The 144,179-nt window shown below is 37.3% G+C and overlaps 3 protein-coding genes and 1 long non-coding RNA gene across 6 annotated transcripts; 1 reads left to right on the forward strand and 3 right to left on the reverse strand.

Moving 5' to 3' along the window:
• Positions 1-1,008: 1,008 nt before the first annotated feature.
• On the reverse strand, positions 1,009-15,935 carry ARPP19 (cAMP regulated phosphoprotein 19; the record flags this gene model as incomplete). The annotated part of the gene is made up of 4 exons (XM_079699518.1): positions 15,917-15,935; positions 15,615-15,669; positions 5,110-5,232; positions 1,009-1,179 (listed from the first exon to the last, which is right to left on the reverse strand). The coding sequence occupies exons 2-4, from the start codon at positions 15,657-15,659 to the stop codon at positions 1,009-1,011; spliced, it is 339 nt and encodes a 112-aa protein (XP_079555644.1). The 5' UTR covers positions 15,660-15,669; positions 15,917-15,935.
• A 7,033-nt stretch (positions 15,936-22,968) lies between these two features.
• On the reverse strand, positions 22,969-84,759 carry ATOSA (atos homolog A; the record flags this gene model as incomplete). 3 transcript variants are annotated; one of them, XM_079700647.1, is made up of 12 exons in its annotated part: positions 22,969-23,122; positions 25,140-25,339; positions 27,656-27,724; positions 33,142-33,300; positions 37,175-37,283; positions 38,000-38,079; positions 41,280-41,396; positions 43,542-45,390; positions 46,167-46,292; positions 46,571-46,773; positions 47,745-47,929; positions 84,723-84,759. In XM_079700647.1, 12 exons carry the CDS (start codon positions 84,757-84,759, stop codon positions 22,969-22,971), a joined length of 3,288 nt encoding a protein of 1,095 aa, XP_079556773.1. The 3 variants fall into 3 exon arrangements, with proteins under 3 accessions (XP_079556773.1, XP_079556774.1, XP_079556775.1); XM_079700648.1 differs by lacking the exon at positions 27,656-27,724; XM_079700649.1 differs by lacking the exon at positions 84,723-84,759 and having other exon boundaries at positions 43,542-45,411; positions 47,745-47,918.
• On the forward strand, positions 81,521-81,715 carry LOC307050156 (translation machinery-associated protein 7-like; the record flags this gene model as incomplete). The annotated part of the gene is made up of 1 exon (XM_079699981.1): positions 81,521-81,715. The coding sequence occupies one exon, from the start codon at positions 81,521-81,523 to the stop codon at positions 81,713-81,715; it is 195 nt and encodes a 64-aa protein (XP_079556107.1).
• Positions 84,760-96,576: 11,817 nt separating the features above from the next.
• On the reverse strand, positions 96,577-110,218 carry LOC307050553. The gene is made up of 3 exons (XR_013810800.1): positions 110,137-110,218; positions 108,701-108,817; positions 96,577-96,671 (listed from the first exon to the last, which is right to left on the reverse strand). It is a non-coding gene; the product is annotated as an uncharacterized lncRNA (long non-coding RNA).
• Between the last annotated feature and the right edge of the window lie 33,961 nt (positions 110,219-144,179).

Below are 144,179 nucleotides of genomic sequence, written 5' to 3' on the forward strand. Positions count from 1 at the left end.
CATATCATATTTGCACAAGGCCACTGAATGTCATGGATATGAGGAACAAATGAAAAAGCTTAAGTCTATGGCAGACTGAGCAAAGATTTCAGTTTGGTATTCTATAACCCCAAGACTGTAAACTACTCTTACTATGCAAAAGCTCTAATGACACACGGGGTTTTGTGTAGGAATTCTTGTGCTTCTGGTTGGCACATCATCTACTCTTTAATATGTGAAATTAATACAGACAGTTGTGAGAGGTTGTGCAAAACTACTGTATTTACAAAAATGGCACAAAAGTGAATTCAACAGTCGATGCACATGCACACTTCATTCACATCTTCAACAACAAAAGGTATTCTAACACTACAGAACTGAATAAGAATACTAGCTTCAACAGCAGCTGTTAAGCACTAGAGTCACATAAGTTACACCAGAATGGGCAAATATTGCCCAAGTAAAATTCTATTGTTAAAGCTGAAACAGATTTAAGGCCATTCAAGTTCAAGGACAGGATACAAATCTTTTGAAGCCCCATCTATTTGTGTTTGAAATATGTGACCTTTCTTCTAATTGAAATATGTGACCTTCTAACTTGTGGTCTTAAACTTCTGTTTTACAAAATCCAAAAGGAAAATACAGAAGAAATCAATACAATAGAGGTTACATTAAATAAGAGTAACATACAAAGCTATAATTAAGATGAATTAAAGAAAGCCAAAACATTAAAATTGTAAAACTTGCTTGTTACTTGTTGGAACCAGCCCTACACTAGGAGTTAGGTAATATATACAATTATCTTCAAGTAGATTACTTTACATTGCTCTAACATGTTCTTTTCATCAGTGCACTGTTAAACTAATCAAAACTCTACACGTGTATATTCCCTTACACACACACTACCACTACCTGCAAAGCCATAACTCTCAAATGACTTAGTGAGTGAAAGGAAATAAAAAGTGGAGAAGTAACATATTAAGGAGAAATAAAGGGAATTAGAAGATTCATGCAGTTCAGCTCTTTTAATCAGCCAGCCAGCTTGCTAGCAACAAGAGATGGTTTCCGTTGAGGAAGGTCCTGTGGAGTAGGAATGTGGTCACCAGTGACTTCTGTCTTATCCGGAGCTGCAGTAGGAAGTTGCTTGTTCTTCATTTTCGCTTTAGCCATGTTGTAATCCCCAGAATCAAAATATTTTTGCTACAAGAAAAAAAAAATTCAGACTAGAGTTTAAAAAGCTTTCATATGCAATTACACTGGTTTAAGATATAGATGTGACCCTGTGCTGTCAAAATAAAATAAACCTAATAGTTTTTAAACAAAAACATCAACTACACGAAATAGCTATGACTCTATAGTGAGTTCTATCACAAGGCAACAGCTGAGAAGTCAGGCAAGAACCCTTTCTTCAGGCTTACTTATATCATTCTAGTTCCAGTATGGAACCCTCAATATTGACATCAACTTCCATATCAATCTATCTGGGAGCTAATAGCCCTGGACTTAAAGAGTGGGACACAAGCCTTTCACTTACTAATGGAAAAACCAGCATGAATTTCTTGTTTAAATGATTTTGAAAATAAAAACGCACAATCCACCAACTTGCATCTGAGATGTCACCCATCTCCAATCAAGCTTACAATTATTAAAACTATTATTTATAGTTGCTGGTACTCTGTCATCTAAGATGAACTTTTCTGTAAGGATTTAGACCATTTATTTGAATTAGAGCAGTTCACTAACATAAAAATTAAGGTTAAAATATAAATGCTAGGGTAATAGAAGAAATGAACTCATTAGAAATTAATTATCACTTAAAATACACATCCCTATCCTATACCACCATTTCTCACCTAAGACACTAAGTACAACAATCACTCTTATTAGTTGGAGAGATGGGATGCGGTAACAACCACACCATTTATCACTGAAGTAGAAATTGTGGAGCTAAAGATCAACCTTAATATAGATAATCTACATGAGTTAGTCTGTTCCGAGGTAAAAACAGATGAATTTGCCTGGGTTCTGACGTTCACCTATCATGTTTAGCCCACCTTTACTGAGTGCCTGCAATACTACACGAGGCACTGTGTGAATCATGAAGAGAGATATAAAAACGGACAACAGCCAAGTAAATCCACTGTTACAGTTTTAAATACATGAGGTGCTATGGTTACTCAAAGGAGGGGAACCTAACCTTTGCCTATAGCATAGACAAGAATCCAGATACAAGGTGAGGGCTTGGACAAAGGATGAAGGGGGGAAATATAAATATTATCTTTGAGACTTCAGGGGTAACTCAAGTGGTAAATCAAGGAGCTAGGAACTCAGAGCTTAGTTTAAGATTGCTGAATGGCCTGAAAAAAAGGTCTCACCGGCTGCCTCCCTCCAGTGCCTATTCTTTTATAAGCATCTGGCCTTAGGCCAGAGTCTAAAGTTAGAAATTGCTTTTCATGTGTCACTACACATAGAGTAGGAAACTTGGACCAGGCCTAAGACTTCATTTCTGCATGTTTTAAAATAAGTGTATACATGCAGCTTCATTTCTGAAGCTTCAAGTGTATGCATGAAGCTGCATGCAGCTTCATTTCTGCATGTTTTAAAATAAGTGTAGTGAAAAAAAACCTCAGAACTTCTGATGTACTGTATTATATTAGAGAGCTACTTCTGAAGTTTAGTAGCCTCTAAAAGAGAAAGCAGACTGCCAAATTTCTTAGAGTCAAAAGCACAAAATGAGAACTTTAACACATAGTGCAAATTTTAGGCAGATTTTCCCCAATGTAATAAAGTCTGTTTCTAATGTTACCTATTTTATAGTAACCAAAGGTTCATCACAAGGGGATCACACTTAACTGTAGATTAGGCTACTTTGCTTGAGGAAAAGGAATTAAATTTATTTAGTGTGGTGAGAGAAAAACTAAACTCAATGCTTAATAATTATAACTGCTCTAGGTAGAGGAATGAACTAGATCAATGTTTCTCATATTGGAAGAGATACAGTTCAAGAAGGCAATATTACTTGTCTTTAACAATTTTTAAATTTTGTGTAAGTGAAAATTTTTAAAATTAACATATTCTGTACCATCTAGATGACACTCTTATAAGAGCCTTTTCCCACTTCAATTTAAGGGCCACACTTACATCCATATTTATAATTGCATTGACACTAATGGATCACCAAAGTGACAGTATTTAATTTTAAGGTCATGTTTCTTAAAATTGGATCCCGTTTTCTTGGGACTTTACAAACTCCACAAATATGAAAAAACATGGGCCAGACTGCTGCTTGATATCCCTCACACGTCATATTGTTAAAAGCCTAAAAATAGGTATCCGAATAAATAACATTAACGAGTACAATAAAACAGAAAGGGACCTAAAATAAATGATATCTAACCAACCCTCTCAAATGAACAAGAAACTGTTTAAAAATACTAAGATAACTTGCCAGTTTGCTATTACGACAGAGGAAAACTAAAACCCTGTGATCCAGACATTTTTTAAAAAACAAAAGTCTTTTAACATAGTAAGAAATTATATAGTTGAATATAACACTTCATTTCCCTAATATAAAAGTGTTTATTCACTGACATTTTGGTAAAATACAGAATCATTCAAGAGCTCCCTTCTCAAATTCTATATAAATTTCTTGATTCAAGTGGCATTTTCTTATTGACAACTATTTACATCTATAACACCAATGCCAAGACACAATGTACATAAATTCTAACTTGAAGATACTTAAAAAGTCATAAATCGTTGAAGCTAGAGAAAAATGACAAAGTCAACAGCCCAAATGTTGGAGGAAAGGCTGCTAGCATAAGTTATACTGAAGATTAGCAAAGGAAAAAAAGTTTCCTAAACACTAATAGTCAAATCCCAAATCCAAATAATAATAATCAAAGAAAATTACATAATTTCATACTAAAACCACATCTGATGGGATTTCAAAATGAGACTTGGTACAGATACATTTTACACAGAATGCAGAACATGTTTCTCAATGCTGCTTTTTTCTATTTATCCCCTATATTATGGCCCTTTCTTTTTAAATGACCACATAATGTTGTACTTTGTTGACTAATCACAATTTATTTACTATATCTCTGCTGTTGAATAGTGATGCTGCTTTTTATTATAGTTAAAGCTACAAAGAAATAATTGTTCTAATTTATACTCCATTGATTTCTATCCTGGATAAACATTTTTTTCTGTGTTTCATAACAGTATTTCCTCTGCTAAAATCCTTTATCTAGGGCACCTTAATGTTTTCCTTGTGTATTTGAAAAACCATTTTATGTATTACAAATATTAACTAACATTTTTATAATAATTTCCCCACCATATTACTTTTCATGGAACAAGGATTTTATTTTTATGTTTTGGTATAATCCTTCTTTGTCATTCTATTATTTCAAAGCTGTGAATGTCATTCTTTCATGCTATATAAAAACACCATTCTATATTTTGCCACTTTTAAAAGTAATCTGTTAAACTAAAATTAATGTTAAAATATTCTTTTGGTAGAAAGACATTAGTGTATGACATCACTTATATGTGGAATCTAAAATCATCAAACTCATAGAAAACAGAGAAGAACAGTGGTTGCCAGGGGCTGAGTGGTGGGGGAAATGGGGAGATGCTGGTGAATGGGTGCAAACTTTCAATTATAAGATGCGTAAGTTCCAGGGATCTAATAAATGGACAACATGGTGTTAACTACAGTTAACAATATTGGATTGTATATTTGGAAGTTGCTATGAGAGTCAAGCTTTAATGTTCTCACCATAACAAGAAGAAAATGGTAATTATGTGAGGTAAAAGATGTGTTAGCTAACCTTATTATGGTAAGCATTTAGCAATATGTACATGTATCAAATCATCACACTGTACACCTTAAAGTTACATAATATTTTACGTCAGTTATAACTCAATAAAGCTGAAAAAAATATTCCCTTGCAATTTGGTTTATTTGAGAAAATAATCCACATATAACTATAGCCAACATATATACTTATCAATGCACACAGTGGTAAAGAGCTATAAACACAGACAACCATTTCACAATCTCTTTCGGCACACTGAGTTCACAGGACTTAAACATGTGAAGATTTACACACGAGAACTTACCCCTTTCTGCAATCGTTTCCTTAAAAAATCTGAACCTCCAGGCTTTTGTCCCAGATGAGGATACCTTGCTTTTAATTTTGCTTCTTCAGCTTTCTCTGGACTAGTCACTTTGTCTTCCATTTCCTGAAATAATTTTAAATAAATTACTTCTCTATTACAATTCAGTTATTTTAGATAATTCCACCTTTTAAATATCTGGATTCTGACTTTAGTTGTCAAATACCCAATAATGCAGCAGCAGACTAAGAAATCAAGCACAGAGGCTTTTAAAACATCTCTGTCTTGTTTTTCAAATGATCCATGTGACAGCTCTATTATAGCTGTGATGCATGTATAACACCCCACACACTGGATAAAAATATCAAGATAGCTCAGCTCTGAAGTCTTGCTTGCCATTACTTTCCAGTCATGTATAATACATTTATAGTTAGTCACCTTCTATGGAGCTCATCAGCTCTTTGCCCATGTTTAGAGAACCATCTTAATACTGTTAAAATAAAAAAGAGCTTTTTGACCTCCTGTTTATTCAGAATCATATTTAATTGAAAGCTCTGAGAATCTTTAATAGAAATTAACAGCAGCTTACTTACCATCAGATTTTCCTTGAATAATGCAGAAGACCTTGTTATTTTTAAAGGAGAGAAACATCATCTCTGTCAATCTTTACATCTGTATATTTTATTGCCTAATTTCTACCCATATTTAATGGCAAACAGTTTTCATGCCAAAGATCCCATCTTCAATGCATCAAAAATATGTTTTCTGACCAAGGACTATCAATATCTTAAGCCTATTCACTTTTAACACCAGTCTTGATATAGCTTACTTTCTTCCATATATATATATATATATATATATATATATATATATATATATATATATATATATATATATATATATAGGCTGTGCCACATGGCACGTGGGATCTTAGTTCCCCAACCAGGGATGGAACCTGTGCCCCCTGCAGTGGAAGTGGGGAGTCTTAACCACTGGACTGCGGGGAAGTCCCCAAGAGTAATATTTCATAGGGAAGCAGTGTTTACCACTTCATGGCAAGGAATGCAGAAGAACGAACGAATCAAGAAAAATAGAGCTGCCTTGATAGGGGAGGCTGGGCAATGGCAAGGCACACTTTTTAGCTAATGGACTCATTTCTGCACACCAGCTCAGCAAAATTACACACCTCTGCATATCTTGATTCTTCCAGGTTATTGATGCATAGTCAAAAAGCAGAAATGTTATCCATAAATGCCAAGCCTACTGTTCTTACACAGCAGCAAGTAATCATTTATTAATCTAGGAACTCAAGAAACAACTTCATATAATTTTTGCATATATCTTCCTCAAAAGTATTTTCATACATGTTTTATAATCAGCTTTATTCACCTTATAGATTGTCAATATTTTTTTTCCATCTTCAAAAGCTTCCTCATGTGTTGTTACCTCTTCTCATTTTTAGTCTTAGAGGATTTTGAGAATAAAGCTGCTGCTGCTGTCAAATATACCCTTTCTATGGGGCTTCTTTTATGTGTGTGCTTCCTCCTGCTTCAAGTGTTCTACTCTCTTCTTATGCTGCAGTTTCATGCATCTACATATTTTGATTTTCATTCTTTTTACAGTGGTTGCATCATTCACTTGATGTACAAAAAATTCAACTATGTGTGCCCAGCCAGAGATAGAGACTCTAAATAGTATTGGTGATTCTGCCAGTCATTCCATTCAAAAAGGGTAGCTCAAGTGTGAGGTGTATGACGCAACCCCGCGTTCCCAGGAGAGTCTCAATCCCAGAGTATGTCTCTTTCAGAGTGTAAGTGTATCAACATACTGTTTATCATTCCAGTGTTTAAAAACTCGGCCCCTGTAACAGGAGTCAACTACCTCAGCTGGCAATCAACTGAAGAACCAGCTCGGCCATCTGTTCAAACACTAGACAAAAAAGTGACTACCACCTGACCTACTGAGAATTGATGGGGCAGTCTCTAATGTGATCATGACTTCACTGGGTTTTTCAAGGGTGATTTCAGTTATATGTGATTTTTTGCCTTACTAACTTTAGAACCTAACCCCTATACAAGATATGACTACATTGTATTAATCAGATAAGCTGGAGAAATAATATAAATTTAAGGTTCCCAGTTTAGTATAAGAGAGTGCGCTGGGTCACCACAGAGGCTTCACTTCGCTACTACAGCCCCAGGGTATCCAGTGGTTAATTTATAAGTGGACTTGGGAGGGACCTACTCTTGGGTTCCACTATACAACTGTTTTTTTAAATTGGTTGACGTTAAATTTGGACACTGGTTGAAAAGGACTCCAACCCGATTATAGCCTTTCGTTCCCAGCACCTTCAAATTAAAGGATGTTAACAGAGTCCTACATTTCCACTAAAACCATCCAGCTTTCTTAGGCTTGGGAAATGAGAGCGCTCTACTTCTTTGTTTGATTTGAATGATCAGTTCTCTGTATCTAAGAAAGATTCCTTAAAATTTCTAGTATGGGGTAGCAACTTTCCCTAGTTTCCAGCGTTTCTGCAGATTTCCCCGTTTTATATACGAGGGAAAAAAAGTTGTGCACAATATGCCATCTTATCTGGCACTCCTCTATTTTCTTAATAAGGAACACATTTATGTATATATTTACATATAATATTCAATTAAATGAAACAGTTTAATTAAATTGAAACAGTTTACTATTGAAAAATATTTTGGGCAAAACAGAACCTACAGCTGAAAATATTTAGATTTACAATAAATTTGTAATATGTCCTAGAAAAACAAACCAATTCTTGGACTTCCTGGCCAAATACATAGCACAATGGCAAGTCTCTGCTAGGTGTAACTTTGCAGTTGGATTCAGGATTTCAGCTACATTTAACACCAAAAGGGTGGAAAATATGACCTAAGCTACATTTTTTAAATGTAGTCGGTACCATCAAGACACATACAAAACTTTTAATGGATCATACAGAAACATTCTTAAACCTTTTGCAGATGTATACAGTTCTAGGGCTTATTGATAAGCAAGTTCAAATGCCTGGGTGTTCACCAATGATCTGACGCAGGTACAGTTTGCTTGTGGAGTATTAATAACACGTCAGGTGGTGGACTGTGTCCATGGGCATTCAGCCCACACTTACCCTTCTCTAAACACTCCTCTGAATCACTACAGTTAGAATAAGCCTGAAAGCACATTTCTCAGACTGAATTCCTATAAGGTTCTGCCAATGGTACCTACAACAGATTAAAAGGCATGGGAAAAAGAATCCATTTTATTCCTGGTGATGCCACACAATGTGCAGACAGCAGTAGCTCCTGTGTGTTCCTGCAGAAGGGCATCAAGCTCATGATTAGGGTCTATTGTAGCAGCTACATGAGATGGGGCAGAGGATGCTGGGCTCAGAATAGTGCTCACTCTTGCAGGGTCAAAGGTTTTTTTGCAATCCCTCACCTCTGGAAACATCATCTCCCCTTTTTGCTACTCTATCCTTTCAAACAATTTGTAACCTAACCCCCTAAATCATATCCCTTTCTGTCTGAAATACCCAAATTGATTTCTATTCTCCAGAGCAGGACATTAACTGACAAAATCAGGTAAAATAAGCAATTTACTGAAATAGTTCCTAGAAAGTACTTGTGTAATTTAAAAGAAAGGAGATAATATGTATAGCAGTACGTATATATGTAAACTGCCAATTAAAATTAAAGGAATAAACTGTTGTATAACTTTTGCTAGAACTATTACAAATAAAAAGAGATCACCTCACCTCCAGGATGGTCCTGGCAGGATTTTGGGTGACTGGGGTGGACATAGGGCTAAGAGGGAGGAATGACCTGACAGTCTACTCCAGATGCCTGACTCTGGAGTTTGAAGAGGTCTTATGTTGTGAGAACTTCATTTCACAGTGATTTAAAATAAAAAGCTGCAATAGAAATTATTTTTTAAAAAGGCAATTTATCCCTACAGTCACATTAAAAAATGCAAAGAAGGACACAAAATTTGGTGTGATTGCATGTTTCTGGACATCCTTCAAAGGAATTCCTGAACATTTATTCCAGCTAGAATGAAAATACATCCCTCAAAAGGTCTGAGATAAAGAAGGAAAAAGCAAACAAAGAAATTGGTATGTATGTATGTATACTGAACAAGTCAATTTTCTAATTTTTTCCCCAGCTTTATTGAAATATAACTGACACATTCACTTTCCTAATTTTAATGTCTTAATATGTGAGGTTAAAAAAGGACAAAACAAAAATATACAACAGTTTTTTAAAGTTTAAGTGTTCTATGTTTCTGTCTCATTTACAAAAAGATTTATGATATTAATTTTACACTTTGCTTAGTTGAGGAGGCTTGATAAAATTTCAGAGGGAATCAATTTAATAATGAAATAAAGTATATAACTTCCAAACTAATAGTGGGGGTAAAATGGAAGAGAAAATCAGTCAACTGAAAAAAAAAAAGGGGGGGTGGGGGGGAGGAGGACAAGAAAGGAAAAAAAAAAAAAAAAAAGACCAAAAAGCTTTATTAGGAATACAGAAGATCTAATGTTTATGCCTCTAATAAGAAAGCCTCAAAATATATAAATCAACAAAATTATAGGGAGCAACTGATAGGTCTATCAGCATAGGAGAGTTCAACAGACCTTCCTCATATTGGTGGGTGAAAAAGACAAAGTAGTCAACGTACTTGATTTTAATTCTGCATCCAACAATTAGGAAATACATATTCTTCTCAAGGACAAATGGAAAAACTGACTAAATATTAGGCCATAAAGCAATTCTTAACCATTTCCATCCAGGCCACAATCTATGACTGCAATTCAGAAGGTTAAAAGTCAATTATTTTAAACTGTATATATCCCTGCCATTTGGAAATTAAAGTACATTACTAAATAATTCATGGTTAAAAAAGGAATCATAGGAATAAAAAAATTACTTGGAACTCATTAATAATAAAAATTCTACACATACCAAATTTGTGGCATACAAGTGTCCCTTAAGGGCTTATATTAAAGAAAACTAAAACTCAATGAGCTATGCATCCAACTTGAGAAGTTAGACAAAGAACGGAACCCAAAGAAAACAGGAGAAAATAAAAAGCACAAATTAATGAAATAGAAAAGAAAGATATAATAGAAAGGATCAACAAAGACAGGAAATGACAAGCTTAACCAAGAAGAAAGTATTTTTAAAAATTCAAATCTGGTTTTGAAACTTTACTCTCCAAGAGGCCTTTGTGTTACACAGAAATTTTACTACTTTTTAGAAATAGATGCTGGAATATGAGTGACTTCATTTAGCTAAGTGGTTTCTATGCTGATAATAGCTTTAGGAGGAGGGGGGAAAAGCATCATTAGAATTCTGGAACTTTTACTCTAGGCTACAAACTAGGAAAGCAGAAATCCAGGATACTGCAACAGAGATGTATGCTTATGATGTACACAAAACAAAAACTTAAAAACAATATTTTAAGTGATAGTTATTCTCTTGGCAATAACATATGCCCCAAAATAATCTTCGTTGTATACTCTACAATTAGCACAGGGCCTAATATTTATTAACGTTAGGCACTTGCATTTTTGTGACTCATTCTATTGAAATACACTAGCTAAGCTTTCTGTAAGTAGGAGGAGTATAAGGTATAAAAGCATATATATATATATATATATATGTATATATATAAACATACATATATTCAAATAATTAAGGATTATTTTGTAGTCTGTCATGGAATTGATAGTAAGTTTGAATGATTAATACCACTTTTTGGTCTTCAGCAGGGAAGTTACACAACATCAGCAAATAAAAATCTGAACTCTCTAAGTAAATTCTCAATCTGCTCAGCAATATGTTCACTGATGCACTGATTGATGAATAAGATTAATGAAAGCCAACAAATCCTTTGGTATAGTGTCAGGAAGGGACCAATACTGTTATCAACCTCCGTGGAAAAATTCTGTAGTTCTATTAAGTCCTTGCTGCTTGCCCAGTGCCTGGCATTTAATTGGTGTTCAATAAAAGTCTACTGAATGGGGGCTTCCCTGGTGGCACAGTGGTTGAGAATCTGCCTGCTAATGCAGGGGACACGGGTTCGAGCCCTGGTCTGGGAAGATCCCACATGCCACGGAGCAACTAGGCCCGTGAGCCACAGCTACTGAGCCTGCACGTCTGGAGCCTGTGCTCTGCAACAAGAGAGGCCGCAATAGTGAGAGGCCCACGCACCACGATGAAGAGTGGCCCCCGCTTGCCACAACTAGAGAAAGCCCTCACACAGAAACGAAGACCCAACACAGCAAAAATAAATAAATTAATTAATAAACTCCTACCCCCAACAACAACAACAACAACAACAACAACAAAAAAGTCTACTGAATGAACAAATACAATGTACTCCAACTGTTTTTTAAAAGTTAAGAAACTTTCTAATCACGTGATAGTTTCACCATCAGCTTATCTTTGGAATATTTCATGTTTAGTAGACACTTATAAGTTCAGGAATAGAAGTTGTTAAGTATTAAAGTCTTGCACAAACAACAGGTAAGCCTAAACACTGTTGCTATCTCAGCGATTTACTATACAACAAATGAAAGAGCTTTTTTTTTTTTTTTTTTGAAAGACATTTTAAAACTTTTCTGAGGTTTACTTCTAGATTGTTAAGAATCAATGGTTGCGGACTTCCCTGGTGGCGCAGTGGTTAAGAATCTGCCTGCCAACACAGGGGACACGGGTTCGAGCCCTGGTCGGGGAAGATTCCACATGCCGCGGAGCAACTAAGCCCGTGTGCCACAACTACTGAGCCTGCGCTCTAGAGCCCACATGCCTAGCGCCGGTGCTCCGCAACAAGAGAGACCACAGCAATGAGAAGCCCATGCACCACAAAGAAGAGTAGCCCCCGCTCGCTGCAACTAGCGAAAGCCTGCGCACAGCAACGAAGACCCAACACAGCCATAAATAAATAAATTTATATAAAAAAAAAAATGAATCAATGGTTGCACAACAAACCAGAGGAGCAGGTTGTGCTCCAAACTGAATATATCTTAAGCCTTTTGGTTACCAAAAGTACTGTCAAAACAGTCCCAGAAAAAGGCCAATATTAACCACAATTTTTTAAAAACTGGGAAAATGGGAAAGCAATTTATATCCACTCTTTACTGATAACATAATGAAGTAATTTAAACAGTAGTTCTCTTCCTCTTCCACCAGTCACAAAAGCACCAAGCATACCTTTTAAACTGACAAAAATATTTAAGTTGAGAGCTCTACTTGAGTTAGCCTTTCCCAAGACACCTTACTAACTTAATTTGATGAATCTTGTAATAAAATCTCTAGAAAACCTGTTTTCTAGAGACCCTGCTATTAAGATCTTTTCTAAAAAAAAGTTAAGGGCTTCCCTGGTGGCGCAGTGGTTGAGAGTCCGCCTGCCGAGGCAGGGGACACGGGTTCGTGCCCCGGTCCGGGAGGATCCCACTTGCCGCGGAGCGGCTGGGCCCGTGAGCCATGGCCGCTGAGCCTGCGCGTCTGGAGCCTGTTGCTCCGCAACGGGAGAGGCCACGGCAGTGAGAGGCCCGCGTACCACAAAAAAAAAAAAAAAAAAAAAAAAAAAAAGTTAAAAGCCATATATATGAAAAAATGCATATAAACATCCTTCTACTTTCATTCAGATTTCTTAAGTGGGTCTAAGCTGAGGTTTTTTATATTACCATAGTCTATCCCTCTCTTTTTTTAACTGCAGTACTAGTATCATCATTTGTATTGACATAATGCTTTGGCAATAGTTTCAACTGAAAAGTTTGGAGAAAAATTCATTCAACCAACATTTTCAGAACAATGCCAGGCACTATCCTAGGTGCCGTGGGAGAAAAGATAAATAAAGGAGAGACCCAAGTTTAAGGTGCTCACAATGAAAAGAGAACTATGTGTTTTACGTCTCCACATGCCTCTTTTCACCCCCAGGATCAGACTGCATGCCTGTCTCAGCTAAGTGTTATTCAAAGTGGATGATGGATCCATGAGGTCTCTGCTAAAATAATGTTTACTTTTCACTTCAGTGATAATCTAAAGAAAAATATAAGCATATCCTAGGGCATCTGAATTGCCATGTTATATTTAAGCAGTACTATGGTACTTGGGTGTCTGAGCTTTCATTTACTACTCCATTTGTCCAAATAATGAGAAAACTACAGAGCTGAGTTTAAAATGTAAATGATGTACCTAAGACTACAGTTAAATGACCATACAGCTTACTCTTAAAAAAGGGAGAACTAAGGGATCATATGGTCTAAGGGAGTGTTAACTTGCCAAACTCAAAAGGCTCCTGCACTTTAACAATTGCTACCATAGTCTCAATACACTGGAAATTCAGTTTCAGCAAACTACCATGCCACAGTGAATTAATAATTTAGAATGTTTTTGTCTGTATTTAGTTTGTTTTAGTTTTAGAGTGGTGTAAGAGAGATAAGAGTTTATACTTATTTTTACGTTTGTAATATTTAATTAGTATCGCAATAAAAAACAGTGGCCTATACAGTTTTCTTCTCTTAACAAGGGTGCACATACTACTCAGATAGATAGTGACTTAGCTCTTACTCTATGCCAGGCTCATCTCTTTACCTTAGTTTTTCAGAAGCTGACGTACCATAAAACTATAAAGGTATTTTAGCTGAATACTTTGGCTTTAATTCAAAGGTCAATTGGGTACAAAAACAATAACCCAATTTTTTTAGGTCATCTAACTATTCTTCCAAATAGAAGAAACAGGTGATTTGGCCCACAGGAACACAGAAGTGACTCTGCACATTTTCCTCATGTTTAGGGATGGTATCCATGCTACGGGCACTTAACATCTACAGCCAAACCTTAATTCAAGAAGGGACGTTATATTACTAACTCACACAGCAGCCCTAAAACCAAAGGACCTGAATTAAAATTTTAATGTAGACACAAAAAGAAAACATTGAAGATAGCCTTAAACTTGTTAAGAGACATAAATATTAGGCTGTCCCAAGTGAAGCATTTACAATGCAGAAATCAACACTCCACGCTTTGGCAACATATTAACAAATCTCATTAAAGAAAATTACATAGCACATTATTGTGCTTCAGAAGTCAAAACTGAGGTTGATTTTAGTGTTTAGGACAAGCCAGCACAGACATGGGTTTGCTGTTTTATCTGGGTTCCTAAATCCTAAGCAATAATGAACACCAAGATAAATATTTTACAATAAATACATAATATTTAATATTACGATTATGACTGTAATCCTTAAATTATATATAGCATATATACTTTTTTTTTTTGCCCCCAAGTTCGATTTTTAGCAAAGTGTGAAAAATACCCAACATAGTTTACATCGGAATATTCTCGAATAAGGTAGTGACTTGGCCTATTTATTGCTTTTTTCTCCAGTTACTTTACAAGTAATATCATAACAGAGCCATCCAATTCAGGGAAAGTTAACATGGTAAAGAACACATGGAATGGGTTTAGAACACTAATCAAATTTTCAGCCTGATTAGGAGCATGGTTGTAACCTAAAGCAGAAGCCCTTACAAAATCCAAGTATTAGACCAAATCCTATTTATGACAATGCCCTCTGATTCTAAATAATTATGGTTATTTAGAAGCAAGCACTAGCCTAGACAAATATAAAGCCTTTATATCCATAATCTGAATAACACCGATCCGTGGCCTATTTCCCTACATCAGCAAGGTATTACAAGTGAGTTTACAAAATGTTCCCATGTTTCCACGAAAAACATGATCAAGTCAGCTGGCAAAAAAAAAATTTAAATTCCAACCTTTCGAGTTTTAGTCAAGCACCATAGGCGAATCCCACTGGCACACATTTCGGAGCACACGCTGCGCCAAAGCGGTAAGTTACCCACCACATTTAAGCCTCACAACAACTGTATACAGCAAGGATTATTATTCTTATTTTACAGATGAGAAAACTGAAGCTTGAACAGTTTAGTAACTGACCAAGGTTACCCGGCTAACAATGACTGGACCTGAAATTCCAACCCAGGTCTAAGTCACCGCCCCAACACGAGATACCGCCTTTAGAGTTAAGAACACGCAGACAATACAAGCAGTTGGACAGTTAGTTCTTCGAGGGAAAAATAAAGGTTCATGAGCCAAGTGCAGCCCACGGAAAAACTCAGGCTCCACGCATTAAGGACCAAGTCACGAGCTCTCGTGTACAGTTAAGTATTAAAGGAAACCCCGACACACCCAGGCGCTAAAGGAACGTTTCAGCCAGGACGCTGAGAGCCTCCAACTCGCACCACGCCGGCGCTAACTACCCGAGCTCCTGCGGGCGGCCGGTTCCGGAGTGTCTGGCCTTGCCAGGTGAGGAGGAGCGGCACACCGGCTCTGCACCGGCGCCGGGCTGGCTCCGGCTGCGCCCCTCCGCCCGCGGTGGGACCAGGCCGCCGCCAGGCCTGGCCGCTGGCAGCGACGGCCCCGGGCCTTGCGGGCTCCCCGGCCCGCTCCGCGGGCACACTCACCTTCTGCTCCTCCGCGGAGGCTGCCTCGGGGACTTCCGCGGACATACTGCTCCCTCTGTGGACAAGACGCCGGGAAGAGAAGCAATTACCAGGTGGCCGAGGCCGCCCACCCGCCCGCCGCGCAGCCTCAAGCCCGCCCCGCTCCTCGAGCGCCCGCCCGGGCCGTCTCTGCCCGCAAAAATGGCCGCCTCCTTATAACGACACGCAGCCCCGCCGCGCCGGGCGGGCGGCCACTACTGCGGCCCGCCGCCGACCCACCGCCCCTTCGGCCCGCCGCCCCTCCGCGCCGCGCCCTCGCCTACCTTAGTCCGCTTCTCCCGCTCTGCGACGCCCAAGCACTTCCTTCTTTCCTTCAAAGGTCGCGGCTCGCGCTCACCTCACATCCGGCCGCCGAATGCTTCCTGGGAATTGTAGTTTATGAGTGGAGCCGCCTCTCCCCGCCCTTGCCTACCTAGTCTGGTCCCTTCGGTTCCAGGAGCGTTCCTATTTTCACTTCCCCAGGCTCACCTGGTTCCGCTCTCCTCCTGGCTCTCCGCGCTGCGGCCATACATAATTTCTTTTGGGCGCCCCATAGGTCTGTGCTCCACAAGTCTCTCCCGACTCTGCTTCGCCTTCTTAACCCTATTTTTCACATCCTCAATCCAACGTCATCGCCTTGGGCATTTACTGAGACCCTACTAGGTCAGATCCACCTCTTAAATGTTGTCACATCTCTGCATAGTTCGACAATGCACGCTTTATCATTAGACGGTATTTGTTGTGATTACTTTATTAATGTCACCTTTCCTGTTTAGATAAGCCACATCAGGCCAGGGACCTCGTCCATATTTGCTTATGTTTTGTTCCCAGAGCCCAGAAATTCCTAGACAGTTAATAAATATCTGATGAAGGAATTCAGCTTCTACTCATTTGTCAACTCCCAGGAGTCCACTCCCACAAATTTACTCAAACTGCTGGCACCAAACTCCTCCAATGATTTTTTTAAATAAATTTATTTATTTTATTTATTTTATTTTTGGCTGCGTTGGGTCTTCATTGCTGCACACAGGCTTTCTCTAGTTGCAGTGAGCGGGGGCTACTCCTTGCTGCGGTGCACAGGCTTCTCATTGCAGTGGCTTCTCTTGTTGGAGAGCACAGGCTCTAGGCACGTGGGCTTCAGCAGTTGTGGCGCACGGGCTCTAGAGTGCAGGCTTAGTAGTTGTGGCACACGGGCTTAGTTGCTCCGTGGCATGTGGGATCTTCCCGGACCAGGGCTCGAACCCATGGCCCCTGCATTGGCAGGTGGATTCTTAACCACTGTGCCACTGGGGAAGTCCCTCAGTGACTTTCTTAATTGCCAAATCCGTTGGCTTTACATTGAATCCTTATTCTATTTGACATCTGAATAGATACAGGCAATATGTGGTGGTTCCAATGAAGCATCTCTCAGAAACTTGGAAATAAGATTGCCCTCTAAAAGTTAAACTAGTAAAAAGCAACAGATTATGAATGCAGTTCTGTGGGAATTTGGAAACCATAAAAACTCAACCAGGTTGTCCTGCGTAGACTCTCAGGCAGGAAAAATTGCACTGGGATTGCAACTTGAAAAACAAAAAGTGCACTCCTTTTGGAGAAAGAAAAGAAGGAGTTTGTCAGGCAAGGGAGCATTTAAAATACAAGGGTTCAAGAGACTGAGCTCTTTCTTTGACAAGTATATCCCTTGGGAGTGACTTAAGCTGGGCCAGCTGAGAAACTTCATAAGATCAACTAAATATTTGTTCTCATTTCATACTCACAAAGTAACCTACTGAAAATTTGCCTTTCTTTTATGCAGACCTACAGGGAGAAGGCAGAATGCACTAGTCAGGCTAACTTAAGCATCTGACAGTTTTATTTTTATTGAGTTGACATTCTGGTATATATCCTACATCAATGTATTTGTGAGCTAAAATCTGATAGAGGCACATATATAGAAAATCAGTATATGTAACCTTAGATAAAGAGAATCTGTTCCTGAAAGATAGTGACACTCACATGAGGGCAAGTTTGAATTTCTGGGAGGCAGATTTTGGTCAGTGGAGAATCCACAAAGGCCAATGTCCCACTGTGGGGACTGTCTGAGAAGCCATCCTTCCCCAAGTAATATTCCTTTTTGCATCATCAACCATGTACCTTAATGTTTAAAATTACACAGCGATCACCAATTCCCTGTTTCTCAAAACTTTCTTCCCTTGACGTTTAGGATACTACTCCCTTATTCTCTCTTACTTCTCTGGTCATTCCTTTGCTGAGTCTTTACCTGCCTCTTAATGGGAGGATTTTAACAATTCTGTCCTTGGATCCCCTTCTCTTCCAGTTTTATACTTTCTGAGAAATCATTTCCATCCTCATAGCTTCAACTGCCATTTATATATTCTAGATCAGTGCTGTCCAAGAGAACTTTCTGTGATGATGGAAATATTCTGTATCTGTGCTAGCCAATACAGTAGCCACTAGCCATATATGAATAATGAGCATTTGAAATGTGACTGGCACAACTGAGTGAATTTTCAATTTTATTTAATTAAATTAAATTAGCTACAAGGATTAGAATCACTGAGAAACCCTAGTGACGGAGATTCTCATTAAGTCTGGGGCAAAGTCAAAGAACTGATGTTTAACCAAAGCTCCCCCTGGTGATTCTGGTGCATACACGCACAAAAGATTTTTCAGGCTTGGAACTAGGTAGGTATATAAAAGTTTTAAAAAGATCAGGGGTCTTTTTGAGGTTTAGGTGCCCTAGCTCAAGGGTTTGTAGGAGTGAGTAAAGGAGATGAGAAGTCACACCCCATCCATTCCTCAAACAGCTGAGTGAGGAAGTCTACCTGCATCATTGTTGATATTGTAGCAAATATCAAGAACTGAATACCTTATTTTAATTGAAGTATAGTTGATTTACAATGTTGTGTTAGTTTCAGGTGTACAGCAAAGTGATGCATATATATATATATATTTATTTATTTATTTATATGTTCATTCATATATATATATATATGTTCTTTTTCAGATTCTTTTCCATTATAGGTTATTATAAGATATTGAATATAGTTCCCTGTGGTATAAAGTAGGTCCTTGTTGTTTATCTACTTTATATATAGTAGCATGTATCTATTAACCCTAAACTCCTAATTTATCCCTATTCCCTTTCCCCTTTGGTAACAAGTTTGTTTTCTAATTCTGTGAGTCTGTTTCTGTTTTGTAAATAAGTTCATTTGTATCGTTTTTTTTTTTAGGTTCCACATATAAGTGATATCATATGATATTTGTCTTTCTAAAAACAGAATACATTTTTAATGAAAGGGAGAGACTGGAAGATCAACACAGGGAAACCAAGTTAGATAACAGAGTGCCAAAAAACCCTGAGTATAAATGGTGATGTCTGTGAGCAAAACTCAGGGAATGTTACCTGAATAAGTAGGTCAGAGAACTGTAAAAAAACAAAAAAAAGTTTTAACAACTTGAGTGTTGGGAGTGGAACTTAGAGAGTGGAGGATGCCACTTCTCTAGGGACTTAGTGAGACAAGAGAACGTTATACGAACTGGAAAGGCTGGAATAGGAAATTTTTGAATGAATTAAAAAGAATGATGAACAGTGGGGTCTGGAAGAGATGTTTAAAACTTTAAACATTAAATCTCATAAAATATTTGCCACAATATGTTTCTAAAACTTCTCACAACTGTATTTGCATGCCTCCTGACAGTATACTAAGTTGAAGGGCCTCTGAGTTGCTTTAGGACATTCCTTCCTAAAGTCTTTTATTTTTTAATCAAAATCTTTCCCCCCCTAATGATTAATAGGCATTGCCTTATTATATAATCTCATTACACAGCAAATTAATTTTTTTGCCAAGAATATTGATGAAAAGTATATTTTGATGCCAGGCCACAATTACTAGTAGGAAAAAAAAATGAAAAAAAGGGTGAAATGCCAGTGTAGTAGAGTGGAAAAGACAGAAGATTTAACCTAGATTTGAATCCTAGCTCTTCAGCTTACTGACCATGGGACCTTGGGCAAGTACTTCAAGTGTCCTTTTTCTTTCATTGTAGACTATATCCATACTCTCTCTGAATAATGGCTTTAAGTATTAAATAACATATAAATTGTTTACAATGCCTGGCACAGTAGGCATTCCTATGTTCCCTGCCTCTTCCCACAGTGTTCAAGTTTACGACGTATATCTCTCACAGATAATCCATGGTGGACTACAATGAGCTGATTCCAATGTCACATAGAGACAGTCTTAGGGATTGAGAGTGAATTCCTACCATGATGAAAAGCCTACTTCCCATGTAGACTGATACTGTGTTCCCAGGTCTAGTAGATCATGTGGAGTGTCATATACTAAAATTTTAAGAGCCACCACATCTGTAAAGTGATAGCTAGAAGGGTGGATGGAAGGAGGGACTTTCACATTTACTTTACATAACTATGTACTGTAAAAAAATTTTATAGTAAACATGTATTGCATAAATTAAAACAATTAAATTTAAAAACAAATCATTGCTTCACTCACAAACTGACTAGGGAGAGTGGGGATCCCAAGGATGAAGTTTTTGAAGGAGAAATTGCTTCCTTTCTCTAACCCTCTGGGAATGAGAGAGACCTGGTGGGGTAAAATGACAGGAGAGAGAAACTTCTGTTGGGTGCCTTGCAGCCAGTCCCCATTGTCATCACTTATTAATATTTTTCATTCTCTTCTGATAAGAAAATCTCTAAGGACTTTCCGGAGGTTACTTGTGTCCTGGAGTTCCTTTTAAAAACAAGTTATCACTCATTTTGTTAGTCTGCAAAACTGCCAAGTGAGCCTGCAGTAAGTGAGGAGATCTCTATTATCTACCACAGGTAGCAGTGTTGGTTGTCTTTACCTGCAAGCCAACTCTCAGTGTAGTGACATAATCTGTGAGTACAAAGAGGAGCCACACAGGAAGTGTGGTAAAGTCTCGGCCTATGACAAAAGAAGGGTAGAAAAAGAACCATTATGATAGAGATAGTGCCAGGGCAAGTGAGAGCAGACAGATGCTGGGTCACCATACCTCACTGGGAAAAAGAACATGGACAAAAAAGAAGTAGATGGACAAAATGTCAGCACTTGTTTCCCTTGCACAAACTTGCTAGGAAGAGCAGAAGGTGCATCCAGCTGCTTCAGTCATTTTCTGGAAATTTTCTTTAAAATGCCCAGAAAGGTGGCAAACCAGGTACTAGAAATAATTCTAGAAAGATTGCAGTGTCGTATCCACATAAAAGACACCTGCATACACATACATCATTAATTTTTGGATTACCAGAGAGGTTAAAGCAGCAATAACATTTTTTTAAATTAAATAAAGGCATTTTGATGTTTTAAATACTTGGTATTTTCTGAGTTTTATATAAAATTATCAATATTGACTTTTGTCAAATGTATATAAAAAGTCTATTAGGATTGACATATATGTACTACTATATAAAATAGATAACTAATAAGGACTTACTGTATAGCACAGGGAACTCTACCATACTCTGTAATGGCCTATATAGGAAAAGAATCTAAAAAGAGTGGATATATGTGTATGTATAACTGAATCACTTTGCTGTACACCTCAAACTAACATTGTAAATCAACTGTATGCCAACAAAAATTTTTTTTAAAGTCTAGATACATGTATTGAAATACGTATTCCAATAATTAGATGACACTTTAAGAAGAGAAGACACATTAATTATACTCTCAACCCACTTTCTCAATCACACAGAGCCAGAAAGGTCAGTTCCATCAGATACCATTAGAGCTAGGACTATAATCCAAACGTTATGGGTCCTAATTCCATGTTGTTACCACACACCTAAAGATTACAAACAAACCTTTATAAATTTGTGCCACTGAAAACTTCTTTATTTTTCGTGGAGTGTAAATAGACTTTTCTCTTTAAGCTGGTGTTTCAAAAGGACTTTATAAGAGGCTTCTTGCTGACCATCCCACAGCCTGCAGGTACACACTCTTATATGCCTTGTATAGTCTATCCATTAGCTGAGTGCCAAAGGAAAGACCTTCCCATCTCCCAAATTCCAGACTGCTCACTTGGTTCTAGACTCCCAGGTCTCCTGGGTCTGGCCTACTGGAACGGTATGTATTTTCTAACCTGTGTTCATGGCTTTGTGTGAGCATTCCCAGTATTTGTGCCTTGTTAACTGATCTGCTGTTGCCCACTGTCCCTGTACAAAGATCTAAAACCACTCCTCTTTCTGAGGGAGATGGATGGAAGCCTTCTGATGCACTCCATCATGTTCCTTTACTCAGTGGTTTTCCCAGTTGCCAAATGCCTTCCATGTGACCGTGAATGAGAAAGTGATAAATTGGTAGAAGGCTCAAGATATCTCTCTCCTCTTATTAGCTGTAAAGCTAGAATAGAAACTGTCTGATCAGTACCAGAAATTCACTCAATCACATAAATGTCTCATCTAAAAATAAAAGCCAAATACACATTTCTTTGTTTCTTGCATATATTTACAATATAAATACTAATTTGTTTTCAAAGTACATATTCTTTTAACAATTTGCAAAAGTTATCTAGAATGGGATAGCAATTTAACGTAAAGCCTTTGTAGTAGTGATTAAGGAAAAAATAGAACTGTTTTGGGGATAAGGGATTCTAGAAGGAATATGAATGGGCATGATGATCTGAACTCGCTAAGGGAATGTGAAGCAGCTTACTCTGCGTTGCACTGCCGATACAGCATGTTAAAGGACTCCTGTGTGAGACAGCAACCGGGATGGGGTATTGTAAAAACTAAACCTGGGAGATATAAAAAGTACACATGCTTGCATAGTGCGTTAATCTTGAAAGAAGCTCAACATTTCATTCTCATTTTCAATAATTTAAATGAATAGTACTTAAAACACATCACACAAAATTAAAAGACTTGTGCATATATTTCAGATTTCAACATTAATGTCAAAAATACATAGTATGATTTTACATAGGATTTGTGCTACATTAGAACACTAAAGACAAACATCACTTGAGTAGTAAGGAAAACATTAAATATTAAATAACTGAGAAATGAAACGTGTAAACACTAATCTAACTGTGGAGGGGGAGTGGGGGTGGGGGGTGGTTTGCTCTTGCAACAAGTCCAGTGAAGTGGTTTCGACAGTACAAAAAGGGTTAGGACATGAGTGTTTCCAGTCTCCTTGGAATATGTGGATCTCATCCCAGGAATCCTTTCATAAAAACTGGTCCAGGATAACAGGAGAGGACCCACTCTCCTGCTTGTTAATTTGGTACACTCCCTTCTACGCTATTTTTTACTTTCAAACTTGGGTACTGATCAAATACTTTAAATTGTCACTCTTTATCAACATCTTGGTGAAAACTGAGGGTTTGTTGGCGATTCAGTGTAAGATTTGAGTTCATATGCAGCACCGCTATCAACTTCCATCGACTTTCTAGAGAACAGGAGCCGTACATCTCTATGGAGGTAGATCTTTCCAGATTTAGAACTCTGGAACCTAAGCAAAGAAACAACAAAATGATGCTTCATTTCAGGGAATTAGTGTTTAAAACAAACAAACCTGAGTAATTAAATTTTGAAAGCAGGAAGGATTAGTCTTACTACAATATTAACAGTGCCTCTTTAACAAGATATTTAAAGTCTTATATTGCCAAAGCACTTGCTGCTATTTCAGTGCCTCTCCCTCACTATCCCTAAACATTCCATACTCCCTTCCCCCTCTTACAATGGCAGAGGTGCTTCTTTTTGTAAATCTGGGTTTCACATGCAATCTGACTTTACATCCCTGACACCACAGCACATGCACCTTTCCTTACCTGTAGTATGCACTTTCAGTTCACGTCAGCCAATTATACTACATTTTGGGCATCTTCTAGCTACAAAGAATGACCCATTTCACACAACTTGCCCTCCTACAATTTTGAGTACATTAAAATGGATTCCACACTTGGAAAGTCACCACAGAAAACTATCAAGTTTTGAGACAATCACAGGATGAGAAAGGACTGCTACCACCAGTAGTGGCTAGCTAAATAAAGCCTAATCATCATTAGAAACCAAAAGGAAAGTTAGCAGTGAAATGAAAATGGTTATCAAAGCTGTATATGGAACTGTTTCTATCCTCCGCTAACAGGGGGTTGGAGGCTTTAATCACATAAACTTAACTGGCAGATAGTCAAACATACCCTTTAGTGTTAATTTCTCTAGTTTTCCCTTTGCATAGCAGAAATATCCGGATTTGTGGATTTTATTCCCAAATTAGCTGAAAAACCTGGTGGTCAGTTGTATATGTTAAAGCAGAACTCAGACTGGCTCACTCTTTGATTCTTTCTGCAGTTTTTCAGCTTCTCAATCTGAAGAACATGGTGAGCTTTGGGAATTATACCATGACTTCTAAAGCAGTTTCTTTACAGCATTTAAGGCATCTAATCATTATGTGGAGATGACAAAAGCTGGGATAGTTGACTTTTTGGCGAATGTTGGTTACATATGGCTAAGCCTGTTGTAACAGATTAAAGAGATGAAAGTTACCTCCTCCTGATGAATAGGGCTCCTTGGAGTAAGCAGTTAAGCTAAGATGAATTTCTGTCACTGATGTGATTGAGGACTTACTATGAACGACATCAGAAAATTATTAGGAATAGAGTTACAGGCAAAGGGCTACTGAGTTCTCTTCTAAGCAATAGACTTGCTCACTGATGTTAAGAACTACACTAGGATTTCAGGGCTAAAAACCTTACCCTACGATGCTGGAAGCATGGACCTCAAGAGCAAACAAATGGTTTCTCACAACCTAGAGCTATTAGCTGGGTAGTAAAAGTTTGAGGAAAATATATTTCTGATGGAATCACCAGAATATAAGCTGTATAAGAACAGAGATTTTGTCCCGCTGTTTCCAAGAGTCTAGAAGCATGCCGGATGCATCAATATTTGTTGAATGAATGAATGAATAAATGAAAGTTAAGAATTTCCCTGTCCAACTCAGCAGCCACAAGCCACATGTGGCTACTGAGCACCTGAAATGTGGCTAGTTCAAACTGAGTACAGCAAAGGAATGTAAATATCTCATTAATAATTTTTATATAGATTACATATTCCAATTATAACACTTGAATATGTTAGGTTAAATAAAATGTATTAAGCCTCTGCTTATTACTTTTTTTAATGTGGCTACTAGAAAATATAGAACTATATATATGGCTCGTATTACAATTCTATTGGACAGCATTGGTTTAGACAACTGTGTTTCATTTCCCCCAGATATATTAGCATTGTTTTGCTATAAAATAGTTTCCATTACACAGCTATAAATGAAAACTCCCCTAATTCAACAAGTAGTAATGACTGAAGGAAGATATGACATGTGTTTTCTGCATCCTGGCATATCATAAAGAGTGTCGAAGTTAAGCAAATTCCAAGGGGCACTCGTCTAGTCAGAATGCCAGTTTTTAAAAATAAAAATTTTAGAGTTTTCTTCTAAAGTAACGTATTTTCATATTCATTTGAAACATTACCTCAGATGTATGAGGTAGCGTAATAACCGTTCTTCTGTATGTCGGATGTTCTCTTTATTAACACTTCTCTTCATTTCTTGTTTAACAGGTACAGAAAAAGTTCTTTGTCGTAGGAATGTCTGATGATTGGCTGGCATATCTCGTAAGTCATATATCACAACAAACATCTTCACCACAGTCTTATTAGGATTAAATAAGGTCTGAAGAAACAATATAGAAATTATTCTTTAAAAACAGTGATTTGTTTATTTGATTCAAAATGATTGTGCCAATAATAAAATAGGCTTTTCAATAATAAATTGATCCCAGTGGATATAATTGAGTTTGGGGGAATAAAGTTAATAAAATTTCAGAAGTTTATGAAATGATATGCAATATTTTTTTAATGGTTCAATTAGATTTTTTATTTACGGAAATAAAAGAAAAGCTCCTGTAACAAATCAAAATCTTTAGTCACAAATCTCATATTAATAATAGATAATACATAACATTTACTCTTGTTCATATTTTAAGAAATGGTTCCATTAGATTAAGCAAAATATACCTTCACTGAATTAAAACATTCCAGTTCAATTACTTCAAACACTAGCTTTATTAAAATGAGTCAACTGAAAAATGCTCAAAATAGAATTTTAGTTTTCCTCACATTTTAATAGTGAATAAATAGAATTTTTTTTTAAATAAAAAAATAAAATCTTGGTAAAACTAGACTTTGATATGATGTTTCAGGTACATATGGTTATTATAAAATTTAAAATACATTCCCAAAAAAGAGAACTTCTCTTGTTTGGAAATTTTTCCAAGTTTAGAAAATAAAGTTCATTATTATTAGTTACAAAGTAGGCTAAGTAATACTTCATGTTCTCACAGTTGGATTCATTTCAAACACTGCAGTGACACTAGACTTTTTTTTTAATCATCATCAATATCATAATAGACTGAAATTAAATTCAATTGTTACTTGGCCATTAATAACTGAAGGAATATTATTTTTTAAAGTACTAATTTTTAAACAAAATTCCAAGCTGCTGATTTGACTTTAACCAAATTACCAACACATCAATAGGTAACTTGGTGCCCATGCTTTCAGAAGCTCATCCGTGGCACTGGACATCACTCACTGAATCAAAATGAGAAATATATCAATATTACGATCCAATTTTTGAAATCTAGTGAGTCTTAAGATTAAGGCTAATAATACATTTAACAACCACAACAGCTAGTAAGCCAGGAGTTCAAGCCATGTTTATACATAATTAAATTTATACAAGGAATGAAAGACATACCCAAATTTCAGATTTAAAATAGCCAGTAGAGTTGGTAGTCTCCAAACAAGGGGTAAATGTGCTGCCTCTGGGTTTATGCCTCATTATTATGACACCTGATAGCTAGCTTTCCAGTGACCCACACTTTCACAAGCGCTACAGAGCCAGAGGCAAGAGATCAGAAGATGATCACTCTTTTAGTTCAAGAAATCCATTCAACATAAAAATCTTACTTTAAAATGCAGTGATTTTTCCTTGGTAAAATTTACACATATGTACATACTGCAATACATACATGCATATATATCGCCTAGTACTATGTTTCATTCCTGTGTGATACGAAATAAACAAATGTACAGACTCTTTGCTATACTGGAACAATGATGATGAGTAAAAGTGGTCCTTCGAAGCACTGATCACACTGAAGCCAAAGGTCATCAAAAGGCTTGCCGAATTAGACCAGATCCTTAGTGTGAGGAACTCAGCTAGACTCTTTTTTTTTTTTTTTTTTAATTTCAGCTTTATTGAGGTACAGTTGACAAATATCAGCTAGACTCCTTCCAAGAGTTGAAAGAGCCAACACTGTAATAGACTTCCGCGCTTACAGGATTATCCTGGGTCTGACTTGGAGATGAACTCAATCACAAACTGGCCTTGATATAAAATTACTCTTCTGAGAATCCTAGATCAAGGATGATGAAGGATTATTGCTCTGGGCTAGAAGAGTTCTCCTAAGCCAAAACTAGATCAACACCTAGACCAAAAGGAAAGAGGCATTCTTTGACCTGACATCTGTCGGACTGCATTTCTGCTTTGTGTAACAGTCTCATTGAATCAATTTTAGAAATTATTACAGTAGGGCTAATATAATTTTGCTTCCCATGTTTCCCTGACAAAGCAATACTAATATTTGGGGTCTCCTTTTACATAGGTCAATCTCAATCCGGCTTATTAAGTAGAAGGTACTGGTAATCTAAATTCTAATTATACTGAAAATAGCTCTATTTAAATTATGTTAACTGTCATATACTATTTTTCTAAAGCATTCACCTTGATTAGCTTATTAATGCTTTCCTTTTATGGAGGTCCCCAAATGGTCATTCCTGAGGCAGAGCAGGGAAACTCCAAACAAAGCTGCAGCCCCACTGTTACTTACCAAAGTTGTTGCAGCAGCAGTAGCAGGAGAAAGGGCTAAGTTCTATATGTATGTGAGAGAATGATTATTGCAATTGTAGGCTATAAAACACATACCACTTGTATTGTTCCTGAAGGAGGTACTCGATAACCCCTTTTACCAAGGGACTCTAAAGTAATCACACCCTTGAAATAAAAGAAGACAAACTGAGTACAAACTGATGCATATATATACATAAAAGACTAAAATAAGAATAATAAGTCATGTAATTACTAACATTTCAGAATTGTATTTGTATGGAAAAACATTCACATTGAATTAATAGAGATACATTCTATGAATATGAAATAGTGAGGATCCCACCTCACTAGGAAACGATTTACTGTTCTTCCTAGAGATGCTTCAATAAACAATACATAACATCAATGCTTGAAATTAATATTAAGATATCAAGATATAGAAGTGAGAAGTTCTTTAACTAAAAAGGAAATAAAGGGAGACGACAGGATTATTCTCTTTTACCATGTGGGAGGAGGGAAATGAAGCAAAACAATTTATTGGTCTTTGGACATACAGAAACTCAGGAATGAGGACTGATCCTAAGTCTTTCCCAAAAATGAAGTCAATTCTTCAGTCAGAAAGTTGAATTGTTATATACGTATATGGACTTCTGACTAGAGACAGACCAGCATCATCAGCATCACCTGTGAACTTGTTAGAAATGCATAATTTCTGGCTTCTTCCCAGACCTACCAAATCAAATCTGCATTTTAACAAGATTCCCCAGATGATATCATATGTACATTAAAGTTTGAGAGGCACTGCCATGTTATATAAAATAGTTTTCTGAGAAAGATGCTGTAATCACTGCAGAAGTCCAAACAATGACAAACAGTATAAATTAAAACACGGGAAGCTAAGATTGAATGTGTGAAAGTTTCTTGATAACCAGGATGACCAAATTACTACAGGTGGTGACTGTGATACTTAATTCTTAGGTGGCTTTAAGAAACAAATGCTGATTCATTTAACTGGGTGAATAGTTTTCTTTTGAGTAGTTAAGTAGAATAATTGCATGCTCTACAACTCATATCCCATCATTTTACACTGTACCTGCCAAAACATGTCAACCTTATGTAAAAGTAAATATAAAACAGGACTCTCCCATCAGGCAACATCTCTGTTGGGTTTGAAAGACAGACCAGGGGAGGTGGTGGGGGGTAGAAAGCAGTGGACAAAGGTAAAAGGGAAGGCCAGACTCTAATATGTGAATACCTAATCTCCAAGCGAACAGCAATTGACAATCAGAATATTAAATTAATACGTTAATAATGGGAAATGTTCATGGAAATGGGCACTGAAAAGACATATGTGGTTCTTAACAAATATGATTACATGGTCATTTATTTATTTTTTATTTATTTTTATTTTATTTTATTTTTTGCGGTACGTGGGCCTCTCACTGTCATGGTCTCTCCCGTTGCGGAGCACAGGCTCTGGACGCGCAGGCTCAGCGGCCATGGTTCACGGGCCCAGCCGCTCCGCGGCATGTGGGATCTTCCCGGACCGGGGCACGAACCCGTGTCCCCTGCATCTGCAGGCGGACTCTCAACCACTGCGCCACCAGGGAAGCCCCCTACATGGTCATTTAAAGCATGAAAACAGCATATCAACAAACTGCATCCCTAACCAAAACAGTAATGAAGCTTTAATAATTTTTCTCTTACAATCTTCTCTACATGAAAAAATGCTATGGTATATAATGCTCCTCTTCCTCCTAGTTCCAGAAAGAAAAAGCAGAATATATCTAAATAATAGCTACCTTCTAATCACATTGCTCCAGGCAATATATTACTGTTTTTCCTTGCCATCCTCCACTAAATATATATAAGAAAACTGGTGAGGGAAAATCTACTACCAAGCCTACACTTACTTCCTTTAATACAATACAATTCTAATAGATTTTAGAACATAATAACAGTAACTAAATAAATTTATAAAGAAAGAATATGGATATTTTAAAAACCCCTCAAAGTTTAAGGCAACACTTTACAACAATAATTTCTAAGCAATATAAGACTAGTATTGGCAATGGTAAGTTAGGAATTTTGAAGAGATTGGGAAAGTATTTGGAATTTTATTTGTATTATTATTAAATTTATTATTTTAAAAATTTCATTATTTTAATTGGTTGGCATATTAATATTTCCACCTAGAAAGTTACTGTATTTAACATAAAGAAGAAAAATACATTTTCTTCTGGCATTTTAGGATGGAATAGGTAGATTAAGATGAACTAAATTTGGTCAAAATCTTACACAAAAACTTCTCAAGTGACTGGGGAATAGAGAATATGCAAAGCTAAGTAAAACTGAAGGAGGTATATCTTAATTTGGTTAATTATAAATAGAAGAAATATATAAAATATATAGTGCTGTTAATATGATCATAAAGCAAGTCATACCATGAATTTGCCACGGGCAAAACTGCTTTAGACCTTTATGCCTGGTTCCACCGTGCAATAGTTTCTAAACAGTGAAATGTTGCCATATTATATAACACTTGGAGAACATTTTTACCACTGATGTAGGATTGGAGGGAGACATTTATATGGCTTTGAGCTAGTCTAAAAGGAATTATTTAATGAAAAGCCCTGTACTATCTCTACTCCACAAAGAGAATTCTCTGTGCTAAAATTTCACCCTTGCAAGTCATTTGTATAATTTGTCATGAGAGGTCCCAAGGTTATTATTAGAGTAACAAATAGGGGTTTAGTGTCTCAGCTCCACTGGTCTGTTATATGTACTATCTTATCAAAACATGATCAGTCCTTTGAAAACAGACTAAACTACCAAAATACAAATAAGACTCCCTACCAAATAAGATTAATTTGATTAATTTACAGTAGGAAAGATCCATGGTCTAAGATTTGGACTGGGTCATTTGCAAAGGGAACCCATTCCTAATGAGTTAAAAAAATTACATAATGGAAAATTTATTAAAGAATATTATCAGAGAAAAGTAAGAAAGAGATTCTTTTTTTTTGGTTTTTGTTTGGTTTTTTTTTTTGCGGTACGCGGGGCTTTCACTGTTGTGGCCTCTCCCATTGCGGAGCACAGGCTCCAGACGCGCAGGCTCAGCAGCCATGGCTCACGGGCCCAGCCGCTCCGCGGCACGTGGGATCCTCCCAGACCGGGGCACGAACCCGTGTCCCCTGCATCGGCAAGTGGACTTCTCAACCACTGCGCCACCAGGGAAGCCCAAGAAAGAGATTCTTAAAGGATAGACTAACTTAACCTAATTTAGACTCTTTTCAATATTTATTCAAAATCTGTGATCATTTGTGTGTGCTTTCTGGAGACAGTGATAAAATCCTTTCTCTCTCTTCTTTTTAAATTTAATTAATTTATTTTTTATATAGCAGCTTCTTATTAGTTATCTATTTTGTATATATTAGTGTATATATGTCAATCCCAATCTCCTAGTTCATCTCACCCCCTGACCCCCACTTTCCCCCTAAATCGTTTATCTCTTAATCCTTATTTTTTTAGATGTCAACCAAGGTCAAGAATTAATGTTGTTTTGCTTTTTTAAAGCATAGTTCAAATTACCTCTTGCTCATGAATTTCACTCAAAGATAGTTTTTTGAGCTGACTTTCAGCCAATTCACTCTTTAACTTGTTTCTAACTCATCCTAATGTCATCAGGGACTCTGTACACTAATGACCTCAGACCTTATCTTTCCATTCTTTATTACCATGTGCCAATAGAATACCTGAAACTAATGAGACTTCTTTTTTTTTTTTTGCAGTACACGGGCCTCCCACCGCTTTGGCCTCTCCCATTGCAGAGCACAGGCTCCGGATGCGCAGGCCCAGCGGCCACGGCTCACGGGCCCAGCCGCTCCGCGGCACGTGGGATCCTCCCGGACTGGGGCACGAACCCGCATCCCCTGCATCGGCAGGCGGACCCTCAACCACTGCGCCACCAGGGAAGCCCCTAATGAGACTTCTTGATGTCCCAGTAAAGCAGAATGGCCATCTTTATAAATATATTCTAATATTGTAAGCATTCCAGTAAGATACACATTTTTTCTGATATTGAGCTTATCTCAATGATATTTTCCATTTTATTAATTATCTAAAATTAACAGTTATTTTTTCAAAATTATACTGGAAAGTGGATACATCTTTCTATGGTAAATCAGTAACAAGTGGTATATGTGATAACTGGGTAGGTTTGTGAAGAATTGGGCCTGTTTTTTATAACAACCACTGTTATGCATCTTTACAATTATGACCCACAAGTGTTATTATTATTGAAAAAAGAAAACTTTGAATAAATGATACCACTGTGCTTTTTAGATCAAAGTATGAAACACCAATCAGACTCTTGATTAAAATTTTCATCCTTAGAATGGAATAAGGCTTAACAACCTTCCGTGAACAAACTACGTCAATAATGAGTAGACTGTATTTAGGTCCCTAAAAAACTATAACTTCCCTTCCTCTGTTGTTTCTCAATTATGCAGAATTTGCTTTTCATAGTTTTTATTAATAACAAAAGATATTGTTGCTAATGTCCTTGAGGAACCTAGAAGGTGGGGAGAGGGATATTAGAAAGGAAGAAATTGGGTCAGGGGATAAGTTAGGAAATTCAAGTAGCAAGACCAGAGCTGTATATTTCTATGCCTATTGCAATTTGTATTTCTCAAAGTAAGACCTAACATAAAAACCCAGATCTTATATGTATGACTGATTCACTTTGTTATAAAGCAGAAACTAATTAAAAAAAAAATTTAAACATAAAAAAAAAAAAAAACCCAGATCTGACTCCATATTTTATACCATCAATGTAAACTTCTTACAGACTTGCACTGCTAGCCACTAACTTGTCTTTTGGAAAAGGGCTGATAGTAATCACACACCAGGACTTGGTATCATTTTTGCAGTTGAGGGCTTATTTCATCCTCAAATTCACTGGAATAAAAAATGGGAAAGATAAAATTATAGGATCCTAAGGCTCAAGACAGTGCTCTTATTCCTCTTAGCTATTTTACTCTCCACTAAAACATTGGCATGGAGTCAGAAATAGCTAGTATTCTAAAGAACCCTAGGATTGGAAAAAGAATGGTCCAAAGATAAACCAAACAGGAGAAAGGGGGTGAAAGGGCCTCACAGAAGCCGTAGGTCACCAAATCTTTACCTAAACTCTACTGAGATGAGGATCATAGTGAAGGCAACACTGATAGGACTAGAGTGCGCAGTAAGCACTTGAGAATCTGCGTGAACTCAGCAAGATATGGAATTACAGTGTCACTAATCAAAATTTTATCATTTTTTCATATTACATAGAAACAAGTAAATTTTCAGCACAATCCTCAAATATAATAGAGGATATCTGTGATTAGAGCTTGCTCAGAAAGAAGTTGTGAGGTGTTATTTTGGCATATTCATCTCTATGCAGCCTTCAATCCCCTCTTAGGAAATGCTTTATATTTTCAAGCATTGCACCAAAGTAGTACTAAATCTCTTTAAACTTAAAGGTATTTGTCATTAAGATGGTTGATTTTAGCAGAAGAAGACAATTAAAAAATACTTGCCATATAAGGAGAGGGAGCATTATCATCAGAAACACTGTAGAATGACACTTCAACTGGAAGAGTCAAATGAGTGGGGCAGAAAACACCACTTGCGCCTACCTCGGCAGTAAAGCCATCAACAATGCCGAGAGGATCTAAACGATAGTTCAAGACAGACTCCTGGAAGGCAAAATAAAAGAATTTTTAAGAAATAAAATTTAAAAGTTAACACATTCTTTCCTTCTTTCTATTTAAAGAAATATGTTAGTATGCTTTCTGGCACTAGAAAAGTGGTCGCTGCCATTGCCATACCCTCATTTCAAATGTTCATCTGACCTGAAATCAACCCTCTCCCAAATCAATCTTCTACCATCTTACAAAGTTTGGCCTCCTTATTATTCCAACCCACAGTGAACTATCTTTGAACTTCACCATTATTTTGATATAATCATTTAATGAGTTTTTCTTATCTCTGTAAAGAAAAATATGCTTTACCAGAGCAGGTATAATATCAGAAATGTTCTTATTCCTCACAGAATATATTCCTACTGTTAGCCACAGAGAAGCACTTGAAAACTTGTTAACAGGTCATATACAGAAGTTCCATCAAAACAGAAAGCCAAGTACTCATAACTTTAACTGAAAAACAACTGCCTCTTAAAAATTGTTGTTGGATGTGACATATGTTTTATTGTTTAGTTTAATTTAAAAAACAGTAAATATACATTGGGAAAAAATTTAAAAGTACATAAATACAAACAGTAGAGAAGCTCCTTATCCATCTCTCCCAAGCTCATTTGCTGAGGAAACCACTTTTAACAATTTAGTGTTTATCTGTCCATGTATGAGAAACATGTTAAACCTTTCACAAGCTCTCTTTTCTATACGTATATCAACACATATATGCATACATCATGAAATGTGAGTAGCATTTTTTTGATTCAGTAATTCTTTGAAAAGAAACACTCCAAACCCTCATGAGTCTAAATTTGAAAGTGACATCAGCAATTCTCAAGTCCTGTGTCAAAAAGACCAGACCAAGAGACCTATGTTACAACGAGCCTTCTATATCTCCCTCCTGCCCTGCAATCAATCCAATCCATATCCTGCTGATGGGACCTCTCAGCCTCACAGCCTCAGCTCTCTCAACACCACTAACCTAGCTCAGACCCTCATAACCTCTCCTCTGAACAAATGCAATACCCTCTAATTAGTTATTCCATCTTTAGTGTAACATCTGTATTACTGCCAGAGTTTTTCTTTAAAAAAAAAAAAAAAAAAGTCTTACGTTACCTACCAGGTTAAAAACTTTGTGTTTCTTGATGTCCACCCACAGGATGAAGTCAAATATTCACAGCATGGTATGTAAGGCCCATCCTACATCTCTTACCACAGCTCTCCTCACTTGCACACAGTCTTATACTCCAGTTCTGGCTGGTGCTTTCAATATCACCATGCTCTTTTACTACTTTTACACATATGCCTTTGCACATGTAGCTCCCTTTGTCTAGAATCCCTTGACACTTCTCACACAATATACTTGGCAAATTCCTACTCATCTTTTGTAACTAAGCTCAAATGACAGCTCCTTAGTAAAACTTTCCCAGTCCCTTAGCAGAGAGGACAAATATATGGAGACTGAGAAAATTTCTATTACAGTGCTGATTACTTTGATTTATAGATTATTTATATGTCCAACTTCTCCAGCAGACTCTAAACTTCTCTAAGGCAGGAAGTTTATTTTTTAGCTTTATATTCCTAGCATACAACATGACACATAGTAGGTACTCAATAAATGTTTCTTAAATAAGAAAAATGTTCTAAAGATGTATGAAATTTTCAGAAAAAGAGCACAAAAATGCTAATGGATAAGGCCAATGATCCAGTGTAGTCTCTAACTTTATTCAGATTTTTGTGACTTTAAATGAATATATTGTACTAGCATGTACGTTAGGCCCTATTCAGTGAAAAACTACAAGAAAAGGAAATAAAAGGCATACAAATTACAAAGTAAGAAATAAAACTGTCCCTATTTGTAGATGATGTGGGAATCTACATACAAAAATCCACCCCCTCCAAATCAATAAAATTAATAAGCAAGTTGAGCAAGGTCATAGGTGATTATATATGTTTATACATGCATATATATACATACACATATACATATATATATATACACACACACATACATATAAAATCACTTATATATATATGTATATTTTTAGCCCCAACTCGCAGCATGCAGGATCTTAGTTCCCCAACCAGGGATCCAACCCATGCCCCCTACAGTGGAAGCATGGAGTCCTAACCACTGGGCTGCCAGGGAATTCCCTAAAATCACTGTTGTTGGGAATGTAAATTGGTACAACCGCTATGAAGAACAGTATGGAGGTTCCTTAAAAAACAAAAAATAGAAGTACCATATGCCCCAGCAATCCTACTCCTAGGGATATACCCAGAGAAAACAATAATTCAAAAAGATAAGTGCACCCCAATGTTCATTGCAGCACCATTTACAATAGCCAGGACATGGAAGCAACCTAAATGTCCATTGACAGGAGAATGGATAAAAAAGATGTGGTACATATGTACAATGGAATATTACTCAGCCATTAAAAAGAATGAAATAATGCCATTTGCAGTGACATGGATGGACCTAGAGATTGTCACACTGAGTGAAGTAAGTCAGACAGAGAAAGATAAATATCATGTGATATGGCTTATGTGTGGATTCTAAAAAAAGGGTACAAATGAACTTATCTACAAAACAGAAGTAGAGTTACAGATGTAGAAAACAAACTTATGGTTACTGGGGGGTAAAGGGGGGGAGGGATAAATTGGGAGACTGGGATTGACATATACACACTACTATACATGAAACAGATAACTAATTAGGACCTACTATGTAACAGAGGGAATTCTACTCAATACTCTGTAATGGCCTAAATGGGAAAAGAATCTAAAAAAGAGTGGATATATGTATATGTATAACTGATTCACTTTGTTGTATACCTGAAACTAACACAACACTGTAAATCAACTATACTCCAATAAAAAATTTTTTTAAATGTCATTTACAGGTTCATGTTTAAGATTGTTTTCTAATTGAAGACAACTAAACCCTTGATATACTTGATCCCAAGTAGAAGAGTCATTAAATAAAGCAGCACCTGTATCAGAGACCTTTAACCATTTGATTTTTTAAAAAATAATCTTATTTTATAATAAATTTAGATTTACAGAGAAGTTGCAAATATAGTACAAAGAACTATTTGATTTTGAAAATCAGCCTCCTTGATCATGAATCAGCTGCTATCAGCCCACCATCATCCTTCCTGGGTCCCAGAGCCAGTTTTACCAGGTAAGAAGGTGTGGTCAAGTCTATTTTCCAGCTTGAGTAATGGATACCTCCATCCAACCTGATTTCACCTAAGTCCTGCATCTCCTCCACCAGCTACCCAATTCTAAGATGTCACTGCCAACAATTCTCCCAACTTTACTTCTCATGAAAAGCAAAGGAAAAAGGGAAATCAAAAAAGGAAAAAGGGATAAGGAAAAAAGAAAAAGGGAAAGGAAAGGAAAGGAGGTGATTTCAAGGCTTTAGAAAAATATAATCCATTTATTTCCTTTTCAAGAACAAATGACAGGGACTTCCCTGGTGGCTCAGTGGTTAAGAATCCACCTGCCAATGCAGGGGACACGAGTTCGATCCCTGGTCCAGGAAGATCTCACATGTCACGGAGCAACAAAGCCCGTGTGCCACAACTACTGAGCTTGTGCTCTAGAGCCTGCGAGCCACAACTACTGAAGCCTGCGCGCCTACAGCCCATGCTCCGCAACAAGAGAAGCCACTGCAATGAGAAGCCCGTGCACAGCAATGAAGAGTAACCCCCGCTCGCCACAACTAGAGAAAGCGTGCACCCAGCAACGAAGACCCAATGCAGCTATAAATAAATAAATAAATTTATTAGAAAAAAAGAACAAATGACATAAATGACACCATGGATCTAGGTTAGGAAACTTCAACTCTTAAAATAGTTTCAAAAAACATTACCTCAAAATTTCCTAAGAGACTAAGACTTGTTATAGGTGGAGCACTAGAACTCAGAAATGGTTTTTCATGAATATCTGGATCATCTTCAATGTTTAAACATGGTCGAGGACTATTTAAAAAAAAAACAAATCAGCAAATGGACATATTAACAACAGTATTTTCTAATTCACTTTTGTACAAATTAAATTAGGAGGATCTGATCAATTTTACTTAAACTACCATAATAAAAAATTAATGTAACCAAATTTTAAGATATGAAATATCTCATTTTAAATTCCTGATTAGATTTTATAATCTTTGTTATAATATTTGATAAAGAATATAAATAACATCCTAGGTTTCAAGGTGGAATTTATAACATATCACATAGCAGCATCTACTGGAAATATATAACATTGTAATGCAGTCTTCTATATCAATCTTCATTTTAAGTTAAAAATTAGAATATGAAGGCAAACTTATGTGACTAAGGAATATAATGAGAGTATTATTTGTCAACATGGAACAAATTGCCAAGGCTTTTTTGCAAAGGAGTATAAGACAAAGGAGGAGGTTAATGACCAGAAACAGACAAACCCACTTAAATGTTAAAACCAATGTAAGTGTTTGTTTATCATAATGACCACTGTATAGTTACTCATCATCTTAATTTCTCCCTCACTCATCCTTAATAACTGTATGTGTGAAATCATCTTGAAAATGATAAACTGAAAAATGGGATTCCTGTTAAAATTCTGATTTTCAGAGTCAACATTATTTACTGTGAAAGGCTAGAATTTTGTGCAAGATTATTTCATATACACTAATGAATTTTAAGATAAATACCTTCTAGATGATAAGCTTTTCAGATGCAGTAATGAAGAATCCAGATTAAAGCAACCTGATTGTGCCTTTCTTTGAGGAACCTAAGGTTAAAATAATCACTTGTTAGGTTTCAAAAGAATTTCAGAAGACTATAATTTTTTTCTTGAATTGATAGAACAATTTTCAAATGAAAGCTAAGCATATCTTAAAAAATAATAAAACTTCTCTCCTAACAGCTTATTAAAATCATGCTCTTTATTACATATTGTCCCTATGTCCTCATTTTATTAACTAGTTTGGAAAAAAAGATGATTAATAAAAGCACTTTTACTAGGTTTTGATTTTTTTCTTTTTTTGGCCAACTGCGCTTCGGGATCTTAGTTCCCCAACCAGGGACTGAACCCTGGCCACGGCAGTGAAAGCGCCGAGTCTAAACTGCTGGACCGCCAGGGAATTCCCTAGGTTTTGATTTTTTAAGAACCAGAACCAGTTTTTTCTAAAACCAAATCTTACATGTAATCCCAATATATAATATAATAAGACTTTTACTTTTTTACTTTATACACTTCTGTATTGAGGGGGTAGGAATAAATGATTAAAAGCTTTACAATAAAAGGGGGAAAAAAAGAATTAAATGGCAATGGGAGTCTGGGGTCCTGCCAACTCTACTGTTCTTTTATCCATCCTTACCCAACTGTACATTTCCAAGAACCCTGGCTGGGGCTTCACAGAGAACAGGTTTGAAAAATACTACTGTGGATTTTTAATCACTATTGTATACCAAATTACATTTAAGACAAACCACCAACTAGCTAAAAATAATCTAAAAATGAAAGACCCAAGTGTAAATTAAAGGTAAAATCACATACAACATACAAGTTAGATGGATTTGTCTCTAAAATAATGTTAAATATGTATAAAGTATCTGAGTGATTGGTCTAATTTGTGATTAAGAAACAGATGATACTGAAAGTCTAAACAACCTCAATATTTTTGAGAGTTGTACAAGTGCACCATTCTATATTTTGGAGTTAGAACTTAATGTCAAATCTTCAATCCAAATTCTCATGTCTTCAATTCAGGAGTTTTCTACTTTCATTTCTTCCAATACTGCATTTTCCTCATTCCATCTAGTCTTTCTTTTGGAATTTCTACTAGGCTTATACTGAACATCTCATTTTATCCTCCAGGGCTCTTTCATATTTTACCATCTCTCTTCCCTTCTGCACTTTATTCTAGGTGCTTTCTTAATGTGTCTAGCCATTGACTAAATCTCTATTCAGCTGATTCCAGTCCACCATTTAATCCATGTGTATGTGTATGCGCACGTGTGTGTACACTTCAATTATATTTTTCATATTTTTAATTTCTATGTTTCCAATCCCACATGTTCTCTTATCTCAGTTCCCTGTCTTTATCTTCATTTATCTCTTGGAACATACATTCATTCATTCATTCATTCATTTATTTATGTTAACATCTTTATTGGAGTACAATTGCTTTACAATGCTGTGTTAGTTTTTGCTGTATAACAAAGTGCATCAGCTATACATAAACATATAACCCCATATCTCCTCCCTCTTGCATCTCCCTCCCGCCCTCCATATCCCACCCCTCTAGGTGGACACAAAGCACCAAGATGATCTCCCTGTCTTGGAACATTTTAAAAAGAATTATTTCTGATTCTCTTTCAAGTTGCTCTGATAACAGGATTCCTAAATATGAATTTTCCCACTTCTTCTTCTTGCTGATTCTTTTAAGGTGCTTTGTAATTTTAATTCCCCTGAGATCATCCTCAGTTAAGAGTTATCTTCCATGAAAATAAATCCTTGGTGCCATGGGTAATAGATGTGGGATAGTTTCATGTTTTCTCATAGACAGCACAAATTCAGAACCCCCTAACCATGGGTGACTTAGGCTTAGGTCCAAATTCTTTTGGGGGCTTCTTTTCCCATCTACTCTATCCCTCCTATTGCACCCCTTAAGTAAATAGGTGATTTCTTTTCTCTTCTCCCACTTCTAGAATGGCAGTCCTCACCTGTTTCTGGCTTTATGGAGTTTGGTTTTAGGTCCCAGCTATGACCGGTGTAGAACTGACTCCTGATCCAGCAGGAGCATTAAACCCTAGCACTATATTAGATTTAGATATCCTAGAAGGTCATAATTTGCCCCAAGTTAGTTGTGGAGATTTATCTTTCTTGCTCTTATACTATATTATGTATTTAAAAGTTGTGTTATATTTTGTCCAGGGTTTTTGTGTTTGGGAAGGAGGAAGGATCTTCTTGTGTTAACTCAGTCCACCATATTGAACAGAAGTCTGTAGTGCTTTTTACACCAGCATGATGCTGTAAGTTTTTTCCTCATCACTTGGGCATTTTGAAAGCACCTCATACGTAGGTCAAACATTTGGGGTTATTTTAAATTGTTTAGAATTCAACTTCCCTAAAATAAGCACCTAAGGTCCAAGTTACAAATTTAAAACTAAATCTCTTATTCAAGAATTAATTTTTGAAAATATGCCAGATATTGCATGCTTTGAGTTTACTTAAAAAAACTCACATAAAAACAAAAATTATGTCAATAGCAAAATAAACATGTTTTTAGTTTACTAGGATATTGACTGTTTACCTCTGGTTTAACTGAAATGGCAGCTTTAGCAACTATCAAATGCTTACCAGGAATGATACTAATCATCTTCCCAACACTAAGGTAGACATTATCATCCCCTTTTTTCAGATGAGGAAACTGAGGCTCAGAGAGACAATATTTCTCACCTAATGTCACACAGCTAGGGTGAAGTCAGCGTGACACCAAAGCGAGGTTCTTAACCATCACACTCAGATCTATAAATTTATTAGTAAATGTAAAGTGGGGAAACTTATATGTCTCAAAATAAGACGATTAACTGTACAGGTCGCAAGTCAAAGACAGCCACGAATTTGATTTCCAGATGATTCAGCTGGTGGTGTCAACCAGCCACAGTACTATGATACAAATCTATTTAGAGAAAATCCACTTTACACTAAGTATTTTTTTACATTAGTGAGAATTAATATGCTGGACAAAAGAATTTCAGAGAAATTTTATAATCGTAATACAATAAATTCATTTTTATTCATTTTCTCTGCCTTTTTCCATATTAACATTTAGCTATTAAATGTATCAAAAAATAAAATGTTTTCCCACTAGAAATTCATTTTGAAGGTATTTAAATTTTTTCACTTAAAATTTGGATAAAGTGATTTGCAAACATTTTACGTGTTTTGCAATTCTAAACATAAAATAAGAGAAAAACACTTACAGGACTGGAAAGAAGAGGCAATCCAGTTCGAGGATGAAAGGCTCTGGTTGAGGTTCCATCCAAGGAATGAAAATTATGTTTCTGCCAGACACTTGAGTGTTTAAGTGGTATAGTTCTCTGCTAGGAAAAGATTTAGATTTTAATGGCAATATTTAAAATTTTTTTGTTTTTAGATTTATTCTTAACATGTACTGAGGTATTACATCCTTGGTGGTAAAGCTAACAACCTATATAACTATCTATACACACATATATATACACTTTAATCAAAAAACAGTGTTTAAGAGTTTTTTCTAAGATGCTGAATAAACTCAAATATTCTAAAAAAAAGTATGTCCAAACACAATTGTCTTATCAACATATTTATAAAAACTCAGTCTGGGCTTCCCTGGTGGTGCAGTGGTTAAGAATCTGCCTGCCAATGAAGAGGACAGGGGGTTCAATCCCTGGCCTGGGAAGATCCCACATGCTGCGGAGCAACTAAGCCCGTGCACCACAACTACTGAGCCTGCGCTATAGAGCCCACGAGCCACAACTACTGCAGCCTGTGTGCCTAGAGCCTGTGCTCCACAACAAGAGAAGCCACCGCAATAAGAAGCCCTCGCACCACAACCAAGAGTAGCCCCCGCTCACCACAGCTAGGGAAAGCTCGCGCACAGCAATGAAGACCCAATACAACCAAAAATAAAAACAAATAAATAAGTTTATTAAAAAAAAACCAACTCAGTCTATCATCTAGTAAGCTAATATTCAATTCTTTTAATCTGTGAAAAAAAACCCTCACAGAAAAAATTAGTAAAATATTCTAAAATATAAAACTATGTCAGTAGCAAGAGCCATTCTCAGAAAATATAATTTGGTACAGCATGACATAAAAATTTAAATGTGAATTTTAAAATATACTTAACACAGTCACAGTATCATGTTTTTGAAGTGATATAAGAAATAGACTAATTCTTAAGAATTTAAAATGGCAAGTTTATACCCAGAAATAAAAAATGCACAAAAACACATGAATAAAAATCAGAGAAGAATAATTGGGGTCCTGGCTCTACCATTGACTAGCTTTATGACCTTGGGCAAGTTACTTAACCTCTCTGGGCCTAGAGTCCTCATTTGTAAACTGGAGTTTGTAATAGCACCTAACCTCATAGCGTAGTGAAAGGATTTAGTAAGCCAGCATGTATAAAACATTCATAAGAGTGCCTGGGCACCCAGTAAATGCTATATAATTATATTTAAAATGAGTGTATGAAAAAACAAATCTTAGTGGCTTGAAAAATACCATGGTCAAAGTAAGTCTCCCTATTAGGTACCAGAAAGGATCATGAAAAGCTAGTATTCTTAAGGCCAGGGTAGGTTTTTGTGACAATTATAGTTTTAGGAAATTGGAAACTGTCATTTGATTAAACCCATGTGTTAGAAAGGGATCGCCTGTTGAAAAATATTAATTGGAAACATGGCATACTTTTAAGACTCTAATGTCCGGCAAAACTAATTTGTATGATAAAGAAGATGAATCAAGGTCATTCAGACTTGGATCGAGGCAGTTAAGTAGTTTTCCATATAACTGAGATATAAATTTGTGATACTCTTTGGAGAAATAAAGGAAATTTAAGCCTCATAATAATTTTCTAAAGTTAAAAAGTGATTTGGTGGACAAATAAAATGGAACTAACTTAAATACCTTTGATTTAGGTAGTGCATTAAAAGCTTACAAAATGTTTAAAGATCTATCATTTGATTATCACCACAACTATAAGCAAAAGATATTCATTGTTCTTATTTTAAAATCGAGGAGACTGAGGGTTTTACAAGTTACGTGATTTATTCAGCCTCACTCAAGGACCAAATCGTCAGGACTGAAACTTGGGTATTCTGACCAACAGCCCAGTGATTTCACTATAGATATTCCTAAAATCCTTAGCTGAGTAGTGGCATAACACAATGGGCACACTGCTTGTACTAGGCCAGAGCTGCTATCAAACAGTACCTTAAGCTAATGATTCAAGTTTCATTTCTGACTCTTATTTACTCTCCATCAACTGTTCACAGTATTAAAATAAACAAAAAAAGGCAACAGGAAGAATTTACCTAGCCTTTGCTCTGAAGTGGGTGGGTTATTTACAAGGATGTTTATTATATCAGACAGTGAGTTCTATAGATAATGGGCATCTTGGGCCTAACTAGATCTCCTGTAAACAAAGTTCAAACCATAACAAATGTTTGAGGATTATATCTGAAATGTTAGATATTACCTACCAATACCTCTTTATTTTTCAGTCGTTCACACGTAAACGAACAGTCTTTTATATTCTTCCTCTGAGAACAGTTTTGAGATTTTTCATCAACTGGATCTTCTTTCTTATCCTGTTCATTGTTTAATTGGTTTGGCTTTTTGTATTTGAAACCTTCACTATCTTTATTGAGATAATTTTCTATACTATTAAGTTGAGTATTTTGTTCGCATGACTTAGGCTTTTTTGAGTCTTTATCTGAGCACTCATTTGCATGTTTGTTCAAATATCCAGACATTTCCAACACAGTAACATTTATTTTCGAGTCATTTTTTTTTGAATGATCAAACTGGTGATTGTTAAAAGATTCTGGATTATAATTTTCATTTATTATTATTTTGTCCTTATACTTATTTGTGCAAATCTGTTTGTCAATACTGTTACATTTTGAATACTGTTTATTGATTTCATTGTCAATTTCTTGTTCCTTAAATTGACACTCAGAAAGTGTGTTTTCCAATCTGATTGTGAAATCTAAGTTATCTTCTTTGCAATGAGACATATTTGAAGGATTCATTAAACCAGTGGCTTTGTTCTGTGTCTCTTGAAATGTACTTTGGATTTCACTAGGATTGTTCTGATGCAGATTTCTTCTTCTTTGAGGTTTCAAAGAAGGCTTGACATTACTATTGCATTTAAAAGAACTAAAATATTTATTAGGTGTTAAGTGTTTCCCTTCACTGATGTTATCTAACAAGGAAAATTTTGTATCAGAAATGGAAACAGAGGTGTCATCCTTGTTTTTCTTCAACAAATTTCTGTCTTCATAGGAACTCCTAAACACTTTAGAAGGAACTGAACTGGAGTCCTGCATGTTGAATGATTGCCGGGGCACGTGAGGTGCTGTTGGATCAATGTGTTCCAAGTGCTGAGCAATCCTTGCAATGACATCTTGCCGCTCCTGGAGTAAAGAGCTTATCAAAGGATTAATCTCACCAACAGACTGATCAGAATGAAGACCATTAGAAATGCAAGTGTCACTTCGAGGAGTTTCCTGTTTTACTCGAATTTTCCCTTCATTGGTGTCTTCTGAGGAGGTGAGCTCTGGATTACCAAAAGAAATGGAGAACGTTTCTTTACATTTTCTCACATTTTCATTTTCTTGTGGAACCCGGAAAAGTTTTGAATTAAGTGAACTAGATTCTTGTGTATTAAGTGGATGTCCAGAAACATGTGAAGTGCTTGGATCACAATGAATCAAATGCTGAGCTATTCTTGCAATAACTTCTTGTCGCTCCTGAATTAAAGAGCCTATTAAAGGATTAGTCTCACCAACTGACTGCCAGGAACTCTGGTGGCTAGATTCACTAGAATCAATCACTGAAAATGATTTTAAAGTTCTCACTGATGTTTCATGTGACTTTTTATCTCCTATACCACCGAAGCCCAGAATATTGCCTTGAGATGTTCCATAGTCAGATTTACCGCTAGTGCCCGGATATAGTTTGACATTTTTGACAGCTGCAGTATATTCTGGAGTTGTGCCATTTTTTGCATGTAATATTATGCTTTCGGGTGCCATGGTCCAAGTTTGTTTGCTACACAGACGCTGTGAACTGTTTGTACTACATTGCTCTGCTTCAGTAGAATTTCGGTGCTGATGGGTTTTAAGTTCATGGTCTTGAACTCTTTTCTCATAAAGGCCAATATTAGTGTGAATACTACAGGTCAAAACTGGATAATTAGATTGTCTGGGCAAGGACTGAACACTGACTTTCAAGGCCACATTGTGAGACACATTGGGAACAGGAAACACATGTTCAATTGGAGTCTGTGAAAAATTCCACTGTAGGTCTACATCAGCAGCACTGATTCTAGAATCACACAGAAAAAAATGGAATCAATGGATTATAAAACATATTATTATATGTTATTTAAAAATTTTTAAACAGTCATATACTTACCTTTGTTTGCATTAATTATTATTGAGATTTTATTTTAACCTACTTTACCATGCATGTCACTCTAACAAAACCAACATAAATAGATTATACCTGGAATAGAGACCATCTTCTTTTTAAGAACACTATTCTATTAAAGCATTAAAGCTCAAAAATACTATAATTTAAAATTAGTTGTCAAAACAGAAAAAAAGGACTTTCCATTTACTACTAAATAAATGGATTCAGCTAATTCTGTTGCGCATGGTGATTAAGAGATACTCTCTATCTCATGGCCACCTGCCTAAAGAGACAGTTAAGACAGTTGTTCAGCAGCCTGTGTGTTTATAGTTTTCAGGGTCTAAAAATTAAGTCTACCATTATGGAAATTCAGCAACCCAGAAAGTTTTTCCACTTTATTTATAATGGTGGTACATTCTCATTGTTAGTTCTGTAAAGTAAGCTAAAAAGTTCTCTGAAAACTATTCTACACCAGATTTAACCCAAGAAGCAAAATTCATATTGAGTCATATCTAAATTTCTCTAACCTGTTTTGAAAAACAAGTAAATTTTTTAATTTTTAATTTTAGTAAATTTTATCCACTTATATTTAGAAATGAAGGAACTAAACTGCTTAAAAGGTAAAATATCATTCAGTAGCTAACCACTGTAGCTAAATACACATTGTCCTTTTTCTGCCCTAGACATACCTGTAAAGAATATTTCGTGGAATAGCACCATGAGAAACACTCAGCCAAGCACTTAATTGAGAAAAAAACACAAATGAGCGGACAGCCAATAGGAGAGTCTTCTCTTCAATAAATCGATCGCCACTCCTAAGGGAAATAAAAACATCATCTAAATGTCAGCAAGTACAAAGTGACTAAATTTTAGAAAGATAAAAGCTGAAATAAACATATCACTCAGGACATGTGCTTTCAAGAGTATAGGAGTGCATTTACCAGTGTCACTTGAAGTCACAGAAGTACTAAATATGTAAATTTTACTACATAAATAGAGGGACTCAAAGATATGATATATTATTAAAATAATTTATAGAAAGTAATGGAAAACCTGATTTACAAAGGACAACTTCAAACTCAGTTTAACTTACTGTCGAGGAACTGGCTCCAATATCCATCTTTCTAATAATAACGCATCTTGCTTAATTGCAGGATCATTTAGATCAATCCCTTCTGTGGTGGGCCCATCGTCACTGTAGCAGCAATCTGGTAGTAGCATCACTTCCACCATGATTGGAAGGTTATTCTTCCACAATAATGCGACCTCAGACCTAGTTCGTCGGGCTTGGCGACACTTGGAGAAGATGGAGATAAGCAAAATGGCTCAAAAGCCCACCCAATTTTATATTTAAATTTGAAAAGTATAATTGTAAAGCAGACATCTGTATGAAAATGAGTTGCCTATTGCAGGGCTCTGCTCAGGCTTGTCTGCCTATTTAGGTTTCCTCATTAAACAATGCATCAGCACTAGGAGCTCTAGAGTGTGGGGATTAGTAGCAAACAACAATTATGATGCAAATTTTCTTGGGGGAGGATATCTTTGCTCTATTTTGTGGAAAAAGAACTGCCATGCCCAATGTCTGACAGGCCTCAAGATGGCCCAGCCTCGCCTCATTTGTTAATTACGTCGTCATTAATTAGAGGAAAGATTCATTCTAAGAGCAAAATATTAAAAACTCATTTTCATTAAACACTCAAAGTAGACAACATTTTTAGAAGTTTAAAATTTTGGACTACAGTTAAGAGACTAACTGGGAGAAAAATCCTTACAGCAAATTATACGCTACATACCAAAATAAATATTTTTAACAGTATTCTACAAAAACATTAATGATAGCAAAAGTATCCTCCCATTAAAAAGGGGAGGGATATAAGAGGGAAAGTGATTAATGTGGGGAAAATAATTATGAACATCAATCTATTAAATAAACAAGAACACAAAGTTGATGAACCGGGGCTGAGACTAAAATGAAAGAAAAGCTAATTCATAGTAACAAAGATAATCTCAAATCTGGTGTGTGTGGAGGCAGGTATGAAACTGGCCGCCCACCTGCCTGCTGATGGAAAAGCTACCTACTGTGGCCTTTCAGAGCCTTGTTTACAGCCAAAATTATTACCTGCAGTTCAGGATTAGTACTTTTTCTTTATGTTGTGACCAATTTTATACTTAAATGTGAACATTATAATTGTGATTTAACAAAGTCAATGACAGAACTTAAACAGGTTTATATAAAAGATAAAAAGCATTCAAAACACAATTCTCACCTGGGCCAGCTTATCACTACATTCATGTTTGCTAGTTACTGGGTAACAGGACTGTGCTGGAGGGCAATGGAAACTTTCCGTCCGACCTTTAACAGAACATTCAGGTGTTCGTCCTTCTGTTATTAACAAGGCCAGAGAGACCAAGAACTCCTCTGCATCATATTCAAAATATTCATCCAGACTATCTGGTATCAAAAAAAAGAAAGAAAGAAAGATGGGTCCTTGCTTTAAGGTATTCTTGACAAGAACTCATTTTTTTTTTTTTTAACATCTGTATTGGAGTATAATTGCTTTACAAGAACTCATTTTTTTATGTCTAAAATAACTAATGCCATAGCCCAAATTCAAGTATATTCACAAACAAAGGGTGAAAAGAGAATAAAAATGAGGCAATTAAAATACAATAAACTCTTGGTACTTCCCTGGTGGCGCAGTGGTTAAGAATCTGCCTGACAGTGCAGGGGACACGGGTTCGAGCCTTGGTGCGGGAAGATCCCACATGCCACGGAGCAACGAAGCCCGTGCGCCACAACTACTGAGCCTGCGCTCTAGAGCCCGTGAGCCACAACTACTGAGCCCGTGAGCCACAACTACTGAAACCCACACTCCTAGAGCCCGTGCTCTGCAACAAGAGAAGCCACTGCGATGAGAAGCCCTTGCACCGCAATGAAGAGTAGCCCCCCCACCGCAACTAGAGAAAGCCCGTACGCAGAAACGAAGACCCAACGCAGCCAAAATAAATAAATAAACAAACCTATTTAAAAATAATAATAAACTCTTAATTCACAAGGTACAGAAGTCAGATGATGATGGATAATTCAAAATTTCATTTAAGACAAAGCTGGTTAAAATTACGGCATAAAATTGTTTTTATGTAAACTTCAATTAAAATGTTTAAGATTTAGGAATACATTTATAATCTTTTAGATAATGATATTTTTGGACATCAAATACAACAGTTTTCACACACAAAACTTCGCCAATAGCCAAAAGGTCAAAATGTCTTATTAGGTCATATAAATATTTTCAGCTAAGATGTTTTATTACTGTTATTAAATATTAGAAAAAGAGGCAGATACAAATGTATGTTTCTCCCTTTCTCTCCCTTTCCCTTCCTTAACTAGTTCCTTGTTCTTACAGCCCTAATTCTGTGATGTGGACACTCACAGCCACAGGGTCCTTCTCTTTCCTTGCTATGCAGTGGTAGTAGTTTCAGAGGAAGAAATTTTATAATTATCCAACAGGAGATGCAGGCCTGTATTGCAATATATGAAGTGTGATATTTTTTGGTTACTAGGCAGTTCCAAACAATCTAACCTGCAGATATTTCACTTAGATATATTAAATTAAAATTTTTTCACAAGTCCTCCAATTTTAAAACCACGGTTAGTCTTTAAAACTGTTAACCTGCTATGCAGGTTGGACATGCATGCATGTGTACATGCACACACGAAATTCAATTTATAGTGCAAACTTGAAAAGGTTGCTTTCTCTTATCTCTGCCAGCTAAGCAACACATATTTTAAGTGCCTAGCACACTGTAGTAGGTGACAAGGGGACACAAAATTGTATTGCACATAGCTACTAGTTTCAAAGGATTTGATTCAGAGATGATTTTTTAAAACAATAGAACACTGAAGCATATAATAAATTCCAAAGAAGTTCAGATAACAGTGGTAAAATTTTGCTAAAGAGGTGTTAAGCTGAACCATGAGAGAGAAAGTGCAACTTGAGTGGAGTATTTGTTCAAAAAAAGTGTAGAAAAGGTAGGACTGGAGGCTGATTGTGAATAGCCTTGAAGAGTATGACGACGAGTGCCTATTTCTAGCCTCAGGAAGGCTTATCAGGAAAAGAAGGAGTCTTGAGAGCCAACTTGATTGAGCTGGTATTTTAAGACCATTCAGTCCCTAAAATAACCATTTGCAATATATAAAATAACAGCCAGCACTTAGGAATGTTGTTAGGCATTGCCAGTTCTCACTACTTTCTATACATTAACTCATTTACTCCTCAAAGCAGCTCTAGAAGGGACTATTACCACCACTTTTATAGACAACCAAAGCATAGAGAGGTTAAATAACTTGCCCAAGATAACCCAGCTAGGAAGTTGCAAAGTTGAAATTTGAACCTACACAAGTCTGGTTCTAGAATCTGAGTCCATAACTACCCCACGCATGCTTTCTTTCACCGTGGCTACAAATTTTGCCTTTATATACTTTAATAGACATTTGTAAAAATATAAATATAAGTAATATATATTCAACATATATTTTAACAATATATTTTGGAATATTGTGGTACAGGATTTGTTTCCAGGAAAAGGACCATAATTTATAATAATGCGCCAAACTGGGGAAAAAAAAGAGGTCTCAACTTTCAACTTTCCTCCAGGAACCAATTAGGTCATAAGCCAAGGGTCTCCTGTGGTCTCCTGGGACTCACTGAGTTAAATCATGGTGTCCTTCAGAGGGAAGCAAAAGACATAAAAAGAAATCCATTCAGACCTTTCTCTGATGGTTCTGTGGGTTTTCAAGGCTAGCTTAGGCTTGCCATGGGCTGGCTACATGGGATGATTTTAGCTCCCGGGAGATTTCTCTGGGCTCATCCTTTTCCCTCTCTCGGACTGTGGGGTAATCCTGCAGAGCTAAGAATTGTGGCAGAGCAGTGGCTCTTACGCTATGGAATGCTGAATGATGTCAAGATGTCAGTTACTCCATGTGAGTACCAAGGACGGTTCACAGCCTAAGTAATGTCTCATATATATTTGGTACTATTTTTTTAATTATAATTTATCTCCAAAACCCTAGCAGGATATCCATTGACAGATGAATGGATAAAGAAGACGTGGTACCTATATAATACAATGGAATATTACTGAGCCATTAAAAAGAATGAAATAATGCCACCTGCAGCAACATGGATGGACCTGGAGATATCATACTAAGTGAAGTTAAGTCAGACAGAGAAAGACAAATATTATATGATATCATTTATATGCGGAATCTAAGGAAAAAATGATACAAATGAGCTTACTTACAAAACAGAAACATACTTACAGACTTAGAGAATGAATTTATGGTTACCTGGGGGAAGGGTGGGAAGGGGTAATGAATTTATGGTTACTGGGGGGAAGGGTGGGGAGGGGAATAGATTGGGAGTTTGGAATTGACATGTACACACTGTTATATTTAAAATAGATAATTAACAAGGAGCTACTGTAAAAAAAACGAAAAAACAACAACCCTATCAGGAAATGGCTTACTTATATACTAGAAATTACCAAGTTTAAAGTGATAAAAATTAAACTGTTATACATTGTAAAGCAACTATACTCCAATAAAAATTAATTTTACAAAACTGTTATGTGATGACAACCTTTAGGAACTTGTCAGGAAAAATTTATGAGTGTCGGAATTTTAATAAATGAGAATACTAAATCACAGTAGTCATTAGAAAAGTTGCATTATTAAAATTTTGATAATTTCAATCTCTAAAACCTCTGCCATAGCACAGAGTTTACTGTAGTAAAGAATATGACTAAGGAACTGGGACATTTTATGTCATACTAAAGAAAATTCATTAGATCTGATGATACTTTGAGGACATAGCTTACTCAAGAAATAAGGTATAATTTGGGGGTCTCTGAAAACAATTTACTCTTTACAAAAACAAAAAGTGTTGCAAATCTAGACAAATATGGGCTGCTAAGGCTTACCTACTAGCTATACATTTTAAAAGAGATAAATTATTTGATGTAAAACATAACTTTGAAAAGAACAGAAAGGATGTTATAAATTCTCACAGGCTATCAATGACAAGTCATTACAGAGTGGGAATTAATCAATCAAAACATAGTCCCTCTGCCCCCAAAACCTCAGTGAGGATAGTGCTTATACCACAGTCTGACTAGAAGCCATGACCAGACTAGCTCCTTTTTTGTGGGACACTCTTCTGGCTCCAGAGTTCAGCCATCTTAAAGTTCTTCATCTGTTCTCTCCAACAAAAGAGGTTAATAATTTGGCCACTGGGAAAACCTTAAACAATCAGAATGACCCATAGGTGAAACAGACTAACTTGGGAAGTAAATTCTTCATCACCAAGGGTGTTCACAAACAGACTGATAAACAATTGCCAGGGGTGTGGTTGAAGGGATTTCACTGCCAAGTGGAAACTGAATTAGACTTGCAGTGGTTCTTTCAACCTTGAGAGTCTATGAATCTCTGTTCTTCAGAAGTACTTCATAAAAAACCTAGGGGAGAGGCCAGAACCACCACTTCCTTCTTGGGAGGCCCTAACCAGGAGCCCCTCTGAATCAGAACTCATCATAAACACTTAATTGGTGGTGTCTCTGGATCCTTGATTTTAAAAAAAAACCTAGGATACTTCAAAGCTCTGTCTCAAGGAAACAGAAGGTCCTTCCTACCATTGGGCTGCTGTATATACTGTTCAATTTACTTCTAAAGCCTGCCAAGGTAGTAGATTTCACCCCCCTCATATATGGAATAAAATGGCAAGAGAAGCATAAGAACACCTGGGGGATTGCCAGAAAGAAAGTTTCTCTAAAAATAATGTCCCTTCAAACTTATGATGGACAATCTAGTAATACGAATAAAAATTATTCTATGAATTTATTCCAATGAAATAATAGAACAAGTACACAGAGATGAATGTTGAAGGATATTTATTAAAATGTTTATACCAGTCAAAAAAAACTGTAATCAATCTAAATGTCCAACAAAAAGGGACTGGTTAAATATACTGTGATACAGTTTTATCTAAAATAATGATATAGATTTACTTTTTACAAGGAAAGATTATCTACATCATAAGTGAAACACAACTCTCAAAAGAATGTTATGATCATGTGTTTGTGGAATTTCACATGCATAGAAAGATATACATGCAACAAAATATTATCAGTCCTATAAAGCAAACATACAAACACATAAACTAAATTTTAAATAAATTACTATTCTCTGACTGGCATTAGATAAATGATAAAGCCTATTAACTGAAAAATAATATGTAAATAAAAGAATTACGTAGTGTCATATATTTTAATTAGAGTTATTGTTTTCTAGAACCCCTGCTAAGGAGATCACAGTTTGGTCACTCAGTAGAGGAATTTGTGAAGACACACACAGGTAACAGCACACTGGTTCTGGTGTTGAAAAATTAGAACGTAGCAGTTTGAAACACTTTTCTGCTTTGCTTTCTTTCTTTTTTTCTCTTCATAAATAATCTTTTAAAAATAATTAGGTAAGAACTAGCATCTCATACTGATAATATGAGAAACATATGGATTAATCTGAGAAAGGGCGTTAAGAATTAGTAGAAGAGGTTATGCTCAGAGAATTGAACTCTCAGTTGATATTACCAGTATGTAGGTATGAAGACGGTGCTAAGTGCCATGCTATAATTGCAAAAATTGAGAACAATTATGTAAATGCTTTATACTAACTGTTGAGGGATGGCTTTTCTGAGCAGATAACATTTAAGCCAAGGTCTGAACAAGGAACAAGCAATTCAAAAATCGGAGGAAAGAGCATTCTGAGCAGAGGGTCTAAGGTGACAATAAAGGAGTAATGTCCCAGGAACTAAAAGAAGGTGAGTAAGGCTGGAATGGCAGTAGCAGAGAGGGAAAGTGGTAAGAACTATAGTTTAGAATGGTGGGCAGGGACTACATCACACAGGATTTTGAAGCTAGGGAAAGGAGTTCAGATTTTATCCTAAATGCAATGGGAAGTCACTGGAGGGTTTTAACTAGAGAAGTGACACGATCTGATTTACATTTTTAAATGATCGCTCTGAATGCTATATTTATAACAGAATAGGGGGAAAAGAATCAAAGTAGGTATACTAGTTAGGAGGTTGTTGTTTTCCAGGGTTGGGGATATAGTTTTGGGAATCATTGGCATTTGGATAGTATTTAGAGTGAAGAGTTACCTAGAAGCATGTAGAGGGCATTCATGACAAAGGCCAGAGGCACTCTAAGAAGCAGAGATCTGTTAGAAGATGATGAACCAGCAAAAGGAGCTGGTATATGTCAAGTATGGTATCATGGAAGCTGCGAGGAAAAAAAATGTTTCATGGAGGGCATGGCCAATGGTCTCAAACACTAGTGAGGTTTAATAAAATATAAACAAAGAAATGACCACTGTATTTGACAATAAGGAAGTCATTGGTGACTTTGACAATAGCGATCTCAGTAGGTGGTGATGATGGAAGATTAGATGTGACATACATTGTCAATTATTCTGAAGGGTACAGATGATAAATACAAAAGCCTACTTTCCTAGTCCTCTCTTAACACAATGGCAATTCATGTATCACAATATAAGTATTACACATGCAAAGTCATCACTCATACAAAATTGTCTCCAAATCCCAAAAGAGAATAAGAGAAGTTCCCTTCTAAGTCTATGGTACAGGGGCAGGAGATTCTCCCTCTTTATGGTCCTAAAATCCAGTCACTGAACAAGTCACTAACTTGTTCTTCAAATTTCTCTTGAAATTAAACCTTCCTTTTTAACCTCAAAAGAGTTACCAAGTTAGATTCCTGTTAGTTTACACATAAATTACTACACCAGTCTCCTAGCTATGGTCTAGGACTCTAGGCCTTTTCTTATTCATCTTGCACCCTGATGCAGATTAATCTTCCCGAAAGCCATTACATCACATTCCTCAAAGTTTTTCTGTTTGTTGTTTGTTTGTTTTACTGGCTCCCTAACTGCCTATTAAACCCAGTGTAAACTCTTAAGCCTGACATTAGGGCCAGCACCACTGTACAGAGCCAGCTACTCTGGCTGGGTGGGCATTGCCAGATTCTGATGTGAACACTGCCTCTTGAAGTTATACACTGAGGTGACCCTGCTTAAGACTCCACCCACCTCTGGTTCTTAATCTCATCTTTTACTGCTCTCTGTGTTCTACCCAAACTGCTGTCTATACCACACTCTACTCATTTCCCACCCTGTACCACTGCTTTTTCTTTCTGTACTGCTAACTTTAGCCAACCCTCTCCCAACTGCAGGCACATACACAGTTACACTAATCCATCCATTTCTTTATAAAAATATTCTTAATATTTCATAGATGTTTATCTCCTAACGGGTTAAGTTCTACATACATTGAAATATTTTTGGTTTCTCATTTATATGTTCCAATCTCATAGATATGTGTTGAGTGTTTCTGTTTTAAGTGAGAATTGTAAAGGACCTTAGAAATCATGTGGCCTAATCTATCTTACTTCCAGATGAAGAGAGTAAGGTAAAAAGACATTAACTTTCTTGCTCAAAGTTGTATGCATACTGCTGCACACTGGAATCCAAGTTTCTTCATTCCTAGTGCAACCTGATTTATACACCATGAGAAGTCTTTAAGCAGAGAATAAAAGACAAAGTTGACTTTAACGACAAGTGCAAAAAATAGTGGCTGTGGCTATAAATGAAAGCAACTTTATATCTGCACTATTATTTTATTAATACTAGTGACACAAATATTTCCACTGTCAGAAGAGTACCTTCAAACACAAAAATATTCTTTGTTTTTGTTAGCCAACAACAAAGCTTAAACTGAATTTTAAAAAAATCCTCAGCACTCTATTATGAAAAAGGCAAGTGATCTGTAAACAAACTTATCACGGACTGACTTTTAAAAGCAGCTTTCTAGACTTGTGTGTGGTTTAAGTTCAACCAAGTATTTCTGCTGTACATCTACATTATACAGTAACCACCAAAATTCAAAATTATGATTAAAACAATGAATATTCTGAGGTTCTATCTGAAAAAAAAGTCATGTGTATGTTTTTATAATAATCTAGCTCTTTGAAAATTGGCTATAAATTTTAATTGTCACATAATACAAACATTCAGTTAAACAAAGATGATCACTATCATCTTGAGTTGTGGAGTGTTTTATCAAGTGCTTCCTCATCTTAATTCTCATGATGTAGCATAAAGTAATAGTTAAGAACATGAACTCTGAGGTCAGGCAAACAGTTCTGCTACTTGCTAGTTGTTTGGCTTTGTACAAGTTATAGCGATACAACCTCTCTTTGCCTTAGTTTTTAAAAAATCTATTAAATGGCAATAATAATAGTATTGACCTTCAGAGGGGAGTTAGTAGGTTGTTATTTGTAAAATATTTAGAATATTGCCTGGCACATAGTGAGCACCATACTGTTTCTTTTTTCTTTTATTTTCCATCTAACGTTTCTTGAATTTAAAATAAAAATAGGGACTTCCCTGGTGGTGCAGTGGTTAAGAATCCTCCTGCCAATGCAGGAGACACGGGTTCGAGCCCTGGTCCAGGAAGATCCCACTTGCTGAGGATCAACTGAGCCCGCAAGCCACAACTACTGAGCCTGCGTGCCACAACTACTGAAGCCCACACACCTAGAGGCCATGCTCCACAACAAGAGAAGCCACCACAATGAGAAGCCTGCACACTGCAAGGAAGACCCAACACAGCCATAAATAAATAAATAACTAAATAAATAAATTTATTTATTTTAAAAAAATAAAATAAAACAAAAATAAATGCAATGGCATAGGTTTTTCTCTCATTTTACAGATGAGAAAACTAAATCTGTAAATCATTCACCCAAGGTCACAAACAGTATCAGTAAGTAGAGAACCATCTGTAGGAGCCCACTTTCCACTACCAATAGCTCTTAATAATTCTCAATTATGAAAGTTCATTCTTATTTTTCATTTCACACAAGAAAGACTCATTTTTAGGGTAGAGGTTACCCTGCCAACTCGGCATAGATTCTAGAAAGCTCCTCAGATAGACATATCTTCAAGGATTCCTGGTATTAAAAGAATTTGGACAGCTATTCCTTTCTCTCCTTATGTCTCCCTAGTTTAAAGGTTTCTCAATTTAGATATCATGGAAAAGGTCTGGATCATGCAGTTCCAGAAAGAGCAAGAGGATATCCCACTTAGAAACATTATCCTTATAATGCTTGGCAAAACTGTACAATTACATCTGCTTATAAATAAAATGTTTCAATGTTCTGTTTTGTGCATTCAAAACCACTTAGAGTTAATTAAAACCAAGCTTGGTACCTCTGTCATCAAAGAAAAATAAGCAGCTTCTGTGGGCAAAACTACAGGGGATAAGTTAAAAAGTGGGGCGAGGTGGGGGGAGTCTTGGCTTTTGTATAGAATTCAGGAGTGAAAGAACTCAAAGGAACCTTCAAGAGTATGTATTTTCATTCATCTATAGATGAAGAAATTGGACTTCAGAGAGTAAAGTGACAGCTCAGACACACAGAGCAATATAATGGTAAAGTGAGGGCTTAAATCAAGATCTCCTATGTATATACAATGTTAAAAATCTGAGGACTTATTTCCAAGTCTCACCCAGTGTGCCTACCTAAACTCTACTCCCCAATTAGTCCAATTCCAATTCTGGCTCAGGAAAGAATAATGGATGGAGACTCAGCCTCAGGTATTTGTTGGCTTAGTATCAAGGTCATTCTTACAGCTCATTCTGTATTGGTTATCCAGCCTGTGAATGTTGATTCTGGTCCTTACTGTATAACATCTTGATGTTTAATTCCCAATCTCTGTTTTCCTTTGAATTCTAACTTGACTTTCCAGTTTACATGGTTACTATTCTGCAATCTTGACAGAATTTTCTTTGTTTCTCTGCTCATGCAACCACTCGGAACCCTATTTTTCACCACTGAGACTTGAAGTGCTTACCTATCTCAGGACTGTTTCCTCAATATCTATTATATCTGATAGGGATTCCTATATGCCATGGCTACCCAAGCTAAACCTGACACTTTGAAAGCTGCAAAAGAAGAGTTCTGAATGAGTTGGAAAACCAAAGGGGGAAGGGAAACAGGGGTTAAAAACCTTAACTAAGGAGTACACTGTTACAAACTGTGTATTTTCCAATGGAGAAATTGAAAATCTGCCAACTTTTTTCTAGTCCCTGATTTCAGTTAAATTTCAACTCAGGTGGGAAGCAGACACAGAGGGAAATCCTCTCATAAGCTTCATGTGTTCCTACTGCAATTATTACTCTATTCTACGGCCGATTGTCTCTAATTAGATTATAAACTCTAGGCATGCAGGAGCCAGGTCTAACACATCCATCATTCTATTACCAGTGCCTAGGACAGTGCCTGGCATATAGGAGATGCTCAATGAACACATAAGCAAAATGAAAGAGTGGTTAAAGTGTAGTTATTTAACTAATTAATAAGATCTCAGTTGCAGATCAACTTGAGATCTACGTTAAAGTATGACCAACTCTGGAGAATTCAGGTATTATAGGACAAGTGACCTCAGATTATTAGCCCTATAACAAATGGCAGATTGAAGGTGCCAGGACATCAGGAAATGCACAAGAAGTTCTTTTAGCTTTTATTTTACTACGTTTTTTTAAAAACAGAATTTAACTTATTCACACTGACATTTTAATAAAGAGTTGTTAAAACACACACACACACACACACACACACACACACACACCACTAAAATGATTATATTCATGTATGTTCCTGGGCCTCAATCATCAGTATCTCAAGAGAATTTGTTTCCTACATTCCAATTTGACAGCCAGTTCTGCCACCTGATAGTGTATTCTCTAAAATGTTGAAAGCAGGTAATTTTTGAGGGTCAGATCTTACAGATATCTTCACACTAAATCTCACAGAAAGCAAAGGAAAAGCCTTAGCTAATTCTCTAATCACTAATTCTCTATCGTTAACAATTAGTACAACTAGTATAACCAATGGAAATGGACTAAAGGAAGGCAGGCTTAGTGATTTGACAGGTGAGAATTAGGACTTTCAATTATTTTCAATGCTCCAAAATGTTTCTTAAATTTTTCTAAAACTGCTCATGCTTGTAGACATTCTATCAGGCTCAGAACTGGTGTTTTGAAATTTTCATATATATACACAAAAATTTAAATATTGTGAACAAAATCAATACAAAATATTCATTCCATCATTCTTAGATATTTTAAGATTAACAGTATTTTCTAAAGCACTTTGAACTTCTTGAAACAAGGATCTAAATAATGTTAAAAGACAAACAGTTCTAGTTCTAAAACTAAAAAAGAACATAAGAGAATTCTGGAAGCATAGAAGGTGCTCCTTTGATATGAGCTATGACAAGCCTGTGTACTCAGAACTCAGGCCATACTGAGTTCCTATGTTCCCTAAATTACTTACAATCAAGTAATAAGTACTAACCCTTTTCCCACCTTTGAAATATTGCATAATAAAAAACAGCTATCACCTACCAATTTGAATTTGTTTACCACAACTATTAAATAAATTACAGTAACAAAAATACAATGCTATGTAGTTTTTTAAAACACTATCGTAGACTATAGTAAAACTTTTTAAAAGGCATATATTTTATGTCATTTAAACTGCTCAGATGATTATATTATAGGTTAAAAGCTCACATAACAAAGAAATATGGCATTTATGATTAGTATTTACATATCTTCCATCAAAATAATTTTTAACTAAAAGTGCTACATAGGCATAACACAAAAGAAACAACTCTTTATAGTTGTAAAACAATTGGTGAGCTCATTTAAAAAAAATTCAATCTAATTTATGCAATACTTACTACTGAATTTTTCACCCAATTGTTAGCAGATAGATATTTTCTAGGCACAGAAGAGTAAATAGAGTTCACCAGAAGCCAAGGAAGGTAAAGCTTGTACTTCACACAATTCTGCAAGGCGACTCTCTTCCCAGAGGACTGTAATTGGCTGCCGTAAGAGACATCTCCTTTTCCTCTACAATCCAAATTCCCAACTACACAAAGCCTCTAATATGTAAGTGCCATCCACATTCCCCTCCTGGCTCCTTACCAATTCAACTACAGTAATTTGTGTGGAGATAAGGAAATTTTTAAAGAAAACAATCAGAAAAGAAGGATAAGTAACTAAGAATTGTGATCAAAATAAAGAGAAAAAAAGGAGGAAAGGGACAGGGAGAAACAAAATAGACAAAGAAGAAAGAACAAACAGGAAAATAAGATGGGGCGGGGGGGGGAATATAAAAGGAAAAACAAAGTATACAGAATAAGAGTAGAGTTAGAGGAAGCTGAACAGATGAGGGAGGGAAAAACTTTTCAGGGGAGCCATCACTTTCTGTCCTAATTGTTCCTTAGGCTCTTTTCCTAAACTTTCATCTTTCAAACATTGCAAAGTAGGCCTCCCTGTCTTCTCACACATGTTCTACTAGCACCTCTAAAAGGAGCCCCAAATTTGTTAGGTAGTTGTATACCCATTGATTAAAAACATTTTAAAGTAGAAAAGGCCAATTCAATCTGGATTTTAGTGCACAATAGTGTTCAAAAGGTACAGAGCTTCAATTTAGTGAGCATAAAATATTAACTGTAACCTAGGCAAGTTGCTCTCTTAATTATTTCTCTGGTAACTAAGAGATGATTTATTGTTTGATAACCATATTGCTTATAATAATTTTTCTGTTGGTTTTAGATAAATGATCTTAAAGATTAATTTTTATAAAGGACATAATATGCCAAAATTATAACTGTGAATTTTAAACCTGAAATATTAAAATTTTATGTTCTTCTATAGAACTGTGATGGTTCTAAACTGTGGCCTAACTTCGAGGAAAAAACTGGCTTTATGATCAAGTAGATGTAAATTCAAATACTGAGTGAATCTAGGCAAATTAAAATAATTCTTTGAGAAATTTCTGAGAAAAAAAAGACTCTGCCCTTTGATCTTTGGCATACCCTGCTATGGTAGGAATTATCAAATTAAATTTCAGTTATTATTTAACCTTAAACAGCAAACCTCATGTGGTTGACAAATATTTATTTATTTATTTATTTATTTATTTATTGACAAATATTTAAAAACCCACTATAAATTCACTGCTCATTATGGTCAGAAGACATTCTTAGTAAAGTTTTCATACAAAGGGCCAGAATATAAATTAAGAAATTATTGATTTCAGGCTGTATTTCCTTCATAATGTATTTGATTCAAGGAATGCCATGAAGCATAAAACCTTCCCATCTCCAGAAATGAAATGAGGTTATATACAACATAACTGATGGTCAAAGTGAAAATTAAAATTCATGTAAAGATCTGAAAATAAAATTAACCTTTAATAACTATTTCGTAACTGCAATACGTAAAACATTCACTGCAGAATTTGATTTTACTGTTTTCACAAAGACAGTAGGATCCAGTGAGGACAGTCCTGGGCAAGTTCAGGCATGTCACTTAATTTCTTCATTAATACAATGGTAATGATTAAGTGTCAGGGGAGAAAGGAACTTCTTCCCTTTACCTGGGTTGGGTCTCTGTACACAGGGAGAGCAGGACTTTACCACAACTCTTATCTTCCACCAAGGAACATACTGGGGAGAAACGCATGATTTCTATATTCACCCATTTTATGAATTCTTCCACAAGGCCAGTAGGATGGCTGACATGACTGGTTTGATTTTGGTAGTCACTGTGTTATTTCCAGTCAAAATGGAGTAACAGGGACTTGATTTACCCACACACCTAAACCACAACAAAATACAAACAACTGTTTCCAGACACTGGACAACAGACAGTGTAAGACAGTGATCTCTGAGAGAAAAATAAACAGGTGAGCTCTAAACTGCCCAATGCCTGGAGAAAGTTTCCAGGCTGAAGGACAGGGAAGGAGAAGGCAGATGGAATCCAGCAGTCTCCCTGAATCAAGCACAAAAGAACTAAGGGAAAGGGAACTTAGGTGGCTAGAGTCACAGGGCAGAGCACCAGACAAGGGAGAGTAGCACAAAGAAGGTGAGCTCAGGAGAAATAGAGAAGGAGTGAAAGAAAAAAACTGTCAACCTGGAATTCCTGAAAAACAAACAAACAAACAAAAACCTTAGACCCAGAAAAGCTGAAACAAGTTTATCACCAACAGACCCTCACTACCAAAAACGGTAAAGAAAATCCTTCTGTCAGAAAGAAAATTAAACCATTTGGAAATCTGGATCTACACAAAGAGAACTGGAAATCATAAATATGTAGGTAAATAAAAAGTAATTTATTCTTTGTTTTTAAATCACTTTTAAATAGAACTGACTATTTAAAGGAAATGTTGAAGTATTTGAAGGTAAATACTTCAAAGTATTTGAAGGTAAAATGTGACAAGTTAATTATTGAATACTTTAAAGTAACTACTGAAAAAACAAACCAAACATACCCCCATAAAACTAATTATAATTAATAAGTTAACAAAGGAGATAAAATGAAATTATTAAAAAAAAAAAACCAAAACTATCAATCCAAAAGGAGACAGAAAAAGAAGGATAAAGGAACAAAGACCAGATGGGACAAATAGAAAGCAAATAATAAGATGACAGATTTAATCCCATCCATATCAACAATAACCTAAAATGTGAATGGTCTAATTAAAAAGCAAGGATTGGGCTTCCCTGGTGGCGCAGTGGTTGAGAGTCCGCCTGCTGATGCAGGGGACGCAGGTTCGTGCCCTGGTCCAGGAGGATCCCACATGCCGCGGAGCAGCTGGGCCCATGAGCCATGGCTGCTGAGCCTGCGTGTCCGGAGCCTGTGCTCCACAGCGGGAGAGGCCACAGCAGTGAGAGGCCCGCGTACCGCAAAAAAAAAAAAAGCAAGGATTATCAGATTGGTTAAAAAAGCAAGACACAACTGCATACTACCTATAAGAAATCCATTTCGAATGTAAAGACGAATATAAGCTAAAAGTGAGTGCTAACACTAGCCAAAAGAAAGCTGGAGTGGCTACAGTAATCAGATGAAACAGATTCCGGAGCAAATGAACTTGCAAGTGATAATGGTGGCCATTTCATAATGATAATGAGGTCAATCCATCAAGAAAGCATAACAGCCCTAAACGTTTACGTACCTAAGAAAATAGCTTCAACAAGTATAAAGTAAAAATGATAGAACTGTAAGAAACAGACACATCCACAAATATATTTGAGATTTCAACACCCGCTTTTTCAATAATCAATAGAACAAGAAACAGAAAATCAGTAAGAACATAAAAATCTTGAACAGTACCATCAACTTGACCTAATTGGCATTTACATAACACTCCACTCGACAAAAGAAGAATACACATCTTTACTCGGTACACATACAACATTTACCAAGACAGACCACATTCTGGGTCACAAAACAAGTCTCAATAAATTTAAATAGTTTTAAATCATCCAAAGTGTATTCTCCAACCATAATGGAACTGAATTAGTACTCAGTAAGAGAAAGATAGCTGGAAAATCTCTAAATATTTTGGACGTAAATAACTGGTGTGATTTCAATAGTCATTGGACCACCTCTTTACTCTGAAATGAGGTTTCCAAGTTTATGGACTGAATTGTGTCCCGCCACACCTCCCCCCACCCCCAAACTCATATGATGAAGCCCTAACCTCCAATGTGACTGTATTAAGAGACACGGCTTTTAGAAGGCAATTAACGTTAAATGAGGTCATCAGGGTGGGGCCGTAAACCAATAGGATTGGTGGCCTTACAGGAAGTGGAAAAGAGAAATCTCTCTACCTCTCTTCCTTCCCCTCCCCCCTTTCCAAGCACATGCACCAAGGAAAGACCATAAGGGCTTCCCTGGTGGTGCAGTGGTTAAGAATCCGCTTGCCAATGCAGGGGACACGGGTTCAAGCCCTGGTCCGGGAAGATCCCATATGCCGTGGAGCAACTAAGCCTGCACTGCACAACTACTGAGCCTGCGCTCTAGAGCCCAAGAGCCACAACTACTGAAGCCTGTGTGCCTAACGCCTATGCTCTTCAACAAGAGAAGCCACCGCAATGAGAAGCCCACACACCACAACGAAGAGTAGCCCCCACTCTCTGCAACTAGAGAAAACCTGCATGCAACAACAAAGACCCAAAATTAATTAATTAATTTTAAAAAAAGGGAAGACCATATGACCACACATCAAGAAGGCATCCATCTACAAGCCAGGAAGAGAACACTTACCAGAAACCAAATCAGCTGGCACCTTGATCTTAATACTTCCCAGCCTCATTAACTGTGTGAAAATGAAATTCTGTTGATTAAGCCACTCAGTCTATGGTATTTTGTTATGGCAGCCCAATCTGACTAATACATCAAGGATAAAAACCAGGAATCTGCCTCTATATTTCCTGTTCTTTGCTGAAACTCAGAGGGTGTAGTCCTGCACCTTGCTCCAGATTTCTAGATAAGGCATGCTGGAGCCAGTGCCTAGAGCCTACATGTTCTCAATTAATAAAAGAGGGAGTAAAAATACAAGGCATAAATGGGTTTCCAGAATCCTTGCACTTGGAGAACCATAGGGTGCATGCCTCGTTTAATAAAGTGATACTCTATTTCTCATTCTATTGATACCATCAATCATGTGTGTATATACTTGCAGTTGGAAAGGAGAAATGGTAATTAGTACTATGAATCCCTAGCAATTATAACTATCCAACCGTCTTACATAATTGTTGTGATGAGCAGAAGTGAGGTATGCCAAACACTGGTTCACTAAATTAATCTTACTCAAAGGAAAAAAAACCCTTCTGTTCGAGGGCATGGCTACTTAATGAAGTCAAGGTGGGGGTAAGGGGAGAAAACTGAGAAAAGAGTGAGGAATAAGGGGAAAAGAAAAACAAAAGTAATGATAAATACATGTAGAATTCACTAAGTCCAACATCATATTCTACTCCCCCCTACTACCTTTACATCTCCAAACCCAAATCTGCTCTTTCTCTTGAGTTCCCTATATAGTCTAACATTATCGATGCTTAACTGCCCAAGCCAAAAACTTTGCAATGGAGTCCTATAAATGGCACCTCCTAAACAGCTCTAGCCACTTTTCTTCCTCACTCTATGGCTCCTACCTATACTACCAATGGCCATATGGGGACTTCCCTGGTGGTCCAGTGGTTAAGACTCTGCGTTTCCACTGCAAGGAGCATGGGTTAGAACCCTGGTCAGGGAACTAAGATCCTGCATGCTGCATGGCGTGGTCAAAAAATTTAATAAATAAAAAATAAATAAAATACATACTTAAAAAATGGCCACATGTTACACACTAGTGTGTATAAAATAGATAACCAACAAGGACCTACTGTACAGCACAGGGAACTATACCCAATATTATGTAATAACCTATAAGAGAAAAGAATCTGAAAAAGAATATACATATATATATATGTATAACTGAATCACTGTGCTGTACACCTGAAACTTACATGACATTGTAAACTATACTTCAATAAAAATTTTTTTAAAAATCATCATATGTTGAAAAATACCTCCTGTAAAATGCTATAAAAAATATATATGTATTTCACCAAGAGTGAACCCTAATGTAAACTATAGACTTTTGGTGATGATGTGTCAATATAGATTCATTGATTGTAACAAATGTACCACTGTGTCATGGGGTATTGATAGTGGGGGAAGTTGTGCATGTGTGGGGAACAGGGTGTATATGGCACTCTGTACTTTGTGCTCAGTCTTGCTGTGAATCTAAAACTTCTCTCTAGGGACTTCCCTGGTGGTCCAGTGGGTAAGAGTCTGAGCTCCCAATTCAGGGGGCCCAGGTTCGATCCCTGGTCTGGGAACTAGATCCCACATGCATGCCGCAACTAAGAAGTCTGCACGCCACAACTAAGAAGTCCGCATGCCGCCACTAAGAAGTCCACATGCTGCAACTAAAAAAGATCCCGCATACCGCAACTAAGACCCAGTGCAGTCTAAATAAATAAATAAATATTTTTAAAAATAAAATAAAACTTTTCTCTAAAAAAAGTTTATTAATTAAAAAATATTTCCCTTCTATAAAATGCCATAAAAATATTCTTGGTGTTTTTTTCTTTACTTTCTGCAGATTTAAAAAATAAAAATCAATACTGAAAATAATCTATTCACTTATCCCAAAATTGTACTTAAGAAGTTTCCCTCAGGAAGCATGAATTATGAAGACAAAAACAAAAATTATAGTAGAAAGCAACAAAAGAAGCACAAAAGAAAATTATCAAAGCTCAGATGACTTATCACTGTCCCAGGATCAAAAAAAAAAAAAAGATGTTCTGTACAAACTTAAATTAACATAGTTTATGTTTTATATTAAAGTATTTTAATGCCTGATAAGTATGAATATACTTAAAAGTCTTCAGGGTCTGAAAAAAATGTGTAAGTTACTGAAAGAAGGGAGAAACACTACTTCTGCAACATTATTTGCTATTTAACTTGTATTACAGGTAAAAAATTAAGTGACTGAGGGAAGCACAGTTCTTATTATAACTGATATTCTCAAAGTCTACTGACAATAATATTGTTTCTCATATAACCTCTGGTGCTGAGCTTCTTGGACAAAATTCCGCTGGACTAGACTATTGAATATCTATGTTAAATTCTGTATTTTGAGAATATGCCAGAGTAAGAGTCCGTAATGAGCAGTACAGTGCAGTATATTGTATAATGATGGGTTTAAGCATTCTATAAATACAGCAGTCTTGGAAATATCAATTTAATGCCAGTCAGATTTGTTTATAAAAGAACCCACCTACAGGAAATAACTTAAATAAGTTTCACTTACAAACTGAAGACTGCTTGGACACCTTTCTCTGGTCTGTGGTTGTGGATCCATCATGCAACTATAACACTAGTATTTACAATGCTATAATAACAGCTGACACTTCCTAAGCTCTTACTATGTGCCAGATACTGTGATGATTCTTTTATCTTATTTAATCTTCACAACGATACTGAGAATACATCACACTGTTTTACCTCCAAAAATAGCCTGATTATATATGGAATGGTCATTCATATATAACCACTATTGTTAATTCATCAAATCTAAGATGTCATTAATTTTAAGATACATGACTATTTTATCTTTCATTAAGAAAGAAAAATCTGCCAATTTATCTATAGTGTGCATCAAAGTGTAAGAAACAAATTTCTTTCTGATTTCAAAGATTTAAAATATAGAAAATGTGCATGCTAAAATCAACCAAATATGGTAACCCTAAAATTATAAGTTTAATCAGAATCTGATTTAAATGCAGTGTTTCTTAATAGACCTGAAAACAAAGTGAGCTAACTAACTGAATGCTTTTCAGCCTCTTTTGAGAAGAAATACAACCTTGGAGAATGAAATCATTTCGCCAACAAACTTCTTAACTGAATGGGAAAAAAAGAGAGGGAGCAACAGCTGCAGGTGTTCATATGAACTGCATTCATACTTTATGCTTATATATTTTTAGTCAAACTATGTACATTATTCAAAGTAAAAACACCTTCATCAAAGTGTGTGTTTAACAGTGACTGGTTAATCTATATTGTAATAAAAGGGTGAAATAAGACTGGATATTTATAGTTTCGTGGTTAAGATCATGATTAACAGACAATCTGAATCCTGGTTCTGCTGCTAATAATGATGTAGCCCAAAGGAACTTAGTTAGTCTCTCTAAACTTTACTTTCCTGAAAAATGGAGGTAATACCTATTTCATAGCATCAATGATTTCAGGAGGTAACAGTATGTTGTGTTGGACAACATGGCACACAGTAAGCAGTTTTATATAATACATAGTCTTACTGTTCCTTAATAAGCCAAAGTATCTGGATAGAAATTTTCAATAGTTCTAGAATCTTGTGGTTTGGACTCCCAGCTGCACATTGAACAAACTGGAGAGTTTTAAAAACAAAGTATAAGACAAAACAAAAAAACAGAAACAAAACCCAGGGACACAAGCTTGAAGCTTGAGGCTAAGCAAGGGGAGAAAATGAGGATATTAGGCAAGGTGGTACATGGAGAAAATAGTGGTGACATTCTAAAAGCAAGAGACCCGCTTTAACATGTGTACACTGGAGTTACATTTTCAGTTATAGCTGTGAATTTGCAAATATCCATTTATAATATGTAACTGAGGTAGAAGTGGTTCTCAGACTGGGGTCTGTGGACATTCTGGGGATCTAACAGCTTTCTCCAAATTTAACACGTGATTTATTTTCAATGAAAATCTCAAAAAATGAGCAGAAACCTAGCCTGGAACATCGTGGACAATGATAATCAAGGATTGCCTTATAATTTCAGGGCTATATTCATATGTACTATTACGATTTACATTTACAGTTTTGCTGGTGTTTAAATAACATGACTTTAACAGCTCTAGGCTAGTGAGAGAGGTGGACTTAACACAGATGATGTTTTTGTATTGTGTGCAAAATGGTGGCCTTGGGTACCAACCAAATTTGACAATGAGTCAAATGGGACAAGCAAATATCAAGCCATAGTATGGTAGGCACGTTCATCTCAGAAGGACTTGGCCCATAATACCAATCATGATAGTCACATTTTGACCAGTAACTTTGTAACACATCATAATGGTTTAAAGTTTACTGGTTCTACAGTTTTATTTGCACTTAGTTTTTAATTTTTAAAAACTTTTTTTAAATATTTTAATTTTATTGGAGTATAGTTGATTTACAATGTTGTGTTAGTTTCAGGTGTACAGCAAAGTGATTCAGTTATACAGATACATATATTCATTGTTTTTTAGATTCTTTTCTCATATAGGTTATCACAGAATATTGGATAGAGTTCCCTGTGCTATACAGTAGGTCCTTGTTGGTTATCTATCTTATATATAGTAGTGTGCGTGTGTTCATCCCAAGCTCCTGATTTATCCCTCTCCCCTATGTTTCCCCTCTGGTAACCATAAGTTGTTTTCGATATCTATAAGTTGGCTTCTGTTTTGTAAATAAGTTCATTTGTATCTTTTTTTAAATTAAATTCCATATATGAGTGATATTGTATGATATTTGTCTTTCTCTGACTTACTACACTTAGTATGATAATCTCTATGTTGCTGCAAATGGCATTATTTCATTCTTCTTTATGGCTAAGTAATATTCCATTATATATATGTACCACACCTTTTTTATCCATTCCTCTGTTGATGGACATTTAGGTTGCTTCCATGTCTTGGCTATTGTAAAAAGTGCTGCAATGAACATTGGGGTGCATGTATCCTTTCGTATTATGGTTTTCTCCGGGTATATGCCCAGGAGTGGGATTGCTGGATCACATGGTAGCTATTTTAAGTTTTTTAAGGAACCTCCATACTGTTCTCCATAGTGGTTGTACCAATCTACATTCCCACCAACAGTGTAGGGAGGTTCCCTTTTCTCCACATCCTCTCCAGCATTTATTGTTTGTAGACTTTTTGATGATAGCCTGCATTTAGTTTTTTAAAATCATTTTGGTTTTATAGTTGTATGAGGTCTATAAGAAAATTATACTGAGTTCATTTTTCTACAATGTAATTAAAAAATAACTTAGGTCAGTTGGTTCAAAAAATTTTTTTCCCTTAAATAGTTGTGGGGAGCCCTGGAAGAAAGACTGAATGGATTCAAATCTCAGTTCCATTATATAAGGAGGAGGCTTTCAATTTTTCATAAAATCTTTAAGATCTCTTTCTCTCTCTCAGGTATTATTCTGAAGTTGGCAAAAAGTCATACTTGGCACACCTGTCAGAATGGCTATTATCAAAAAGACAACAAATAACAAGTGTTGGTGAGGATATGGAGAAAAGGGGACCCTCGTGCACTGCTGGTGGGAATGTAAATTGGTGCAGCCACTATGGAAAACAGTATGGAGATTCCTCAAAAAGCTAAAAATAGAACTACCATATGATCCAACAATTCCACTAATGGGTATTTATCCAAAGAAAACAAACACACTAATTGGAAAAGATATATGCACCCCTATGTTCACTGCAGCATTATTTACAATAGACAAGATATGGAAGCAACCCAAGTGCCCAGATGAATGGATAAAGAAGATATGGTTTATATATACAGTGCAATATTACCCACAAAAAGAATGAAATTTTGCCATTGCAACAACATGGATGGACCTAGAGGGTATCATGCTAAATGAAATAAATCAGACAGAGAAAGACAAATACTGTATGATTTCAGTTACATATGGAATCTAAAAAACAAAACAAATGAGCGAACATAAAACAGAGTCATAGATATAGAGAACAAATTGCCAGAGTGGAAGGGGGTGGGGGGAGAAAAGAAATAGGTCATGGGTATGAAATGTACAGTGTGGGGAATACAGCCAGTAACTATGTAATATCTTTGGTATGGTGACACATCATAACTAGACTTATCATGGTGATTATTTTGAAATGTATAAATACCAAATCACTATGTTGGTGCAACAGGAACTAACATAGTGTTGGATGTCAACTGTACTTCAAAAACAAAAAACTAAAGCACTCATAGAAAAGGAGATCATTGTGGCTACCAGAGGCAAGCGGCGGGTGAAGGGGGAATTGTAAGAAGGTGGTCAAAAGGTACAAACTTCCAGTTATAAGATAAATAAGTACTAGGGATGTAATGTACAACATGATAAATATAATGAACACTGCTGTATGTTACATGTGAAAGTTGCTAAGACAGTAAATCCTAAGAGTTCTCATCACACAAAAAAAGGTTTTTTTCCCTGTTCTTTAATTTTGAGATGATGGATGTTCACTAAAGTTATTGTGATAATAATTTCATGATGCAGGTAAGTCAAATTATTATGCTGTACACCTTAAACTTATACAGTGCTGTGTGTCAATTATACAGAGAGAGTATGATCCTATTTTTGTTTAAAAAGAGTTTTAAGACATCTAATATTATATATACTTATATGAGGACAGGGGAAAGAGTAAAGATACATGCACAAAACTATAGATACTGTTTATCCCTGGGAAAGTAGGCATAGGAAGAGGTAAGGAGTTTTCCCTATTTGTTTATACACTTTTTGTTTGTTTGAATTTTGTTTTAAACACCATGTACTATTACTGTAATTTTTTAATCAAATTTTTCAAAACTGGGGGAGGGGGCAGTGAGAATCAAATAAAGATACATGCCTTTAAAGTCTTTTAAAATCACAGATAAGAAATACCTACCATAAAAACTAGAGCATTACCAACTTTTTACTTTGCTAGATATTTTTTAAAAGACTACTGAAATAGGGAACTCCTAAAATGACTAATTATATATAAAACTTTAAGACATCTATCTTATATAAACTTTCCAAGACAGAACAATATTATTTAATAACAGTTCACATATATATACAGTGATTAAGGGGAAAATATTGAGTATCTACCATACACCAGTGTTTCTCAAATTTTAATTTTTCTAAGTATTATGGTAGACAGAGTAATGACCCCCCCAAAAATGTCCATGTCCCAATCTCTGGAACCTCTGTATATGTAACTTTACATTGAAAAGGAACTTTGAGGATGTGATTAAGTTAATCTTGAGATGGTGGGGGAGGGGTCCCTGGATTATCCTGGTATGCCCAACATAATCACAAATCCTTATAAAAAAGAGGCAGAAGGTAGAGGTGAAAGATGATGCTACATTGCTACCTCTGAAGACTGGTGAAGGGGCCATGAGCCAAGGAAAATAGGAGGCCTCTAGAAAGTTATAAAAGTCAAAGAGACAGGGGCTTCCCTGGTGGCGCAGTGGTTGAGAGTCCGCCTGCCGATGCAGGGGACACGGGTTCGTGCCCTGGTCTGGGAGGATCCCACATGCCGTGGAGCGGCTGGGCCTGCGCGTCCGGAGCCTGTGCTCCACAACGGGAGAGGCCACAACAGTGAGAGGTCCGCGTACCACCCAAAAAAAAAAAAAAAAAAAAAGTCAAAGAGACAGACTTTCCCCTAAAGCCTCCAGAAGGAGGAAGACAGCCCTCTGGATCCATTGTAAACTTCTGACCCCAGAACTGTGAGACCATGAATGTATGTTGTTTTAAGCCATAAAGTTGTGGCAATTTCTTACAGCAGAAATAGGATCCTAATACAAGTATCATCTTAGAAGCTTGCAGAAAATGTATATTCCCAGGTCCTACTCCCAGAGATTCTGACTCAGGAGGTCTCCATGTTTAATAAGAAAGCTCTATGCCTCTGATGCAGGTGATCTCTGAATCATACTTTGAGAAATAGCACTTTAGATCATACATCAAAATAAATACCTCACAGGTAAAAAGAATCACATCTAAATTTTAACGGGGAAAACTAGCAGAATAGTCAATATGTATTTATTTGACCTGTGGAATAATGAGACCTTTCTCAGCTTGAAAAGAGAAAAATACACACAAAGGAAAATATTGGCAGATTATAATGTTTTAAGTCTAAATTATATATATTTCTTTTTATATTTCTTAAAGGTAAAAAGTAGAAGGGGACTTCCCTGGTGGTGCAGTGGTTAAGAATCCACCTGCCAACGCAGGGGACACGGGTTTGAGCCCTGGTCTGGGAAGATCCCACATGCCACGGAGCAACTAAGCCCGCGAGTCACAACTACTGAGCCTGTGTGCCACAACTACTGAAGCCCATGCGCCTAGAGCACGTGCTCTGCAACAAGAGAAGCCACCGCAATGAGAAGCCTGTGCACCGCAATGAAGGGTAGCCCCCACTCGCCGCAACCAGAGAAAGCCCGTGCACAGCAACGAAGACCCAATGCAGCCAAAAATTAATATATAAAATAAATTTATTAAAAACAGGGAAAATATTTCTATACTATATGGTTGACAAAGTGTTCCTATTTATCTTATATTATTCTATATGCTATTTTAATTAAACTTACTATTTCAAAAGTTGAAAAGAGAAAGAATTCACATAAGGTGAAATAAAAAGAGTAAACACATAGAGAGGAATGTTTACTCTCTCTAGAGAGGATGTTTAATCAAAGAAATACCAATTAAAACCATGTTGAAAATCCATGTTTTATCTACTATAATAGTAAAGTTTAAAAAAATTTTTTTAAATTATCTATGAAAAATGGTTTGAGTGATGTTATGTCAACATGATGGAATATCCAACAGCCATTAAAATAATTATATTATTTAGAAAAATGCACTCAAAATCCGTTAAGTTAAACAGCAATACATACAATTTTATATTTAAGACTTCTTTCAATAATGTATAAACTGATATAAAGATGATCTGAAACAATGACAATATAAAAAACTAAAATAAGTTTGCTAAAGTTTGCTAAAATAAGCTCTCTAAAGCTTCTGAAGATTTTTAAATACTTTACTTCTTAAAAGCAAAATTAGAACGAAAAACAGTACTGTCTATCTATCTTTTTACTTTCATCATCAATTTCATAAAAGAAATAAGAAAAATTTAACAGTCATGATCCAGAAAAAGGAGTCTTTCTTGAGAAAGGCTGCCATCTTTGCCATGGACAAATGAAAAGCTTATGTTAGACTAGCACAGGTCTGAGGACCAGTCTTTGGGAACCACTGCTACTACCCTGAAAACTATTGGACTTCAGGCCCTGTGTGAATAGTAACCAAGAGCCCAACTACAGTTCTCTGGGGGTTCTTCCTCTTTCTCTCTCTACTGCTCCCACTTCAATCAGCCTGAGAAGCTTATCTATCATTTGAAGGAGCAATGATAGGGAGGGTAGAGACCATGTTCCACAAAAGTGGAAAACTGCCAATTCTAAAAAAAAGGGGGCAATGGACCAGAAGTCAATGAGAAAGATAGCTTGCCAAAAACAAAATGAGATGATGTAATAGCACCAAGAAAGAATACCCACTGGTTCCTTCAGTGATCCAACCAGTTGAAGCAGGGAGACAATGCCACCCTTTTAACCATTTGTTTGTTCAAGTGGATTCATTCATTAACCTCTGTGCAAATGTGGGGAGATCAATTATTTTGAATGGAAGTTGCAGTTTAGTTGTAAATGGCTATTGTAAAGATATCACCTTGCTATATAAGGTTGGTAAGAAAAGAAACAATACTTTTTTCTCTCTAATTTTTTTTCCTCAAAGGCAGTTTCATATTGCTCTATTTCCCCTTTAAAATGGGTAACTCTGCCAAAGACAGTATCCTTTGATAAAGATAATGATCAAGCAGGGAATGCTAATGTAATGCTTTTAATTAATGTTTTATTGGATAACTCTGTGGTCATTATCGTCAACTTCAATCAGCCAAGTACAGGATATTTCCTAGAACCAGATTAAACTGGTTTTAGTTCAGCCAGTATACACACAATTAGAAGTATCGTCAGTCGAGCATAGCTATTATCATCAAGCAATTATTTATTGTTATATTATTTCAAAATCATCTGTTTAGAAGATAAACTTGCCAATATGCTTTAATTCCATATTTAACTTAGATCTTTTACCTAAATTTTGATAGCTAAATAAATCTTAACACTAACATTTATACTTGTAACAGATCTTGAATTTGACAGATCTCTCAATAAAACAGAAAACAAATGAAAAAAATTTTATAGTAACTTGAAGAAAGTATGAAAATGCTATACTAGAAGCCAGAAGATCTGGATTCTAATTTCAGCTTTGTCATGAACTGGTTCCAAGACTTTGGGAAAGGTCAATTAAACACATACTCACTTGTAAAATGAAGGAATGTGAAACTAGATGGCCCCTTCCAATTTAAATAATATCTGATTCTACATGTGCCAATTTTTGGAGTTATAAAATACTATCATCCCATTTACTGTTAGTACCACTTTGTCCACAAGCACAGACTGATCCTGGTACATCTAGCCTACCACAAACTAAAAATAATCATGGGGGTGCTGGTCAGAGTACAAAACTTGTCCCAACTACAGCTGTTTTTGCTTTCCGTGACTCGAAATCTTAGAATTATCTATGCCTCCTCCCTTTCTCCCACCTCCAATAAGTAAAGTCTGACTGCTTCTATTAACAATCTCCCATATCTGATCCCTCACCATTCCCAGTTTGGCCAGAGCGTTGGTTGCATAAAGAGAAGCAATGAGAGATGAGGTAAAAAAAGGACGCTATCTAACTTTTTTAAACCTCTTCTGTCATTACTGCCCTTTATGCATCCAATGGTCTGGCTCACCTGATCTTATTCTCTTCCAGAGCCACCTCAAGATATCCCACCCCTCCGTATTCCACTGAATCACTATAATTTCTTGTTTCTAGCACTCCCCTCCTGGCAAGCCTCACAGCCCCACCTCAGTTGTTTTAATCATTCTCTCCAACTATTCCAGTATTCTTAAAGCCACACCATGGAAAAACTTTGTGGTAAGGAGATGATTCATCCTTTGTGCTCCAACTCTCCTAATACTCTTACTGCTTTTCCATTCTTGATACCCCACTAATTTACCAGTGAGTCCCAAAAATTATAGCTAGTGACTCAAAAATCACTTCAACTAACTGTCTTTTTTTTTAGCGGTACGTGGGCCTCTCATTGTTGTGGCCTCTCCCGTTGCAGAGCACAGGCTCCGGACGCACTGGCTCAGCGGCCAAGGCTCACGCGGGCCTAGCCGCTCCGCGGCATGTGGGATCTTCCCAGACCGGGGCACGAACCCGTGTCCCCTGCATCGGCAGGTGGACTCTTAACCACTGTGCCACCAGGGAAGCCCTCAACTAACTTTTTTAAAACTGCATTTTAAAGGTTCAAATCTCACCATTTATACAAGCCTTCTAAAATATTCTTTGGAAGAGTTTTGAAATTTTCTTCATAAAGAATTTGCTATTAAGTTCATTCAAAATTAGATTTGTTTGTTACACTTGTGCATGGGTTTTCAAAATTACATTTTCTAACAATCTCTACTCTTATGAAGTTAAAAATTTAACTTTACCACTTGATCAAAGTTCTACAGATTAAAAGAACAGGGTATGATATGACCCGGCAATCCTACTACTGGGCATATACCCTGAGAAAACCATAATTCAAAAAGAGTCATGTACCACAATGTTCATTGCAGCTCTATTTACAATAGCCAGGACATGGAAGCAACCTAAGTGTCCATCGACAGATAAATGGATAAAGAAGATGTGGCACATATATACAATGGAATATTACTCAGCCATAAAAAGAAACGAAATTGAGTTATTTGTAGTGAGGTGGATGGACCTAGAGTCTGTCATACAGAGTGAAGTAAGTCAGAAAGAGGAAAACAAGTACTGTACGCTAACTCATATAGATGGAATCTAAAAAAACAAAATGGTTCTGAAGAACGTAGGGGCAGGACAGGAATAAAGATGCAGACGTAGAGAATGGACCTGAGGACATGGGGGGGGAAGGGTAAGCTGGGATGAAGTGAGAGAGTGGCATAGACTTATAAATTCTACCAAATGTAAAATAGATAGCGAGTGGGAAGCAGCCGAATAGCACAGGGAGATCAGCTCGGTGCTTTGTGACCACCTAGAGGGGTGGGATAAGAAGGGTGGGAGGGAGATGCAAGAGGGAGGAGATATGGGGATATATGTATATGTATGGCTGATTCACTTTGTTATAAAGCAGAAACTAACACACTACTGCAAAGCAATTATACTCCAATAAAGATGTTTAAAAAAAAAATAACAGGGTATGAAATAATGCAATGAGCTCTAGTTCAGCTTAAATACACAATTCTTCCCTAGGTCTTATCTCAGCTCATCTGGTCCTATTATACCCTCCCATGATGTTTTATTGTTTTTAGGAGAAGAGCTCAGTGTACCTTATGCTTTTCCTTCCTAAAACTTAGCACAGATAAAAATAAATCACTATTTGCCTCTCTTCTCTAACCCACTAAGCTACATGAGAACAAGGACCAACTCTCTTACAGTTATCCAGCACAGAACGTAGCATGAAGAAGCTCTCAAACACTTGTTGAAATACTGAATGGTTAATGTTCCATCGTATTTTGTTTTCTGCCTATTTCAGCTTATTTCTGGTTAAAGTGATAAAGGCTCGCTGTTACCCTTTCCAGATAATTATCATTTTATTCTTCTCTTGGATCTGACATTTTGCACTGAAATAGTTTTTTTTTTAATGCCCTTATCTATATAATTTTCTTAAACGGGACAGGAAATATTTGTTTTTAAAATAAAGAAATTGGGCTTCCCTGGTGGCGCAGTGGTTGAGAGTCCGCCTGCCGATGCAGGGGACACCGGTTCGTGCCCCGGTCGGGGAAGATCCCACATGCCGTGGAGCGGCTGGGCCCGTGAGCCATGGCCGCTGAGCCTGCGCGTCCAGAGCCTGTGCTCCGCAGCGGGAGAGGCCACAGCAGTGAGAGGCCCGCGTACCGCAAAAAAAAAATAAATAAATAAAATAAAATAAAGAAATTGCATTAGGTAATCACCACATCTCTAGCCCAGGACAAAAACATTTACATTTTAAAAAATAAAAAAGAGAGGGGCTTCCCTGGTGGCACAGTGGTTGGGAGTCCGCCTGCCGATGCGGGGGACGCGGGTTCGTGCCCTGGTCCGGGAGGATCCCACATGCCGCAGAGCGGCTGGGCCCGTGAGCCATGGCCGCTGAGCCTGCGTGTCCAGAGCCTGTGCTCCGCGATGGGAGAGGCCACTGCAGTGATGAGCCTGCGTACTGCAAAAAATAATAATAATAATAAAATAAAATAAATAAAAAAGAGAGAGTACTTTCTGAGTTCTAATTCCATATTGATTATTGGAATTTCTAGGCCTCAACAGTCTTTTAAGGGATAACAGAGAATTCATCATACCAACCTATTGATTGCTTATGTGATGAGTTGGGGGCAACTTAAACTCTAGAAAGAAAACTGTATTTTAAGTAATTTAAAGACTGGCTATAAGGTAAGAATGGAAAAAAGAAGTATCTACATGTCAAAAAATTCAAGTGAAATCCAGCTCTTCTCCAGAAGGCAATGGGAGAATGCCTTCAAGTAGAGGACAGTCTTATGGAGCACATTCAGATAAGTCTAATTCAGGGGGATGCCTGATAGATAATAAAGGTGTTACTAGAATGCTTAGGTGGGAACTCAGTCTTAGATATCAGAAAAAGCTCCCAGAAGGCTTGATATTTAAAATGAAAGAATTAGGGAATTCCTTGGTGTTCCAGTGGTTAGGGCTCGGCGCTTCTACTGCAGAGGGCACAGGTTCAATCCCTGGTGGGGGAACTAAGATCCCGCATGCTGTGTGGCACGGCCAAAAAATAAAAAAAGAAAGAAAGCATTAGACCCAGTCAGTGTTACTGAGGTGTTCTTTTGTTTTGCCTCCTTAAGTTCAGGCTGCCAGAACTGTGCTTTTAGCCACGTATCATAGATGCACGGGCACAAACTTAGAGCTACACAGATTTTATTCATTTCCTTTTTACTTGCACTGACCCTATTTTTTAATTTCTCTGTGCTCTGTGTAAACCATTAAGCCTAATTCACCACTGTTTCAGGACCTGAAAATCCTCAAGTAGAAAATATTGTCCTTTTTACTTTCGTAGGAATATTCCTGATTATATGAGTGTTATCACTCCATACCACATGCAGAAAGAACCATGGGACAAAAGCTGAGAAAATGCTGCCACAAAAGGTAACAAAGTCCTGGGCTTCACTGGTGGTGCAGTGGTTAGGAATTTGCTTGCCAAGGCAGGGGGTCATGGGTTCGAGCCCTGATCCAGGAAGATCCCACATGCCACGGAGCAACTAAGCTCGTGTGCCACAGCTACTGAGCCTGTGTGCCACAACTATGAAGCCCGTGTGCCTCGAGGCCATGCTGCACAACTACAGAAGCCACCGCAATGAGAAGCCTGAACACTGCAACAAAGAGTAGCCCCTGCTCGCTGCAACCAGAGAAAAGCCCACATGCAGCAACGAAGACCCAACGCAGCCAAAAATAAAATAAATAAATTTATTTTTAAAAAAAGGAAACAAAGTCCTGACTCTCAAAACCACAAGTTCTAGATTTAGCTATACACTCAAAAGATGACCCTGTGCTAAAAAAGCAACAATCCACTATTCTAGTTCTGTTTTGTTTTGTTCCAGCTTTACTAATCCCAGATAACTGGCACATAACTTTCCAAAATTACTCTCAAGCTTAACCTAATTTAGTCTTTCTTACATTTTTATCTCGTGGGAATATGGTTACAACATAGGCTGGTCCCCAAAAATACATTCTGTCCTTTCAACCTCCTTCCCTCTACCACATGCATGACTCCTACTTCTAAGTACTCTTAACATTCATATTTTCCACTGACTGTGTGTTGGTATGTGTGAACCCTAAAACTCCAGCACAAATAAAAAGTGGACAGAGAGTTGTTTTTAATTAAGAGTTGAAAACTTGCGCATACACACTAAGATCAGTTCTGCTCAGTTCTCTTGAACAAAGATGGAATTAGCATCCGTTGCAGTGGACCTGTCATCTCTAGTGCAGAGCAATTTCTGGAAGAGCATCCAGGTGAAAGCCTAAGGCCATAGGAGGTGTCTTCTAGGTCTCCTCTTCTCTCAGTCTATAACTCGGAGATGATATGTAGGTGCTGGGGACCTAGATATTACATTCCAGGCCTGGTCCTTTTGTACTAGGTTCTTTACCAGAAGCCCATCCAGAATATAGGACTCAGCGCAGGAATATGGGGTACTCCCTAGGACAAATCCATTTGCAAGAGTATTAATGTACGGAGTACATGTTAGAACATTTTCCCTCTCTTCAGAAGTTACAAAACAACATCTCATGTTCACTACTTAACACTTTGCTTGTGTACATATCCTGAAGTTCCCATCCAGTTTGTTTTAAACCTCAGTTCTCTAAAATTAATGCTTTTATTCTCTGACTAAAGGCAAATTATGTTTAACAAGATTTTTTTAACTTAAGAGAATTTATGAACCTCTGGATATTTTCCACAATATTATGTATGTATATACACAGATGCATTTTTTTTCCTAGCAAGAGGGCTGATATTTTTCAGCAGATTCTCAAAAGGGTTAGTACCCTAAATGAGAAACAATGACATAGAGCAATCTTTTTTTTCTTTTTCTGTGTGGATATTTTTCAGAAAAAAATGATTTAAGGTAAACAAATACACCAATGCAATGCAATTAGGTAAAATCAGGATACTTATTTCTAAAAAAGTTCTCCTACCCTTTTTGTTAGATGTGAAATAGTCTCTGGACCCAGTGCAGAAGCCACTTGGGCAGTACCACTGAATGCATTGACAGTGAAAAAATGGAGTACACTTGCATTTTCTTTACATTTTCTTTTTCTTTACATTTTCTTTACATTTGCTTGTTCTCTAATCCTCAGTAAGCTAAACTTTATCTTCAGCAAATTGGAAGACTAAATATGTTTATGTGGGCTCCCCTGGTGGCGCAGTGGTTAAGAATCCTCCTGCTAATGCAGGGGACATGGGTTCGAGCCCTGGTCCGGGAAGATCGATCCCACATACCGCGGAGCAACTAAGAGCCTGTGTTGCGCACCTAGAGCCGTTTCTCCGCAATGAGAAGCCACCGCAATGAGAAGCTCGGGCACCGCAACAGAGTAGCCCCCGCTCGCTGCAACTAGAGAAAGCCCGCGCGCAGCAACAAAGACCCAACAGAGCCAAAAATAAATAAATAAAATAAATAAATTTATAAAAAAACAATAGTTTATGTAAGAATCACAAAATCTTAGCACTTGATGAAAATATGAAAACCAGGATGGGAACCCAGATAACCCTCTCTCCCAAAATAACTTAAAATTATCACCACCCAAAGCAATGAAAATACTGGGCTCAATTGAAAAGAATCTGAAATTTTGTGTACTTATTAAAATGACAAAAGAGCATTTTCTGAAAATTTTGGCTTAGAAGTTTGAGTTTTCAAATTTTAGCCCTACACCACCAGATTTTTATTCTGTAAATTCTTATATTTCAAAACAGTTACATTCATCATGTATGTGACAATATTTAATTTATGGCTTCGAGGCAGCTGGCTTGTCCCTTGTCATTAAATAGTGGTAAATACAAGGTCACCCTTAGCCCAATCCTAGTTGAGGAATTCAAAAGAAAAGTCAGAAATGAGTTACTTCCCAGTAAACAAATCCCCAGTGGATTTACCAACTCTAGTCAGTCAGCCCAGCACTTGTGGGCACTTGTATGCACACACAGGTGTGCACACACACACACACACCAAAAATAACACTACATCAAACAAATTTTTTTCTGCCTTCTCTTCTTCATTTATCTTCCCATTTACTCATTATTTTCTTGCCATTATTGACTATTATCTTTCTTCAGAGGTTTAGTCTCATACTTCCCTATCAGCCTTGCCCTTTCTTCTGCCCAAATCCCCAAACTTCCACGACTTTCTGGGTCATAAAGTAAATTGAGACATCTGCATAAAAGTATATCTGCATATGTGAAATTTAGAGGAAAAATATAAAAAACTATACTTAAAATTCTCAGAATTTAAAAATGTAAAATAATTTTAAAGAAAAGAGAATGGTTAATATTTAGCAAAAAATATTATGTAAATAACAGGGATTGTAAATAACTAGCGGAGTTCCCCTTTCATACTCTGGATGACAAGAAGCCTACAGCAAAATCTGAGGCCCAACTATGTATGACCCTTAGGGCCCAGCTATTTTTTCTACCCTATTTTGACTACTTCCTGTAATTTATAATTTTAATGTCCCTGTGCTTATCATAAACCTTATAATTCAAATCCTTTGATGTTCAGAAGTCTTTAAATGAGTAAAATAGAGACCAGTGAAGAACAAGGCAACATTTCCAGTTTCTCAAGTAACAGTCATCATACTACCACTTATGACTCAGCCTGATCACAAAGGATTATATAATCAGATTCAAGGAATACAGTAAACAACTATGTTTTTAAAACTTGGGTCTTTGATTTTAGATACAACGGCATCTGAAGATTTAAAAAAAAAAGATTTACTATGCTCTTGCAAAAGCAACATAGTTTATGCAATAGCACTGTTGCTACATGAAAATGCTTGATAAAATGTTGTTAAGAGGCATCTGGTGGCAGGGTCTGGAGAAGGGCGGCAGGCGCCATGTCGGGCCATGAAAATGGCAAGAAGAAGCCCCTGAAGCAGCCCAAGATGCAAGCCAAGGAGATGGATGAGGAAGATAAGGCATTCAAGCAGAAACAGAAGGAGGAGCAAAAGAAACTCGAGGAGCTAAAAGCAAAGGCCACGGGGAAAGGCCCCCTGGCCACAGGTGGAATTAAGAAATCTGGTAAAAAGTAAGCTGTTTCTAGACTCCATGTATTGTGTCCAGGCAAGTTAATGAACAACACACACACACATACACATGTGCACATAGCAGCAGCAACAACAATCTATGGGGTGGGGGGCAGGGGTAAGAAATGAGAATCTAGATTTGCTACCATATATTATCAAATATGTCTACTTATCAAAAAAAAAAAGTAAGCTGTTCCTTGTGCCTGAGGCAATGATGATCCTTAATTCCATTCCTGTTTAAACATCTGGATTAAACATCTGGATTCCCTGCCATAACATCTGTTGCCACCTATAGCTAGAATGTTGTCTTGAAACCTATTGTACATTTAAGAATAAACTTTTGTAAAAAAAAAAAAAATCATTAAAAAAGAAAGTGTTGTTAAGACAAAACTTCCCTGCCTAGCTGACTATAATAATTAAATCTTTTTTGGATTCAGAACATGAACAAGCGATGGAATTTCTGCAAGAAGAAGTCAAAGAAACATTGTATCATAGAGCACTTAGAGCATACATGTAGGAATCAAACGTTTGGGATAATACTTGCTGTAGGAATGATTTTTCACAAAAAAAAGACCAAAAGAAAAAGAAATACTCAGATTGTTACCCCTTCCCAGCCTGAAATTTTAAATTACAGAATTTTTTTTGAAGAACTATAAATGAAATACTATTTCATATTATTGCCTGGTGATTTAAGAATAAACAAAAAAAAGTATTTTATTTAAAATAAAATCTGTTAGAGCAATCACATTGCATCTGATAAATATAAGAACTTCTATTTGCTATTGTATCAAATGGCTAAGAGAAAAAAGAAATCACTATTTTTGAGAACTGAAGTACTTTTCTATTTTCAAGTACAAAGAAGTATAGTTAATTTAAAGATTTGGCACAGAATAAGACAATTAAAATTCTATTGTCAAATAATAGATAAATTCAAAGAGTTGAAATATGCTAGCAATGTCACTAGCCTTGACCAGAGGAACTTTCAGATGTGTAAGACCTGTAAGAACCATCTTTAGGTGCTGAGCCCAGGAATAAAATCTGGGATTCTGCCAAGACTATTCCTCCTGCAACAGAAGGCAAAGCTTTTGTGTGACACAACAGTAGATCCAAATTTCTTGCCAATATCATGCACCTTTATTTTTGCAGCATATGAATGAAATCACCCTGCTCTTGGAAAGTCTGTTAATTCTTAAGAAATAAACCAAGGGGAAGGGAGTAGTAAACCAGTTCAAGCAACATTTTGGTTTTTGTGGTTGTATATTAAAAAATAAAATAGTAATTGATGAGAGTGATAGCTAAAAAAAATGGAAATAACTAGATTGACTTCCATGTGGTTAGAGCTACATTTGATGAACTTGGGTCTACACAGCATACCTCTGCCTCCCATCCCTGCCCTTCTCATAGCTCCTCTTCTGCAAATGAGTGCTTTATATTGCAAAGGCCACCAAGTCCAAAAACTATAATAGCTTTCCTAATTTTGCCATAATTTTTATAACTCCTATCAAGTTCAAGTTTGGGGGTACACGTAACGAACTGAAAAAACTAAGAAATGCCAGTCTTTTAAAGTTTAGCAACATGTAGGTTCACATAAAACACTTTTTTAACGTTTAAGGCCAATTTATTTTGTAAATTTTCATCTACTATTTGAAATCCTTAACTTACTATAAATATATATGTATCTTTAAAAATGATCAGTAATGGGCGCAAAAGCATGAAATGTATTGAGTTCTTTTCAAGAAAAGATATATCTCTCCTCTCTTATCAAATAATGCTACCCCTTCCTAATAACAAGCACTTCTTGAAGAGAACAACAATATCAAAACCAATCCTATTCCAAAATATATCATTTGTAGAGATAAAAAATAAAGCTTGAATATTAACTTGGAATTTATATTATATTAATTTTATTCAGACATAAATTACCTAGTGAATTAAAAAGGAGCCACTTACACAACCGGGTGAAACTGGATAAGCAAAAGAAAATTGTTCATAAATGGGTAATATACTAATTAGTATTCTGTTCTGCTTTAATTAATTTAAAAGAATCATTAGCTAAATCAACTATGTAAAATATAACTTCACAGTATTTGAAATTATGTAAAACTTTTCTTTATATCTAAGATATTTTAAAACTTGCCTATAATTAGTTGGATAAACTGGTTTTTCCAGATCTCATAAACTGTAACCCATATTCTGTTCAATTATTACAAATACTGAATTCGGTTCAATTTAATAAGACTGTACTATATTTGCAGTATTAACTAAGTCAGATATGGAATTATTATATTTAATTAAGGTTTACTTTAATTTTAAAATATTATCTTAAACATTTCTGGTTTGTCTTCAAAATCCTTTATTTTTTCAGTTTTCTATATGGGCATTTAATAGAACATGCCACTACCTTTGCAGTTGGATTTTACTACTATCTTTTATCTGAACTGAGAAGTACTAGCCAACAGATCAAATAATTAAGAGGTTATACAATTTGAGGTAGCATCCTCACAAATCCTTTATAGAAAGACACCATGTCAAAAGTATGTCAAAATTCTCACTAAGCTAAATTCTGACAATCTCTGTCAAATTCAGAAACAATGAATTTCAGTTAAAAATATGTAACTTATATTAAATACATTCTCCTATAAGCTTTTATTTTAAAAACACCTCCTACCCCCAAGTACAGTTAATACTTCTGTCTAAACCTCATTCTCTTCCCAGTTTTCTCATTTTTATCAAAATTTTTTCCCCATTAAAGTAAGCATATTGTATTTTGGTTTCTTTTCTCCCTACTCATTGTTCAGATCAGCATTTTAATAATCTTTTAAGCAATGCTGTTCAAAGAAAACAGGCTATATGAAGCTAAAGAAAATTCCCTAAGTTTAATGTCTTTCAACCTGAGATCATTTTCCTGGACCTATTTATTAAAAATCCATGCAAAGCAAACACTACAACTCTAAACAGCCACAGAAAATTGGAAGCTTAAAAATAAAGCCGTTGAAAACACTTCATTACACACCTTCTCTGTGAAGCCCTTTGTTTCCACTGAAAACCATACTGGAATCCTTGTATAAAATAAGTTGCCTTCTGGCTGTCAATAGCTATACAGTCAGTAACTGAGGGATCCAGATGTCTGCAGTGGTTAAAACAAATGTTCAGCAGTGGGTGCTGATTCCGCTTCCCTCTGTGTAAGGTTTTTCACAAAGGCAGCAGAGTAAGAGCTCACATAGCAACAGCACTCACAGCTGATTGGATGGAGGATACGCTCTGCCGCCCCTGCTCGCTAGGTCCACTACAGCTTCCTGTCTGCTTGGCAGCGGTATCTTGTTGTCTTTGCTCCTCTTACCAACTCAGCTGTGTTTAGGCAACGTGAAAGGAAAGTTCAGTAGAAAGATAATGACAAAGTATTCTAGCATGAGCCCCTAAAATGTGCGTCTCTGGGTGCTTTTAAAAAGGAGAGAAATTCATAGGGCAAACATTTACGTCAGTCAGTGTTTCACATAAAACTGAGGACAAAGAGGGGTAGTGGAGGGAATCAATTTATTACTTCGCATTTCAAGTAAATCAGGCTCTACGAAGTGAAACCCTCTGAAAACAAAGAATACAAAAATTTTCGACAATTAGGATAAAGCATCAACCTCCATCTGCCTAGAACTATGAATTACTTTACAACAAAGTTCACAAATTCCAAGAAAAGCACGCAGGACCAGTTAGATAGTTAAAATGAGACAGGGCCTAAAAATAGTCCTCCCTCAAATTTATGCAGTGCCTTTTAAGAGGGCAAGAAAAATTGAGGTTAACAGATTGCTTAGAAAAAGATTTTAAAAGGAAAAAATAATTGCTTAGTAAACTCTGACAACAATAGAAGATTTAACTAGGTATCTGCATTAATAATATCTCTTCTTACATAAACGACAATGACATAAAATATAAAACAACGACACTGAGCCTGGATTAATTTATTTTCTCTATCATAAAAGTATCTGGAGACAGGAAGGCATAGGAATTTTTTTACCCCTAGGTTTCAAGTACTGGGCTTCAATGTACCAATCTATGTACCAATGTACTATCTCCACAAGCTTTAAGAACAAAAACATAAATCCATCCCCAATTTAAGAAGATGTTTGGGGGAGCCAATGCAAGTGTAGTAGGAGATAAACAGATATGAAGAATCAGAAAAATTCCTCATTTAGGAAATGTTTCCCTTGAACTTCACACAAGCTAGGATAGTGTTTTTCAAACTTTTAAAGCAATGGAACCCTTTTAATTTGCATTCTTCCAATAAAATGAATTATTAGTGGTGGCATTAGGATTTCTATACAGGAGGGGTTTGTGGGAGTAGACAGAGGCAACAGCAGAAGCATACTGTTTATTACTCAGATCTTTGTTGATGTGGAGTGTCTTGGGGGTAGGGCAGAGAGGCTGATGGAAATGTTGGCACTATTAAAGCACCCCATGAGCACCATGAGGCTATTTTTAAATGAGAGGCTACAAACAACACTGCAGTTTCATATCAGCCCCAGAATCTACAAAATTCCTACCCCTGAAAAAGCTTTTAGGATCTCTGGAGTTTTACAGTATACAAGCAAGAGATATAACCTGTAAGAGTTAAATCTTATTATTACCTTAGTGTAAGGAAAGAACCTGATCCTTGGCTCCACAATTAGCCAGAGGGAGAGCTGCTAAGCCCTCTGAGAAATAACAAGAGAGATGTGTTTAGGAGCACAATAACCTCTGAGCTAAGTGACTCGGAGAAAGAATGGCATAGTAGAGAGAACAAGGACGCTGGAGTCAGGCTGACCAACCTGGGTTCAAAATATGAATCTGCCATTTACAAACAGTAAGACACTATACAAATTACTAAACCACCCTGAGCTTCAGTTTTTTTATCTATAAAATGGACTTAACTCACAGGACTATTGTGAAGGCTAAAAGGTGCTCTTTGCCAGCCAGACTGCTTTTTTGGTTACTAAGTCTCTTCAAAACTTAGGGTCTTTGCAAATACTATTCTTCTTTTGCTAGGACTGGTCTCCCACAACCCCTTCCATTGATAAGTCTCCATTAAATTTCTCTTCCCCGGGGCAGCTTTCTGTGAGCCAAGACTAGTCTCAGGCTCCCTGTACTTTTTTCTTAGTACTTAGCTCACAGAATGTTAAATAATTATTTGCAAAAAAACTGGTTGGACATTCTCCTCCAGTACACTGTAAGTGCTTTAAAGGGAGGTACTATATCTGTCTACATTATTGCTTACCTAACACCATACCTGATTTATATTCCACATACTATTTTATTTGATTTCATAACCTTGGGAGGTAAATACAAGTATCATTATCTGCATTGTTCAAATAAGAAAATCAGCTCTAAATGTTTATTTACTCAAGTCATACAACTAGAAGTCAAAGGAAATAAATTTTTTAAAATTTTTGGATGAATAACTTTATAATTCAAAATTAACTTCTTCCTATATCTTTGAAAAAAAGAATATATAATCTCTAAACTGTTTTATAATACTTCCTTTCAGTTAGAATTCTTAAACTTTTTAATTAAAGGCTAATGATAGCCTGTTTCTATAATCTAAAACTACTGATTAACATATACAAAGAGAACTTATTGAAAAAATATTAACTTTAATCAGAAATATGTAATTATAAGTGAATAAAATGAACTCCAAGAGACATGCCACCTTAAAAAGTAAAATCCAGCCAAGAGATTTATTTAGTGAAATGCTTCCTCTGCTACCAGTTTTCTAAATGGTAAATAAATTTCAAAATGGCACTTTACATAACTCTGAAGAATGCTTGCTTTTTTTTCCTGGTTCATCTTGGTACACAAAGCTATAAATAATCTCAACAGTCTACAAGTTAAGAATCTGAATAGGACTTCCCTGGAGGTGCAGTGGTTAAGAATTTGCCTGCCAAGGCAGGGGACACGGGTTCGAGCCCTGGTCCGGGAGGATCCCACATGCCGCGGAGCAACGAAGCCCGTGCGCGACAACTATGGAGCCTGCACTCTAGAGCCTGCGAGCCACAACTGCTGAGCCCACGTGCCACAACTGCTGAGGCCTGCACACCTAGATCCTGTGCTCCACAACAAGAGAAGCCACCGCGATAAAGAGCAGCCCCCGCTCACCACAACTAGAGAAAGCCTGCACGCAGCAACAAAGACCCAGCACAGCCAAAAAAAAAAAAAAAGAATCTGAATAATATAAAATGCTATACTAAGTGCTAGTCTCAGGTTCTCAATTCTCAACACTTAACCATGAAAACCCCCCTTTTTGCCCAGCGTGGTCATAACTGTACTCTCCATAGACCAATTCAATAAATATAAATTATTTATATTATACTAATGTAAGGAAATAAATAGGAAAGCAGATCTTCCATAAGAGTTTTCTAAGGTACATATTCTAAATATAAAATGGAAAAATTTGAATTATCAACTGTTTCAGATCATTTGTGTCCTCTGTTAGCAGAAACAATTGGGAACTATCTACTTTTAAGACACCTTAGATATAACCATGCTAGCTTGGACAGTTTTTAAACAAAAAGATATACTGCTAGAAGAAAAAAAGAACCCTTCAAAGGTAATGATTACATAGCTGCTATATATGTAGGCCCATGGGCCAGGCATGGTGCTAATTTCTTTACATGCCCATCTCCTCTGACTCTATGGTAGTTAACTATCCTGAGGGATGAGGAAACCGGCTGTAACCTGCCCAAGTAAGCAGAACTAAGTGGGCAAAGCCAGGAAGTAGGTCTTTCTAAATCTAATATGTGTGCTTCTAACAATTCCTTTCATAATTACATTTCCATAAGATAAATATGGCATCACATAAGAATAAAGTTTAAATACAGAAATCTCAAGTTAACATTTTCCACTTATTACTCATTCAATAACCACCACTACAGCCCCATTACACCTCAGAACTGTCACTGATACACTACTTATAATACAGAAAAACAGGATTTGACTGCTAAACAGGGAGCCAGGCTGTAGCTATAGTGAAGGCACAATAAAAGATTCAATCTGTAAAACTTCACTACTTCATAATCACAGAACACATACCTGATTCAGAGAAAAGTATAAACGGAGTATTATAGAAATGAACATTGAACCAGGAACCACAGATCTGGGTTCTAGTCTAAACTCTACCACTAATGAGCTTTGTGATCTTAAGCACTTCTCTGAAATTGCTCACGTCTAAGTCAGGAATCTTTTTTTTTTTTCCTTTTCTTTTCTTTTTTTTTTGCCTGCAATATTGGTATGTTGTAAGGATCAAATAGGACAAGAAATAATTATTTTGAAAACAGCAAAATGCTACACAAATAGGATATTGTCATCCCTGGTGGTCAGTCTTCTAGGGGTTGGCACAGTAAACATGTTTGCACAAAATCCAGTGTAATTACTGAAAAGATCCCTTAAAGCAGCAAGACATAATGGAGAAGAGCCAGACAGTCTAGGGTTCAAGTTCTTTCCACTTAACAAGCTGTGCTATCAAATTATTTAACCTACCTCAATCTACTTCTTCATCCGTAAAGTGGGAGTAATAATTTCTCTAAGAGTTATGAACCATCTAGTCCAATACTTGCTCTCAAGCAATTTAAGTTTCCTCTTTTCTTTTGCAAACATCAGTTCTATGTTACTAAAGAGCAAATGTACATGCATACACACAAACACATACCAACAAATAAAGGGCAATACATCAGTAGTATCCCATATTAATAACAGTGCGGATAAAATTTAAATCTTGACTACCAAAGAAATATTTTTATGACACTGATTTTTTTTTTTTTTTTTTTTTGCGGTACACGGGCCTCTCACTGTTGTGGCCTCTCCCGCTGCGGAACACAGGCTCCGGACGCACAGGCCCAGTGGCCATGGCTCACGGGCCCAGCCGCTCCGCGGCATGTGGGATCTTCCCGGACCGGGGCACGAACCCGTGTCCCCTGAATCAGCAGGCGGACTCTCAACCACTGCACCACCAGGGAAGCCTGACACTGATATTTTTTAAGTTCGTTAAATGATGTCACTTTGACAACACGTTTCACAGCTCACTAATTTATTTGCAAGAGAGACTAAACAAAACTAAATTTTACAGTTTGGGAAATTAGGGAAATTTATGGTTTTTCTAATTAAATCAGAGTTTTTATTCAAAAATTATGCTGTCAGGTCACTACTGGGATAAATTAAGCCATAAAAAGCTACATTAGGGCTTCCCTGGTGGCGCAGTGGTTGAGAGTCCGCCTGCCGATGCAGGGGACACGGGTTCATGCCCCGGTCCGGGAAGATCCCACATGCCGAGGAGCGGCTGGGCCCGTGAGCCATGGCCGCTGAGCCTTCGCGTCCGGAGCCTGTGCTCCACAACGGGAGAGGCCACAACAGTGAGAGGCTCGCGTACCGCAAAAAAAAAAAAAAAAAAAGCTATATTAATTTCCACTCACATGGAGATTCCTAGTGATCATTATTGCTGAAATGATTATCCAGTGATTAGAATTTATTATGACATGGTACCAATAAGCCAAGTGGCCAAACAACAATCCAAACATACTATGTTTTTAAGAGCTAAAACACTTCTTAAATTTAAAATATTAAAATGTACCTAAGAGACTTAATTGGGATTCTCATCTTTCAAAAGATTTGGGGTTATGATGACCTACATTAGTTCCAGGAGCAGAGCCTTGTTTACAAAATCTAAGATCTTGGAGAGAAGAAAATGTTCTAGCCTGTTTTTTGGCATCACTCATACTACATTGTTTAAAATGAGCTAGAACAGGGATTATTTATAATCTAAGCTACTGGACAAACACTCTAATAATATCTTATCCACACACTAGTCTGATTTAATAAGTATCAAGATCAGGTATAAGAATCCATTTTTAATATCCTATAGTACTTGGTCTTAATAAAAATATCATTATTTATTTTCTTTTTTAAAAAATTAATTAATTAATTTTTGGCTGCATTGGGTCTTCATTGCTACACGCGAGCTTTCTCTAGTTGTGGCAAGCAGGAGCTACTCTTGGTTGCGGTGCACAGGCTTCTCATTGCAGTGGCTTCTCACCTGTTGTGGAGCACAGGCTCTAGGTGCGTGGGCTTCAGCAGTTGTGGCATGCGGGTTCAGTAGTTGTGGCTCGCGGGCTCTAGAGTGCAGGCTCAGTAGTTGTGGCGCACGGGCTTCATTGCTCCACGGCATGTGGGATCTTCCCGGGCCAGGGCTCGAAGCTGTGTCCCCTGCATTGGCAGGCAAATTCTTAACCACTGCGCCACCAGGGAAGTCCCCTATCATCATTATTAAATAAAATATGTGCCAGGATGCACATGGGTTCCCCTTTACCTATACCCATATTTCTTTAAAGATATGATCTGGGATGTTGTTAATCTTCTGCTATTATAAAGAATGGTATGTTTGATTCAGTCTTAAAAATCTAGAACCAATCAAGGATTTTTTATTCTGATAAAATGATATTTTAGTAAAAGTATTTCCATGCAGATAATGTATCTTACATTTACTTGTCCTTTAGATGATCACAACTTTGTGAAATAAGAATGAAGAAACAGAATCACCTAACCCAGGTTTAATTCCAAGTCCTGGTTTGTTTGTTTTTTTTCCCCCCACAACTAGCCATCACTGGTAATGTCATTACCTCTACTAATTATGCCAATAGTCATACAAATGACAGATTCTGCATTTTAAATTTTGGAGAATGTTAACAAAATCTAGTCAAGTAAATTAGTTATGTGGAATTAAGACAACCTCATGTAGCTTTAAGACTCAATTGCTAAGCCCTCAAAGTTTTAATAATTTACTTGCATTTTTTAAAATTTTGCTAATTTCAGACTATTTCATATAGTCTCATTTCCAAATGATATAACAACTCTTCTGGCTACCTGTATCACTGCAAACTCTAATGTATCTAAAACTGAATTACTTTTCCTCTGATTAGGATTCACCATTATTATCACTCCCAATTTCCTAAGCTAACAAACTTTGGAGAGAATAAAAATAGCCACTGATTATGTGTTTATTAAGTGCCTGATACAACCACTTTACTCAGGTTATGTCATTACAACAAACCTATAAAATGAATACCATTATTATCTCAATTTTAACCAATGAAGGAACTGAAGCTCAGAGAAGTTTGGTAATTTGATCAAGCTTACATAGAGTAGGTGACAAAAACCAGAATTTTAACCCAGGTCTTTCTAGTTCTTCTAAATGCTAAAACAATCTGAAGGATTAAATGTGAAATTAATTTAAGGGGCTGGGACTATCATTTTCTTTTTAAATGAAACAGGAAAAAGATGAGCCACCATTGCATGAGCAAGATTGAATAATGAGTTTTGCTTAGGAGGAGGGAATGTTGTTATAGGGCAGCAACTTCAGCTGTCTTTGTGGGCAGTCAAATGTTTAACCTACTGCTCCGTTTGACACTGCCTCTCAGTTACCACCACCCCCTTAATTTTCCCAAATAGGTGTTTGGTTCTACCTTATCACATTCAACCAACATGGACTTTGGAAGCATATATTAAAGGCTGATATTAAGTTTTACCTAGTTTGAGAAAGAAGTAGTTGCTAGAGATTTACCACCAGAATGCATGAATTCTGTAACTACTAAATACACTTTTTTGTGTAGAGGGAGAGTTTTTTTCTTCACACAAATGCTACAGTCAACCTCTCAAAGCTTTCCATTTTCAATACAATTTCAGTTAACACAATTATTTTACCCAGCAAGCCAGTGCAAAGTACTTATACTTTGCATACCTTAATAGTTTCTAACATTTTAGACCAGGAAGGTTTTAGTTGCATCGCCTAGAGGGGAAAATCAACAAGGCCTCATGAACTAAGCACCTCAACTGAAACCTCCACTTACTGAGAATAAATTTCCATTCCTTATTCTCAAAAACGAAATAAAACAGAACAACCAACACATACATACATACCCTATATTCAAACCAAAAATATTTGAGACAACCACAAATAGAAAAGGGTAGTGGAACGTCAAAGTTCTACAAGTCTGTGCAGGCCATCTGATACTCTCTTCCTCTGGGCCAGTTCCCCTACTCCCTACCTGCGCCTCTTCCAAAACAGCACAGGGTAACCTCCAGTCCTGATTTGTCTGTTAACTCAGGGAAAAAAAGTCAGGAAAGACTACATTTGACTACAGGTTCCATAGGGCAAAGATCATGTTAGTTCTTGCTCATGATTGTATTTCCACCACATATGTGCCAGGCACATAGCAGGTGCTCAATGAATATTTCAGGAGAAGAGAGGGAAAGGAATCTAATTGTCCAAAGTTTTATCATACTTAACAGTAAATTCTAAAAATGATAAGTCATTTTATCCATATACTATGTAATCACTAATTTAAAGTTTATTACAGAAGGCACTGTTCATAAGAATTCAGATGACTTTGAATAAAATTTTTTTTTTTTGCTAAACTATGTGCATTTTGGTAGAAACACTTTAGAAATCAAGAATTTCTGAAACAAAGTCCAGGTGTTCTGTACCAAATCAAAGCAAACATTCCATGTTGTCAATCCCTTGATTTAGTACAAGAGTCCACATAAATTATAAAATATTAGATGCAATATCCTACAGAACACAGCTGGGGCAAATTGTCTGCCTTGAGCTATATTTAAGCTAGCTAAATACAGAATAAAATACAAGTTAATGGAAGACAAGATTTGAGTGCACTAGCAGGACAACAAAATGGCTAATAACTAGGGTGAACATAAAATTCTTTGTCCAAACAATGACACATTTAGAGTGAAAGGAGACAACTGTGAAATAGGATTGAACACAAGCGCAACAGGCATAAAACCAGGACCATCCCAGGTAGCATTTAATCCATCCCATCCCCCAAGAAAATGTGAATTTCATGGTTAAAATAGATATACAAAATGGTTAAAAAAATAGATATATAAAATGGTTAACTTAATTTTTAATGTAAATTTTTTATTCCATGAAACTCACTGATCTGAGTCAAAATATAAAATTTATGATATTTTATATCTGAAATACTTTACAACTGTGCATTAGGTTTTTCAAATGTCCTTAAAAAAAAAAAAGTTACCATATGCAACTCACTACTCCTAGCTTTCTTGTCTGAAGGGAAGGGAAAGAAAGATCAAGTCTTCACCCACAAAGCACTGACAGTGATTAACCACACAATAGGCACTTAAATGTTTCCTCAAACATCTAATAAATGCCAGCTCTGAGCCAAGCACCATAACAGGTGTGAGGGAAGAAGTCAGACGCTGTGCTGCCCTTGGAGAACAAATACTCTAGTGAAGGAAGCCCAAATTGTGGTATGTGTCCTAGTCTTCTTTCATTTGCTAAAGCATGCCGGTCTCTTTCTAATTCAGGACCTTTGCACATACTATTCCTTTGGCCTGCAATGTTCTTCTCCTCACTCGTTACACAGCTAGCTCCTTGTTCTCACCTCACTTTCTCAGAGAGGCCTTAGCTAATCATCCCAACCAAAGGGGTCGTCTCCCTGCCCTAAGTTGTCACCCTCTTAACCTTTGTATATTTCCTTCAGAGCACTTAGAACATGTACTTACCTTACTTGTTGAAGAAATGTTAATGTATTAACAATAATAGGTAACATTTATTGAATATTTCTTCAGAATCAAATACTATTCTAAGCACTTCACATGGATTACTTCATTTAACTACTATGACAGTCCTTTATTTAGGCCTTTACTAGCCCTGCTTTTCACATGACAAAACTAAAGATGGATTTCCTCTATAATTCTTAATAATAAGCTTACACTATTTCTTGACTTTTAAATTTTAGGTGTTATGTCTAATTTCTTTATATTCCTTTCTCTTTTTAGCAACCCAGTTTCAAGGATTAAATATTTCTTTCACTTTGAGTTACCATTTGACTTTCTTTTAAAAGTATGTATACATTACTTGAGAAGAATGTTAAAATATAATCACCTAGCCTTTGGTTCTTTCAAGTTCCTTGAGGAAGGCTGGATGATCATGATGTCATTTCTGATGCCAGAACCTAGAGGCAACGGTGCTCTTGCTAGAGGTAATAGAGTACAGAAAAATACTCAACTGGCTAGCAGGTAATTTAAGTTTTACTTTTGTAGTTAGGTTACTTCTTTTTTGGGGGGCCTTATGTTTTCTCAACTGTAAAAATGAAAGACTCACACTCTCTAAGGACCTTTCCAAATCTGATGTCTAGCAATAGCATAACTTTTAGAGTAATTTCAGAATAACAAAAGCATTTTCATGTCCTGAGCTCTTCATAATGGAATTTAATCTGTACCACGATGTAACCTGATGAGTTTTTTTTCATTGTTAGTCATTCAGAGTCCCCTGGCAGATCCCTGAACTCTGCAACATAAGCTACAAGAAACAGCAGAGGCCAGGGTTGTTATATGCTGGACTACAGAAACATGTCTCCAGGACTAGCATTCAACCAACAGAATAATTACCAAGATTTGAGTATACTTCCTCAAAGGCATAGGTATGTTCCTTATTCCAACTTCTGAAGAGCAAGTCAACTTAAGAAGAACATACATGCCCAGAGAAACAATTTTTAAGAAAGGAGATATGAATGATGGAAAATAAGATTTCCTGCTGTGCTCTTTCTACCACAATACACTGCTGAACAAACCCCTCTTATGACCAAGATTTTTTTCTTGAAGCTTTGGTGTGAAAAGTGTTTAGTTGGTTGGGTAGTGGAGAAGATATATGTTCATTCTCTCCTTAACACAGCTAGAAAAGCTTATCAGTATTGTGGAGAATCTCCTTACTCTTAATGCTCACATGCAGTTGGGAGGTACAAGGGCTTCTAATCCTACAGAGTTCATTAAGTTTCTGCTAGCAATTGTCTGGAATGAGAGAAGGAATCTCCAACTTCATCCTGTTCTTTTCCCCTTTATTTGTTCTAACACACAGCTACTTTAAAATAAACTGTGCAGTTTACTACTCTGACCAAAGAATATTATAAAACAATAGCCATGGTATTATCAGTATTGTGTGCCATCTTAATATTCCCAAGAATTTTCATAAAAGGCAATACATACTAATCCCTCATATATTATAACGAATGGTGGTGAAGGGAAAAACATATAGAGAAGAAAACAGCCAACAGTAGACATGAGTGTCAGGTAATTTTTATAATACTAGATAATAATGTAATTTTGAGGGCTAAAAAACTGAATTTAAGACTGTCAGACATTCATTAATATCTCTGTTCTGGTTTATAATGAAATTATATAAATGTATTGCCAAATTATTCTTCCAAAAAGTTCTCTTAATCATACGAAACAGTAATTAATGGTGCCCCACTATCGAATGAATGAAGCTCAAAGTCCTTAGCTTGACATTCAAAACCCGAATCCCCTCATTCCTAAGTAACCCTTCCAATTCACATTAGTCTACCTGCTAGCCCTCAAACATCTTTATTGCTCATGTCCTCTCTTCCAATCTTCCCCCTCTTAATCTCTGTAAAATTTCCATCTATCCAAATCATACTGTCTTTTAAGGCTCAAAATGCTGTCTCTGCCAAAAGACAGGCTTTGCCCGGAAATTAATCATCCCAGCTGAAATTAATCATTCCCTACAAACTCTGATAGTAGACATTATTTTACCATTTACTGTACTCAGTTACAAATATCTTGTATTACGTTTGTTTGTTTGTAGTTATCTCATTTGATCCTTCCAATAACCTTGAGAAGTGGAAATAAATATTCTCATTTAGAAACAAAAATGGACACTGTAGAATTAATTCTTAGTTATAAAACTAACAAATCACAGAAAAATAATGCAAAAAGTTTTCCAGTAATAAGTTTTATGCTGCAACACAAAGATATTAAAATGCATGCAAGCATTCATTCAATGACAAATATTTACTGAGCAGCTACTAAATGCCAGGCACCAGTCCATGCATGGGGAAACACAGCAGTGGACAAACGCCACTAAGTCCCTGCCTTCTTGAAGTTTACGTTCCTATTGGGAGAAAAACAAAAAAAGCAAATAAATAAACATAGAACAGCAGGTCAAGTAGTGGTAAGGACTATGAAGAGTAATGCAGAGTCAACAGACAATAAAAGAACTGTACTCTTTTGACAGGATGATCTAGGAAGGCTTCTTTGAGGAGGTGACAATTGAGCATAAAGTCAAATGAAGTAAAAGACAGTCATGAGACTTATATTCCAAAAGGGAACAGCAAATGCCAAGTCTCCATGGTGCCAATGTGCTTGTGGTGACTGAAGAACAGCAAGATCGATGTGCCTAGAGTACAGGGAACCTTAGAAAAGTACCAAAAAATGAGGTCAGATAGGTAGCACGATGCTTCAGGATTAAAAATGGAATTCTTCCCAATGCAAAAATAATTTAAAATATAATTCTTTTTCAATTGAAAAAGTCTTAGAATCTCACCAATACTCATTTTCCTCTTAGATTTACTTAGTCCAGGTAATTTTTTATAAAAAGCTAAATAAAATAAGGAAAAATCTGCTAAAATCCTAATTAACTGTCCTATTTACATGACCTAATTTTTTTTCCAGAAGCCAATCATTTTATTTACTTGTACCTTTACATATTCTTATGGTGTACTCCAAAAGCTTTCTAAATGTTGTTCAAACATCAGGGTCTAACTCCTTTTCTGTAACAGAAAGCAGCTTACTTCCTTAAAAGGCAGTATGACTATAGACAATACCAGGACAACTAGAGAAATATGAATATAAACAGTATATTAGATATTAGCATTGTGCTAATAGATTTCTTGGGTGGGATAACTGTATTGCAGGTATGTAGGAGAATGTTTTTATTTTTAGGAGACACACAGTGGTATGATGGTAAATGTTTAACAACTGGCTCTGCAAAGAAAAAAAAAAAAAAAGCCCTGGTTTGTAGCACTGCCAATTTCCATGGTGTAAATGCTGGTACCATTGCTGATTTCAAGCAACCAACTTGATGCAGAGCTGGGAAGAAATGTACACAATCAGCTTTCACATGCTGTTACCAGCCAGTTCCATACTGAAGTACACAGGGTTGAAGTGTCATGACGTCTGCCACTTACTCTCAATTTATAAAACAAAAAACAAAACAAAACAAAAAAGCCCCTATGTCTGTCTGTCTAACCACTTACCTATCTACTGACCTCCCACTCAAGAGAGATAAAACAAAAGTGGTAAGATGTTCACAATCCATGAAAAGTATTTGGATGTTAACTGTATGATTCCAAATTTTCTTGTGGGTTTGAAATAGAGCAAGCAATGTACGCAAGTTTAAAGAAATCCTATGGCCAACTCTTTTGTATACCAAAAAATTTGTTTGTATATCAAAAATTTTTTTGTATGTCAAGAAAAATTTGGGAAGTATACCAAATATGATATAGAGCTTTAACTTAAAGTTATTTTTAAGATCAAAACCTTGGAATTTCCTAGCGGTCCAGTGGTTAGGAGTCCACATTTTCACTGCTGAGGGCTCAGGTTCAATCCCTGGTCAGAGAGCTAAGATCCCGCAAGCTGCAGAGCGCAGCCAAAAAAAGAAAAAAGATCAAAACGTTTTTAAAAAAAGCAATTTGCCAATATTGAATGCTAAAGTTATACATTCTCCTACTATTATGAATTTAAGTAGAAGTGACCCACTGGATAATGCAACAAACCATGATATGTCTTCACAAAAGAAAATGGCTGATTTGGTTAAAAAATGTAAAAGAATTCTCTAGATGTCAGAGTAAAGTTTTATCTATATAAATAGCCCGATTTCAGCTATTGTTATCAAATTTTAATTCCATTCAGAATATATAAGTTTAATAAGTGGGAAAATAAAAAATAGGAACTTCATATTAATTTAAAATGTTAATTCCTAACTATAAACTAGTTGTGCTCTCAAAAAGGATAAGTTTTAAAGTCCAAATAAAAGTCATACTTTGAATAAATATTATTTATAAATAATAAATAAATAAATAAATAACAATTATAAAAAGTTATGACTAGATTCCCAGGCTAGCCTACCAAAGGTTTCTTAACCTATAATATTAGCCCATTTCTTACAGCATCATGGAACAAGTGTAAATTCTGGGTCACAGAAGCAGAAGGGCCATGCTCTAAGCACTGAAATCAATCCTAGCTTATATTCTAAAATAAAGAAAAAAGCAATTTGGGGCACCATCTGACCATTCTAATAATTTCCATCAACCTCCTTCTAGTGTCCACCCCCACCCGAATCTCCTTGCCTTAACGCTGCTCTAAATGCTCTTAATGGTGTATGATCACCCAGAAATAGTTGGTGTGCTCCAATTACCTACTTTCCCTCTCCCCTTGCATGCACGTTACAGATGTGTAGTTCAGTACTTGTTTCGAGTTCCTCTAGTTGTATATTCCAGAATACAAGGTTCAGAGTGACAAACAATAAGGGCCTATTGATCTCTTATGCCTTTTATGATTAACTTTCACAACAGAGTACTAAAACATTCATTTCCTCAGTGCAGCTGATCCAAGTTGTGTATCCTTGGAAATAAAACACTCACCAATCTCTATCCCGTGCCAGGCACAAGCTAGGTGCTGAACCATAGGTTCTCAGTTCGTCTTTCCCACAATCCTTAAGGTTGATGTTATTAGAACAAAAAGAACTGAAGTTCTGACAGGTTATGTAATTTGCTCAAGGTCACTTGGCTGATAAGTGCTGAAGTTAGAATTTCTAAGTTTGACCCTAAAGCCTTAGGGTCTTAACTCTTCCTTTTTAGCATGCTGAAATTTGAGCTAATTTTATAACAAAATATGCCCATTATTTCAATAATCCTGAAAAATGTATAATTAAATATACATTTATTAATCTAAATGGATCTCTTGTTGGTGTAATTTCAATCAGAATAACAAGGGGAAACTTTAAAAAGGGAAACTTTAAAAACAGTAAAAACCAGGTACTGTGTGAATGGATAATTTTAGACAGAATGAACCCACCTAAGATACACTTGGGAGCACCTGGCCCTTTACTCATCTGTACAGATGATCCTGTCCATAGGGCAAACCAGTCAACATATACAGCATTTCACACCTTATAAAGTTCTTTGACACATTATCTTACCTGAAACTCAGAAGCAACACTTTGAGCCCAGTACAATTTACAGATGAGAAAACAGGCTTGGAAGTTGACCCAAGTCACAGAACCTATAAGTGACACAATGAGCCCCAAATCTAAACTCTAAATCCTTTGAGTCTTTATCCTACTTATACTCATAAATCTGAAGTTATCCAACAAATTTAATCTCTCTTCCTTTCAAAGAAAAGTAACAGGAACAAATTCAGCATGGTGGTTGGAGAGCAAAGAGCTACCAGAAGATGTCTGTGTGTGGATCATTTGTTAAGTAGATGTATATAAACTGGGGACCACCTATACCAAACAGCTTTTGCCTACTTCTTATTTTACAGCATTTTATTTCAATTTAATCAATTTTAAAATATAACCTTTTTTAAACTTTTTATTTTACATTATAATTTATTAACAATGTTGTGATAGTTTCAGGTGTACAACAAAGTGATTCAGTTATACATGTATCTATTCTTTTTCAACTTCTTTTCCCATTTAGGTTGTTACATAATATTGAGCAGAGTTCCCTGTGCTATACAGTAGGTCCTTGTTGGTTAAATATAACCTTCTTTTAAGGTAAGTTATGGGCAAATACATCTTAAATCTATTTTTTTAAATTAGGTATAAAGTTGTGATAATAGACTAACAGTCAATAACACAAACAAATTCCTAAAGTGAGAGAATTTCAGGTGGTGACACTAAAACAATCAATGATTGCTAATCATCTGCTTCTACTCCTATTTGCTCCACAAATATTGGGATATACTAGTGATTCATTCTTTCAGCAAATATATATTAAGCACCTCCTATGCACCTACCATGTATAAGGCTATCTGCTAGGTGATGGAAATACAGTTGTGAACAAGAGATAAGGTTCTTGTCCTCATGGAACTTAAAATCAAGTTGTGGAGACAGACAATAAGCAAAGAAAAAAATCACAAAATGTGGTAAATGTGGGACTTCCCTGGTGGCACAGTGGTTAAGAATCCGCTTGCCAATGCAGGGGACACGGGTTTGAGCCCTGGTCTGGGAAGATCCCACATGCTGTGGAGCAACTAAGCCCGTGCGCCACAACTACTGAGCCTGCACTCTAGAGCCCACAAGCCACACTACTGAAGCCCACGTGCCTAGAGCCCTCGCTCCGTAACAATAGAAGCCACCACAATGAGAAGCCCGCACACCACAACGAAGAGTATCCCCTGCTCGCCACAACTAGAGAAAGCCTGCACGCAGCAACGAAGACCCAACGCAGCCAAAGATTAAAAAAAAAAAAAATGTGGTAAATGCTATGAAGGAAACAGACTGCGGAGACACAGAACATAGGACACTAATTTAATAAATAATAATAACAGCTAGCATTAACTGAGCACTTTAGATAGAGTGGTCAGAGAACATCTCTCTGAAAAGTGATATTTAAACCAAGGTCAGAAGAATGACAAAGAGCTACCTATGTGAGAACTAGGGAGAAAGGCTTTTTAGGCAGAGGAAATAGTGCACACAAGGCTGTGAATGGTCATCAAAAACCTAAAAGGTGGCCAGTGGAACTGGGCATGCTGAACAAGGGGAAGAGATGCAAAAAGCCTTATTATAATTTTACTGGATGAGTTTCTTTTATATGAAAAGGAATATATGAGAAATTTCAACTCAGGTTATTGCTAGGTCTGTCTTTGGTATTACACATGGATTAATGTCTAATATTTTGACTAGCTACTGGCATTTTTAGCCAGTCCATCCTGTTTCAGTTTAAAAAGAAAGTCTGACATAATCAACGTCAGATTTTTCACTCATTTGAGCAAAGACAGAATTAACTATTGACAAATTGACTTTGGTTTACCTACTAGGAAAGAAATAGTTTCCTGGTGCTACAATTTTGCTTTTTCATTAAAAAAAAAAAGTCAGTATTAAGTTAGAATTTCTAAGCTTAACGTTCCCTCAGTTTTTAAAAACTTCAGCCTTAAATTGGGGAAAAATACTACCATAATTAGGTGCAAATTTGAGAAGGACAAAAGAATAAATGAATATAAATATTCTTCATTTAACTAATTTTTTTCTATACTTGTTCACAATACAGAATGCTTAGGCCCCATGGGTTTCTTCACTTTTTGAAAAGGAAATCAGCTTTTGAGTCACTCTCCCTATGTACACATTAGCCTCTCAATTCTGCCTTCCAATTATCTTTTTTTCTCATCCTTCAAAGAAATGACAGTGTTCCACCCACTGAATCACTTCCTTCTTACTGAATGACAGGCAAAAACATAGGGAACCTCTATGTCAAGCCCTTTAGTATTGAATCTCAGAAGTTGTATCAAGCCAGCAATTATTTGACAGCTACTGATGTGTCAAGACCCATCAATGTAAATGGATGAAAGATCAACAGTAGTCATTTTTGGACTTGAGATCACAGGGAGTATACAAAACATATACAGCTTAATTAACCCCTTTCTTTTGTCCTCCCCAGCTTTCCCTAAATGATTGACTTCTTAATTATAATATGTCCAATTGTAGCAAGAGCAGTTCACATTTGAATGTCTACTATATCCCAGCCATAGTTCTAAGCACATTACATGCACTAACTTATTTACTCAAAGTAACCCTAAGGCAAGGTACTATTACTTCCTCCATTGTAAAGATGAAGAAGGTGAGGCACAAATAAGATATACAGTTTTCCAAGATCACAATAATTAGCAAATCTGTTTTTCATTTTCCTCAGGCCTATTTTAAAACAAATTTGGTCCCAATATCTTATAATACTTTAATATAACATACTCCTACCAGTCGGAAGGTTAAGAGCATGTACCCAAGCTTATTTCAAATCTGGGCTAGCCCTCTTATTAGCTGTATAACCTTGGGTAAGTTACCAAACCTCTCTCTCTGACTCAATTTCATTTATCTATAAAATGGAGATGACAATAGCATCTAATTCCTTGAACAATTGTGATATTTAAATGAGTTACATATATAAACTACTTGAAATAGTGCCTGGCACATAGTATGTAGAAGAGTTAGCTGTTATTAGTAATAGTACCACACCACTTCCACCCAGGGAATTTAGCAAAAGCCTGATCTATTTAATCTAGTCAACACTTCTTTTCCTCTAACATCTGTCATTTGTATTGTCTGACTTACATTGGCTAACAATGAACTATTCTTAGCAAGTAAGCAACACATCTAATTCCCATGCTACTTTTTTCTAGTCCTTACCACTTCTTTCCTCCTATTTCCGTTGCCCAGGAAGAACTGCTTGAGATTAAAATGGTTTGCATTATACTCTAGGCAAGTTCATAAGCCATCGCTATACTAAAGCTAAAGCCTAAATTTGTAATACAATCAAAAAGGGGGTTTCTTAGTCTATTCAGCCTGCTATAACAAAATACCATAAACTAGGTGGCTTATAAACAACAGAAATTTATTTCTCACAGTTATGAAGGCTGGAAAGTCCAAGATCAAGACACTAACAGATCTGGGTGTCTGGTGAGGACCAGCTTTCTCATTAGGCAGTTGTCTTTTCATTATAACCTCAGATGGTGGAAGGGGTAAGGGCACTTTCTTGGGTCTCTTTCATAAGGGCACTAATGCCATTCATGAGGTCTTCACCCTCATGACCTCATCACCTACCAAAGGCCCCTACCTCCTACTACTATCATCTTAGGGCTTAGGATTTCAACACATAGATTTTGGGGACACACAAGTATTCAATCTACAGCAGAGGGAAAAAACTAAGCATTCCTCTCAGTTTTAACCTCAAAAAATCAAATTGATTGGTATTTTATTTGAGGAACAGGTTTTGCACTAATAGTTTTTACGTAAGAATTATAAATGACTTATAATATGTGTTCAAATATGAATTGAAACAAAGTATGTTTAAATTATTAATGCCTTGATGATTTCCTAGATGCTATAGGCCTTAACCTTTCATAACAGTTGATAAGCTCAGACAACATTCTTAGAAATGTCTGATGAAGAAACTGTTTCTAACCAAAGCATAGCAAAATTGACATTTATCTTTTAAATTGAAAAGATTTTGATTCTACTTAAATTGTTGAACAATACCATGAACTTAGGACTTCTGAAATCAAAACATAAGCTTATATTCTATTATTTTGAAATATATTTTTATAGAAAAAATATGCATTCAAAAACATACAAAATTAGAAATACCATACATTTATAACATAAATAAATATTAAATGTTAAAAACATAAAATGCTTTAATTGCTTCTATGCAAAGACCATACTTTAGACATCTCTTGAAACACTGGGCATTCAATATCTAACTAGGATCAGATCCAAACTTTACATCCTTGAGTACAAGGTGAAGTAACATTGTTTAACCTCTCCAGCTGCCCAGCTCCAGTTAGAATTTAACACCATTTAAAAATATATTTCGGGGCTTCCCTGGTGGCGCAGTGGTTGAGAATCTGCCTGCTAATGCAGGGGACACGGGTTCGAGCCCTGGTCTGGGAGGATCCCACATGCCGCAGAGCAACTAGGCCCGTGAGCCACAACTACTGAGCCTGCGCGTCTGGAGCCTGTGCTCCGCAACAAGAGAGGCCGCGATAGTGAGAGGCCCGCGCACTGCGATGAAGAGTGGCCCCCGCTTGCCACAACTAGAGAAAGCCCTCGCACAGAAACGAAGACCCAACACAGCAAAAATAAATAAATTAATTAATAAACTCCTACCCCCAATATCTTCTTTAAAATATATATATATATATATACACACACACACATATATATATATATATATATTTCCAGGAAGCTTGGTCCACCCATGCCACCCCCTACATATAGAGGTTAAGATGTAATTGTAATAACAAATGACACAGAAATAAATTACACATACATCAAGCATCCTTTCATAGCTTTTGTATCTTCTCAGATAACTATACATTAAAAGCCTACTAAATCTGCTTGAGCCTTAGCAGGTTACAGGCTATGAATGCAAAACGAAACAAGATACTATTAGGTTATTGCTCATTTGACTATTTCTTTACCTCTGTTGAACATATTTTATAACTGACCAACATATAACCATCTGTAATATCTTGTTTAACATGGTAATGATCATTTATTTAAAACCTACTATGTGCCAACCAGTGTCGTATTTCGTTCTAACAACTATGAGAAGTTGGAATTATCCCCATTTTACAGACAAAGAACCTGAGACTCTCAGAGATAAAGGAAATTAATGAAGATTACATAGCTAGCAAGTAATGGAACAAGGATACAAATACAGGTCTGATTCCAAAACCTGTGCTAATGATAACATCAAAGATTCATCTTTGGCAGCATTGCACAAGTAATGTTATATAACTGCTTAAAAATTTAGAAAAAGGAAAAAAAGATTTACCTCAGACTATAGTAAAATTCTATTGACTACTACTACTACTACTGTGAAACGTAGCCATTGTACAGTAACATCTTAATTATCTGGAAGTACAGTAGAAGGTCTTTTAATTTTCACTTAATCAACTAGCAAGATTTTCCAATGCTTTCCATATCTTCCGTAGAAGCAAACTGACAGACATGAGCAGCTAATAAGTTACTTTCCAGTTGCCTGCACACTTCTACTCCTACTAGTTGAGTTGTATGCTTAAGTAGTATCTGGCATTTACTCCCAAACCTGCTTATGCGAATTTATTTTAAAACTATATAAATCAATGAAATGAATGCAAAAAAAGGTTATTTCTGTGAAAACTACGTTGAATGCTTTGGAAAGCGCATATTTTGATGAACATAATTTTGATGAATATATATTCCCTCTCCTCCCAAAACAAATTTCTGTTGACTACACAAATATCCTTGTAATTCCTGGTGTACACAGACACCTATAAAATTGTGTGAAACATTAAAAAAGAATTGAACACTTTTTAAATGTAAAATATTCCACCCTTGGATTTTTTTTGCAAAGTCTTATTCCACTTTAAAGAAATCAAAAGTAGAAATCTTAGGTGTACATTTTTGGTGTGGTTTACACAGGAAAGATCATATCTAACTCTGAAAAACAGACCCCATTTCACCCCCCAAAAGAGGGCCTTGAGCCTACACCAAAAGACAAATGAAATAATTAAGGCTGTTATTTTTTCTGATTCCTCATTTAAACTAACTTTTTAAATTAGCCAACCAACTACCAAATACAACCATGTAGGATAAGAGGGTCCTTTTGTACTCAGAAACTTTCTGAAGCACAGCTGTATACCACTAAGCAAATATCTCAGAGTTTCTACACTAGAATTCGTATACTTTCTTAGCTTCTGAATGAATATCTGAAGGTTTTCCTATTTATTCTCATTTTTTAGAGAACTCAGTGTTAAGCATGGTTATCTAGCTCTTTATCCCAGAGACTAAAAGCAGTAAAATTAAAAAGAGACAAGAATAAGCATATTGACAACAAAGACTGTTGATAGCATGGGAATTCAAAAATCAGATCTTAAAAAAAATAGGCTGAAGTGGTTTAAGCTAGAGGAAAAAAAAAAATCTCTGTCCACATATCATGGTTACAACTGAAAATATTTTTGGCATTTAAAGAGTAAAGTTTCAGTTATCCAGAAAATTAACTCATATAGAATAGCTTCTTAGATACCAATGTAGAAAAAGTGAAGTATTACTGTTGTCAAGCTCTCCCATAATTGTGCCTTGCCAACCACAGGTCAAGAAATCAATTCAATGGGTTATGCAAGCAATTTTTAACAACAGAAATAGAACAGAAAGTACAAGACCACACTGCACATAGTAAGAGTAAGTATGTTTTGTGAAAAGTTTATTTCAGTATTTCTATACTACTTTGCAAAGTAAAAGATACTACTTACTCTAGGTCCTGGTCAAAAGAAAGCCATGGGCCTAAAGACTCATATTATAAAATATAGTCACAATACTAAACTTTCAATCGCCTCATTTTTACATCATAATGCTAAAGACAGCTACAATTTTAACGAGAAAAAAGTCACTTTTTTAGGAGTCTTGATGCATAAATGTATTTACTTTTTTTTTAGGAGTCTTAATGCATAAATGTATTTACTTTTCCTAGTAATCTACATTAATATATAACATTTTATTGTGTTTAGTACTAGTTTTGGCTAAAATAGAGATTGTGTGCAAATACAATTTTTTTAACTGCTTAGGCGACTTCCTGGCGGTCCAGTGGGTAAGTCTCTGCCCTCCCAATGCAGGGGGTCCAGGTTCCATCCCTGGTCAGGAAACTAAATCTCGTGTGCATGAGGCAACCAAAAGATCCCACATGCTGCAACAAAGACCTGGTACAGCCAAAATTTAAAAAATAAACAAATAAACAAACAAACCTGCGTAGGACCTTAAAGCAACTTTTACAACAACCACCAAAACAAAAACAAAAACCAAATAGCAACTCTGATTTTCTTTGCTTGTTTATTTTGAGATGCAATTACCGACCTTGGTGCCATCTTTCCAAAGTCACAGATGAAACCTAAAAGTCTAAATTTGGCACTCTACACAAGCAACCTGCTTAGTAACAATATTCTTGCTAATACTTAATTCATACAAAGCTGATTTTAAGAAACAATCAAACACTTAAAACTAATCCACTAAATTAAGTATGGCTTTCTCCACTTCTTTCTAGTGCATTTTAAGACAATATTACCAAAGATGTTTTAATAGAAAAGAAAATTTGACTTTCTAATCCAGTTTGAAAAAAATATGTAAAAAATAACCAGTTTAATACATATCTTTTAAAATTATTTTATTTTATTTTTTTTAATTATCATTTATTGATTGATCGATTGACTGCCATGTCAAGGCCTGCGGGATCTTAGATCCCCCACCAAGGATCAAACCTGTGCCCCCTGCAGAGGAAGCACGGAGTCCTAACCATTGGACCGCCAGGGAATTTCCCATATCTTTTTTTTTTTTTTGCGGTATGCGAGCCTCTCACTGTTGTGGCCTCTCCCGTTGCTGAGCACAGGCTCCGGATGCGCAGGCCATGGCTCACGGGCCCAGCCGCTCCGCGGCATGTGGTATCTTCCCGGACTGGGGCACGAACCCGTGTCCCTTGCATCGGCAGGCAGACTCTCAACCACTGCGCCACCAGGGAAGCCCTCCCATATCTTTTTTTAAATGAGCATCTAACTCATAAAGATAAATGAACATTTCCAATCCGAAAGTCTCAGATTTGGAAGGAACTCTGTTATCTAGTCCAACTCCATACCAAATACATTAATCCTCTTCCTACAATGTTCCTTGGACTCAAATTCCCATATGATGAACTCCTAACTACGACTATATTAAAATCTTCTAAAGTTGGTCGTTGCAATGGCCAATCAAAAGTAGATTGATAAATGAGTTTTCAATTCCTTTGAAGTCCTCGAGAAACACAGTGTATGCATTATTCCCATAAGTCCTGAAAATACAGGTTTAGAAAGGAAATGGCACATTTACAGTACTTATATTATAGGGATATCAGTAGCCCTGTGTATATATTGATATACTGGACAAAGCCCTGGAGTACTTTGCAAACTTTTAGAGTTTGCCTAAAGCACAAAAATCAGCAATGACAAATAATATTTGTGAACTCAAACAATCTTAAATTTTCTCAGTTTATCAAGATCAAATTCTCAAGTTGAAAAAACTTTTAAACTTCTTTAAAATCGAAGTTAGATTGAACCTAAAAATGACTAATGTAACTCTAAAATGATACCAAGTATTGTGGCAACAGATACAAATGCTGCTCTTGGCAATTTCATTTTTAATATCTCTTGAAACTAATACTTTGAAGACACTTTTGAAGAATGTATTCTCCCATCTAGTTCCTAACTCTTCCATGCGCCCTTCTCTACCTTACCAGCTGGAATCTGTAACAGGAACAAACAATCATATGTAATTCACAGAGTTGATCCTGCCGCAGAATTAGGTTAACGTTTCCAAAATGGGGCACAGAAAAAAAAATCCTACTCAAATCAATTATTTACCTCGGTCTGGCTTCATGTTCACGCCAATTTCCACCCAAGGTGCTGTGAAATACAACGTGTGGGTTCTTTCAACAGGCTCGCCGCCGATTCTGTGGCTACTGCTCCGTTTTCAAAATGCTAAAAGAGATCAAAATAAAATTAATCTGGTCTTGCCCTCAACACTCGATTTTGCAAGAAAACTACTGCTAACAGGCCTCTTCCTGGCACTAAGTGCGGTGACAGCACCATCCGCAGGTCTGAAAAAAGCAAAACTCTGCACCGCCCTCCCCCATCTCCTCCGGACCAAGCACCCCTCTTCCCCGCCCCTGTGCTCTCCAGGCCAACGTGTCCTTCTTTGACACAGTGTTTCGGAACCAAAAGGAAGATCTATTTATAACCTGAAGGTACAGGCAGGGGGAAAAAAAAAATAAGGATTCAAGCAACACAAGCTAACTAACCCCTTTGTAAGAAAAATACCGCTGGGAACAGTGGCACCTCCGCAGTGGCTGGTATAGAAATGCTCCGACCTGGTGACTTGGGCGCAGGAAACTCTTCAAGACCCCAAGCGCCTCACCTACAGCTCCGCCCGCCCCGCCCGGCCTCACCTGTGTAATTACCCTCTGGCTAGTCTTCCTGCCTCAACCGCGGCCAAGTTGACACAATGAGCGGGTCAGAAAGAAACGCGAGTCATCTCCTCGTGCCCAGCCCCCAGTCCCAAACGAACTCTACTGGGCTGTCCTGGGTCGCCCCTGCCACCCCCCGGCCCTGCGAGGTCGTCCCGGGAAGGTGTTAAAGGCCGGGCGCTCGCCCCTGCTCGGCGCAGCCTGCCCGGGCGGCCCCCTTCCGTCCCGCCGCGGCCCCGATTTCCTTCAGCCACGCCGTCCGGAGCGCCGCGCCAGCCCTTTTCCCCGCCGGAGAGTTGTTTTCATGGCTCCCTCGGCCGACCTCTGCTGACTAACTCGCTCTCCTCTCCCGTCCCAATCCCTCCTCCTCTTGGCACTTCTCTCCGCCGCTCGCCCAGCGGCTCACATCACACTCCCACCTCAGACGTGAGGCTCCGAGAGGCGCAGGGCCGGCGAGAGCGGAATGTGGCGCGCAGCGGCCCCCGGGGCTGCGTTAGAGGACCATGGGGGCCCGAGACAACAAGCCCGACGCGGCTCCCCGGCGCCCCTGTGGCCATCCACCCCCGCCTCGGCCGCCGCCTCACTCCGCTCCCAGCGCTCAGCCCCTCGCCCTGCCTGCCCGACTCGCACCCGAGCCCCGCTGCCCCCGGGCTTCGCCTGCCCGTCGCCCCGGCCGGCCCGCTCGCCCCGCGCCTCTGCCAGCTCTTCGCCCGCCCGCTGCCTCTAGCTCTGGCGCCCCAGATCCCGGTCCCCCTCGCTCGCCCAGTTCTTTCTCTACAGTTTGCCCTGTCAAAACACTGCCCGGGTCACGTGTCCCAACAACAGCCAACCCACCGCTCGTCACTTCCTCCCCGGCGGCCTCCGCGGCGGGTGCCCAGTTGTTATGGCAACACTCCCCGCGCCCCGGGGCGCTAGCCTGGGGGCCTGGGTTCCCTTGCAGGTGCTGTCGGCTGCGAAGGGCCGGCGGAGCCCGGGAGGCCCGAGAGGCGCCCGGCGCTTTGGCCGCGCTCGCCTCCTGCCTGCGCTCCGAGCCGGCTGCGGCGCTTCTGGGACCAGGAACCGGAGCTGCGCTATTAGAGCACAGGGTAACTGGGGAGATGTCATCCGAGGGCCTGCCCCAGACGTGGAGGATAATTATAGTCTCCTCCTCCTCCTCCACACTGGATGCTGGCGCAGAGTTGTGACCCAGCCCCGAGGGGCTTGCAGTGCACGGTGGAAGTCGGGTCTAATTAATGTGGCTGAGACAGGAGAGTGGGCAGCCATACGCTGCAGGGATTGGGGAGTTTAAGAGCAAGAGCCCTCCCCAACCAGATTTTTTTCAAATCACTAGGGATTTTTAGTAGGATTCGGAACCCAAGCTCTAGAGGCCTTCACTGTGCTAAAAATAACTTTTATAACCTCGAAAACACTGACTCATGGCAGGAGGACACTTTTGACACCGTGTTATTGTTAGGGAGCTGTAATTTTGTTGTTGTGCTATAACAATGTGACATGATGACATTTCATGTTGCGATGTTGTATCATCATTTCAACACAAACAGATGACAAGGATCTGCTGTAATTAAAACAAGCAATCCTAACAAGGGCTGAAACTATTAGCTACTCAGTTTATAAACAAAGTACACATGGGGCTGTGAGCTCAAAACAGAGACAAAGAGAAGTACAAAATTTGCAATCCTCTTTGGTTTCATTTAGAAAAAGCCTTTTTTTTTTTTAAGAAATAATTTTGCATACAAGAATCACAACAGGAAAGTACTAGGTTAGGTTTAAAGGTGATTTACTTTAGTCTTTGTACTCTTCTGAGGTTTCCAAAGTTTTACAGGAAGTATGTTTACTTCTACATCAGAAAAGTTTTTGTAAATTACAAGATTGGGATTGCATTTTTTTTTTGCCTCAGATCTATTAAATACATGAAATTTTTATTATGAAAACAACAGTATTTTCTGGATGTTTTCATATGCACAGTAAAATTACATATGCAACTGCAATTAAAAACCTTAACTCTAAGATTGCAACTAATCAAAATAGGACAGAACATTCAGGAAGGTAACATTCATCTTCATGGGAAATGTTCTGGCATCGTGAAGATGAAACTTCTGACAAACGGCAACAGTTCCTTTATGTAATAGCTACAAATGTTAACTCCCAGTGGATTTGACTTTGATATTACAGAATACTGTAGTATGTAGTTTCTTTTATGAACTGAAGCTTTACTTGTTCTAACATCACTTCTCAATTAACCTTGGTAATGGGAGACAGAAAGAGCAGTTAAAGATAATCCAAAATCCTAAATTTAGCACAACAGCTGGGACCAGATAACAGCTATTGTAAAGGCTTACTGGGTGAACAGGCAGCAAGACCTGTGATTTAGCTCCTCTTCCTCTGCCGAATTTGCAAGAGGTATAAAGACCAGAAAAATGTTGAGAGTAGAAGCTGAGAATATTGGATAATCTGGAAAACAAAAGAATTCTCTTTTAAACAATTAAGTTTTAACAGCACATGGATAAATGATGCTGTCTGAACATTTGTTAGACTACCTCGAAGCTTTTTATTGAGAATCTTAAATTTGTTGAAAAATTGGAGATCATTATGGCAGTGGAAAAATATTTTAAAAGAGGTGTATTTTTGACTCATTCATTCATTTTTCAAATTATTTTTTCACTCAGCCTACATTTATAGAGCACTCATTGTCTGCTAGGCATATGCTAGTTTCTGAGAGCACAAAAGTCACCAAAAACAGGGTCATTACTCTCATGGAGCTTACAGTATTGATTACTACAGTTGCATAGCCTACATCAAGTCACATTCTACAGCCTCTTTTAACCTATAAATAATCTCTTTCCTTTCTAATTCTGAAACAATCCTGTAATTGTATAAAGCATTTGTGGAATGGTTGGAAATAAGGACCTACCTACCATGGCAACTCTAGGTGTTGGTGATAAAGTGTGTTTGCACCTTGGAGCACCCAAGCAAAACAAACATCTCTGGTTCCTGCTTGGTGAGGTGTGAAAGTGGGTGAAGAAAGCAAGTCACAACAGCTGGCAGGGGGCTTCCCTGGTGGCACAGTGGTTAAGAATCTGCCTGCCAATGCAGGGGACATGGTCTCGATCCCTGGTCCAGGAAGATCCCGCATGCCGGGGAGCAACTAAGCCTGTGTGCCACAACTACTGAGCCTGCGCTTTAGAGCCCGTGAGCCACAAGTACTGAAGCTTGCATGCCTAAAGCCCATGCTCCGCAACAAGAGAAGCCACTGCAATGAGAAGCCCGCGCACTGCAACAAAGAGTAACCTCCTCTCGCCGCAACTAGAGAAAGCCCTCACGCAGCAACAAAGACCCAACGCAGGCAAAAATTAAATAAATAAATAACTATTTTTTAAAAAGCAGCTGGCAGGAACCTTTCCCCTTTTGCATCTGATTTGCTCTCCATTTTGCTTTCCCCTAGTGTTGCAAAGACTTGAGTAATTAACTTCAAAAAAGTTAGCTCATCTTCAGCTAGGAGGTAATCCCCTCAATTTTGATATGTTTTGCTGACATGGGCAGTGTATAACAAAACCGTGTGTTTAATGGAGGTGTTTTACTAATTAAGGTGATGAAGATAACTGGTTTGCTCACTTTATTAGTACAAGGCTGTTACTGTTACCAAGGTCATGGAACCAGTCCAGGCTACCAGAATGAGCTCCACCAAAGCAGGGACTGGTGCATGTTTCTTCTTGTATCTCTAACACCAAGCATAGGACCTGGTACAGAGTAGGAGCTCAATACATGTCAACCTTTGTATTCACCAATAAAATATTCTTGTACATGCCCACAAACTGTACCTCTAATACCAGTTGGCATTTACTCCCTAGTGGGATAAAGCTAGATAGAGAGTTGGGAAATAAGTGGGTGGCACAAACTTCATACATGAAGGATACGTTTTCATTATACTTTTTTTTTTTTTTTTTTTTGCGGTACGCGGGCCTCTCACTGTTGTGGCCTCTCCCGTTGCGGAGCACAGGCTCCGGACGCGCAGGCTCAGTGGCCATGGCTCACAGGCTCAGCCGCTCTGCGGCATGTGGGATCTTCCCGGACCGGGGCACGAACCCGCGTCCCCTGCATTGGCAGGTGGACTCCCAACCACTGCACGACCAGGGAAGCCCTCATTATATTTTTGGTATTGCCTTATAACAGTAGGAGCTCGTTGTGGGTTGAATTGTGCCTTCCAAAATGATATATTGATGTCCTAACCCTGATACATGTGAATGTGACCTTATTTGGAATTAGGGTCTTTGCAGATGTAATCAAGTTAAGATGTAGTCATGCTGGAGTGGGGTGGGCCCTAAATCCAATTACAAGTGTCCTTATAAAGTGAGAGAGATTTGACGACAGAGGAGAGACAAGGAAGATGGCCATGTGACCGGGCAACAGGGATTGGAATGATGCAGCTGCAAGCCAAAGAATGCAGAAGATTACTACGAGCCACCAGAGTCTAGTAAGAGGCGAGGAAGGATTCTTCTCCAGAAATTTCAGAGGGAGCATGCCCCTGCCAGTATCTTGCTTTTGTCCTTTTCATCTTCAGAACTGTGAGGGAATAAATTTCTGTTGTCTTAAGCCACTCAAGTTTGTTGTATTTTGTTACTGTAGCCCTAGGAAACTAATATAAAACTCCAGCAAAGAATATTGCCATAATTTTTTCTTGGCCTGTAAGTTGCATTACTGATATTGCAAGTTTTCTAAAACTTCCAGATTCTGAATGGTCACCAAATCATGGAGATCTTTAATTCTATAAAAATTACAGTAAATAGTTGGAAATGTGAAGAAAATCTCTCTAGTGTCACAAAAGAACAACTTTATGATCATGAATAATAAGTGGTTGAGAATCATCACATGAAAATACACTGTTTTAGATATGGTGATTGGTAGATCTGTTTTAATCATATTGTGGAAATAAAGACTAGTAGAATTAACTGGAATGTATAGATAAATCTTCTAAGGTAAGTAAAAAAGTATCAAACTGTGTACTTTTAGTTCTTGAAGCAACAAGAGGAAAGGCACACTATCTTTTCTGCACCTAAGTTGTTTCCAATTGTTCAGTCATATTTATTACAGTTCACTTCTTCCTAAGGGAGAAAGATCATGGAGTCGTTGCTAAGGTATTGTTCTCATGTAAACAACCCTCCACCTTCTTTTAAATCGGTTGGCTAATTTGTCCTTTTTCGAGACTCCTGTTTGTCCACCTTCTTTAACCACGGGTATAAGGAAGTGAAAAATGATTCTTTCTGGTTCCTGCTTGCAGAAGTGACTGTAGTACTCAGAAATATGAAAGCTTCTAAACTTCAAGCCATGGGAACCTTTCATCTGAAGGTTTGCTGAGCTGCTAGAGGTCTCTGAGCCATCAAGACTTAAGATCTTTTCAAAAGTTAAAAATAATTGTTAATTTTTGTGACAGTAATTGTGCTCAGCACTTCACATATATTATACATTTGATCCTGAGAGGGTGATATTATCTTGTAGATTAGGAAACTGGGGCTCTGAGATGAGTAAGTTTCCCAAGGCTGCAGTTAATATGTAGAAGCAGCCTGCTTCCTAAGTGGGCTCATTTAATTTCCATTACAACATGATAAAGTAGGTTAAATTATTCCAAATTTTTCAAATGGGGAAACTAATACTCAGAAACATTGAGAATGGTTGCACATTTGGAATGTAAATTGGTTTATGTAAACTTAAGCTCAGTGCTTTGAGATATAAGTTTTAAATAGAATGACTGTGGTTGGTTTGTTATATGTAAACTCCAAAGAGCAAATAGTCACACTTAGTTAATAACAGCAGCTAATATTTCTTGAGCATTTAAGTAGTAAGCACTATACTGAGTGCTTTATAGGTATTAGTTCATTTAATCCTCACAATATCCCCATGAAGTATTATTATCCCTATTTTATAATCAGATAAACAGGAAAAGGGAAGTTAAATAACATGCCAAAAGTCAAGCAATTAGGAAGTGTCAGAGCCAGGATTCACACCCAAAGAGCATGACTGTGGAGCTTATGTCCTTAACTACCACCTAGTACTAGTCCCATATAGTTTGGTTTTCATCCTAAACCCTGTATCTTCCTGCCACTGGGCTTTCACCATTTCCCCCACAAAATGTTCCTCCCCAGTTCCTATCTAAACCCTTGTGGACTTTCAGGGCCCAAAATCTTACTTCACAATGCCTTCTAACGCCCACACTCACACACACCCATCTGTCTTTTCTATGAAATCATGTTTTATTTATGATCTTAAAACCACATACTATATATTTTTTTAATCTTTTTATGGGCAGAGATGAATTGTGACCTCAGGTTCCTTTTTATTTTCTGTGTTGACTGACACCAAACTGGGCACAAATCCTGAAGTAATTACTGAAGACCTGAGGCCATCACTATCTTCTAGAACTACTCCAGCCTATACAGTAGCCACTGGTCGCATGTGGCTACTGAGCACTTGTAATGTGACTAGTGAAACTGAGAAACTGCGTTTTCCATTTTAATTTAAATATAAACTGAATGACTGGTTCTTGATTCCATGATTAGAAAATTAAGTATGTTTGGAACAACTTAGGTATATGAATCTACTTTTTCCAACTGCAAATTGTAGGAAATATAAATATAGATCAATTATTTCTTTTTTTCCAACTAAATTTTTTATTGTAGCAAAATTCACATAACATAAAATTAACCATTTTAACCATTTTAAAATGTACAGTTTAGTGGCAATTAGAACATTCACAATGTTGTGCAACCATCACCACCATCAGTTCCAGAACATTTCCAAAGCCCTAAAAAACCCTTGTACCCACCATTTAGCAGTCACTCTTCATCCTCCCTCCCCCAAGTCCCTGGTACCCACAACTCTGCTTCCTGTCTGTATGGATTTGCCTCTGTTGCACATTTCACATAAATAGATCAACCAACATTTTTCAGGCTCAGCACCTGCTAGGCACCGAGAGTATGAAGATAAATATGATAATCTGCTCTTAATGAGATCACTTTCAACTGGGATGAAACAGATTTAAAAAAATCATAGTAGAATGTGATGTGATGATTATTGTAATAAAAATATGAACATGTGAGAAAACAGATGAGGGAGATAAGGGGTGCTGCAAGAAGTAAGATTTGAATTTGGGCATGGGGGCAGAAGTTTGCTAGACCAATGAGGACTGGGCAGGAGGGTGGTGTAGAAAAGAGGGAGCTGGAGTAGGACAGGGAGAGTGTGACCAAGGCACTATATCAATTATTTCTAATGAAAATTTAGCATCCAAATTGAAATGTGCTGAAAGTCTGAAATATACACCAGATTTCAAAGACTTAGTATAAAAAAAGGAATGTAAAATATTAATACTCTAAAAATGTTGATTATGTGTTGAAATGATCCTGTTTTAGATAGATTTGGTTTCTTTAAAAAAAATTTTTAATGTGGCTACTGGGAAATGTAAAGTTACATATGTAATTCACATAATACTTCTATTAGACAACACTGCTCTAGGACTTGGTGGCTTAGTAGCAGCAACACAAAAGACATTTGAAAATTAGCTATGCTCCCCAACCAAGTGATGCCTTCTAGCAGTTCAAATTTAGGGCTAAGGGAACTTACTGCTTGCTCTAGTCCTGTCAAGAATTCTATGCATCCTAAGCAGAAATAGAGACACAGATGTAGAGAACAATGATATGGATACCAAGGGGGAAGGGGAGGTGAATTGGGAGATGGGGATTGACATATATACACTATTGATACTATGTATAAAATAGGCAACTGATGGGAACATACTGTATAGCACAGGGAACTCTACTCAATGCCCTTCAGTAACCTAAATGGGAAGGAAATCGAAAAAAGAGGGGTATATGTATACATATAGCTGATTCACTTTGCTGTACAGTAGAAACTAACACATTTTAAAGCAACTATACTCCAATAAAAATTTCTTTTAAAAAAAAGAGTTCTATGCATCCTATGGGAATTCCCTGGTGGTCCAGTGGTTAGGAATTGGTGCTTTCACTGCAGAGGGCATGGGTTCAATCCCTGGTCAGGGAAATAAGATCCTGCAAGCATAGCAGTGAGGCCACAAAAAAAAAAAAAAAAAATTTCTATGCATCGTAATGAGACTTGAACGCACCACAAAATGGTGAGAGCATACCTTAGATATAGTAGACACAGTAGTGAATGACCCTTCCAAACACACACGTTAAATTCAGTAGTGTTTTCATAGAAATTATTTTCCCTTTTGTGCCTGTTAAAGGATCACACACAGAACTATCTTGCCCCCAAACAGTGTGAGCTATTTTCAGAAGCAGTGATGGGTGGACTTCAGTTAAACTCTCCATGAGCTGGTAGAGACATTAAGTCTAATATAAATCAAGTTACTGGTCCTTTAAATCTTTTCATCAGAATATATCAGTTCATTGCATCCTAATGTGAATTCTATGACAGTGTTTTTCACTGTAAAAAAAAAATTCCGTACCATTTTACTTGAATGTAGATATAAGCAACAACAGTGACCTCTGTTTCAAAATGTGTATGATAAGACAGAGCAGTGTAAAGCAACTATACTCCAATAAAAAAAAAGTATGTGATAATCTAAATGATTAGATATTTCAGAAAAAATATTTTGAGCAGAGTCTTATTCTTCCAAAAGTTTTTAAAGAAGCAATCTTAGGTTATTATGCTATTAGGTTTTTAAGAAAGAAAAAAAAGAGTGTAAGACTGTACAAAAATAATGCAGAAAACCTCCAACTCCTTTTTACAAATGGGAAAACTCATAACTGAAACTAAATTCTTCCCATGCAATTCATAGAGCATGATAGAACAATCTGTAATATAATTTTTCAAATCAAATTTCTGCTGCTTCTGCCAGAACCAAAAAGCTCAATGCAGCATAAAAAGAATTCTAGAAGTGATTATTTGCCTGCTGTGTATATCTCAATAATTTCATTCTGCCATGCTTCAGAGAGAAGAGAACATTAGCTGTCTTCTTATTCCAATTTTCACAGGCAAAATTCTGTACTTGCAACTCAGTGTAATTGGTCTTTATTTCCAAAACGTCATATCTGTCTAACATAAGTTTAATTCAATTTGGCATTCATTGAATTTTGAATGCCAAATACTTTGCTGGGCTCTAGAGAAAAAGAGGCCAGAAAAGCAAGTACTTACCCTCAAAAAGCTTTATTAATCTAAAAAGGAGGTGGCAATGTAAATAAATAACTGCAATTTATTTGATAGCAGCAAAAAATTCATGCATAAAGAAAACAGCTGGCACAAAGAAGGAAAGTTGCTTCTCTCTAGGAGCAGGAGTTGCTTAGGAAGGAAAAGGAACATATTAGCTATGCTTTGGAGCATGAAGGAGTCATCATCAGACAAGCAAAATGGGGTGGGATGCAGATGGGGGAAGTTGTTCCTAGCATGTTACTCTAGCATGTTACTGAGGCATGATAGAACATATTTTGTCCAAGATGCCACATCAGGTCAGATTCAAGAAAGTTAAATGAAAGTGATAGGTACAATATCAGACAGCCCGCCCCCCCCCACCGCTTTTTGCCATTGGCCGCAGTTCTTCATCCCTCCCCATATCCATACTTTTCCCTTGTAACTTGCAGTCTCTCCCAGTAGTAGGTCAGAATACATTGCCCAGATCCTGGTTCAGCCACACGACTTACCCTGACAAATAGAATGAGGCTAACATGATAGTTTTGAGCTAGACCTTAAGAGGCCTTAGCTGTTTGCTCTCTTGTGCCTCTACCATTTCCATGAAAAACAGATACCAGGGCTAACCTGCAGGTCCCTGGAAGATGAGAGACAAATGGAAGGAACTTTAGCCACCTCACATGACCCACAGATCATACCAGCTTTGATTAGCAGTACCACCATAGCCAACCCATATACCCAAGAATATGAATTGTTGTTTTAAGCCACTAAGGTTTGGAGTGGTTTGTTACACAGCATTTTTGAGGCATTAGCAAACCAATACAGCCGTAGCAATGAATTTGGATTTTATCTTGTAGATGACAGAAAACTATAAAGGATTTTTAAATGAATAGTTAGATTGTTTCAGAAAGATGGCTTCAGCAACAAAGTGGAAGATGGAGACGGAAAGAGATGGTGGCAAAAAAGCTACTACAGTTGTCCGAACCCAAGAGTATGCAGACCTGAACTAAGGCACTGGCAGAGGGAATAAAGTAGAGAAGACAGACTGGAGAGAGGTTTAGGTGATAGAACTGATAGAATTTGGGTGGTGACTAGTTGTAGGAAGAGAGAGAGGGCAGCATTCCCACACTTACCATGCCATCCTACCCTGGCTCAGAATAGTTGATGAATCACCATGTACTTTTAGACAGGAAATACAAGGAAAAATCAGATGGCCGTTGAAGGCTGGGGTAGGGGTGGGCAACAGGGGATAATGTATTTAATTTAGATACATTAAGTTTGAAAAACCTGTAATCATCTAGACAGACAGTATGAAGGCAGAGGAAAATTCTGCTCTGAAGCTTGGGGATGAGGTCTCATCTGAATGCATAGTGCTCAGAAACCATCGCCATAACAAATGGTGGGTACTCCATGGGATAGAAAGTGCTATCATGGGATAGAAGAAGGAAGGTGCTCAGAAATGTTGGCTGCTGTGGAGAAGTCAAATAAGGTAAGGACTGAGAAATATTCTTTTGATTTAGCAATCACGTCACACTTAAGAGAAGAAACAATTTTGAAACTGTTTTAACAGATGGACAGCAGTAGCCTGGGTCCAATTAAACTCATTGTCTATTCAGAAAATAACCCATAGTTGGGAAATTCACAGCACCAGTGCTTTGAATCAGATCACTACTTTACACCAGGTCAGTGTGGCATAATTCTGAGAACAGCTGATATTTTACTATGAGCACATGTTTTGGGAATTTAAAATCATTTGTGCTGTATCCCAGAAACACCATTATCCTTGATTTCATGAAGTGTACCAGCAAAATCCAACATGCAGAGATTTCACAGAAATTGTTTTTCTGAGAGTAATGTACTTCAGAAATGTTTTCTGATTTATAGGAGTGTCACATATGAAAAACCAGAAAAAACCCTCCCCAGCTCTTACTCATAAGTGCCCATATATTGAATTTCTTTTCAGTGTGCTATATACATGACATTTTTCTCTCAGTAAATCATGGTTCATTTCTGTCTCTTCATCAGAATACACCATGGTGATTTTAGGAAACGTGATTGGGTATTGATGGCTTGCCTAGTAAATGAAATCCACACAGCAAAGATGTGGCAATGTGAATGTAAAATACAACTCGTATGGCTGTTTGGATTGTTAGATATTGATATGGAACAGGCCCTGGTTATTGCCTTTAACAGTAAGGTAGTACTAGGCCATGCAAAGTGCCTCAGGGTACCTACCTCATTTGTGGCCCCCCTTTTGCCATGTGACCTTAATCAGTTTGCCACAGGTGATTGAACCAAGGATCATTACCTGACCTGAAGGCAACACTATATAAGTTGGCAAGTGACCTGTGAAGTGGCTCAGTGCTAGAGAACTAAGCCCAGAAGGAGTACCATTATATTGGTTAATGACTGGCTAATCATATTCATTATGATGGTGGTGGTGGGAGGGTAGTGATGTACTTCAGACATGCAGAGTCAGTGGCAGCTGAGCAAACACAGAGGCCTCCCTAATGGTGAACAATGGGAAAGGGGGCAACAGACACCCAATTCTGAAAGAGCATTAACTGCTCTTAACCCAAGAGCTGCAATTAGGCTGCTAGAGGTGTTGCCAGTCCCAAATGATGGAAATGATTGTCAGTCGGCTGTATACCTGTTGGGATTTTTTTAAATCTTCCTTTTATGGCTCCATGAATCCTTCCAATAAACCCCTATAACAAAGGCAACCTTAAGATCTCTGATACTTGAAATTTGAAAGCATCTAACATAATTTTACATTGCTTTTTATCATGAGTAGCAATGTTAAGATACATTATTGAATTAGGGTCCCTACGCACATCAATTAATTATTCAATCAACAATATGTACTGATTACCTACTATGTGCCAAACGTGTACTAGCATTAGGAATTTAGTAGTAAACAAGATTGACATGACTCCTGCCTGTATGGTGCTATGGTCTAACCTGGAATACGTAGACGACTTGGGTCTTAAAATGTACTATATGGACAAACCTAAACTTAATATGTCTCACAAGCTTGTGATCTACAATTGTTTTCCTTGTTTTAAATATTTATGGTTTTCCAAGTATATTACATTGATAAGGGTATAGCATTAATACTTGTGTTAATACTTTGGTCTAAGGATACCTACATTTATATCTGAATTGAATAACAGTTCAGAGCTTTCTAAGATTTACCATATTAGAAACAGAGCAAACAACAGAAATAAGGGTTAACAAAACTATAAACTATTAACTAAAACCTGGCCCCTAAGTAGAGCCAGAAGTATAGTAACAAGATGAGGCTTGTATATAGAAATCAACCAAAGAGAATAAAGTGATGACATTTGTATGCCAGTATTTTGCAACAGTGCTAACGTGCCACCTATAAATGAGAGTGAGTCCTGAAGTAGAAAGGCTGAACATTTTTCTTTGCCCTAAATAAAAGATAAACTGAAAATTAATGGCATGGATTGCCCAAGATAACAAGGCTGAAAATAAAGGTATAGGTGATTCATTAAACTAGATTGAAGAAAAATGGAGAAGATGGAATCTGGTGCTTGGTGAAACTGAAATCGCAAGGAATTGACATTGATGCATCTTGTTGGTCACTCAATAGTCAAGCAAAAAATTTTAATGCTATATTTCTTAGGCTGACTAAAATTAAGAGTGAATGCCTTTCTCAGTGGAGATAAGATGGTCCAGTGAGAGTAGAGAGTTGGGGGAACACTGTTAAGTTCTTCAGAGTTTCTCCCACTCTATTATTTTACTTGGAGCATCAAGGGACTGAAATACTCTTAGTTATATTTTACCATTAAAACTTTTTCATGTTTACCTTCCAAGATACTCAAATCCCTAGGCCCCTGAACTTCTAATTGCTGTATGAGAGTTAGTCTGGTTGCTATAGTAATGCTATGGAAATTATCTCTTGTTGTCTTCAATTCAATAGGTTGCAGTTTAAAGGTCTGCGGCTCTCTAAGCAGAGAACACAGACCACAATGGAAATTAAAGAGATGACATAACCACAGCTACAGAAGATAATTTAATTAGCACAAAATTTTATTTATATAATTTATATAATTAATTATAAAATTAATATGAAGTGGATAATCTTACAGAAAATATAAATTTATAATATGGAATCAAGAATAGGTAGAGAACCTGACTAGACTAATCATCATCTAAGAAATAGAAAAGTTAGTCAAATATCTACTTCTTCAAAAAAGATAACAGGCCCAGAAGAGTTTGAGAGAGTTCTACCAAACCACTGAAGAACAGGTAATTCTTTTGTTATACAAACTGTCCAGGGCAAAGAAAAGGATAAAAAGCTTCCTATTTCATTCTGAGACCAACATAATCCTGATAACAAACCAAAATGGAAAGTACTGCTTCCCCCAAAAAACCCCACAAGAAACAAATGTCATTTATGAACACAGAAGCAAGTATCTCAAATACAGTATTAGCACAGAATATGGCAGTATATTAAAGGAATATCACATCAAGACAAGAGAGTTTATTCTAGAAATATAGAACTGCTTCAACATCATGAAGTCTATTAATACAAATCACCATACTATCTGATTAAAGAAATAGAAACCAAATGATCATCTTATGCTGAAAAATGAACTTGATAAAATGTAATACCTTTCCTACCAAAATGCCTTAGAGAGCTAACAAGACAGGAAAACTTCCTTATAGAGAATTTACCACAACCTTATGGCAATCATCATCCTAATAGTGAGATATTCAAAGCAAGCATCCCCTTGAAAGAACAAGATAAGAATACCTACTTCCACCATTACTATTTATTATTGTATTTGAGGCTTTAGTCAACGCACTAAAACAGGAAGAAAGACATAAGATACAAGTAAATGGAAAAGTTGAAACAAAACTATTTCAGAGGTTATGGTTAAACTAGTAGAACAAATAAGGGAATTTAGTATCATGGTCAAATATGTGATCAACATTTGAAAAATTAATAGTTTCTAACACTCCAACAATAATCTATCAGAAAATGTTAGGGGAAAGGGAGCCATTCATTTCAGCAACAAAACCATTACATCACTTAGAAATAAACCCAATGAAAAATGTTGAAGATTTAAATGGCAAAACAACAACAACAAAACCAAAATGACATAAAATATTTAAATAGCTGGAAAGACAGACCATGTTCCTGGATAGGAAGACTCAATGCTTAAAGATAAGATATCTCAATCAATCTAGGTGATTTTTATCTTCTTTATGTTCATAGTATGTATTTTATGATTTTTCTATAATTGTTACAAATTACCTGTAAAATAAACATGAAAACAAACACATACACACACACGCACAAAGATTTCTCAATCTATAAGTTAAATACAACCTCAGTCAAAATCTCTACAAGATTTTTAAATGGAATTTGACAAGTTGATTACAAAAGTTTACATGAAACCCTAGAATTACACTTAATACAGTGAAATGTTTACACTAAGAGCATGTGGACCGCCTGGAGGGGTGGGATAGGGAGGGTGGGAGGGAGACGCAAAAGGGAGGGGATATGGGAACATATGTATATGTATAACTGATTAAATTTGTTATAAAGCAAAAAATAAAATAAAAAAGAAAGAAAAAAAAAAGAGCATGTGAAAACTAATACCAGCTAATGGAATCACCTCTTCAAGCCTTACTTCTCATGCTCACATAGAAAAAGATATTAGTTGAGGGGGATGCCAGATAGCAGTGCCTGCACTCTTCTCTCTCATACCTAACACTCCTTTCTCTTATTCAAAGACTCTAGGTGAGTTCTCTAAATTAAGTGCACTATATAACGTGACTACTCGTCACTTTGATACATTTTCTAAAGAAATACTACCTAGAATTTTGCAACATTTCACATCAGTCTCTTTGCATTTTACACTTAAACCTCCAACTGAGTACATTTTAAATATGTGATTGCTTAGAATTAAAGCATATAATTACCATTTCTCCTCTGAGACTCAAGAATTCATAGAAATTTGATATGGCACCTTTGTGTTAGGTCAGGTAGAAAATACAAACAATACTGAAACAAAACATTTGTAACATACACAAAACCCCACTGTTTCACAGAATTAGAAAAACCCATTACACATTTTTTAAATCTAATTTTGAAATATATTTTGTCCTGCCTATATCCCTGGATTATCATACTTTTCCACTTTTTTTTTTTTTTGTGGTACGCGGGCCTCTCGCTGTTGTGGCCTCTCCCGTTGCGGAGCACAGGCTCCGGACACGCAGGCTCAGCGGCCATGGCTCACGGGCCCAGCCGCTCCGCAGCATGTGGGATCTTCCCGGACCGGGGCACGAGCCTGTGTCCCCTGCATCGGCAGGCAGACTCTCAACCACTGCACCACCAGGGAAGCCCCACTTTTAAATTTAATAATTACTGTATGTTTTCTGATAGCTCTTTCTAGTGTTCTTTGTTTTGCTATCACATTTTTTCTGACTATTTTTTAAGTGTTACTTTTCCTCCCAAATTCCTTCTGCCATTAGCCAACAGGTACTCTATGAACAAGCCCAAGTTTCAGCTATCTCCCACATGCTGATCAACTTCCAAATCTAAAATTCTGTACCAATAGTCCTTTCCCTCGAACTCCAGACCACCCAGGTATCCACCTGGATGACGCACGGATCCTTCCTTAAAATATTAAATCAATAACATTCTCTTTGTTTCCTGAAAGCTTCTACTTCTCTCCTGCCTTTCCTTTTTTGGAGCTGCATCACCATCCCCTATTCATTCATACAGTACCTATTGAGCACCTGCTATGTACCAACCACTATTCTTGATATTTGAGACCACAGTGACCAAAACAAAGATCTCTGCTCTCATGGAGCTTACATTCTAGTGAGAGACAAGAAATTGAATAAGTGGTACAGTATGTAAAAGGCAGGAAAAAAATAAATCAGAGTAAGTGGGATTTGAGGAAATGTTACTAAACCAAACTTGGGTCCACTCACCCACATGGAGTAAAGCCTATCTACTGACACTGGGTTATGGTGAAGGAAAGTGCAGCGTTTATTGTAATGGTGCCAGACAAAGAGAACGGGTGGCTCATGCTCAAAACCCTCGAACTCTCCAAAGGGTTTCAGCAAAGCATTTTTTTTTTTTTTTTTTGCGGTACGCGGGCCTCTCACTGTTGTGGCCTCTTCCGTTGCGGAGCACAGGCTCCGGACGCGCAGGCTCAGCAGCCATGGCTCACAAGCACAGCCGCTCCGCGGCATGTGGGATCTTCCCAGACTGGGGCACGAACCCGTGTCCCCTGCATCGGCAGGCGGACTCCCAACCACCGCGCCACCAGGGAAGCCCCAGCAAAGCATTTTTAAAGGCAAGGTGAGGGAGGGGTGTCCCAGCGTATTTGATCAGCTTGTGCACAATTCTCTGATTGGTTGATGGTGAGGTAACAAAGTGGTTTCACAGGGGTTAACATTATCAATTCTTAGGTGCCAGTAGGTCTGGGGGCTACATTCTTATGATCATCAAGTAGTTAATTTCTCCCATGAGGTAGTGGTTTTAGCATCTGAAAAACTCAGGAAATATGTATTAGATACTATTATCTAGGAATTTCAGAGAGGAGCTAAAGCAGAGGATATGGGGGAGGGGTCTGTCCCAGAAAGGCCCCATAGGGTCCTTCTTGGTTACAGAGATGCTATTTCAAATAGGGTTGTCAAGGTAGGCCTCACTGGTGTGATTTGAAGGAGGTTAAGGAAGAAAGGACTTGAAGAGGTTTGAGCAAAGACTTGAAGGAGTTAGGGGAATTAGCATGTAGTTAAAGAAGACTGTCCCAGACTGAAAAAGAGTCAGTGCAAAGGCCCAAGGCAGGAACATTCCCTTGTTTGTTTGAGAAGAGCAGCTGTATCTGAAACAGTGAATGGGGAGGGAGGGAGAGGAGAGGCAGTGGAGACAGTAGGAGATGAAGTCAGAAAGAGGATGGAGGTTCAGACCATGTGGGGCCCTAAAGACTATTGTAAGGACTTTGGTCATTACAGGGCTTTGAGCAGAGACATTATGTAATCCTACTTACATTTTAAAAGTCCATTTTGACTGTTCTGTTGAAATTAGACTGTGGGGGATAAAGACAGACACTACTAGCCAGTTAATAGGCTATTACTGCAATCTAGGTAAGAGTTAACGTGGCTTGGACTGCCAACAGCCCTGTTACCCAGTCTCCGAACCTCAGTGAACTCCTCTAGTCAGGGCTCTCTCCTGCTTTCCCAGTCATCGCCCCACCTACTCCCAACACACACACACCTCAATTCTATTTCCGAATAGTAGACACTGTCCTTAACCCCACTACGATGACCTCCATTCAGACTTGTCTGGACTATTGAAATGGTCTCCCTGCCCCTAGCTTATCTCTCCTTCTAGTCTATCCTATCGGCAATGGTATCCTTCTGATCACAGAGAATCTTCATCTGAGATGCACACATAGAACTCACTGGGTCTGTGAGCTTGGTGAGAAAAGAACATATTAATTTTTACTAACATCTAACTGAAATTTAGTATTTCTTTCAATTATGAATGTAAGCAACAAACCATAGTAATAGTAGAACCCATGACTATTGTCAACAGAAATTATAGATATTTTCGTATCTCATTAAAGCTGAAACATATATCTCAAGACATCATTATAACCATTCCTACTTTGAAATTATGATAATTATTAGATCTACCACTAGATCTTTTTATGTGCCAATAATGGAACAAATGGGGCTTCACTGGTGGCGCAGTGGTTAAGAATCCGCCTGCCAATGCAAGGGACACAGATTCGAGCCCTGGTCCGGGAAGATCCCACATGCCGCGGACCAACTAAGCCTGTGCACCACAACTACTGAGCCTGAGCTCTAGAGCCTTCGAGCCACAGCTACTGAAGCCTGCGTGCCTAGAGCCCGTGCTCCACAACAAGAGAAGCCACCTCAGTGAGAAGCCCGCGTGCAGCAACGAAGACCCAACACAGCCATAATAAATAAATAAATTAATTAATTAATTTTAAAAAAATGGAACAAATGCCATAATTTAGAAATATTTTGTATTTCAAGATTACTGGATTCCTTTGAATTCTTATGCAGTTTCATTTATATATTTTAAATTATTATTCTTAGGAATTCATAGGCTTCATAGGCAGACTTCCAAAGGCATTCAAGGCCAGAAAAGATTAAAAAGATTAAACCTACTGTTCTAATCATATCATAAATCCATTTGCTTATAAATAAATTTGCTTGCAAGTCACAGAGTAGAAGATATTTGCAATACACACATCTGACAAAGGATTCAGACCACCTTAAAAAAAAACAAAAACAAAAGACGCCTATAAAGCAATAAGAAAAAAGGCAACCAACTCAATTTAAAAAAAAATGGGCAAAAGACTTGAACAGGAATGTGGAAAACAAGGATATCTACGTGGGCAATAAACATAAGTAAAGCTCAACAGGGATTTATATGCCTTATCAGGGAAATGCAGATTAAAACCACAAACGAGATTACCAGGGGGGAAGGGTGGTGGGGAGGGATAGATTGGGAGTTTGAGATTGACATGTACACACTGTTATATTTAAAATAGATAGGCAACAAGGACCTACTGTGTAGCACAGGGAACTCTGCTCAGTATTCTGTAATAACCTAAATGGGAAAAGAATTTGAAAAAGAATAGATGCACATATATGTATATATAACTGAATCACTTTGTTGTACACCTGAAACTAACACAACATAGTTAATCAACTATATTCCAATATAAAAAATAAAAAACCACAATGAGAGACCACTATTTCCTTCCCAGAAAGGCTAAGATTTAGAAGACTGACAATATCAAGGGTTTTCAAGGATGTAAATCTCCAATATTGTCGGTGGGAGCTACAAAATGATGCAATCTCTTTGGAAAACCATTTGTTAGTTTCTACTAGAGTTAAATATGCACTTGGTTTAAGATATAGCAATTCCATTTTTTATCCCCCAAAGAAATGCCTATGCCCTCTAAATTTGTACATTATATTCAAAGCAGCTTTATTCATAATATCCAAAATATGAAACAATGCAAATATTCATCACACAGATAAAAAATTATGATAATTTATGTAATGGAATACTACCCAGCAATTAAAAACAAAAGACTCCAACACAAGATGGAGAAATCTCATAGATACTGTGTTGCATGAAAGAAGCCAGACACACAAAAAATTCTAGTATGTCATTCAATTTACACACAGTTTAAGAGCAAGCTAAACTAAAAGATGTTTTTAGAAGTCAGAATAGTGATTAACCCTTCAAGAAAAAGAATGAAAAGTACACAAAAGAATCTCATAGGGTGCAGGAAGTATTCTACAGTTTTACCTCAATGGTGGTTATTCAGATGTATACGTATGTAAAAACTCAAACTATATGCTTAAGATTGTGTACTTTATGCAATTTGCTGCATGTACGTTATTACTCACTAAGTAAAATAAAGTTGGTCAGATCTGCAGAAGAGGTAGTGTTTAGGGAAACTCAAACCATGGCAAAGCCATTTGGAAAATGGTTTTAATATAGTCCAAAACAAACTGCCAGTTGACCCAGTGGAAAAAATAAGAAAGTTATTCTTGGATGAGTAAAAAGGAGAATGAAAATAGAAGTATTTTGAAAGCAAAAGCACACTACACAAACACACTATTAGCACAAACATGTCCCAGCCTTGGACCAGTGAGAATGTGGGTTAAGCCAATGGCTCAGAAATCACTAAACACAGTGACAATGTTGGCCTCCAAACCATCAGAACATATTCTGTTTTGTTTAAAGTTTTTATTGAGATATAATTAACACATAACATTGTATAAGCTTAAGGAGTAAAATGTACTGATTTGATACATTTATATACTGCAATATGATGACCACCTTACCATAGCTAACACCTCTGTGACTTCTACTTCCCATTTCCTCTCTTCTTTCTTGTCTGTGTCTTCACACTGATAGCACTTGGGACTGAAGAATATTTTATTCCTTTTTCAGTCAGGCATGAGTTGGAAAAATGTCCTTGAGGGAAATCATTTGGCTAGGGGAAATAGAACTCACAGGGTGTGATCTCCAAGGCCCAACACACTCCCACATCCTTGTCAGTGTACCCAGCCATCCTGGATGGGTCCTCCTAATACAACCCTCAAATCCTTTTAGTCCTACCTCAGGCCTGCCACTGCCTTTTAAAGGCCCCTGATGTTGCTTTAATACAGCATCCTGATTAGTCTTCTTGCTTTAGATGTTCTCTCCAGCCCCAGTTCCACTCTCCAACAGCCAGAGTGATTAACCCCAAAAGCAGGTCTGATCATGTCATTCCACTTAAGTGGTTCCCTTTGTCTCAGAATAAAATCGTAACTGTCTGGTGGTAAACAAGGCCTTTTACCATCGGTCCCTGCATATCTCCCTCTCCAGCCTCATCTCCCCAGCAGGCATCCTGTGCAAGTCCTTAGAATGGGATATCAAGTGGAAATGTCTCCAGGTTAGCCTTCAGAGGATCACCATGACCCAGGATTTTAGGGGTGTCTTACTCTTGTCCCTACTATAGCATTCGGATTTAGTATCTGTGAGAATTTGAAGGATACTGGCCACAGCAGCAATTCTGTTATTTGCCTTCTTGCCTTGGGATACTAGAATTGTCAGCTCTAGAGTGAGGTTTCCAAACCTGAAGGAGATTAAAACCAGACATGGGGCTCCCTAGACATAGCCCCCTCTACCGTAATCCTCAGAATATGTATGGGTGTGGCATCAAGTATTTTATTCTCAATGTACAAATCCTTTAGAATCTAAAGTTTAGATTCTTAGTATGGAATTAGATAAACCACCAGTAGAGGAAGAAGTCTCTTTCTTACTACTTTCACAGGGACAACACTGTGATCTTCTTGGTGGAGCTTTGCCAAATTAAAATCTGCTCAGATCCAAATTATGTTAAACTACAGATCCCTCAGGAGAAATAGGAAAGTATGAGCAATACAAATTAATATCAGTGGGTAAAGTGCCCAAACCTGGATATTGCCTACACAGCACTAGGTTTGTAAGCCTGTAATATATAATCCATAGTGCAGGGGTTCAAAATTAGCACCTAAGAATCAGCTTCGTGGAGTCTCTGCCCTCTTTTCCCATATGAAAAATGTTTGAGCTTATGTATTTTGGGAGACAGGGAGTCCATGGCTTTCAGATTCTTAAAGGGATTCAATATCCATCTATCTATCTATCTACCTACCTACCTACCTACCTACCTATCTGCTGTACCACTTGGCTTGTGGGATCTCAGTTCCCCGACCAGGGACTGAAGTCATGCCCATGGCAGTGAAAGTGCGGAGTCCTAACCACTGGACTGCCAGGGAATTCCCCAAGGTCTCCTTATAAAACCAAAAAGCCTTAGACTGATTAAGCTTATTATTTATATCGAGAAGCAACTGCTCTTCATATTGACCCAGAGAAGACTCAAGGAAGTGACATCCAGGAAACTTGAATGCTGCAGACTAAGATGCTTAATGATTCCTGAAGACAATTAAAGCTAATAGAGTAGTGTATTACTATAGTTTTTAAATTGCTGCTTTCCTTTATTGGAAAGAAAGCAAGATAGACTTCTTGTTTTTTGTTATGTCTTGTGGAAGTAATTTCTGGTTCAGTTTTCTAACATACTTACCTCAAACATATCTTGTTTAACCAAAGAAAACTTTAACAAAAGGAAAGATATCCCTTGCTCATGGTTGGAACATCTAATCATCATAAAAATATGTTTTTCCCTGTGTTAACTCATAAATTTAACATGATCCCCCCAAAATTACTAACAAACTTTTGTCCCCCTAGAGCTAGACTGGTTGATACCAAAGTTCATGTAGAAAAATAAACACATGACAATAGCCAGAAAATCTGAGAAGGGAGTTTTACTGTCAGGGGGAAAGGGAAGGGACTTGTCCTACCAGATAATTAAAACATACCAAAAAAAGGCCCTTATTCTTTAAACAATATGGTGCTGGCACGTGAATTAGGGTGATCAAAGGAATAGAATGGAAAAATCCAGAATAACACCAAGTACACATGGAAATATAGTGCATGATAAAGGTGACTTTTTTCAAATAACTGGGGCCAAAAAAAAAAAATTGGACTTTTGATATTTCAGTACAGCTGGATAGCCAGTAATACTAGAAGAACATAGGTGAATTTCTCTGTAATGTGGATAGAGGGAAAGGACTTTTAACTATGATTCAAAATCCAGATGCGATTAAAGTAAAAACAAATACATTTGACTACATAAAAAACTTTTTTTAACTTTGCATAGAAAACCTTAAGAAAAATTAATATACAAATTACAAGTTGGGAGAGAATATTTGTAACATATATAAAAGGAAGTTCTAATATTCCCAATAGACAAATAAATTTAAAAATAAATAAGACCAAAAATATTACAGAAAAATTAGCAAAATGAAGGGACAATCACAAAAGATAGAAAAATGGCATTTAAAATAGACTCAGTTTCACTCATAACAAGCCATTTTTCTTCCCCTTGCGTAAACACCCAAGGGAGACAAAAACATATGTCCATGCAAAGCTTTGTACACAAATGTTCATAGCAACTTTAATCGTGGTAGTTCTAAACTGGAAAAACCCAATGCCCATTATCATGTGAATAGATAAACAGCTTTCCTTTTGTTATTTATTCCTAACTTCATCCCATTTGTAGTCAAAGAAGATACTTTGTATGATATCTTAATTTTAAATCTATTGAGGCTTGAGTTGTGGCCTAACATGTGGTCTACCCTGGAAGATGCCCATGTGCACTTGAGAAGAATGTGTGTTCTGCTGTTCTGGGGTAGTGTTCTGTGTAAGTCTGTTAGATCAAGTTGGTTTATTGTGTTGTTTAAATCCTCTACTTCTTAAGGAGGAGAGGAAAGAGTAATGGATGAAGAATTGGAAATGGAGGAGAGGTGGAAGGAATATGACTGGCGGGGGAGCATGGGTGGAGGGAGTATGACTGAAGGGGATGGAGCATTTAGAGAAAAGCAAGTAATTTCATGGCTTGTCATGATTAACTATTATTTGGTGTTGTTACTACTAATCACAACTATTAATAATATAATGCAGTTAGCATAAGTCTGGTCCAAAGTAGAAATCTGATACACAATATTTAGTATTTTCTTTTAAATTGACATGATGACTTCTCTACACAATGAACGTACTCATTCACTGGTTCATCTAATTTGTCACACTGTGCTGGGTGATGCTGAGAACAAGGCTGTAACAGAGACAGCCCAGGCCTTTCCCTCATGGGGTTCATCATCCAGTGGGGAGACAGAACTTGTCCCCAGATAGGATGATCCAGGGTGGGCAGAGCAGGATTGGGGAGCCCAGGAGGGTGAAACAGGAGAAAAATCCCATACACATAGAGAAAATGGTACAATGTACATTCAGTTACCCACCAGCCAGATTCAGAACTTGCAAGATTTTGACACCAGAGGCACAGGTTACAAAAGAAAAAATAGACAAATTAGACTTCATGAAAATTAAAAAATTTTTGTGTATCAAAAGACACTACCCACAGAGTAAAAAGGTGACCCACAGAGTAGGAGAAAATATTTGTAAATCACATATCTGATAAAGGCTTAATATCCCAAATATATAGAAAACCCCTAAAACTCAACAGGAAAAAAACCAAACAACCCAGTTCAATAATGGGCAAAGATCTGAGTAGACATTTCTCCAAAGAAGATATGCAAATGGCCAATAAGCACATGAAAAGATGCTCAACATTACAAATAATTAGGGAAATGCAAATCAAAACTATGATGAGATACCACCTCACACGCATTAGGATGGCTGTTACCAAAGAAAGAGAAAACAACAGGTGTTTGTGAGGATGTGGAGAAATTGAAACCTTGTGCACTGTTGGTGGGAATGTAAAATGGCATAGTCACTGTGAAAAACAGTAAGGTAGTTCCTCAAACAATTAAAAATAGAATTATCATATGATTCAGGAATTCCACTTCTGGGTGTATAGTCAAGAGAATTGAAAGCAGGGTTTGGAAAATATATTTGTATACTCATGTTCATGGCAGCATTATTCACAATAGCTAAAACCTGAAAGCAACCCAGTGTCCATCAATGGGTGAATAGATAAGGAGAATGTGGTATGCATAAGTTGTAAACACACACACACACACACTGGAATATTATTCAACCTTAAAAAGGAAAGAAATCCTGCAATATGAGACAACATGGATGATCCTTGAGGACATTATGCTAAGTTAAATAAGCCAGTCACAAAAAGATAAATACCATATAATTCCACTGAGAGTACTTACAGTAGATGAAATCATAAAGTCAGAGAGTGTTAGTGGTGGTTGCCAAGTGCTCAGGGGAGGGGAGAAGGGTGTTATTGTTTAATGGGTATAGGGTTTCAGTTTTATAAGATGAAAGAGTTATGGAGACAGATGATGGTGATGGTTGCACAACAATGTGAATGTATTTAATACCGCTGAACTATAATTTAAAAATGGTTAAGATGGTAAATTTTATATTATGTATATTTTACCATAATTTTTAAAAAGTAGAAAACCCACTGAATTGTATACTTCAAAAGGGTGAACTATATCACTAAAGCTGTAAACAAACAAAGAGTGTCATAGACGGGAAAGCTCTTTCTTACAACAAATGTCATTTAATAAATGTAGAGTCAGTGGTGGTATAACTGGGAAATTACTATTTTGCAACCATCATGGAAAAGAGTGGATGATAAATCTAGGGGGAAAATTTGATGAGGAGCAGGGTATTTGTATGGTCTTATTGTCTCCAAAGATTGTTGATTGGCTGCAAGGTTACAAGCAATGAATATATAGTGAAGAAATAAACAATGACTGGGTGGTTGAAGTTAACATCACCCAATAGATGTTGACAGATATCATGTGTCTCCAGATGTGATAGTCTGGGGAGACTACAAAATCACCAAGTAATGATCTAGCTGGGGATACATAATTTGAATTCTAGTGAGGAAACACTAGATAAACCAATTGAAGAACGTATAACATAATTGGCCTACATTCTTCAAAAAGGTCAGTGTCATGAAAGAGAAAGACAGACTGAAGAACTCTTCCAGATTAAAGGAGACTACAGACATGGTATGATCTTATATGGTGAAGGAAATATTATTTGGACAATTGACAGAACTGGAATATAGACTATAGTTTAGATTAAATTATTTTATCAATATTAACTTTCTGGAATTTGTTAATTATATTGTAGTTATGTAAAAGAATATCCTTGTTCTTAGGAAATATACACTGAAGGCCCATGATATTTGCCACTTGCTCTCCAATGGGTAAAAAAAAAAATTGCAAAATAGTGGTGGGGCTTTGTGAGGGAGGGAGAGGAGAGAGAGAATGATAAAACAAATGTTGAAACACTGGTAAATTTGGGTACAGAATACACAGAAGTTCTCTGTACTATTCTTACAACGTTTCAGTAAAAAAAAAAAAATTTAATAAAAGTCTGTTTAATATTGTTAAATTCATTTGCCTTTCATATGTGAGCCCCTGAGTGCAGTTTTTTTTAGATTAATTTTTATTGGAGTATAGTTGATTTACAATGTTGTGTTAGTTTCTTCTGTATAGCAAAGTGAATCAGTTATACATATACATATATCCACTCTTTTTTAGATTCTATTCCCATATAGGTCATTACAGAGTACTGAGTAGAGTTTCCTGTGCTATACATTAGGTTCTTATTAGTTATCTATTTTAAATACAGTAGTGTGTATATGAGATCGGAATTGACATATACTCCTGAGAGCAGTTTTGCTTTGGATAGCCAGGAAAATCCTAGTCCCATCTCTACACTAGCTCTATGTCATAAAAACCTTGTTAACAGAGGGTGGAACCACAGGAGGCCTAGGGATGCTTTCTGGGACTTCAAGAAAGGGGTCAGAAAGAGAAAGACAAATACCATAGATCTCACAGATATATGGAATCTAATATATGATACAAATGAACGTAACTATGAAACTGAAACAGACTCATGGACATAGAGAACAGACTTGTGGTTGCCAAGGGAAAAGGGGTTGGGGGGGGTAGAGTGGGAGTTTGGGGTTAGCAGATGTAAGCTATTACATATAGAATGGATAAACAACAAGGTCCTCCTGTATAGCGCAGAGAACTGTATTCAATATCCTATGATAAACCATAATGGAAAAGAATATTTAAAAAATGTATATATATATATATATATATATATATATATCTGAATCACTTTGCTGTACAGCATAAATTAACTCAACATTGTAAACCAACTATACTTCAAAAAAATTTTTTTTAAAAAAAGGAGTGTAGTTACCCTCACGAAATTCTAGTGAATGTTAATTTAGGAGAAATGTTAAATAGGAGAAAATGAAAAATGAACAAAATGAAGGGAAGGCTAATGCCTCTCAGTCCTGTTCAGCAGCTCGGGGTACTATGACTCCTCAACCAGAACAGCGTACCCCTTCCGGAAACTTCTCCTCTCACTTACATGCCCTAACCGGCCTCTTCTCAACAGAAAAGGGAGGGAAGGGAGGAAGGGGACTTTCTTTCAGCTTCCAAAAAGTGAATCAAGTACATTTTCAGATAGACTTGAGAGTAAAGGCCGTTTCCTGATTCCTACTCCTCACCCAAAATAAACTTCTCACCTGAGTCTTAACCCTTTAAATAGAGAACAAATCTCTTTGAAATAAAGTGTTCAAATGCAAATAATTGGCCAGAGTAACACAAACATGGAAATGCATCCATGTTACTGTATAATCAGTTAATGAATCAGTACAAATCACAACTGTAAAGGACTAAGAAAAAACTAGGAATAGATTTTCTTGTTTTGGAAAAGAGAGGCATTGAGAAAAAGAAAAAGAAAGAAAGAAATTCCTGAGATGTAAAGTGAGGGAAGAAACAGGAGAGGAGAGATCTTTACTACCTTTATAATTTGCTGGAAAGTTAATCCTGGGATTCCCAGAGCCAAAACACTTGACGGGCTCATTGCTATTAAACTGCAGGACACTAACTTTCCTGCTTGCATGATTTACGAAGCTTGCTTATCAGACTGACTTTATAACAGATCGAAGGTTTTGGAGGATTTTCTGAATCAAGATATGGGTATCAAATTAAGGCACTTTGCCTCCATTTTTTAATCTGTAAAGTGGCTATAGTTATATTTGTAAAATCTGCCTCACAAAAGAGTTGGGACTGAAGAGAGAGTTTCTGTTAAACTGCTTTAGGAAGAAAGACTAGCACCAATTTAAAACTGTATAATTTTTTCTACTCCAATTGGTCTGAACAAATTCTCCTCAAGCCTCTTACCTTAAAATTAACCCTTAGGTCATCCACCCCCATATTATCCATTGTTCACAGATAGCTAATTGTTTCACTAACATATTACGGGAGACTTCTCCCTTCCTCCCTAGTAAAATGAGTTTTCTTAGTTGACCAGTGTCACAACCTCAAATCCTTCAGGGCCCAACCAAGTACCACAATTCCTGAAGCTGGCTCATGTGAGGTGAGCGTTAGGGAGCGGTGAGGACTGGGCCAATGGAGACAGTGTGCCTGCCTGAACCCCTTCATGTGCAAAACATGTTCAGGCAAGTGGGTCAGTTTTGTTCCCTCTAGATTAAAGGATGTCTAAATTCCCTTTTAACTCCCAAATCTCATGATTGATTATTTTGAAATCTCACATTTGACATGGTAACTGACCTGGAACCCCTTTCCCAGTATGTATTAACCTGCATGGCTCTTGCTGGTCATCTATCATTGCAAAATCACTGGCCTTTGCACAGTAGCGCGGTTACTATCAAATAAAAAGTTCACATAAAATGTTTCACGAATTTGTGAAACTTTGCCCCAAAGCTCGAATTTGGCTGTCTCTCTTAAGGGACCAAGCTATTGGTTATAACACGACAAGTTACGGATTATTTTTCGCATTGACCTTTTTTTTTTTTTTTTTTTTTGCGGTACGCGGGCCTCTCACTGTCGTGGCCTCTCCCGTTGCAGAGCACAGGCTCCGGACGCGCAGGCTCAGTGGCCATGGCTCACGGGCCCAGCCGCTCTGCGGCATGTGGGATCCTCCCGGACCGGGACACGAACCGGTGTCCCCTGCATCGGCAGGCGGACTCTCTACCACTGCGCCACCAGGGAAGGGAAGCCCCTCACATTGACCTTTTAACATAAAATGTATACAGGTCCCTTTCACCCTTCCAAAGATTGTACCCAATTTCTACTTTATCCCCCTTGAATATGCCAGATAACTCTAACCTCATCTGATTACAAATCCCTTCACCTTGCCTAGTCCCTTCAACAACATCGCTGCAACCACAACCTCCCATCTCTTATCTTTTTACACCCATCCCCTCCTTCCTGTTCCCCCCTTTCTCCAGACACATACCCACTAGGTCTTGTTCACAGAGGCCAGAGTGTTCCCTGCCACAGAAGATAAGATGAGGATCTGGGAGCCTGGAGACAGGAGCAGCCGCCTAGGTTGCTGCTTCAGCTGTAAATAGGCAGAGGGCGGAGCGTGTAGGAGGGGGAGACCCGTTCGTTAGAGAGGCTGGGAGCTCTGGCTTGAGGGAGGAGGGGGCTCTTGGACTGTCGCAGCCTGCTAACCCCAAGTAGTTTTGTTGTTAATGCCTAGTTCCTGATATTTCAGCCTGATTCGTTCAACCTACAATAAATCAGCTCAGGATGCTTTTTATTGTTGTAATGATAATGACAATTATGCCCCCACAAGAACTCAGACCTGTAAATTTCTGGAGTTAGTGAGTTGTATTGCTGGCAACTGATCCCAAAGAAAGGCAGCAGCGAGGTCAGGTGTCTTAAAGTTCAGAGGCCTGGTGTGAGAGGTTGCAACCTGGGAGATTGCAGCTGTAACTAGTGAAGTTTCTGTTCCTGTTGTATGTGTATCTATATGTTATTTTAGGTCCACGAGGGACAGGCCTGGGCCGACCAGCTCCTTTGACTCTTGTTAACAGCTTGCTGTTCTGCAGCCACTGGAGCCAAACTCTATCAGGGCCTCCAAGGTCCTTCCTGATCTGCCTCTGACAACATCTCAACTTGATGCCCTACCATGTGACCCTCCTACACTGTGCTCTGGCTACACTGTGTTCTCAATGAACCATATTCCATAAATAAACCAAGTGAGTTCTGCCTCAGGACCTTTGCACTGGCTATTTCTGTCCCTGGAACATTCATCCCACTGCTACTGTTCTTCCCTTTGCATAAACATCTGGCTCTCCCTCATTCATTAGTCAGCTCATTGAGTAACAGTCTTTCTAAGGGTTTCCCTTGACTTTCCCCTCAGCCACAGGACACTGATTTTCTTCATAGTTATTACCACTACCTGAAAGTATCGAGTTTCTTTGTTTACTTGGGTATTTCTCCAGTCCCCTCCCCTCACTAGATGGTTAAGTGCCATGAGGGCAGAGCTGGGCCTGTATTGCTCATAATATTATCCCCACCTCCAAGCTTAATACCTGACACAGTAGGTGTTTAATGTATGTTCATTGGCTAAATGAATGGGACTCCGTTCATTCATTGACTGAGTATTAGTGTGTACATGGTGTGTGTCAGGTGCTGTGCTGAGCACAGGAGATATAATAGCAAACAAGACCGGTAAATGTTCCCCCAAGGAGGCTTCAGGTCTAGAAGGAAAGACAACTATTAAAATAATAATCAATTAATTGAAACTGAATCTTTTTTTAGATTTTATTGAAGTATAGTTGATTTACAATATTGTGTTAATTTCTTCTGTACAGCAAAGAGACTCAGTTATACATATATATATTCTTTTTCATAGTCTCATATTCTTTTCCATTATGGTTTGTCACAGGATATTGAATATAGTTCCCTGTGTGATACAGTAGGACCTTGTTGCTTATCCATCCTATATATAATAGTTTGCCTCTACTAATCCCAAACTCCCATTCCTTCTCTCCCCTCCCCGCTTCCCCCTCAGCAATCACAAGTCTGTCCTCTATGTGTGTGAGTCTGTTTTTGTTTCATAGATAATGTTGAATCAAATTTTAGATTCCACATATAAGTGATATCATATGGTATTTGTCTTTATATTTCTGAATTACTTCACTTAGTATGATAATTTCTAAGTCCATCTGTGTTGCTGCAAAGGCATTAGTTCATTCTTTTTGATGGCTGAGTAATATTCCATTATATATATATATATACCATATTGTCTTTATTCATTTATCTGTCATGGACATTTAGGGTGTTTCCATGTCTTGACCATTGTAAATAGTGCTGAAACTGTATCTTTTTTTTTTAACATCTTTATTGGAGTATAATTGCTTTACAATGGTGTGTTAGTTTCTGCTTTATGACAAAGTGAATCAGCTACACATATACATATATCCCCATATCTCCTCCCTCTTGCGCCTCCCTCCTACCCTCCCTATCCCACCCCTCTAGGTGGTCACAAAGCACTGAGCTGATCTCCCTGTGCTATGCTGCTGCTTCCCACTAGCTATCTATTTTACATTTGGTAGTGTATATATGTCCATGCCACTCTCTCACTTCATCTCAGCTTACCCTTCCCCCTCCCCATGTCCTCAAGTCCATTCTCTACATCTGCATCTTTATACCTGTCCTGCCCCTAGGCTCTTCAGAACCTTTTTTTTTTTTTTGATTCCATATATATGTGTTAGCATACAGTATTTGTTTTTCTCTTTCTGACTTACTTCACTCTGTATGACAGTCAGAATGGCCATGATCCAAAAATCTACAAACAATAAATGCTGGAGAGGGTGTGGAGAAAAAGGAACCCTCTTGCACTGTTGGTGGGAATGTAGATTGATACAGCCACTACAGAGGTTCCTGAAAAAACTAAAAATAGAACTACCATATGATCCAGCAATCCCACTACTGGGCATATACCCTGAGAAAAACCATAATTCAAAAGGAGTCATGTACCACAACGTTCATTGCAGCTCTATATACAATAGCCAGGACATGGAAGCAACCTAAGTGTCCATCGACAGATAAATGGATAAAGAAGATGTGGCACGTATATACAATGGCATATTACTCAGCCATAAAAGGAAACAAAATTGAGTTATTTGTAGTGAGGTGGATGGACCTAGAGACTGTCATACAGAGTGAAATAAGTCAGAAAGAGTGAAACTGTATCTTAAAACAATAAACAAGAAATTGCTTGTTTGTTCACAGATTGCTATAAATGTACATACCAGACATGTTGATAGAGGAGGTAAACTGTCAGTCACAGAGCCCAGAATTCTCAGGAACCTGAGCCACATTTATGAATTGCTAAAAGGATTTTATTCCTGGAAACTTGATGAAATTCCATGGAGCAAACAATCCATTTCTAGTTCTCAGACTAATATTCTGCTGAGGTGTCTGATCAAGACTGCCCTGTGGCACCAGCATATTTATCAGTCTCAGGGAGTTTAATTTGACAATAACCTTTGAATCCATGTTTCAACATCCAAAGAATTCAGATTCTGGGGATGACCCAGGGCTCTGAGTGTCCTTTGGAGATTGTAAAAGAGATCTGGCATAAGGCAGGCATTGCAATAGGTAAACTTTAAAGTTTTAGAAGGGAAGTTGGGAACAGGTCACTTTCCTCTAGGAGAAGTTACAACCAATAATTTTGTTGGAACTCTCTAGTTTCCCCCAAGCTCCCGAGTCTCTACTGGACTCATTTCTTTCAGCTGTCAGGCCCCTGAAGACATTTGATTTTATGAGCCCTGCTTCTAGACATTGAATTGGATGTGCTACGAGTTTTAGTATTCTGAAATCCCTGGAAATTTTCTGTTAGACAAATAAACTATGATTTGGGCAAATTCAAATGCTAAAATGCTGGTGATTTGAGCACCAATCCAAAAATCTTCAATACAAAGGGGTCTAAGATACTAGGATTATAAATCTCAAATCCTAAAGATTCATAAAGTAAAACTTTTTTTTTTTTTTTTTTTTTTTTTGCGGTACGTGGGCCTCTCACTGTTGTGGCCTCTCCCGTTGCGGAGCACAGGCTCCGGACGCGCAGGCTCAGCGGCCATGGCTCACGGGCCCAGCCGCTCCGTGGCATGTGGGATCTTCCCGGACCAGGGCACGAACTCGTGTCCCCTGCATCGGCAGGCGGACTCTCAACCACTGCGCCACCAGGGAAGCCCATTAAAACTTTTTTAGCACATTCTTTTGAATTTCCTTGGCAGGAACAAATTTTATCCTTTGGGAGTTGTTTAGTTACTGTTACTGTCAAACAAACCACCCTGAACCTTAGGGACCTAAAATATAGTTGTTCCTTGTTATCCAAGGGGGGACTGACCCCAGGACCCCTCAGGGTACCAGAATTCGTGGATGCTCAAGTCCCTTACATAAAATGGCATAGTATTTGGTATAATGGCATTACTTACACACATCCTCTGTATATTTTAAATTATATCCATATTACTTACTATACCTAATAAAATGTAAATGCTATTCTAATAGTTAACTAGCATGGGGCAAATTCCAGTTTTGCTTTTTGGAAGTTTCTGGAAATTTTTTTCCCAAATATTTCGACCTGTGGTTGGTTGCATCTGCAGAAGCAGATTTTATTATGCTCGTGGATCCTCTGGGTTAGGGCTTCTGACAGGGCAGAGCGGGGACAACTTGCCTTTGTTCTGTGATTCTGGGTCCTCAGCTGGGAAGAAGGCCCAGGTGATTCAATGGCTGAATGTTGGAATCAGATGGAGACATCATCTCTCATATGTCTGGCAGTTGATGTGGGCCACTGGCTAGGCACACCTACATGCGGTCTCTCAGTGTGGTCTCTCTGCAGGGCTTGTTTGTCCCCAGAGAGCAAGGCAGAAGTGTATGACATTTTTATGATCTGGCTCAAGGTCTCATGGCAGGAAAAGCACGTGGGATGGGATTATTGCAGGCATCTTTGGAAAATACAATCTGCCACAGTGGTAGATTTGACTTCAAAAAGCTAAGAGTCATAAGGGGTTAAGTTTGATGAAAAATGTCCATGAGTGAAGCTGTTTCTGGATTCAGAAAATGAGGAGTATGACCATCAAATAATAATAGATGAATAATTTCCTTCTGTGGCTCACATCCCGTCCAGAATTCATTTTCAAAAGACCACTCCTAGAACTTTTAAAACAACCAGCATCACTCTACCACTTACCATGGTGAATTTGATTGGATGTTGCATAAGGATATCATCTCCTAGGGGAGTACTTGAAGAACTGCTGTGTAGACATTCTTACATTTAGGTTTATCAGAAAACAAATGGCCTGGTCATCTTCTATCACGTTTAGTACATACAGCCATCACCAAAAGCTACACTTTGCTTTGGGGGTAAATTCTGAGGTGCTGAAAACAATCAGTAGATCCCAAATGCTTTAGAAAGATGTTTTCCAAAACTACGTTCTGAGCACTAGTTCCTGGAGATGAGAAATCTTCCCGGATATTAATAGCTAATAACATATGTAAGTATTAAAAGATTTCCACAAAAAAAAACCTGTTTGACATTGTTTAACACGGTGACCAAAAAACTCCCTTTTCAAGGAGATCCTATTAATACCCCTTGGAACTAGTACACTGTGGTAATACTGTAACGCTGTTGTCTTGTCCTTAAAAGTGTTTGGGAACAGCAACAAAAAAAGTACTGTTGGTTTGTCATTTTGTCTTCAATGTTCATTTTTAATTTCTGATTAAACTGGTGCCAGCTGATCTGATTAACTTGGGGGGATGGTGGACAACTGGGGCCATTTGATAAAGATTCATTAATATAACACAACCATGTTGCCTGGGTTTCAGGGCCACTTTCACAAATGTGGAAAGCAATCTGGGGTATAGATTGTAAAAGAACCACAGAGCTGGAAGAAACCTTAGCGATTATCTACTTTAACTCCTTTATCTCAAAGATGGAAACTGAGGCCTACCTCTGTTGGATGACTTTCCCAAGAAACCTTTGTCCGTGCCAAACCAGAACTGGAAGCCAAATGTACTTTCCTAGGGTAGTTTCTCCAAGTATAAAAAGTGCAACTGTATGTCTTAGAGTAAGTCTGGATCCTGTACCCCTTAGAAGCAAGAGTTTGGAATCAGGCCTTAGGAGACTCTGCCATTTATTAGCTGTATGATTTTAGGCAACTTACTAACTCACTCACTTTCTCCAAGCCTGTTTTCTCATCACAAACGGGACTGATATAGTACCCTAGCTGTGTTATGGGGGTTAAATGAGGTAAGGTACTATACAGAGGCTTATGCAAATGTGGTTGGTTGATTGGTTTACTTGCCCTCTGCTCACATGTAGCTTTCTGGACTCCTTAGTAATTGGATTGGTTTGAGATGCTGATGGACTCACCAATGCAATTAGTCATTTAAAGTAGCTGCTTTCTTTTTACATCTTTGTAAATGACACAAAATGAATAATTGAGAGCAAAACCTCAAAGCACGTTTCCAAAGATTCTTAGAGGTAAAACCTAACACACCACTGATGCCTCACCATTGTGCTTAGGAGTTGGAGGATCTAATGTTTGTCTTGAAAAATTCTGGGTGTCATTGAAGCACTATTTACAACAGCTAAGACGTGGAAGCAACCTAAATGTCCATAGAAAGATGAATGGATAAAGAAGATGTGGTATGTATACAATGGAATATTACTCAGCCATCTAAAAGAATGAAATAATGCCATTTGCAGCAACATGGATGGACATAGAGATTATCATACTAAGTGAAGTAAGTCAGAC

This window comes from Hyperoodon ampullatus (genome assembly GCF_949752795.1).
Source record: "Hyperoodon ampullatus genome assembly, chromosome: 3".
NCBI lineage: Eukaryota > Metazoa > Chordata > Mammalia > Artiodactyla > Ziphiidae > Hyperoodon > Hyperoodon ampullatus.